Source organism: Pieris rapae, chromosome Z, assembly GCF_905147795.1.
Source record: "Pieris rapae chromosome Z, ilPieRapa1.1, whole genome shotgun sequence".
Lineage (NCBI taxonomy): Eukaryota > Metazoa > Arthropoda > Insecta > Lepidoptera > Pieridae > Pieris > Pieris rapae.
In genome coordinates this window covers 9,373,894-9,518,072 of record NC_059534.1, presented here as the reverse complement: position 1 = coordinate 9,518,072, position 144,179 = coordinate 9,373,894, and the positions used below count along the sequence as shown (strand labels likewise).

General features: G+C 32.0%; 5 protein-coding genes across 5 annotated transcripts in view; 2 read left to right on the top strand and 3 right to left on the bottom strand.

The window, feature by feature from the left end:
• The window catches only part of LOC110999045 (JNK-interacting protein 1), a 6,435-nt gene extending 6,433 nt beyond the window's left edge, over positions 1-2 (top strand). Inside the window, exon 8 of the mRNA XM_022267924.2 lies at positions 1-2. This exon is cut by the window's left edge and continues 1,081 nt beyond it. The gene's annotated coding sequence lies outside the window, so the exon portion shown is untranslated.
• A 10,174-nt stretch (positions 3-10,176) lies between these two features.
• Positions 10,177-42,836, bottom strand: LOC110999041 (gamma-aminobutyric acid receptor subunit beta-like). Its single transcript, XM_022267919.2, has 10 exons — positions 42,710-42,836; positions 16,461-16,561; positions 15,201-15,268; positions 13,305-13,531; positions 13,086-13,168; positions 12,668-12,805; positions 12,189-12,473; positions 11,858-12,039; positions 11,612-11,785; positions 10,177-11,177 (listed from the first exon to the last, which is right to left on the bottom strand). The coding sequence occupies exons 1-10, from the start codon at positions 42,793-42,795 to the stop codon at positions 11,013-11,015; spliced, it is 1,509 nt and encodes a 502-aa protein (XP_022123611.1). The 5' UTR covers positions 42,796-42,836; the 3' UTR covers positions 10,177-11,012.
• Positions 42,837-54,277: 11,441 nt separating this feature from the next.
• On the bottom strand, positions 54,278-84,195 carry LOC110999036 (sodium-dependent dopamine transporter-like). The gene is made up of 12 exons (XM_022267913.2): positions 84,136-84,195; positions 83,287-83,407; positions 80,678-80,850; positions 70,151-70,332; positions 68,231-68,345; positions 67,750-67,878; positions 62,606-62,929; positions 62,115-62,234; positions 60,460-60,654; positions 56,804-56,947; positions 55,896-56,024; positions 54,278-54,427 (listed from the first exon to the last, which is right to left on the bottom strand). The coding sequence occupies exons 1-12, from the start codon at positions 84,193-84,195 to the stop codon at positions 54,278-54,280; spliced, it is 1,842 nt and encodes a 613-aa protein (XP_022123605.2).
• Positions 84,196-93,826: 9,631 nt separating this feature from the next.
• Positions 93,827-116,346, bottom strand: LOC110999049 (probable cytochrome P450 305a1). The gene is made up of 8 exons (XM_022267933.2): positions 116,191-116,346; positions 102,449-102,703; positions 100,987-101,205; positions 98,941-99,122; positions 98,276-98,375; positions 97,538-97,715; positions 95,538-95,797; positions 93,827-94,663 (listed from the first exon to the last, which is right to left on the bottom strand). Exons 1-8 carry the CDS (start codon positions 116,276-116,278, stop codon positions 94,485-94,487), a joined length of 1,461 nt encoding a protein of 486 aa, XP_022123625.1. The 5' UTR covers positions 116,279-116,346; the 3' UTR covers positions 93,827-94,484.
• A 3,326-nt stretch (positions 116,347-119,672) lies between these two features.
• On the top strand, positions 119,673-125,321 carry LOC110999039 (glycerol kinase). The gene is made up of 8 exons (XM_022267916.2): positions 119,673-120,245; positions 120,756-120,929; positions 121,614-121,761; positions 122,043-122,194; positions 122,508-122,756; positions 123,368-123,537; positions 124,137-124,272; positions 124,760-125,321. The coding sequence occupies exons 1-8, from the start codon at positions 120,003-120,005 to the stop codon at positions 125,030-125,032; spliced, it is 1,545 nt and encodes a 514-aa protein (XP_022123608.2). The 5' UTR covers positions 119,673-120,002; the 3' UTR covers positions 125,033-125,321.
• The last annotated feature ends 18,858 nt before the right edge of the window (positions 125,322-144,179 follow it).

Genomic DNA, 144,179 nt, shown 5'->3' with positions numbered 1-144,179 from the left:
TTTAATTTTATTGTAAAATAATTCGAATTTTGGTATTTTGTTTGTAATTCTTTTCCTATTTTTTTTAACATTGATTATTAACATTGAGTATAAATCAGTATTATTTTTAATAACGTAGGGAATTTAGATGGTTATATCATCTGAATCGACTTTTATATCGTGCCTGACAATTCAGACAGCTTTAATAATTATTATAAAAAGCAAAAATATGATTAAAAACCCGGTCCTCAATTTTAATCCAATAAATCTCTCGACTACTAAAAAATACTCTTATACATTATAGTTCCAGTTAACTAGGTTTTAATATAACCGTCGGTAAATATCCATAATATATATATATACATATATAATAAATGACGCAACAAAAATTCTTTCTGTTCTATTTGAAGACTCATCACTGGATTCTTTCGTTATAAGAATCTAGGATAATAGAGACTTTTATAATCCCTTTATAATAATGCTCCAAAATTAAAGGACACAATTTCAAACGAAGTAGTCATGTGTGAAACGAATAGAATATTTCGAACATCGTTGCCGATTTTATGTCGCCTTGAAAATATTGTATATAGTTATAATAATATAAAAACAATAAAATAAATATATTCAATACAACGGGAGCCTTGCTGAGCGGCTTGCTTGTCACAATTTCGTAAGGTTATTCATGTTTTATTTGGGATAAAAATATTTAAAAGAAAAATCTCAAATACTGTGATATGTTGCATAATATAATTTTGTATATGCAGGGGTTTTGTTTTTACGGCTGCCTGCTGGATTTAACGCAATATTAATTAATAATTAATTTTAAAAACTTGGCGTATCATTACATTTATAACTAAACTATTATCACTAAATTTAAAAATGAATCGGTTCAAGGCAGCCTTTTTACTCGTCTCTTAAAATAAACGACATTACGGTAATAATAAAATTCTATAGATTGATAGATGATATTTTTTTAGACACTTAGAAATATGCTGACACAAATCTATACTATGACACTGTTAAATCTGATCTTGTAAAATAAGACTTGTTCAATAAAGTGCGTTGGAAATAAAAAGCAATAATAATGACTTTTGTATATTTACAGTGAATGTCAATAGCTTTAAAGACTTAATAATATGTTATAATGTGTATATTATCAGCTTAGCTAACGCTAGAATGCTGCTTACAAACTTAGCCACTACCTACATACGGGGAGGGATTTTAACACCCCTTGGAAGCACCTAAATAATTATCGCGACACGATGGCCAGATTTTTCGTATGGGTACACACACAACATACATTTTTAGTACGAATCAAAATCAAAATTACTTCAGGGCATCTAAACTATGTGAATGATTTATTAAAATTTTAACAAATATGCCTTGAAAGCGTCTTGCATTTGTTTGTCCTAATTCTTTTGTGTTTTTAACTAAATCCTGCCTTTCTTATGGTGTTAAAATTGCAACCTGTACCCAGTATGAAACGTGTGTTGCGTAAATACATATTTTACGATTAGCTTGGATCTTGAAAAATAGTAAATCAGTCCAATTATACTCTTATGACAGAATATTCCCTCAGTTGATCAACCTATCGCTTCCGTGAACGCTTCATGTGTACGAAATTAAAATTATTTTGTGTCTTAGACGTATAAAAGCGCTAGAAGTTTTTTACTTTAAGCGATCCTATTAATTTTAATTTTTAAATGTAAGTTACATACACAGCAAATTTCTTTATATTGTTTTTTTAAATATAAACCAAATGGGCCTCCAATCGAAATTATTTGATTGGACTCAAAAGGGCAAGGCAAGGCACACAGATGTCCAGACCTCCTTTAACCCTTCAGTATCAACTGATATATCTTTTATTAGTTAACAGTGTAATAAGACTGATTTTTGTTTACATAAATAGTGATTTATACTGAAAACAGATGTGTACAACTGAACAGGTAGTGGCTTAAAAAATAAATGTTATTGATATTTACTGTTAACATTTTTGAATCGGTATTGTAAATACAATTCTAACCTCTGCGTTGTATAGCGTTATTACAATTTCACTAATCACGCGTTATGATTAATTAAAATACAATTTAAATTACATCGTCTTTATTTAACAAAAACGTTCACCAATGTATGTCGATAACAATATACCAATAATATTTGTTTATCACAGTTCTTAACAACATTGTACATTAAATGTACTTACTTTCATTGGAATAAATTAATGATAGAATATATTTATTTTTCCAGTAATTGTATAGCAAGTTTGATTTAGAAATTAAATAAATTAAATGGGACTGAATAATATCTTTTATTATTAATTATTTTTCCTTTCACAGGTACATATATTTAATAGACAACCCTTTTATATTTTATGTGGATTTCTGCAGCAAAAAAAAAACATTTATTTTCATATTATATTATATTGTAATATAATATGAAAATAAATGTTTATCAGTGTCACCAGCCAAACAATTGTTTGACTGGAAAATGGAAATGGTATGCAATGCGAGTTATACGTCGTCTGTCAGACAGACATTTAGATTTACTGTGTTATTTAATATAAAGGTAAATTTAATTGATTTATTTATGTGTTTTGATTTATGGAGATGAGTGAAATTGATATATGAAGTTAACAGAATATTTTAGTTTTGACGCTCTTTCCATACGAAGAGAGATTGTTATTGTGTTTCAGCGACACCTATCGATACTGTCGTGTACTATACACATTTTGAACTATAAATATGTGAAGCTATTTCTTATAACCAATAGAGAGCGCCACACTAAGCATAACATATTAATAAGTTTCGTAAAAGTTATCTACATGGTTCCGCGTGAATCAAATTATGCTAAATTATTAAATATAAGCCTCCTAAGTACCTCATATACAACCAAGAACGAAATTAATAAAATACGCTCATTATATCAGTAGTTGTCCAATATGTAATGATTAATTATTTTATACTTGAAAATCTTTCGCTTTCGTTTTGATCTGTAAATCTTTAATATGTTAACTCTTAATTGCCGCCTCTGACTTTGGAAGGAAATTGCTTAGCAACCTTTAACTGTCCATGAACAACATGAATTACGGACAAGGCTATTACAGTAACTCTAACTCCCGTAATGGTTTCGCATACGTCAGCCAGTTGGCCATAGTCGTATACTTCTTGATAAACTGTCTTATGTCGACTGAAATAAATAATTTACAATAATTATTATTTAATCTACCTAATGATATAAAGGGCAATGATTAAAATGTACTTACGAGTATAAAATACGGACCTTCTGGCATATGTTAATTATTGAAGTTGTTAATGTTAAATGTTAATGTTCAATTTACTTAGGGTCCTTCAAAAGAGCGTACCAATTCTTAAAAGGCCGGCAACGCACTCTCAAGCCCTCTGGTGAGTGTCCATGGGCGGCGGTATCGCTTAACATCAGGTGAGCCTCCTGCCCGTTTGCAAAAAAAAAAAAAAAGTTCTAAAAAAAACTCGTTTACAAATGTTAAATTTTCTTATTTAGAGATGTAAAATAAAATATGAGAAAAATCCTATATCCATCAAATATTTAAAATTTTGGTTTAAGATATACAAAATTAGTTCGTGTCAACTGGCTATTTTCAAAGACGCTATTTGCTATACGTAGACTCTCTGTGGAGCGCGGCAAGTGAATTCTCCCTGTCTCTGTGGCTCACCAACGTAAGGAAAGGGGTAAATATTTAACAACCTACCAAGACTTGCAATAATTGAACTAGAACTCGATGAATATATAGTTATTATAAAGCCAATAAGTATTACTAGACCAGTATATATAATTTATGAGTTCCGGCAAAATAATTATTAGTACATACATCCGAACTTAAGAGTTAAGAATGATAAACGAAATCTCATTCAGAGAACCGGAACTGATACACAAATAGTGCAATATATTAATATTCTTAAAATTTTATACTACTAGCTGACAGACATTGCCCTGTAAACACACTATTGGTGTTAAATACTAAAATTCAAGCTTTAAAAAAACATCTAATTGTAAATAATCTGAACTATTCACGAATCATAAAAACTCCTCAAGATCGTCGTGTCGGGAGAGATTCTATCGTCTAGGTCGTGTGTCGTGTCGTGACATTGTTAATAATAATATCGGTACGATACAAACATTGTGTAAAAATCTTGGCGATTAAAAAGAGTGGCGGAGAGTTTATTGCCAGTGTTTCTCTTCCGTTCTACGCCCTTGATTTGAGAACTGGCAGTAAATGTAAAATTAGAATAATTTAATATAAATATTTTTTTTTGACGTTAATAAGTGTACATTATGTTACCTATATGAATAAATGATTTTTGATTTGATTTGATAAGCTAATAGAAATTCTTAATAAACACATCAAGCAATCAACTTCAAAAAGTCAAATTTTATATTATTCTGTACCATAGATAATATGACGTTTAGTTGTCAGTTGCGTTTTGTTATACCATTTCACGTCCCAATGAAACAGGTTTAAAGGTTCTATGTCCATCCTTTGGTTCGAAACTACCTACCCACCAATTTTCCTCCAAATTGGTTCTTCCGTTCTTGACTTATTAATAATGTAAAAGGAATTTATTATAGATTTAGATATATAGATAGTAGCACCGTTAGCAACGCGTATTAGACGTGCTACGATTGTGTCGTAAATAAAATAATTACTATTTATATAATTTTATTGGATCACAGAACTAAATTTCGTACATTGTAACTACACACATTAAAGTTATTTATTTTGAGCAACATCTTTATTCACACCAACACTAACATAATACAAATGAAGGGAAACTTATATAAAAACGTTTAGAAGTTATCGATCACATATGTACGATGACAGACGGGTCTTAACATCAAATCTATAAACAAACAATCTAATAAGTCAAAACTTATAAGAATTATTTAGTTAGCAATCTTGAAAACATTTTTATTATACTTTATTTATTATAAATGCCGTAATACAAACGCATAAGCGTGTTTAATCTGATTACATCAAGTAAGACGGAAACATATTTTATATAAGAAATATATCTTGCAACACAAATTTACTATTACATTTTAAATTCAAACTATATCAATGGAAACCTACAATATGGGATTGAATACATTACATATATTACACAAAGGTAAACAGCGAACAAGGTATTAAGTCGAATATAATTAAAGGAAACTAAACGCAATCCTTTAAAACTAAAACTTAGACTGTTTATTTAAAACACTGTCTTTCTGAAACAGTATTCGACTGAAAATGCTACTTTAGTTTAATTAATTGTTTTATTATTATAATTTCAAGATTGCTAACATTATTCTGTGCAATACTCCTATGTTGTGAGTATAAATTACCAAAAAAATATAATTTATAAAACACTTCATCATATTTATATATAAATCTAAGAACTGTTATAATATTCTTTTCAATATTAATCACGTTACATTCAAAGGAATGGACTAAAAACCGCCATTTACCAAGACCTTGTATCAGCGAAGAAAAACATTTGAAACCTCATAAATATCGAGATATAAATCTCTACTTATACATATTTTTTATCAGAAATAATATCAAAACTAGTATTATTTTATATAAAGCATAAACTGTTAATATTGACTGCGTTAAATTGTAGTGTTAATGAAATAAACTGAGGTATAAAGGACAATTTCCTGTCGATTAAGAGAATTACCTGTATGAAGCTTGAATATGGCAATTTAAACTGAATTTACGCTGTATATTTTCCATTTAGTTCTGCAACACTGTTTATTTAAACGCGCCATTAATAACATTGAAACAGTTCTTAGATTTAATTAAATTTATTATTCCGCTTTAATTGGATTGCACTGATTAAAAACAAAATTAGTCAGTCAATTAGCTAGATTAGACAATTCAAGAGATTCTTAACAGGAAGCAGCTCTGCAAACAGCACAATTTTAAATATTAACATATACCATTTTAAAAACATCAAAAATTCACACATTTAAAGTCAATAAAGGCTTTAGAAACATAATACATTTACTATCCAAATTGACCAGCTTCTTACATAAGGAAACGTTTCAATAATTTTAATACTGATAAAGGAAATGCGGATATATCATCCAATAATTCTAGTTAAAGCTATGTGGTTACGAGTAATAAACAATAGATCAATTTGTAGAAGGCGGACGGTGTTAGCCTCATCTACAGGCCATGTCTTAGAATGTTATTTAATGATTGATTACTATTCAGTGGGTAAGAATCTAAAACGAAACAGGAATTTTGGCGCATTCCGTTTCATTGTAGTTGGTCAACACGGATACACGATGAAAGGTCTAGATAATACGTTTATCCATTTATTTATTGAATGCAGAATCAACTTTTGTTTTATATTCTCATTCCCCAGGAATTGTTTGAAATGTTATATGCCCTTTAAGCCTGAAAGAGATTATCATTGTAACGGCAAGTGTGTGATATGATAGTGTTGAAAAGCATTAAGTGACATTCAGTGGTCGTGTAACCTTTCATAATTCAACCCAAGTGTACTGATTGTTTATATAACAAAATATTTATTTAATGATACAAAATTGACACATAACTTTACTAGGTTTATAAAATATATGGAAATCAATCGTCGTCAAGACAGTAGTTAAAACTAAAATAATATTAGTTTGGTGTTAAAATAATTAAGGAGCAAAAAATTTAGGTTGATCATATTAAAGAAATAGTTTTAGTATGTGTGCTTTAGCATAAAATTTCAAATGTTATTTTGACAATACTTTAAAATTACAGCCTGAATTTGGCACAGTCATCATAACCATATTTCTGTACGAAATTCAAATTTTATCTTCAAATTAACATCTAATTATGAGACGTGTATTAAAATGAGAAATTTCCATTATATAAATGTGATTGTACTATAATAAAAGTAAATTATATGCATAATCTATAACCTTCATTGCATCGTGCTTTCATGTGCTTTTTGCAGGCTTATATGACAAAAATTTGAAGGGCTAACGTTAATTCATAATGATTAGCGGTGTAATTCTTTTCTCATGTAAATATTAACTGGGTAAAATCATAGAGTTCTTTTACTCATTTCTTTAGCCCCTCCGAATATATCGAATACACGAACAGCATACACTACACCGATGCGATGATGTTGCTGTGATATCTATATAAATTTTGAAATCCTAAAATTATTCATTCCATTTAAAATCCTAATGAAATTTCTAATCTTCCGCTATTATTTTATTTGACATAACATTCACTTGCTATAATATAGTCTTACAAAATGTATGTGCTTTTCAAATGATTATATATTTCCAAATGAGCAGACCTAATAACTTGATATCATATAAGTTTTGAACAATTGATACTAAATACATAATTTTCTAATTGATTTCAATATATATTTTTTTTATTCTAACTTTTATTTAAATGTGATTTAGAATTTGGTTTCGCGCTGAAGGTATCCGGACGATTTGTGTAATCTATCATTCAATATAAACTAATGTCTTTCAATAATGGATACAGTAAAGGATAAAAGTTCGTTGATAAATGATATCATTCCTAATTTTGTACAAAGAACATATTTTTAACACACAATTCGTCCGTTACCTCTCATGCTAATCTACTCTACTTCCTTACTATCTAAGTGCATAATATACAGTATTCATTTTAATTTAAATGTTAACTCATTTTCATAAAATTATTAAGTACATTGCAACAGTAAACCAACAGTTAGTATAATTCTCTGCTATAAACTTAACGTTATTTAATATTTTTCATAAATGCCAACATTTTGCCATTATTCCTTGGTTTTGTTCCATAACAACCTTCGGATTAACTCTCAAGGAAAAGCTAAGGTAACTTGACGAGTCAAATGCACAATATTAACGTGAAATTTTAAAATATTCAGATGTAACAAAGGATACTCTTCTTTTGGAGCTTATGAATGTATCGTTTATACTTAAATATAAAATCTTATACATACTATTTTACTTATACATTGAGCACGTTTAGACGTAATATACGTTTCTCGGCCTGTAACATTCATGAGTTAAAATTCAGACAATATATTATATAACCTTAAAAATATATTTTATCAGCGAATTATGAAGATGGGTAGGTACAATAATTAATTGCTATATTTTAGTACAACTTTGAAAATTTGTAGCATATTTTCGAAATTTAAATAAATTTTCGCTTTTTCAACCGCATATGCAAGAAAATTAGCCCGAATCGTGATGCTAAAATACAAATTTAAACTCAAATGCTTACTATGGTAATGAAATATAACGAGTAAGTCATAAAAAATGTTTGTTTGTAGATCACCAACATTAATCAGGTCTATTTCAATCTTTTAAAAAGTCAAGAGCGCTGGTAAGCCAGAAAGATGTTACTGAATATTTTGTGAGTGATTAAGAGAGATAAATACCTTTGTTGAATGAGAAATTAGTAAACATCATTATTACCAAATGTAACCTACAACATAATGTAATATTAAAGTTATTAAGTAGTGGCTGGGACATGTTAATTGACCTATGGATAAAGTATAATTATTAATTATTAACAAAATGTAACAATAGTCTTTTGTACATAACGATGCACTCTAAACTAACAGCTTAATAATAAATTTAAAAATAGAACGTTTTTAAGCGAACTTAATTAAATAATAGTAACGCAGTCTTAGTACCAATAGTGTTCAGTACGTCTGAGTATTCGTACTTATTACAAATACTTGATAAGCCATCAAAGTTGGAAACCACATATGTCGGGATGGCATGTCGCTTTTTAAAGGAAAAATGTAATACAACTACATTTAATACATTAGGTACAGAACATAGACGTTTATACAAACATTTACTAGACACAGTTTTCAGTTTGCATTACACAATCCTATTATCTATGTATCAAAATAACACTCTCGATTCAGGCCCAAAGCCAACAAGGAAGAGACTATGTTTTAAAACTCGTAAAAATCTCTTAAAAATAATTAAATATAAATTAAAATTTCACAGCACTATTTCTTGTACAAACACGTTATTCAGGCATGCTTATTACTCACAGTCATTCTTATATATAGAACATTGAAACTTTTTACGAACATAGTACACATATAAATAAATACAGTTTTGAAGGTACAAAATTATGTTATCCTATTATTACACATATAACACACAAACTACAGGCTTCTATCTCTATGACTGCAAATTAAAGAAAAAGTAGATGACCCATTATTTTTAAACTAAAAGTGAAATTATTTATATGAAAAAAAAGTATGAACGTACCAGCACTATACTTACCTTAAATTAATTAGGAAAACATATCAATTACTTGGAAAAACTATTGTCAAAAAAGGAACAGTCATATTCTGATAAATTTCATAATATACCGTTATTGGAGCATGGCACCTCTGATGCGGGAAGTATAGGGAAGCTTAAATAATATATTGATGCGCATTTATTCTAAACGATTACAATCGCGATGTGGAGACTTCGTCATTTGGTCGATGTTAGATTTCCTAGGATTATTAGCTTAGTATACAAAATTATAAACAAAAAGATCTTAAACCAAAGTTAAGATAAGACACAAAAAATCTGCTTCAGCGTTCTTTCCAAGGATGCCTGGACTCTTGGAGAGTCACATAAGTGTGTAATACTTGGTCATGTACAGTCTCAGGCAAAGTTATTGAACCTTATGCATAAAAGTTGTGAAAAAAGCTACGTATTATATAAATAGCCAACAAAAGTAGAGAATAAATAGAACAATAATTGCCGAAGACTATAGTAGTTTTCTTCTTGAAAACTTCTAAGTAATATGATGTTCGTGGGATGAAGCTTTGACCAGTATCGTGATTATTAAAAGTAGATAAATATAAAAGTTTGCTGATATAAATATGTTGTTTTCTAACAATGTTTTTAAGGGCATAGTTTTTAATATAAATATATACATAATCGTTATTTGCAATTAATATATAGAAATATATAATTCGAAAGAGAGGAGTCCAGGCATTTCTTGGAATTATTTGCGATTTTATCGGATTGGACAGTTCTTAGTGGGTTGATCGGTTTTAATAATACGCTGTTTTGCTGATGATTTTTTCTACTTTACTAAAAAAATTATTCTGTGCTTAATTTATCTTATATATGTTACAATTATTTTTTTATTATTATACATTTTAGATGGAAAATATTGTAAAATATGCCGTAGATTTAGTACTATGTTTGATGCTGTCAAATTTAATAAATAAATATAATGGTAAAACAATTTTGCTATTTTCCCTCATCAGAGACCGGATTATATTAATATTTATTCTAAACACATGAATCCAAGTGTGCTGTGCATTAGAATTTTAATATTGTGTCATCAGTGTATAATATTTAAAATTGAAATAAGTTTTCTATAAATTATTTTTACATATATATCTAGAATCGTAGTGATTATCTTTAAAGATCTATATATATAGGTATTTACACACTTAGCTTATATAATTTACCCGTGGTCATTTAACTCCGAGTTATAGTCTTTACTATCGAGTTTTTTTTCTTTTTTTTTTTGTTATTTTCTACACAACTTTTGTTTACGTCAGGGAGCATATTTGATACTAAATCAGGTATCACGTAGGAGGCACTAACTTTACATCGTGACTATATTTTTTGTTACACAAAAACAAAGGAATGTTTAGAATAACCGCAAATTTTTAAATTATCATTATAACAATCATTAATTCATTTGATAGACATATAAGTAATTTAGGGTGTAAGTTTTACTTCATTATTGTTACAAATTTATGTCTAATTTAATACACCTTATATAAACTATGTTACTATACACTAACAAGACTATGAAATTTGTATAGAATGACTTTTTAGAAATGTTTTATTGGATTCTGTTGATTCGTGCCACTTACATCATAAACATATACATTGTGATACTTGTATTTCAATAACGTGCTACGTAGTATTATTACTATAATATGCAAAGAGTTAAATATTACATGGTTTGGGCAAAAAAATTTTCGAGTACCATTATCAAGCCGTGTTTTTCAATGTTCCTCCCCGAGAAGTACCAGATCGTCAGCTACGACATCCGAAACGTGAAGGTATATAATCCAGTACATTAGGTTGAAGCAGACAAAGCAAACGGGAAAAACTATGCGCGAATACTTGTCGATGTCCGAAGGAGTCGTGCCAAGCAGCTTGTTGATACTCTGTAAATATTTAGCAACTTAACATTTTTAGACTTTTATAAATTACTAGCTGACCTGACCTGGCAAACGTCGTTTTGCCATGTATATCATTCATAATAAAAAATAGGATTTGATCGTAGAGGGGTGATAATTAGGGGTTGTATGTATTTTTTAATGTTTATATATCTAAAAAAAAATTTAGGGGTCCCCTTAACATTTAGGTGGATGAAAAATAGGTGTTGTCCGATTCTCAGACCTACTCAATATGCACACAACATTTCATGAGAATCGGTCAAGCCGTTTCGGAGGAGTTTAACCACAAACGCTGCGTCACGAGAATTTTATATATAAGATTATTTTTATATATTGCATTATACATTCGCATGAGGCACTTTCGCGTTGCATAACCAAATTTCGCATTCGCTTAACAATCGAGTATTAGAACGTCAACTCACCTTCGAAGCTTGTAGTAGATGCGGTGGTATTTCTTCTTCTGAGGGAGGAGCTGCCGGCGCTGGCGGCGGGGGGGCCCGTGCACCATTAATCGTGTTCTCATGGGTCACACCTTTTGAATATGCTTTCGGGTCGTGGACTTTGAAGCGTACCTCCTGTGTGTGAGGGTTGTAGGACTAAATTAAGGGCAAGTAGTATCAAACGTTCCATTGTAGGGTTTCATTGGATTATTAAGAAAGGGTACGTACCGATGAGCGGCTTGGCGGAGCAGGTCTTGAAAGCGTGCTTGTTCTAGGCGGTGGAAGTGGTTCAGACGTGCCAGGAGGTCCATCTATATGTATCTTTTTCTCAGCAGCCATTTTCTGGACAGCCGTAAATCGTTGTTTCCTCATTTGTATCCTCTTAGCCATGTATCCAACAGTAGCGTACTCTGAAAAGGAAATAAGGCTACTTCACCCTTTCCAACTTAGCAAACTGATCGCGTAGCATTTTACACACATAAATTCTTTAATATTACTATTTTTCAACAATTTTTATACAGCACTATACACAAAACGCATCTTGTAATATTTTGGTTACCTAATAGACTAGCGAAGACCATTACGAAGCAGGTTCCCAAGTAAACGTCAATGGATTTAACGTACGAAATCTTGGGAAGGGCAGCGTTAGTTGAAGACATAAGGGTAGTCATGGTCAGCACAGTTGTCACACCGAGAGAGACACGTGCGGGAGTTGCATTTCGATTCAACCAAAACGATACCCATGATATGATCACAATTAAGCCAGACGGAATGTATATTTGAATCAGATAGTATCCCATCGAACGCACAAATTGGATTTCGCAAGCCAATCGGGAGTAATTTCCTGCAAAAGAACTCTTGTTTAGTCAAATGTTACGATAAATTAGAAAAAGATACAGAAAGAAAGAGCATAATAATGTTGAACGACCCGAACAATAGTGAAGACAAGCGATCAACATGCAAATGGTCGTTGTAATACACCATAAATAAATAAAAGGCCCATTCTTCGTTAGTGATTAATATGGATAGTGCAAGTACCTGTCGTAAGAGAAATCTCCATAGCTCGTTGTCGATGGCCCAGAACTTTGAACTGCGGCAGGGACACCTCACTGGACACGCCTACGGAGTTGGGCCCCTCATTCCACTTATAACGGATGTCCCGCATGGTGTAGCCAACTGTACCATGCAGAAATATGGATCGATAAAATAAGCACCCATTCCACTGGGGTTTTAGTATATTGTAGAGTGAATGAGCCATCTACCAAAGCGAATAGTTTGAAGTGAAATGTAAAAAAATGTATGGCAAAGAGAAAGCAGTTAGTTTGTTTATGTCTACAAGCTACATGGATATCCACAATAGTTTTTGATTTTAAAGAAAAATTAATTGTTATGTAAAACGCAAAACTATATATATGTTCTTTTTTTTACAAAATAAAGTATGCTTGGTATGACTCACAGCTTTCGATTTCAATGTTGCACAGTTGACGATCCATAGGAAAGTATTGTAGGTCCATTGGACAGGAAGCCGTTATTGTTAATCTAAAAATAATTACTCGTATAGTACCACAATTCTACCAAATAATTTATATATCATCCTGGGAATTCTTAAAAGGCATAACTCAATATACGAGCAACTGAACTTGGAAAGTACCAAAATATTACTTTTATTTCTAACCTTATACTACGTGTAATAGATCCAGAATGGTGAATACGTATAAATTCATTGCTTGTTGTGGCTATATGAAAATATGATTGTTTTTCGTTTACGAAGAATGTGTCGGGCACCCATATGTTCCTAATAAATTCTGATCCAACTGACAATGTTTCGACACCTGGGCGCTTTTTGTATGCAAGCCTCGGATCAGTCCAGAACTGACGGAAGTAGAAATCCAATGTGAAATCCTAAAAATAAAAAGAGTTATAGAAAAAAATCTCAGTTCAAATTGCAAACACAATTATGCATTCCGGACCGGACGTCGTGCAAAAAAACTGTGTTATCCAATTCCTAAAGGAGACGTTTCGGATAGAAATTCGAAAACTTTTATTAACACAAAATAGCCAATATTAAAATCGCGAATGAGGTTTTGGAAAAAACTTTGTTTTAAATCTTCGTGCAATTTAATGAATTAAACAGTTAATAAATGATAGGGATGGAATGGAAAGAAACGTATCCTTTATGTTTAAATGTGAATTTTCTGTGCCTTATTTTAGTCGACGGAATGCACAACTAGTGTTTAATATAAAATCTCATATTGTTGCAGACATATTAATTTTAATAAGGCTGATTAGTATTTTGATTTTAAATGTTAACTATTATTTGTTATTTTTGTATTTTAACGATGTTATCGATACGTCTATATGTCTGCAAAGGAGATTAAAATATAACAAATTTTAGTTTTATTTGCACATGATAATAATTAGGTACACGTAAAACATTGAACCAATAGTATTCCACATAAGCGTATTCAGTTGAAATCGAAATGTATTTAATTTAAAACAAATATTTTTTAGTACTCGTTTTACGTGTACTTTTTGACGCAATCTAACAGCTATTGTTTTGGTCACGTCAGTGGTGACTTTATGTATGTCGTCCCCTTGATTTGGTTTCCACTAGGGGTCACAAACCCTGGTCACAGTTAGACGGTGTAATTTGGAACCGTTATCAAGGGAGAACCATGAGCGGCCTTTTAAAAATAAAATACAATCGCGTTTATTTTCAACATACTAAATTGCGCTTATCGTCGCGGCTCGATATTATAATAACGCAAGGTTGAGAGGCGGAACAGAAAATAGACCGTTGTAAAAACCAAAAGAAATTTAAACGTTAACCTGTACCGAAATAAAGGAAATCATAAAACAATTACGTTTCGAAAAGTTCCCTCGTCCAACTGGAACTCACGGACAACATTACAAACATTAAATACATTCATAGCAAGACTACTGAAAGTAAGAAAATTATTGCGAGTGGCGATTTAGAGGTGTAACCGCCAATCTGGGAGACAATAGTAAGAAACCCACAGACACAACAGATACCTACTCAAAAACATAAAAAGCTCAAAACAAAATAACAACAATGGAGCATCGACAGAGTCTTGGGGGGGATTCTTAATAGCAAATCACATATTTGTCTTTTTTGACACACCTGGAAGGTAACACTACTTGCCAATGAAGTTTTAAATTTGGAACAGTAAATAGCAGTTGTGGTAGTGTTAAACCGTCCAGGAGGTCTGCTCCAATACGCCGGCATGCTCGCAGCCTCGTGTCTAGGGCTGCTCGGTCGCTCGGCGCTGAGCCGAAGCGGCCGAGACAAGCGTGAGCTGACAGTGACGAGTACCATGAGCACTTCGGAGACGGAGCTGATAGACAGCACATACATGGTGACGCCCACCTCCACTGGCGGACCTGCAATCAAGCCCAATCGTGAGTCGAGCGCGCATGCGCGAGTGAAAACCAAACCAAAGGATGATCCCCGGAACCCTTATTCGAAGACGGACTAGATCCGACTCGAAAAAGAGTAAACCTAATTCTTCAGTGAACATGACCATCTACGTAAAAGTAGTCTCTTAAATACCATTTTCACTTCAGATAGAGAACTGATGGACAGCACGTACATGGTGACTCCAACGTCCACTGGTGGTCCTGAAATATTATATTAGTTACTTCACATTACACTAAACCTCAATGATGAATTTTTAAATCCATAGATAGCTCTTTAAGACCCAAGTAAACTTTGTGCCGGTGAATAAAAAAAAACTACGAACTGCCTGATTTAATTTTCTTTCTCATAAAATCAAATGGTTATCAATATAACAACAAATAAAATACACACTCGACACTCAAAGACACATCAGTTTTGTTTAAATCAAAATCTCTCAACCAGCATCAAAAGTTATATCTTCCTTCCAAATCAGGAAATCTTGCCCACGTATGAATATACTTACACAATACAGCTTTCTAAACTGTTAAAAAAGGTTTTCCAATTACGAAAATATATTATTTTACCGTTGTATTTCCTGAAATATTAATTTGAAATAAGCTCCTTAAAGAATTGTGCAACAATAATACTTCTAGAAACGAGACATTCAGCTCTCTTGACAGCTCAAACAATGAGCTTAAATTATTCAAAGCGAATTCAAATATTATTATTTATGTAAGAAATTACTTTGGGCGAATGTAGCATAATGAATGTACAAACGGAATATTAATGTTGTTTTGTTGTCATAACACACTATTGATATGAATTTACATTTTCAGTCGCGCTTTCAATATAATGCCAATTTTACGTGCCAAGCATTAAAATAAAAAATAATAAATAAAATTAAAATTAAAACTTAAATAATATTTAAAAAATATATTTATTAAGGCACTAGACCGCGCGGCAGGTCACCTACGCGTTGGACTTATCAGATTAAGTCTGCTGTAGGAGAATCACTGAATCAGTGCAGCAGGATGACCTCCAATAGGCAACGATGGCAGAACGTCCTGAAGCGCATCACATCTGCGCCTTCTACCACATAGCGATCATGACCGCTCTGCCAAGAGCGTAGCGAATAAGAAGAAACATTTTATTTCTTCGCAGTTCTACTGCAGACATTCTGGAACTTAGCTTAACACATAATTGTCGATAAACGATCACGTTGTCGATGTCCAGTGCTATCCTATATTTTTATTTACATCACATAACAACAACAAATTATTATTTTATCAAATAGTATAAGAAATTTTGGACGTGTGAAATATTACCACTGTTGCACTTACAGCAACATCACGTAAATAGGGCTACATTTTTGCAATAAGCAAAGCGGAGTTTTGGAAACATCAAGACACTCACCGCCATAATTGGGCCTCACTCTCTTATCGTAGCTGACACTCAGAGAGTCCAAAATAGCTGAGATGTTGACGTCGCCAAACATTCCTCCGCCTCCCGCTCCCCTGTTGACAATAGTTTATTATATCATCTTTTATTTACGTGAATATCAAGCCTACTGATGATTTGTTTTTCTTTCACCCTTAACAGTAATATCCTCGGTTCGCGGTTGGTACTCTCTTATCTTGACCCTAAGTCAATTAGCTCGAAACACTGATAGGTAGCCGGTGCATTAAATGCCTTATGAGACGTTGTTTCAGACACGGAACTACAAACGATATCGATATATGCGAAACATCATGCCAATTTTTTCGGTCGCACACAATTTATAATTTTTTTGAACAGTTGTAAATCAATATCCATGTTTGTCATAAAATATGAAATTTCGTAAAACTTGCTACTGAACGGTCAAATTTTACACAATATCGTGAAAGAAGCAATTATTTTGTTACACCAAAGAACATTATAATTACAAAAAGACGTACACAAAATGCCATTAGATTATTGATATGACAGTTTTATAAATAATCCTAAAACGTTTTCGAAGTATGATATACTTCGAAAACGTTATCTTCTATACATGTAAGCATTTACATAACATACTATATTTTGGTGCACCAGGCTTGTCGCATTCACAATAAATTTCCGTTGAGCGGTGGTGTGAGATAACTCTAAATTTATCATTCAAATTAATCTATCAATTTCCATATGAAAACATGAGTTTAATTTACTTATATTTCTCCATATTTATTATTTCTCCATATTAAATTAATGAAAGGGCGAACTGCAATAGCAATTATGCGTAGAATGTGAAGTTAACATTTACGTATTGCCATTATCGAATTAAAAAAAATAAATCAATTATTTAGCTGAAAATGAAAATGCTAATTAGGAGATTTTAAACTAAAATAACATGTAATTAATATGTTTCTCCATTTTGGACAATAAACAATAACAAATTATAAATAACGGTGATTTATACCGGCACTTTTGCGTGGCAGCGTCATGCAGAGACTCGTAAAATGTACCACCCAACTTTAAAATAACTTTTTGAAGTGAAACTACTAATATGACCAACAAGGTTGCGTTGATCGCTTCTATGGAGGGGTTATTAAAGCACTATTCCGTTAAACATTGAAAGAATAGATATCAAACATTTCATATTTTACTTTAGTTATCATAATCTAATTGTAAATGGTATACATCTCTCTCACATTACAAAATTATAATTAAAAGTTGCGATCAATTTTAAATTGTAAGCAATGTTAATTAAGTTTGTCTTCAAGAAAGAAAATTAATTCACTAAAAACAATTTCTACCCCTTCCTATTTTCATTTCCACATTACGGAGTTTCACTTCTTCTGCGCGGGGAGACTCCACGCACAATTTTTTTAATCAGTGCCATTTAGGAAATTGTTTAATATTTTGATTAGTTTTATAATGTATTTAGGAAAGTTATTAGTGATTTACGCCATACAGTTGCCTCTCTAACGTCTTTTTGAAGTCTTATAGTTATGGACTTTAACCTTAGTATTTTCCGTACTGGGTCTGTAAGAGATCGCTTGTTGTTAGCCAGTAAATTATGTTATTTTTTTATATGTACTATTAATGTAACGAAGTTTTAATAAATAATGAAACTCACTTAAACAGTACTTTATTTTCCTCATTTTCTGTCAAATTGAGTTTATGCTGTATCAAAGACATTACATAATACTTCGTTATAACGCTGAATCCCAATGAGTCTTTTCTTATTTTGATTTATTATTTATGAAATAAAAAAAAGTAGAAATGCCAATAACAAAAATGTTGTCTTTAGATTTTCTTCCAAAGAATTCAATCGAGATTAAAACTAAATAATGGTATCACTTATTCCACGTCATTAAATTTGACTAACAAAAATTTATCGTATTTTTATTTACATACGCAAAATATTAAAATATTGAATAATGGATTTAAATTAAAGGTTTTATGAAGCTTTCGCGTATTCTTATTACAATTAGTTTAGTAATGACTGGCTTTTGGATTTTTTCGAACGTTTACTACCAATAAACTAGCTCCCTGCCAAATTTTGTACAAATTTACTCATGTGGAAGAGAGTCGCACGCTTAAGCCACTAGGCTAACATTTCGACTTTATATGCATATTGATACACGATTACACTTGACTAGATACTACTGACCAATTAGTCAGTATACGAGATATTTCACAGTAAATTTTTGGGTTTGATATACAGCAAACATACATTTTACCTTTACTAGATATAATTTAAAATTATATTTTTTTTCTTCATAGTCTGCGTTACATTGGCATAAATTCAATTGCAATCGAAGCCAATACTGCTGGCGTAATCTATTTCCCCGGAAATTGTGTTACTGCAAATGGAGGATCGTGGCAAAATCAGTTCAATTATCCCTTTACCTGGAGTAAATAAGATTGAAAACCAAGCCGATAATAACACTTTTAATGGAATATTTAATCACCGCTCACTGAAAACAAAAACAATTTAAAGTGAAGCGTTGGCCTTTTGCTAAACTACAACACCAGAACAAATAAAATAAAATATACTTGTACATTTTATGTAGAATACTTAATTGTTCATAGAATCAGGGTTTTTAGAGGGAAATTTAGAGAGAATTAAAGTAAATATTACAAGGAAATTTTATGTCACAGTAACAGAAACTGACCGCAGCATTGATATTTTACATGAAGACATGCTTAAAAGTGGCGTTGCGAGAAATCCGATTTCAAATTTATTGAATAACAAATTTTACCTGGCAAATATTTATTGATATTCGGTACCAACTGGGCTATTTGAGTTTTTTTTATTGCTTTATTATCATATAAATTATATTATATTGCTTGCGTTTTTGTCGCTTTGTATACTTGTCAATTGTGTAATGGCTGCGAAGCCGGTACTCTGATTACAAATTCTGATTAGCAGTTTTAAAATTTCCACTTTTTTGTAGTTATATAATGAAGCATGTTAAATGCCCTACAGGGGATTATTTAAAATACGCATAGTCCTACGTAAGTTCCTATTAAATTGTATGAACTATTCGATTTTGTGCAGGGTTCGTATAGGAGGGATCCTTTATCCCTAGTGAAATAATTTTTATTTTAGATACAAAATATAGGAAACCTACATTTACAACTTTCTAATTTTCCAAGATAAATTAAATATTGATGTACAAATGTATGTACGCGAAACAATAATTCCTAGATGCAAAAGGTTACATTTATTATTTGCCTCAAATGAAAATGCATTCTGAAATTTATCGAGAGATTTCAACCAGACAGTTTCGTCATGTTGACAAACAGAACGAGAAGTTCAACATGAAACATTTTAACATACTCACTAGGGAGTGTTGCAAAGTAAAGCTAAACTGCATTCTAAATTTAAAAATGTAAATATAAAGTTGGCGGCGCAAGTAGCGAATTGGTGAACTATATTTTATGTTCTTCTTTCTATTCTCAAATAAAAGTTTTGATGCAAATTTTCACATGAAATATGTTACTCAAATCTAACATAGGTTTTGTTAAAATTTTAGTGAAGTGTGAATTTAAAATCTATCAAGAAAAAATAGCGAGTATCGAAGGTTTGCAGGAATATAATTAGTATTGAAAAGTTGGCATGGAAACTAAAAATAATATGGTTTTTGAATAAAATAATTGTTTTGAATAAAAATAAATTTGCTCAAAAAAAATTTAATTAATTTTGTGTAGGTTAGATTGTATAAATCGATTCTTTTTTATAGATACATATTAAATAAACATATAAAGATTTGTTACACTGTATAAAATACATTTTATTGTTCATATTAATTTATATTATTTTTTAATTATTTCAATTTGTGTTTGATTCTGATTTAATTTGTATCTAATTTGTGTAAAATATTTAAAAAAATATTTGTAAACTGTAAAGAAATAGGTTTTTTCAACTTGCAAAATGTCTTTACTACACTTAATCTTATTTGTGAATCAGATGAAAAAAAATTATATATAAATAACTAGAGGTGGCTTAATTACTTTTAAATTTGTTTTTAGAATAACTTTCGCGTTTATTACTTCTTGTATATTCTTCTAGTTATTTTATAACGCAAAAGCGAACAGAACCACAATCTAACCTTTCTTGAAGTTTGACATTACAGACAGCAAAAAGAAAGAAAGAAAAGAAAAAGAAATTGTATCTAGTTTACAGTCTAAACGGTTAGTTATATACATATGTACTGGTATAGATAGTTATAAACTATTAAATCTATTGCCTTTATCGATGTAAAGCTTATTGTTACTAAACTGAATTGCAGAAACCCGTTCACAAACAAACGTGTATTCACACAAAATGTACCTGAAGGATTACACTGCACTGTAGTCGAAATAGCCGTGAATATCAGATATTCTGAAATGGCGTAATATGATAACTGTGGTTGGAATTATAACGCCAAGCTGCTACAACATCTAGAGCCGATTACCTCGTTACAATCCGCTTCCACTCTACGTTGAATAGTGTACATTCAATACTCTGATATTAAACGTTTTGAATATTGGACCGGTTTTGAGATAAGATTAAAAAAATATCCTTTTTCGTTTTCTTATTTTATTTTACACGAACGCGAAATCGATTAATATAATCAAGTGGCATACTAGCATTGACTATACTACTTTTCGTCCGCGGTTTCTTAATAAATAATGGAACCAGGAAATGGCCTCCATAAAATTGTTACAGCTATCTACCATTGTATCTGAATAAAACCTAACAGTTAAACTGTCCCATAATATACTGTAAAGAAAAGCTTTATCCAGTGTTATGAATGCGCAAGCGTCTTATATCGGTATGGCCTTCATAAAGGAGGACATATCCAAACACATGACCGAATAAACAGCAGACAAACGATAGCAGTGTTGTCCTATTCTCCAAGTCCTAGTTTTAGCCTACGACTATCAAACCCGAAAGCAATGGATAGATCCCCGGCTGCCCCAAAGAAGGAAAACATTGAACTTGCTTAACAAAATGTTTATGTTTAATTTCACAACAATATAATTTTATTCATATGGATAACAAAAAACACAAATGAAACATTAAAAGAGTCCCTTTGAGCAAGATTCCGAAGATACTGGTAGCGTTCCCCCTTAAAATAGCTAGACTAATTCTTTGTCCGAGGTAGCTGCCAGCTCTTCGGTCTCCTGTGATATCGACTAACCTTTTTGCTATTTCCTTAAAAGTCTTATAGCGCTAGTACCTCATGGGCCAAGTGTCTCGACACCGAATGGCACAAAATCATATTCGGATCCTAGACCGATGAATTTGCATGCTTTAGCTTTTTCAGTAGCATCACAAGCCGCACCACCTATATTGTCTGTTCCATGTAAATGGGAAGGGGCTAGTGTGTCTATACAAGTTGCATCCTATACCAGCACCCTGCCTATTTTCCATGGAAGATAGAATGGATGGATGAATGGAATTTATTTTTTGTATGAATGTTAATTAATACAAAGACCTAAAGTTTTTCGTAGTAGTCTTCATAAACTTTGCTGCTTCTTCAAAATTATATCCTCCGCCTGTCTCAAGCCCTGTTAAGACGTACTATTGTAGAAATTGTCACTTATTTGATTCTTCTCAATATGGCCAAGTAGCTAATCACCCGTTTATAAGTGATAGTTGAAAGTCTTGTGGTGGTGTTGTTTAATTGGTTGAAAGGTTTGATTATTGTTGGAGCCTATACCATTCACAGCATCTTGAATGTCTAAATCTTTTATTGGTCGCTCCACGAAACGACCAGAACTCCGGTCGATTTGTGAAGCATGCTCTTGGTAGTATCTGACGGGTTTCTATTTACCATATTATGGTCTAATGCTCATTTCAGCTGTAGCCATCTGTGTTCGCCTACGTATTTCCCTATCACACAAATTGTAGTCCATATATATATGGGAGTAAATTAAGCACTAAAAATATTTTAGATATAGTCCCGTCTTCAAGCGATCTTTAATAAAACACCACTTATGATAATTGTATTAAATTTTAAGTCCAAATAAACGGTGTTAAAAGACAAGGTTTTTTTCGAACTAAAAATTATAAGAAGAATAATCAAAGGGGCGTCCAAGTAAAGTGGTTCTCAATAAGGGTACCTGTATGAAGTACCATAGATAGCTCGTTTCATTCTACTTAGACGGTTTTAAAACGCTTTCTTACCCATAATATTTAGCCTTAACAGTCCTTATCAATTTGTGGAAAATACGTTCATGATTGGACCAATTCATGAAATGTTTTTAATAAAATAATTTTAATGTAATGTAATTAGCAATAAAACTATATTCTGCACATATATTTAAATATATGGATAACACGTTTCCTTTTTTCTTTTCTGATATTGAGGTTTATCATAATTAATATCAAAATTATTTTATTAGTATTATTTTGAATCAGTTAAATATATTTATGTGTCTGAACTATGCTTAATTAAATTAAAAAAAGCCAGAGCTCCCGGTCGGTAGATATTATCTATGACTTTTATAACTTCGTAAAATTATGAAAAGAGGCCTTCTTTATCCATAGGAAATAGCAAAAATACCTTAAAATATACAGACCTGTTTTAATGCATTTCGACGAAAAGGCTTTTAATAAAAAAAAAGAATTTTAATCTCAACTAAGATAGTTCATTTCAATACTATCTCCCAAAGAGGACATAGCTAGTCATTTAGCAAAAAGCAACGTAAGATTATAATGACGAAAAATTAGCTTTTCAGACTTTGCGAAGAGCTTTTAAATCCACACAGGCTTAATCGTATAGTCGGGAATGGCTTTGAACAACGTATTTTGCATTCAGTAAAATATGACTAAATATGGGAGATTCAATTTTTACATTCAGCATTAGTTGTCACTGGCAGATGTTTTTTAGTTTAGCATACAAAAATATAACTTAATAAAATACAGATATATTTTGTACATGTGTTTATAACAATACTTTTCATTCATAAATAAGTTTTCTATGTCTAATACGATTCAATGGCTTTTGTATAAATTTGAATTAAACGAATAATATATACGATGACGATTTACACTACTACTACATTACATTGAATATGTGTCATAATATTGTATACTATTTATTACGCGTATGGAACCGAATTTTAAATCAACAGTTTATTATTATATATGACATTGGAGCAAATCAGACTCTTACTTAAGTGATTAATATAAGATTAAAAAACGATAAATAGTGTGGCGTGTGACGTGTCACGACTACATTATTAAAATGTGCCTTTATGTTTTTTTTTATTTACTTCTTACACGTATGACTGACCTAGTCTATCCGATTACAACTTGGAACATGTTAGAGTTGCGTTAATTTTTTTTTCACTTTGTATGAAGATGGTAGATGCTGACTTGCTATTACATATTATTTACTAGCCTGTCTTCATCATTTACTTTTTTATGTAATCACTACATAGTATAAAACAAAGTCGCTTTCTCTGTCCCTATGTCCCTTTGTATGCTTAAATCTTTGAACGCAACGGATTTTGATGCGGTTTTTTTTAATAGATAGAGTGATTCCAGAGGAAGGTTTATATGTATAATAACATCCATTAAATAGTGGAGAAGTACTGTTATTTTTGAGGTTTCTAATGTGATGTCGTAAATAATTACATTTTTTCCGCTTACATTGCAAACGCAGGCTGAACCCTACGAGTTTTATAAAAATAATGTACTAAGTATTGTACACATTGAAAAGGTCTACAGAAAAATCCGTGATGGTATATGTCTATCTCTTGTGGATAATACACAATAACTTTTTTTGTCATTTACTTTAGAAGCGAAGCCAATACAGCATTAATCCTTAACCAATTAAATACCTTCAATACATTGTTCATTTAATATAGATCTATACAGCCCATTACAGATTATTTAGCAGCGATCGAACGCGTATATTATCGGAGCTTTCCAGCGACGGAAATAACAATACATAATAAAAACCAACTTTTCATCTGCATTGCACCCGTGCAAAGCTGGGGCGGGTCACTAGTATTTAATAAACACAAAAACGACCTCTCGTTGCGTGGTTTTTGTTGGCTTTTAGATAATTAAATATTTTTTTGACTAGCCTCATGAAAGTTTCGGTTCAGTCTTGATATTATTTAGTATGTTATGTTAGCTATGGTTTTGTGCATGTATATTCGTCTACCTGGGTCACTCATTTGTATATCGGTCGTAAGTGTTAGTAGTAAAATGTTTCCATTATACAGCACGAAGTTTGTTAGAAAAAACAAGCCTTTTAAATAAATCTGTGATTCTCCATTTAATCAAATTTAAAACAAAATATAAAATACAGTTCTGTGTTTATATTATACTTTCCGAATATAAAAGCCACGATACCACAAAAGTTAATTAAATTCAAAAGCTATAAACATCGGCAGTCGTCCCATAAATAGTCAAAAGACAATTGCCAACGGAATAGTTGCAGTAACTATTCGAATTCATGCCGGCTTTTGCAAATACCAAATTGTTTGGTTAAAAATGAAGCGGGGCCTTCGTAATTTGAAATTTAATTCTATCTTATTTACATTTAATGAAAGTAAATATTTTATTGCGTTTAATAAATAGCCTTTTATCTGTAATTTCTCTCGGAAACCACATCGGATTAAAAATTATTTAAATTTTGAATGTGGATAAATGTAATGATTACCACTATATTTATCACAAATATTGCTTCAAAGCGTCCATTTAAAACCCGTTTCTGTAATAATAAATATGAAATACTGTTAAGTTTTTTTTATAGAACAGGAGGCAAACGGGCAGGAGGCTCACCTGATGTTAAGTGATACCGCCACCCATGGACACTCTCGATGCTAGAGGGCTCGCGAGTGCGGTGCCGGCCTTTTAAGAATTTGTACGCTCTTTTCTTGAAGGACCCTATGTCGAATTGGTTCGGAAATTCTTCCTTGTGTCTACTATGCGCTATACCGTTTACCGTAAGATTTGCCTCAAACAAGGCTTTTTTTTGACTTGCTCGCATTGTTAGTTGCGCACATAACAAGGTCCATCTATAAATTCCAGTTACGGCTGAAGATTAAGAAATGCATGCAAGCTAGTAATTCTATTGTATTAGCTAGGCTAATTGAAAGTACAAATATCATACAGGTAAATGTTGTTAAGAATATAATGGCCTATTTTAATTGACCTACGGTACAAAGGCTAAATGGATTATGCTAAATAGAAAATAAATCAACTTTTACACGAACGTTTTCTCAGTTTCGGAATTTTAAACAGTTGCATTACCATATCAAAATTTTAGGCCACTTGAGTCATAAGTGAGTTTTAGTGAAGATTTTTATGGTATTTTTATTACTTTTCCAAATTTTAAAATACAATCAAAATCGTTTATGCCGACATCGTTTAGAACAACATACTGGTTATATTGACCAAAATCAAAGGGCCCGGCTGAATTCTATTGTATTAGGTTCTCAACGTCATCGGCTGTTACGACTATCGGTTTTTACGACCATATATGAGTAGTCCCTTCGATGTCCTTATAACAGATTTGACTGTAACACTATTTCCTATTACATAAGTATCTCGGTACTCGTAAGAAGGTCATATAACGTGTACCCACGTAATTAAAATAAATAACTAAATAATATTACACTGAGTTCAGGCCGCACCCTGGGTTCCTAGGATATTTTTTTATTATAAAAATGTTCGTGCACGTTATTTTCGTCAGGTTCTGTGCCCTAGATTTTGCCCTTACACACCCGTAAAGATAATCAATTTTCAGAATCAACAAAGCACTTGTTTGCTTCTATACGAGAAACATTTTGTATCGTAAGAGTGATAATAGTTGATAACTCGATGAGTTTGCCTTTGCATATCTTTATAAGTTGTATTTTTTTTATAGAAATGCAAATGGGTTGTAGGCTCACCTGATGTTCAGTGCCAGCCAGAGGGCTCGCGAGTGCGTTTCCGGCCTTTTAAGAATTGGTACGCTCTTTATGTAATAAAATATTTTTTTAATCAGTTATGAAAATTATCGAGTCATGAATTTTTTTTGTAACATACGTTCGTACGCACAGAGTACGCTTTTCTTAAAATTTACAAATCTTTAAGGTAAAATGTTAATAATGCAGTTTCTACTATCCACATGTAGGATATATAAATAGTAAGAGTTGTATGTATTTCATGTGTTAATGATGAAAAATCGGATTAGGATTAGAGAAGAAGCCTTCTAAGTTGTGTGTAGTAAAAATAGTTTTGAACGTGGCGTTTTTAATACTATATTAAAATATGGTATAATTACAGTTCGTTAAAATGACAAATTAGCTTTGCAAACTTCCATCCACAAAATAATTTTCTTATATTAAAACTATTACGCAACGACGTTTACGCAAAACAACTAGGTATTATATAATAAATTAACTTTTCTGAAACTTCTAAATAACTTCTAAAAAAAGAAAAGTTGTGAAACTTTTTAGGAATTGGAGAAATTATTATAAAACTTGATGGTAACAGGGTTGTCGCTACATAACTTGCTTAAAGACGCCTGACTAGTCAAGTCATTATATATATTCATTCATTATGTATATTCATTGATTCATTGATTACTACTTTCACCTATTAAGGGGTCTGTTTCACAATGTATGCATAAAGTACCAAATAGCTATGCAACACAAATTATTCGAAAGATAAAAGTTCTAAATAAGATACTTCGTGTTTCATGACGAATAGCGCTATCTGACAGTCGTGAAACTCAAAAAGACTGTTTATCCTACCAATAAGTAATAAATAGCTTATTTGGAACTTATCCGGACATTTTGAAACAGGCCCTTAATATACTATATGCAAGTCATAGATATGTGCCTTCGTTAATTACCTCCCAATATTTTCTTTGATATTATAATTAGACACCATAGACAAAAAAGGACACGGTCGGACGTACAAATACAAGAATTAGTCTCACTGTTTATATTGCCATAGTCACATGAATCATGCATAATTTAGTTTTGAAATATATTAACGTGTAACTAATTGGAGTTCACATTGTTCTCATATTATTTGAACCAAAAGCCCGATAATTCCCTATCTACTTTATAATTAATATGCCCAAATGCCTATCAATATTATGACTGAATAATTCGTGTGAATTTATTAATTTAATATTAGTATCGCGATTTACTCAAGGTAACCGTGTAAAATGTGCTTAAATATTTCATATTAAAATTCTTTGGAAGGTATGCAGTTCAAGGTATCTTCAATTGTATAGATTTGAAACATATAGTCGTTTAGAACATAATTTATTTTCAGCTACTTTTGTATTTATTACTATATATTTTGACTTTGTCTTGACTTAATGTCAATAGCGCTAGAAGGCGTCAAATCAAATCAAATCAAAATATCTTTATCCATATAGGTAAACATGTACACTCATGAACGTCAAGAACAACAAATTAAATTAATTGTAAATTTACATTTAGAAGAACTGGCAAGAAACTTTCCGCCACTCTTTGTCACAGTGAGTCTACATTGTTTGGTCATTTCACGTTGCTCCATGTCTTTCCAGTTCTCTTCACCTCATCAGCAACTGTAAGTCGCCAGGATTGCTTGGGACGGCTACGCTTCTGTTTTTCTTGCGACGAATCAAACTCTTGGGCAATTTCGGGGTTTTTTTGGCAACATTCCCAAAGTTATTCCGTAGATATCTTCGCGGGACTGTTGATACCCAGATTACGGCGAAGACAGTCAACGATGGTTGACGAAGTCTTTAGTTACATGTTTCACACCCATACATTCGGCTACAGACTGTGTTATTTCCAAATGTTTTATTGCTTTCATATACGCGGCAATCTCCGTGGCTTACCATATTCAAGTAAACTAATCATTTTTACGATTTCGCATCGCGAAATTGTTTAGAAAACTAATCAAACGCAAAGGTAAGACGTCTTAAATCATATTGACAATTTACATGAGTGATATAATAAAGTTCGAGAGCACGTCGAACTCTTCCAATATAAAATATAAAAGGCTGTCAACCTATGCGTTCAATGATAATTCTAGATAGAAATATTTTATCTATTTCTGATTCAATGTTAATAGTATAAAATGTTATTTAATCATACGTTCGAGGCCATATAAAAGGTTTGAATTACAATTGAAACTGAATCGACTTTATTCATGTGAATCCTAGTACTGTTATAAATTAAAACATATTTATAAGTAATATTTTAAACGTTTTATATGAGACATTTTATTTAAAAATAATCTAAAATGATTTGCAATTATTCTATCATTTTCATCACAAAGCCGATGCTTTCGATAGGAAGAGGGTTAGGGAGGATGTTTTTTATGTTTTCGTATACGCACTTCTAAATAGATGTTAGGAAAAATTTGAAATGTCCAGTGTCCAAAGATTCAATAAGAATTTGAACTGCCCGCCTTAACAGTCATATTTAGCGGGATTGGATGTGCGGTTTTGGGTCAAGATTTGGTGTCAATTGAATGTGGTGTGACAATAAGATGGCCGCCATAATTAACTAGTCACTGTTTGTGGTTAGTTGAGGCTGAAATTTTGGCGAGGCGTGTTCTCTTTGGCTTGATCATCGGTACTTATCAGTGGGTTACTTGGCCCCTAACACCCTACACAGCTATATCGTAGGCCACCAGCTTAACTGCAGCAGCAGCTATGAAATCTAGTTAATAATTATAAAATATAACTTATTATTTTGTTTGTCTTTTATAAGCTTTTTGGTCTTACTCAATTTTTTTTTAAATTATTGAAATATTTTTATAGTCTATATTTAGTAATCATTTGTCATTCTAATCTAAAGACTTCTCAAATCATATTAACAATTTACGTGTGTGATAAAAAGTTATTTTAAATTTATAATAATATATAGCATCAATCCGGTAAAAAACTGTTTTCTTAAAATGTGTAAAAGTTGTTAATAAAAGAATATATATATACATACTATATATATTATTTTGGTAAGGTTAGAATGACAATGTTAGTTTCTTATTACAACTGGTAACTACAATATATACAGTTACGCACATACTTATTAATTTTTAATGAATTATAATTTTCAACCTGTGCCAACATTTTTATACGTTACAATAAGTATAATCCATCCATGGATACCAATTATAATTAATATTAATACTTCTTCTTATTTGCTCTGCGACGTTCTAATAAAAGTGCGTCACGCTACTATACGTACCCATAGTGCTACGAGTGGCTACAAAAAAAAATTCGTAGCTACTCGTAGCACTATTTAACCCAAGTCATTCCAATTTTAACTCATCTCTATTTAGAACAGAGAACATAAAAAAATCATAATCCTGCAATTATGAAACTAGGTGAAGTAGCCTGAATTTTTTACGATGCAAAACGAGATTTTCTCAAAGCGAGCGTGTTGGCCCGTAAGATGAACAATCGACATCACCCGGGGGCTATCGCGCCGGCGTAACGACCTCTCATATGCTCCCCCACCCCAACCTTATAGTTATTTCACTATTCGCCACGTGCTCTTACGTAATACTGAAATTACCGAAATTCTGTTCGGTTATCTACGTATTTATTTTAATTAGCGTACGGTGTCTAGGTCGGGGTTTTAAATTACACAAATGAAAACACGTTGATATAGACATTTGCTTCCGTTCATACGCCAAATATAATTATAATTTATGATTATATAACATATCATATTTGTAGCCAATATCGCGTTTATTCATATTATTATCTGTTTATTAAACTTTAATTTTTACTTTGGTGCGATTAAAATTTGATAATACTCATAAGGATTTAGTCCTAAGTTGACCCAATCCATCCATGAAATGAATATTTTTGTAGATATCGATTCAAAACAATTTACCTGTGTGTGTGTGCAATAAATATATAGATTTATTGGTTCGCGTATTATTTTAAGTAAGATTAACACTGTACCTTTAAATCACATTGTATAGAAGAGAAAAGCATACAAACGAGCTCATACATTTCGCACAGCCTTTAGTACACTACATATCATTTAGACTTAAACGCAATAGTTCTATTTGGCCTGGTTCTATTACAAAATGGCACCCAGCCAGGTGACTCTACAGATGTGTGCCAGCTACTGTTATTTGATAACAGCATCAATTAATCACAGCCCTTTTGTTGTTTAAAAACGGCAATCTGCTGTTAATAGTTCTTTAGTAAATTTATAATTAGCTTTATAGAGATAATGTTGAATCAGACTTAAATGTTATTTAATACAATTTATTGTTAAGAAAACTAAGTGATTAGTTCAGAAATAGTTGTTACGCATTAAGTTTATCTTGCCTTTGCGTGTCTAGCAAAAAGTTTACTAGACTGTCGTCTAGTGTTATCTGAAAACCTTTACATATTTAATCTACATGATTTTAAATAGAGAAAGTCCAGTTCAAGAAACAAGACATGTGATATGCCTCGTTTGGAGATGTGCTAGACCCAATAACGACTCAAAAATGTTTGATTAAAATATTTATTGAAACCTCTGATTGAAAACATCGACTGGGTTACATATGTAGTAACTAGCAAATTCTACCATACAATTAACTTATATATAAAATTTGGTGTAAAACAGCCTAAATCATCTTTTACGTACTTTAAAATGTTTTATATAAATTATACAGGTTCCCACGTATTTAGATGACAAGTCTTATTGGCTAATAATGGAACTTTAATTACATATTTTGATCGTATTACGCTTCTCATTTCAATATTGGCAATTAAGTTTTCACTTTGTATAGTCTAGACAGCTTACGAGGAATTTATCCAGATCAATTGCAGTCTAAATAGATGCACAATTGAACGCTCAACGTCTAGACCTGAGATAGACGAGATCGATCGAACGTAACTTAATTAAATCCTTTATTCGGAATTAGTTCCCGCAATACCTAAACAAGGACTATATACTATTAGTGTGTACATTAATTGATATTTATATTATAGAATAATGTTGTGTTTTCTTAACAAACCAACTGCACATTATAATTAATATTTTTTCTAAAGTACGAGGCATATTCAAAAAATAAGGGCCGTTCGCTTATATTTCAGAATCGACAACAAGTTTGAACGTGTTATGACTTGTCGATTCTGAAATATAAGCGAACGGCCCTTATTTTTTGAACATGCCTCGTATATAATAACGACTTCATAATTGAGATTTTTACCACGATTGGTGTAAAAACAAATATTTGTATTAACTCTCGTTAACTGAAAATAACTCAATATAATATATTATAATATAATAATATAACGTTATGTATGTAATATCAATTATTTAAAAAGTTACACTATTATTTATACAAATAATAGCTGAATTCTGATAATCTGACTGGCGTTCAGGACATTTTTGTCCCACGAGACGGTTTTTCGCCGCTAAAACTGGCGAAAGAACTACTACCGGCGTCAAATGGTTGGATTCATAGTGTCCCATACAAAACCGACGAAAAGAAGTAAACCCGAAGCTAAGCTCGGTGAATAACCGGCTAGTGGGCATGAGCCATTAGACATGGCGTGTTACGAAATTCGGTAACTCCAGCCTAGTCCTCTCAACGAACTTGAAACGGGAAACAAATAACTAGTATAATTTGCGCTACAACCCAAATCGATATGCCACACGTCACGTTCCATGAGCGGTGCCATGGTCATTAGCCGCTTTATTTTTTGGGATAGTATTCTTAGGGCCTGTTTCACACTGTATGGATAAAGTACCGAATGCTATGCAACATACATTATTCAAAAGATAAAAGTTTCAAATAAGATAATTCGCGTTTCATGACGAATAGCGCTATCTGACAGCCGTGAAACTCAAAAATACTGTTTATCCTACCAATAAGTAATAAATAGCTTATTTGGAACTTATCTGGACATTGTGAAACACACCCTAAATCTCATAGATGAACGAACCAAATATTATCAATTAACGAACAAAATGTAATGAAACATGGTGCGGATTTTAATAAACTCTTTCATTAACGCTACTGATTAAACAGATTCTAACACAAAATTATTTTTGTACCTTGCGGGAAATTGGTGTTTCTCAGATTAAGTTGTGATTTGTATTTAATACTTATGTATAAATTTTACATATAAAAAGCATTTCAAATACAAATTTTCGGCAATCGAAATTATATAGATATTAAAAAGACATTCAAGAAAGTGGCAAATGGCATCAATTATTATTTTTCAATGAGACGATTTTAGTAGAAAACCATACAATTTTCTACATTAAATAAACTTAACAAATTTCTAAAAATATTTATAGAAAAACCAATACATATTTACGTCAATATAGGTATTCCGAAAAATTTTGAAAGTATTGACAACCGTTCTAACCAAAAACATAGTACACAACAATTCGACTTTGGCTCATTCACGGTCTCTGTTACTGAGAGGACCAATAGAATCTCAGGCACTTGAAAAGGTACCCTTTGGAGCCCTCGGAATAGTAAAGCACTCTATTGGGCCGAATGCGTACAAGTGGGCCCTGTTATTCCCAGCCATGGTTATATTTAGGCAAATAAATCAAACTATATTATTCTACATAAATTTCAGTTCATCGTTGCTTAAAAACAAATATCTGAATTTATCAGTTTAATAGCGAATCACCAATTCATGTGTTCAAATACAAATTTCCTTTACAATAGAGGACAATATTGCCAGTAGAGTTGTTAGTCGAATAATGCACGAGTTTGAAGGTAATTGAGTGATCAGCGATTGTTGCAAATTCCTGGAACACCGCACGCGGAATAACGCAATTACACCTGTAGTTTTGAGCGTTCAAAGTTTGGTTTCAAACTTTATATATTAAATATGTTTTTTCAGTACATCCATACATACTTATATGAACTTTATAAATGTATGTATGGATTTACTTAAAAAATTGTGTTAATCGATTTCCGTTAATATTAAGCCATTGTGTATACTCGATTAAAATGTGCAGTGTTATGCACGTTTTAATCGAGTATATTTAATGGGTTGTAATTGAATATTTAATAGGCTACGTATCTCATTGTTTTCCATTAAAACACTAATTCAAATCAAAATCAATTATATAAATGTCGCTATTTGTATCTCTTTAATTTTGTATGTGTCATTAAAAATTATTTAAAAGTGAAACTTAACGTTTATCTAGGCAGTTTTCCGCGAACCACCACTTTGTGATGCCCACTGAAGTATTTTTAAACAAATTTGACTTAAGGTCCCTCAATAAAAGAGTGTTGTATTAATATTCAAATGACCGGCAACGCACTCGCGAACCCTCTGGCATTGTCCATGGGTGACACTTTAAATAAGGTGAGCCTTCTCCCTTTTCTATAAAAAAAACTGTTTTGTTTGTGAATCTTTATAATACTTCTTAAGCGTTTTAAGTGTTACTAAGAAAAACAATGTTTGCTCACGTTTATTTAATTTCAAGTGCGGAAGTGAAAATGACAGAGAATTCCAGCTTATTGTTCTATGTGTTAATACAATAAAAATTTACAGAGTTACACGGCTTTAGTCGTTATTTACCTACTCGGCATCTTAGGGAATATGCTTTTTCATTATTGTATTTACGATGCTATATAAATGAAGTACAATAAGAAGTGAACGATAAGTTTGCGGTTTGAGTTTCGTATCTGTGCAGTTAGTTATCTATTAGTGTAAGTCTGAGTTTATTAGAAGTGCATCGTCATCATCACCAGCATTATCAACATGTGATAACAACCCATGTTAGTTGAGCATTCGGTGAACGTACTTTGTTCTCCTATGGAGATAATTAGTATTTGATACAAAAATTTCCTAATAAAATTGAAAAATATTTACGTGAAAGCTTTATTTTGAACTTGCAAATTCTTTAGTAGGCTTCTGTTATGAAACTTTGGTTTTATAACGTACTTAAAGTTAGTCGCTGATTTAATATTATACATAATATTAAAATACAATTGCTTACTAGTAATTTTAAAAAGAAGAATAGTTTCTACGCATACAAATATTTAAGTGAATTGCGAAGTTTTTTTTTATAGAAACGGGGGGCAAACGAGCAGGAGGCTCACCTGATGTTAAGTACCGTCGCCCATGGACATTCTCCATGCCAGAGGGTTTGCGAGTGCGTTGCCGGCGTTTTAAGTTGAAGCCACATTTCTGGTCGCTCGTAAAAAAACTCATAAAATTCTAACTTTGAAACAATGAAGGCTTTACAAAAGTTCTAAGTCACAAGCAGTATTTTCTGGAAACGTGTAATTTTCGTCGAGTATTTTGATTAGACCAATTATGTTTTTTTTATACATTAACCTATTTGTTTTATTAACAGAGATACAATCCCTATTTTACGCATAAACGTATACATTTTTAGAAATAATTCTAATGACCGAAAAGTTGACACTGCGATGACATATCTCTTAAAGACTTGTATGGGGGGAGGATGTGTAGTATTCGAGTGTGATTATAATAATAATAATAATAATAAAAGTCTTTATGAGGCTACACTTTTTGCTCCATATCTCCTCATACTACGATGGGGTAACACTTATAACTTCTACTGAGATATCTAAGCAGGTTTTTTATTTTCAGCCCCATCCGGAAATCATTAACCTGTAGTCCCGTCAAGCCATTAGACAAAGGAGGTAAGCGCGATGATTCTTTATAAAATAGGCTAAAGATAAACGTCACATTTAAGGTAAAAAAAATGTCCATTTTGTTATTTTTCAAATTCGCGGATACCTCTATCCCTCTCTGTCTTTGGCGAACTACTAACTAGCTTTCGTTAGATCTCCATATATGAGCTGACTTAATCTTAGAAGATTGCTATCTAATATACCAATATTAATATAGCATATTAATTACCTTCATACTTATTAGATCTCAATATAATTCTTATTAGACCCAGATAACGGGCTGAGCAATATGAACATCGCTCAGACAATCAAAGTTAATAGGAGAAGCGATAAATCTTCTCTAAGATTCTCAAGTGATTTCTAGATAAATTTGTTTCTATTATCGGTGAATTATATTGTCCAATACAAGCTCTTAGTGAAAGGCGAGACACATCGATCTCGTCGTTTGACAGAATAACTAGCAGACAATCCTATTCTTTTGTCATCCACAAGTATGAGTGGTGTATTAATATCTTAAAATGATTTTATGGCTTTAGTATTTTAATTCTGTAGCCATTTACCATTTAATAATAAAGTCTCCAGCTTGTAAGATACTGATATGTATAATACAGCAACCAATCGTTGTTGTACATCGACGGCAATATAAAATCATACCTGTCAATTAATTTATTAAAATATCCGAAAATTAACAAACCAGATGGATTTATTGGTGATTTAATAGGCGTTCAATATTTGCAAAATACTGTAGAAACACATGCTTTGACGTTTATTACACAACTTTGAACACACCGCCGTGAAACAAAAAGTATGTAAGCGTTTTCCACGGAAAATTTTGCAATGAAGCAATGCTTGTTCAATTCTGCGGAGTTTTTAATGCACATTCAAATATTGATTTAGGTTCTTAGAGCATCAATCTCACGGATTATCTTGTTTTTGTTTTTGCGCTTTCAACACTACAGGTTTTAAATGAAATTCAAATCTTTCTTCATTTAATATATTCGATCTTTGTATTAGTTGATAATGTGTATCGTTAAGACAACAGTTTTTATTTCTTTAAAAATAATCTAAATTATTTTTATAATGTCCAATTTAGTCGATTAAATATAGTTATTGTATTTTGTTTGGCTTGCCTTGTTATTTGTTATTTTAAGGTTAATCAATTATTAGTTTCAATGCTAAACTGACTCTTTTAATCACAACGTTAATAATATTTGAGTATAAGATAAAGTTTTTTGAAGATCGGAATTAATGCGAAAAGAATGTTGACATTCTTGATGCTTCATTGAAAACAGCTTTCGTACATGGACTAACTATTGTAGTGATGTTTTGGGACTGCTTCGATAGTATAGCATGACTAAAATAAACAAAATGTTCACCCAAAAAGATTTACTAATTAATATTAAACGACAGCCACGGTTAAAACAAAATTATTTCATGTATAATTAATAGAGCCAGACCTTGCCAGTATCTTAATTATTTGCGCCATATTAAAACGATTACTCTATCAGCTCATCAAATAATTAACTTTGTATAAACATTGACTACATGACATAATCCAGAAAATTGTTCCAACATTTGTTGGGCTTCTAAATATTTTTATTTTGATTGCTTCCTCTTTTTTAGCTCAATTTTTGATTGAGTAGCGACTGTTTGTAAACAATGTGGGAAGACAAATTCATTTTTCAAGTAATTGAGTTGTTTTTATTTTGAATTCCAATGAAAGATCACTCTATTCATTCTGTTGTTGTTTTGCGTAAAAAAATGTTGTTACAATATAAAATTGTAAAGCTTTTTATCGTTCGTCAACCAATTTTATTAATTAACGATGGTCAAACGGAATGTGTACACGACGCGTTCCGACACCACAGCGTGCGATTGGACGGGATACTGGATCGATCACAATTGAACGAAATATGTGTAAAAAAAACTTTTGCCTCGCCTATGTCATATAAGCTGAGCAGGTATTGGCCTATCTCTGAGGTCGTAGGTTCGATCCTCGACCAATGGACTTTTTTTTTCAAATTGCGTGTTCAATATTCATCATCAGAAAACATCCTGAGGAAAACAACTAGCTTAGACCCAAAAAGTTGGCGTGCGTCAGACACAGTAGGCTGATTACATACTTGCCTATTATGAGCGTTAAATAGATGGAGAAATTTGGGCCCCAGACCTAAAAAGGTTGAAGCGCCACTGATTTATTATTTGATATAGGTACTATTGTTAAAATTTATGACGACAGCCACTTTGGAACTTAATGTCAATTATAAATTTAAAACTTTATCGAAATTGGATTTCCTGTACCGACATTTTGACATAAAATGCTTTAAACTTCAAACTTGTAATGTGTCTTTAAAACCGGGTGAAATTTTGAGAGGTCTCTTTGTATGGGTATTGTTAAAAATAATATATTTGATTAATACATATTATTAAAATTACTTTATTACAATAAAATATTATACAGAAATTATGATGTGAAAGTACCAGTGATTTTAAAAATTTGCTTTCAAAATTCACATTTCAATTATATTTCTATCCCAATATATTGTGCAATTTATTAAATAAATATCGAACGACATGCAAGCGGTTGGTCAAAAGACTGCCTAGGCGGCTGGCGAATAATTATAATGATCGTATCTTGCGTCAAGTACATGATTAAATGAATAACTGAGTTACTACGGCCTCAATTTCATTGTAAACTGCTGACTGCATTAATTAAATTACATGTCCACGAGTACTATTGACTAAAACTAGGCATCCGTGCAATAAATAATATGAATTTCATATAATCAACAAAGGGCGGGTAATTACGGGTCGCACTCAATCAAACATGTTTGATCAATCTATCATTATTAAACACTATCTAGAATCTGATGGTGGCGCACAATCAACATAAAACTTGTTGATATTTTCGGGAACATATTGCAATACCTTGGGCAGTATCTGTTCGTTACTTTATCTATTGTACATTTTCATATGAAAATTTCTTTTTATTTTTGTGCATTGTAATAGGGTAATATATTTGGTTCACTTTGTCAAACAATAAAACCAATTTGAATTGACAGTATTCAAATACTAACGTTGATACCACTTTAAGGATAACGGAATTATAGTTTCAGCATTGCTGCATAAAAACCTTATCGGTTTTCATCCATTTAGTGGTTCCATCAGATAAAAGCGAAATGCAAATGGTCGTAAGTGGTTTCGTAAAGCAGTTATGCGGGTAATTTTTAATTGTGAAGGTTATATGCTTTGTATGTTTTATTTTTCAATTTCTAAAAGAGAGGTTATCTGTTTATATGTAAAGAAATAATTATATTTCTTATATTAGATTCTTTAGATTGTTGATTATCTATGTTGTATTAACAGATGACACAATTAGTTTAGTTTGTTAGACTGTGGAAGACGCTAGTATTGATATTTCTTTTTGGTTTTTGTTTGTTTAAATTGTAACTTGTAGGAAGCAAAAATTAGCTGGAAGTGACGGCCAGAAATAATATAAGATGCAAAATCTTGTATTGTTTTGGTAATGACAAGCGAAAATGTTTGCTTTGCCAGAAGAATTACAGTCGATAAATCAACATAAAGTAATTGTGGAAACTGCCGATTACAAAAGTTAAAAATAGCGTTAAAAATGATAACATATATCATTTTTGGAGTTGGATGCTGTTATAGCTTATCTAGCTGTGCTAAATTTCGTAAATTAAGTTATTAGTTCTGAATTCAACTAAGGGATTAGTTTTAGTGTCATCCATATTGGTTGAGTTTTTGCAGCATATCCAAATATCTGAATTAAATGTGTAAAGTGACGTAATATACTTTGTTTTACAATTTAATTTTCATTTCTGAATTGTATTTTAAACAGCTTCGTAAAATCTTTTAACATTTGATAATCACAAAGCCTCCATGAAAATAATTTATTCAATCAGCAGCCGATGTTTAAATTAATATGATATTCGTCCACTCTTAAATTAGTGAGCTTAATTACCGGAATTTAACATAAACCGATATTTTAATGATGAAGTAGTTACTTCATCATTAATCAAATTAGTTAATTTATATTTTGAATTTTATTAATAATTACGTATTATTTCTGACTTTCTTAATAGTTACATGAGTTCTTTGGTTAGAGGCCCAATAAGACCTTTTTCTTATAAATAAATAAGTTATTATATAATAAAATAAAACTTAGAGACTGACTGTCTGGTATACCCTGTCTGATATACGTGAACTTATACAACGTCTTTACTTGATTGCTTAAACTTTTTGATTCCACAAACTCTTCTAGACAAATTAAATATATGAAAAGTCTCAATTCTACGCCGACATCGCTTAGACAGTTTTACTCAGAGATGCAAATTATTATCTCAAATAAGTAAAGTAGGTATGATTCGTGTTCCCTTAGTTAACAGCTAATTAGACAGTGGGATTTAGCTTGGAAATGAGGTTTTATAACTTTTGTAAATCTTAAGAAACAATTATTTTTAATGAATGGTTCTGTCTAAACGGCTGTTTAGAAGAAGTGCTGTGAAAGCGATATGTGTTTAATTGTAGTGTAGCAATGCTTGTATATCCTTGGTCGGTTAGATAACATTTGAAACAAATTGAGCGTGTAATTCCATTATTCAAATTCGATCCATTGATTATATAATAATTAGTATTTAAACTTAAAAATTTTGAATTTTCGTTTATTATAAGATTCTTAATTTATGTTAAATATAATTGAAATTAAATATATACGTTATCTTCCTACATACATAATTTGACAGAAAAAGATAAAATTAATATAGCATGAATTTTATGATATTTTCTTTAATAAGTTAGTAAATAAAGTATTTATGATATTTGGTAAATAGATTGTATCATTAGAGCGTTGTGTATAAATAGCATTAATAATCCTATTTCTGACGTAGTTCCTATTAAATAGGTTATTGTGGAAGTTAATCTAGGTTTCTAGTCCATTATCGTGTTACAACTGTTTTGCGTAATTCACCACGTTTTCAAAACAAGAAGCTCTAGACTGAGTGGCTAGACGTAACTAAGTACTTTCGCTATTAAAATAATATTCTTATGCTTCATGAGCTTGTGAAAAGCGAAAGTTAATGTCGATCTATTTAATTCAATGTATGTTTAAGATCTTGAATTACATTGCCTACTTCAATTTGAATTAAAGATTAATTGATATTACTTTATGATAAGTTTTCGGAATGGGTTAGAAATTGAAAAAAAAAAAGAGTTGTTACATCTGGCGCAGAACGGGACGCGTTTCAGGAAACTAACGGCCAACCTCCAGTAATGGAGCGGCACTTGAAGAAGAAGAAGAAGAAATAATTGAAAATTATTCCTTCTATCAGATAAACGGCAGTTACTTTTTTTATATAGAACGGGGCAAACGCGAGGCTCATCTGATGTTAAGTTATGCCGCCGCCCATGGACACTCTCAATGCTTACGAAGGTTGTGGGAATACCGGTTTTTGTTTAGATCTGCTAGATACAAATAGATTATAGAAGGTAGGCAAAGGAAAAACTTTGGAACGACATTAGATTTTTTCTTTATGTTTCGCGCAGAATTGAAGCCTAAACCTGGTTTGCTGTTGCTCTCGGTACTAAGGTTAATTAGGTCCAAGAAAGTTATACTTTGAGTTTCGACAAACGGGAGTGTACTTTTAAATTGTAATAGTTGTATTCATTTGTGGTTTTAAATTTTTTTCATTTACTTTTTTAATATGTTGCGATTCTATGGTAAAGGTTTTGAGGATACCGGTCGTACTGAGATCTCCTAGGTAGATACAAAAGAGTTTTAATATTAAGATAGAAGCAAAGCGCTAAGTATATCTTTCTTGTATGGCTAAAACGTTTTGAGTTTCCTGCACTTTTCAAATGTAATTGTTGTATTCAAACTTTATTTATAATAATTATTTTCATTTACTTTCTGAATGTGTTTTAATTGTATGGTAATCTTTGTCAGGATATCGGTTATCCTTAGCTTGATAGAAACAAAAGAGTGCGAATCAAGGAGATTAGAGGCAAAGCCCAAAGTATCACTACGACGTACGGGTGTGCACTTTAAATCTAATTGTTTTCATTCTTGTTTCAGAATTATGCTAGTGTTAGCAGTTGGTTTTATTATTGATTTAATTATTATTATTTTAATTTCCACAACTACATACTTTTGAAATAATTCATTCTTGTGTCATTCGTATTGCAACCAAATTTTGAACTCCAATAAGGCACATTCAATAAATTTACTCTTATCTTTTTAAAAAGAGAAACTTCTACGATATTTAAATAAAATTGATGAACGCTTATATTAAATGAGTCTGTTTTGATCACTATTGTTTTATAGTAAATAATGAAATAAATTCGCGTTTAGATCCATTAAAGATATGTAATTTCAATCTTCTGTTCGCATAAGCTAAGCCTTATCCTTTGAATACAATTAATTTAAATTGAATGGATTGAAAACAGTTTTGATTTTATTTCAAATACAAAATTTATTTATTAAACAATGAATTACTGTGTGATTGTCTTATGATCGTCCAATGTTTGTGGAAGTTCAGGGAATTAATTAAGCGGTGAAAACATAAAAAATATAGAAGAGAAATACATTAAACAACAGATTAATTTTTCAATAAAAATTTTCCTGTTAGCTGGGAAGCACTTGATGATTTTGTCTTTTTAGAAATAAAAATACGGTATTTTTGTTGAAAATTGGCATTGGATCCATTAGTTTTTATTTAGAAATTTGTTTTTCATAACGTGTGAGGTCAAATCTCTTTGATCTGTTTTTCACATTTTGAAATGAGTTTTGACACAAATATATGTAGGTGTTACGAAGTTTGCCGGGTTATCTAGTTTAAAAAAATCGTATAAAAATATTTAAATCAAATTGATTTAAGATTAAATAAAATTTTATTCCTTTTTATTCGACACTATTAAATTATTGTAGCAAATTTTGGCAACTTATGGAATATAGGGATTATTTATAATTCAAATGCTCGGACACATGTGATTAAAAGAATCAATTAAGATTCAGGAAATCCGTTTATTTACATATTATTTTGAATTTATATTGATAAATCTTGCACTGGGTTATTTTTTTAAGTACTTTGTTTAGTTGTAAATTTTTTTTAAAATTTTAATAAGTATTTTTCACTGGAAATCACACTTAAAATTTAATTACTTTAAAGAGTAATAGACAATATTAAACTTCATAAGTAAACGAAAGTTTATATTTTCTTCACTTAAAATGATCAATCAATGTTATTAGTTGTTGGGATATTAAAATTCTTAAATCCTAAATCCGGAAGTAAATTTCTCAACGATAAGAGAAATAATTACGTAAAATAATAACTTAATATTTTTATTTAAATTCGAATATTTAAAATAATAATTTCTTACTTTTAATAATTATTAAAATAATAATACTTTTAAAAAAGTTTGTGAAGCCGAATTAAATCATAAAAACCGGAATTTTAAATTTGATTTGAATGCTTGCACGCACGCTATGGTTTCGCGATGCGGTGATCGATGCGGGATGGTGCGGGTTCGGTGCGCATCAATGATGACTTAAATGATGCTGATCATGACATCATGATGTTGTGAGAATACTCACGCGGCTTGGTCGGCATGTGGTAACCATGCTATAGCGAGCGAAAATACGACCGCGAGAAATCGCATGTTACGCGGACGAGTCGTCATTCCGCCGCGTGCCAGCGGCGCTGCTGGCAGCAACCGCTCTCCAGTTTGCCGGCGGACTGATGCGATCTTTCGACTTCTGTAGCAGCATTTACTCGCGCCTGCGCTTACGTGTCTATCGACCGCAAACCCGGGCGTTTTCTTTCGCAATGTTGGTGTTCAAATCCTCAACACTTATCGAGCGACAAGCACTAAACGCTTCATCTTGACGCTGCGACGCACCGACTTTTCGCCACCGCTCATGTTTTATTAACATGTTACTTTCGATTTCACCGATATCCATTTGTACGCACTGTTTGTGTTCCGAGAAAAACTAATTAAAAACTGTGCTCGCACGATTTACATGTATTATTAAGTCCAATAATATCAATTAACGATGCTTTTCAAGTTTAACAGGAAAACGTTATAAAAGATAAAATAAATTAAAGAAGGGAAATGTTGATTACATTCGTGAATAAAATCCACGTTGTGTCAATTAGTTGGAGAATTGTAAAACACGTTGCACTTTAAAAAATCAACCTGAGTTACGTAAACGTGTTCACTGTTTTCTACGAACAATAAAAATAAAATTCTAATTGAAATATTTATCGCTGAAACGTCTAGATACTTCCTTGTTTTGTTTACTTTTTAATTATCCCCGACTGAAACGATCCCGTCCGCACAAGTAGTGCGTTCTAGTTAGCCGACGAAGAATGAGAGGCTTACAAATTTCATTTTTTCTAGGTATTTTTATTCTAAGGACCCTCGTACACACGCGCTCTAGGATGAGAGGAAATGCAGTGTAATTTATTAATGATGAATTAAATATATTGCATAATAAGTCCAATCATTGTATTAATGCGTCTTAATTTTATTTTTATAAGCGCAACAAACATGTAATAATATAATTGTTGAAAAGTCCAACCCGCCTTGATGTCTGGCGATTCATAACAGCGTGCTTATACAGTCACATCTTGCCGCCAGTTCCATTCCAAAAGGTTACGACGTACGAGGCTTCGAGTAGAACGTACTACTTTAAATGCCTACTTAGCGCTTACAAGCACTTACAAATATCCTAGTATTCATAGGTAGCGCTAAGCAGCAAGTTAACTCCAAGTGACTGACTGCTCGTTTGTCTCGCATCCCATAAAAGTAGGCTTAAAAAAGGAAATCACGTTTGTTATAGGTACCTATACAAAGTTTTATAAAGAACAATTTAACTACCGAATATTTTATAGACAAAAAACAAAATAGGTGTAATCTTAAATGCGTAAAAAAACTGTATATTAAATTGTATTACAAATGCATAAAATTATAAAACGAATATACTCCAACAGAAAAATATAAACGAGTGGCATTTATGTGTGAAAGCGAAACAGTCCCAACTTTAGAAAGGTGACGCTCAAAACTAAAGTATGAATTTATTACTGAACAAACTTGCACAAAAGTTAAGGTAACTTTGCAGTCGTACCCAGCGTACAGCTTTCATAGTATAGAAGTTTAGAAATGTCAATAACAAGAGTAAATGACAACACCCCATAGCTACTTGTATGAAGTTAGTCTTGGTGAGTAATTGAAACAATATACTGCAGTAATTCAAAATAAGGGCATACATATGATTTTTTTTTGTAATCTTATCAATACACATTTCTAAAATATAGCCTTTTTAAAGATTTATTAAGAAAAAATATTGACATACTAGCTGAGGGGTAAAACCGAAAAACAAAAGACGTTAGACGAACCGTTTTGCGTTATTGTGACGTATGACCGTTTGACCAACTCAATCAAGCGAAACTTTTATCTTTTTAACAATCAAAAACACCCACCACTTGTAAAGCCATTTATAAGAACATTTAAGAAACTATAAACTTTCAAACGAATCCATTTTATATAAATACGTCACTGAATGCAACAAAAGCGTAGACGGGATTTGCGAGACGGCGGGATTTCTATAAATATTGAAAATATTTGCGAAGTGGCTCGCCAGTCCTCTCGCCAGTTCGGTAACAAGAGAAAAATAGATCAGTATGCAAAGCAAGCACAAAAGGTTTCTCATCACAAGCGTCGCTGAGTTTTGCATAATATTATATATAGAGATAAAATCTGAATCGAACATTTTCTAATATCGATAAGCTACAAATCAAATAATTTTACGTTCATAAATAAAACCGGTATCCTATTCGCAACTTGATGTAAAGGGTCTTGGTTATTTCGTTTAAGCTTCAGACAATTTTCCAATCCCAATCAAAACTCCTAATCTACGTACGAAACGAACAATAATGGTGACATAAGGTATTGTAGAGAACAATCTTAAAAAGAGATACAGTCAGCTGTACCCATCCTAATTTGTAATAATATCACTAAAATTAGTTAAGTAACAAGCATAATTTAAATAAAAAAGGGTGATTATGAACGAAACGTAGCACACGTAAGGCAAATTCGAATATCGTACTCAAATATTATCCAATTTCTATAAACCATATATTTACAATATGTAAATAATTTAAACTGAAACATATCACACTAGTAATGTAAAAAATGAATAAAAAACTTATATGCATACCCTAAACCATTTGTACAAAATTTAAGAGCGTCTGAATAGTGAAGATGCTCTTCTCGGCACAGTACTATTCAAGGAGGGGTAATTTACCGTCGACATTGTGATTTTAAATATTGTACCGACGCATTCATTCCGAGATAGGCTGCTTCTATGACGAATGATTTAATATCAACTGAGATTTGAGCGAAACAGCTGCATTTAAATTGTTTAACATTTGCATTTAACTTAACGACAAATGTCTAGTATTCCAAAGACATTGGTGAAGAACATTTTATAGTTCTCATGAGAATAACATCCTATATTCGAAACCCCAATCGTAGTTTTGGTTTGTCACCTTCTTTCTTCAAATAGTATTTAATAAAACACCTGAAACAATGTGTCTATCCCATGCCCCTTACCCATTTGGTTATTACTAAAGTTTTAATGTTCAGTTACGACAGTTTGCTAAAATCAAACTTTTTTGTTTGCTTTTAGTATTTGCGAATTTCAGATGCGTGCAGGCTAGTGAGTGCAGTGTCTGTTTTAGGAATTGGTATGCACTTGCTTTGAAGGTCCGAAATATTTCGATAATTCTCCGAGTATAGGTGTGATTAGTACAATAAGTCTCTTCAGATAGCACCGTTATGCAGCACCGGGCGTGGTGGATTTTATATCAAAAACAAAGTTAACATATATTTGGTAATTTAATTTATTAATTTGTTATAATTATTTATTAAAAAAACACTCTAAATTTACATTTAGAAACAGGACCTGAACCTGATTTTTTACAAATCAGGGGGCGGAAGAAGCACTAAAGAACTAACATTTGATTGCTTTACAAAATGCTTATAAGTACAACCGTAGTATATTATTCAACGTGACTTGAAATTATTCGTACTAATAAAAAAATAAGTTAACACTCTATAAGCAGTGACATGACAATGGAGCACATAATTATCATAACAAAACGCATACGCAATTAGTAATAATTGATAATGGATTAATTAGACTAATTTGAATTCTTTAACATAAATTATATTAAAACAAGCAGGATTATGTAGGATTTATGTAGTAAATTCTGTTCCCGTGAACGACAATACCTGTTAATATGTTTTTTTACTTTTTAGTAGCTACAAACCAACATTTGGAACATTTTCTTGCGGATAGCATTGAGTTTGTTCGCTTCGGAAGACTTAAACACAAAATAGAACAATGTTTTTTTTTGTTTTATATTTTTTTTTTAATCTATCGAAAATTACAATTCCAGTAATTCCGTCCAGTTAGTCTTAGCAACATGATGATGATGTGATTATTTTTTAAAAATTTTATTACGATTTTAAAAACATATATTCAGTAAGACAAAACTGTTTTCGAAGTCAATTAGGGTTGACTTTATAGCTACTAGAACCCGCTACATCGTAGTTGTTAGCTATGGCGCAGAGAGTTCACTTCGTTTACAAGATCGAAATTTCGCCTCTGTTAATCCTCATACGTATTGGTTGTTTTGCAACCGCAGCCAATCTCCTTTATTGCATGTAAACAAAACAAGTATTGGTTTATTCAAATGTTAAATTTAAAATGTATCTGCAAATGTAGTTTCCGTTTTCCATCCGCTATAATGAATAAACTAAAACTGTTCGCTTTATATTGAAAGAAATCACTTGGGCTTGGAAATTATTTAACCAATTATCAATTTAAAATATACAAAACCCGGTGGTTACTTAGATTTTTCTCTGACCACCACGGGTCTTGAAACATGACTACAAAATCCTTAAAAACATACTTAAAAGTTATTAGTGTCTGAAAGGCTTTATTATAACAAAGGGGGCTGATAATGGCGGGAAATCATCTTTTTTTTTATAAAACATTACCTGTTACAATTGATCGAGCCGTAATATAATCTATACTATTTCTCTAAAAGCGGGCACTTTTCCTATTACCATTTCATGCAGGAAGGTGATTACTCTGGTTAGCAAATATCGCTTGATATCCATTTATCTGCCTTCGCCTTTACTTTCCGTTACGTTCAAAAAATGGTTATCTCCTTACCTCGCTGAACTACTACTTATCTTACTAAACATTTAGTAAGGAAATTGACAATGAGAACTAGATTTGTTTTGTTTACTGCGATTTTATTAAAGCGTTTGAAAGGGTTTACCATTCTTTGTTACCATTAAAATTGGGAGCCATTCAATTGATATGATAGTTGTTGTGTAAGTCTTATCTCGTGGTGAATAAAATTTTAATATTCATTCATTAAGATCTGGAGTCCCACAAGGCTTACAACTGTGCCCTACGCTGATTAACATTTATGCAGACGATCTAAAATAAGGGGTTTCCTATTTTTAAAACTGTTGATAATGCCTGTTTTAAAAGACTGGAATAGATTATGTTATTAGTGTAACCATAATAAGATGTGCCACAATTTAATGTCTTCACTATATTATAATAAGATAGATTTATCAGACTTCACTATTATTTCAAAACATTCCAAAATAAAATTGATTCTCCACAATTACTTAGTAAATACATTTTAATATCCCAACGCCAGCCCCTAAATCCTTCCACCTTTCCGATGAATATAATGATACTTGATGGGAACTAAATAAACACAAGATAGCGAATGATGTAAATTGTCTTCATTTCTTGTCGCTGTTTCGTCGTATTCTTCTTAGCTTACAAAATTAAACTAGCATGTTAAACAATTAAATCTTTTTATAAAATCTCTGGTTTTGTTTGTTAATGTACGATTTCTTTTTCATATTTCATATTTATTTTTTCATTTAAGTCTACTCTAATATTTTTATTTTTGTATAAAAGAATACCTATCTTTTAAGTAATCCCTAGCTGACCAATAAAAGTTTTCGTACATTTTATCTATGTTTCTTACTAACTTAATCTTCAGCGAGTGCTGTCATCGAAAAAATTTGTACCAAAAACGCCTCCGTGGTGGTTAAAGGTTAAAGCAGTCACTATAAGCTGGAGGTTACACTAGTTATCAAATAAAACATATTTTTATCATATTGACTCAGGTGTCCACTACTTAACAATATACGTGTCTCAAAAAAAATTGAGGATTGGTTTGCACCGTTTTAATTTAATCGAGTGTCTTCTATGGATTTATTTCGATAAGTTAATTTTTCTATCTCGTACAAAACCACAAGGCCAGTGAATAGAAAATATATCAACAACCTTAGAGGAATCGATTCCAATCGTGAGTAAGCAAACTGAATGGTATTTCTCCAACAAAGCTTTATTCAACGTCAATGCGAAATTGCGATATAAGCTTGAAATGAGCAAAATCATATCAAAAAGGTAAGCCGATTTAAGAGAACCGATATTTGAAATATTAATTTAATCACCTGATGCGCGCGATGCATGTTTGAAATTTATATGCTTTTGAGTACATTCATATACGTTTTCTAACAATACCAAATGACCTGGTAAGCCTTTTGTATGTTTGTAACAGTATTTATATTACTGTTAAATAATGAGGGTCAAAAAATATAACCGATTCTTTAATCCTAAATTATATAACAATTGAAGCTTATCACTTAGAGTGACCTGAGAATCGTATAATTTCAAAAGATCAAGCCGTTTAGGAGCTTGGATACAAACACCGTGACATGAAAATTATTATGGACAATATAACTTTTGCCATATTTTTGTAAGATTATAGAAAGTTTGCTCTTGTACTGTTTTTATTGAATGACCTAAACATTACCCTTGTGAAGCTTAGCCAAATTGCCCGGAGTTCGTACAGCCTTTGATTTAAGATACAATTGTAATAACATTTAAGTATTGGGTGACAATTGTGTTCTTCCTATTCAGTCACCAACCACATCAGTACTGAATTTCAATCACTAACTTTCAAGTTTCTTTCCGCTCATATCGGCAGTACCTGTATTTTTTCATTATTGCATTTACTCTAAAACTGAAGATAATTTATTTTAAAGTACTATACAGGGAGTTAATTTTACTGTCTAGAAATCTAAGTTTAAGGTCGGAAAAGCATTACCTATCCAATTATAGTAATAATAATATTATATAATATAATAACATTGTGGATGCATGGATTCAATGGTTAATATCAAGGGTCATTTGATGTCGGAACAGGAAATTAAACTATAAAGATAGAGAGATAGACTTGCCAGATAATAATTGAATAATTTTTGGTGACGACTACCCTATGTAGTATAAATTAAAAATAAAACTACACAGTACTTTTGAATTGTTAATTATTGTTCCAAAAACTAAATTACCTTCAAGTTCTGTTGAGATGTGAAAATCATAAACCTTTAAACCCTTTCGTAAAACCGCCACAGGATAACTCTGCTATTCCAAAGATGTGTAAGATAGCTAATAAATATTGGCCACGATATAATATATTCCACCTCTCTTACTTAGGGCTTCGCAGAGGTATCTTTTCACCATTTTGCAATAAATTATCACTTATATTTCTCGCTTTTTAAACTACATATTACTAGTTTGTCAGAATTATTTCTTTTAGTAATAAGTATTTAGTAAAAATGTGTGCTTGTGTTTGCCTGAACAATATTAGTTAATGTTTTGTCTGTTTCTAGATATATGATTATTTGTTATAATATCCGTTTGCAAACCTTTTTTATTAATTAATAAATCATTTGTATATGTTATGCTTAACCCAATTTTAACAATTAAATTGGTGCTGTTAATCCGAATAACTTTGTGTTTTGACTTTGTTTTATGAGTAACTTATCTAAAATGAATTTTATTAAAAATTATAAAATTTCATTAGGAATCTATATGTATGTATTATTTTATCAAAGATTTTTTTATCTACGAAACATTAAAAAATTTAAATCTGTATTGAATATATACTATGAGCACCTGAGTTTCATTTCTAATGAAACACTTAGTGAACAAAATAATCAGTGTGTTTATTCACATATATGAGAATTAAGAGCAATACAAACTTTTTAACTTTGGCACAAAACATGCAGCTTATTTCTATGCTATCTTTATTTCTCCTGACGACGATTCTTTAGTTGAGATACAAATAAACTATACTAGTTCTGAGGCCGCACTGTTATTTAAACGCCGCGTTCTTGCAATGTGCTAGCAACATATTTTAGAATTGTGATAAACTATTAAGTTTGAAAATCAATCAAATATTCTGTCGAATTGGTGTCTGGCGAATATGTTTTACAAAAACATTACAATTTTGTACATGGTGTCTCAAAAGAAAGTTCATATTTAGTAGATCTATTAAAAACAGGTAAGTCATGAATCAAAAATGTGTTTATTTTACAATGTGTATACAAAGTACACATTTTGGGTATTTTTTTCTTAAAAATAAAACCGTTCAAATGTTGACCTTCGCGTTTGCCGCACTTATTTAATTAAACAATACACTTACGGCTCGGCAGATGGATTTAGTGATGGCTGCCAATTCATGACCGATATTTTCTTTCAATTGCGCTTGAAAAGTCACCCTATTGGCGTAAACTTTACATTTAGAAAACGATATAGGAAACAATCCATAGGGGTTAAATCAGAACTGCTTGGAGGCCAATTTATGTCACCTCTTCTGGAGATCAATTTGCCTGAGAAAATTTCACGAACTCGTGGCACAGACGTATTGGACGTGTGTGACGTTACTCCGTCCTGCTGGGACCATGTTCTTTGGTTATAGCCAGGAATGTTTTGAAGTTCAGGCACCAAGAAGCGTGATTTGATAGTGAACTATATTTTGATACATATGTTATTTTGTGTCGACCTACCTTTAAAGTAATTATTGTTTTTAAAAGTTTAGACTTACCAGTTTGAAATATAACCAAAGACATAATTGAAGCCGATTCAAAAATGTATGTCTCAACTGTTTGACAGGTTGCAGTTTTACTAACAACTCAATAGGCTTAACGTAAGATTTTGCTCGTAAATGTAAGCGGGAACTATTCCCAGTGCGGTATAGCAGTGTTGTGGGCGGAAGTTGTAGCATATATGCGTCTCTTTCTTTTGCGAAAACAATCAGCAGTGTTGTGTTGTTTGGTCAAAGCTCTCGTCTCGATTTAAATATTTAAAGTTGGTACGTAATGCTGAATCATAAATATAACAGTAGCGAGACTCCATTTTGAATACATTTCATATTTCGTATGTGTGAAAAAATGTATATTCAAATGTAAAGGCATTCGTTAATCAAATTGAATTGATTCTTCTTAGTTCAATCTCGTAGTTCCTGTTAAAAATACGATTTTTATTAAATGATGATGATGATGATGTAAAGATTTTTGTTTTCGCTTCCCAATACATTAATTGTTTCGAATGAAAAATAAGGCAACTAGAATTTACAAAATCTTTTTTAATATAAATTATTATTTGCATCTGCACTATGGAAAGTATATAATATCGAGTGTTAAAATTCCAAAGGTTCCAAAGATTTGATACCTCTTAAGGTTGGCCTAATGGCTTGAGCGTGCGACTGTTTCCTTGATGTCGTAGGTCCGATTGGCTGTGCACCAACTGACTTTCTTTCTATGTGCGCATTTAACATTTGCTTGAAAGGTCAAAACATGAGAAAATTGTGAGGAAACCGATATGTCTTAGACCCAAAAAGTCGACGGCGTGTGTCTGGCACTGGAGGCTGATCACCCACTTTCCTATTAGATTTTTAAAAAAACGATCATAAAACAGATTCAGATATCTGAGGCCACTGAGACACTGGACAAGACATAAAGAGGTTGTAGCGCCACTGATTTATTTTTATTTTTTTACTAACCCAACAAACATTACGCAATATTACTCAAACATTTCTACGTTTGTTTTATCATGTCGGTCATTCTTTGAAATTCATAAATATCAGGAGTCATTTAAAGTCAAACAGAATTATTCTTTGAATAAAAGTAAAACAAATATAATATGTAGACTTATAATCTTCCTTATGTAAATATAATAAAAATGTTTATTCGTTATAAGCAAGCATTGTAGTAAGATTCGGTTAACCCTTTTCAGCAAAACCAGTGTCAAGAGGTTTCTGTAAGAAACCTAACGCTATAAATTATACCCAAGTTATGTCACCACTTTTTAAAAGGGGAATTATAAAACGAGCAAACAAAAAAAAACTTTGCGACTGATGATGACATACTGTTTTAATAACTTTTTAAAACATACAATATAATTGTCAAATGTTGGCTAAATCAAAATGTTGGCTAGTTAGCGTGGCAATAACTATATAGATAAGGCAATATGTCCAATCCCTTCTTTTACCAATTATAAAGCCCGCGATTTTTGATAAGCATAACACATAGAAAATATTTATAATTTATATCCTAAATATACTTACTTGAAAATAATTAGGATCAACTTATATCAAACTCATTAAACCTCTCACCGTGAGATACAAAATAATTAGAATGAAGACAAGCATAATGTGGAACATTGTGTTTATACAGAGTTCCAAATTTATACCTAAAAGTTTTGTTTACCGAAAATAATACCACACGAAATTAATTAGAATGAGAAATATATTAAGTCGTTAATTCTAGATTAATGATGGGTTATATAACGATTTCTCATACACAAATGCTCACAGGGAGGTTAAACTGCACTTTGAGATATTGCTATCGAACATTTTTGAGTGATGGAAGAATACGATAAAGTACCTACTGCCAGAGATTTCTATAATAGCTATTTATTGCCATTAATATATAATATAATTGTAATAATTAGTCTAAGACAGTATGGAAGAAATAGTAAAGTGTATTTTATAAAAGAGGCTTGCAGAAACGATTGATTTGATACCTCTTAATTCCTTTGGTACTGTATATAAGCAAATAATATTTACATAGATATAAACCAATTCATTTTCTATTAGTTTAAATGCTCGGCGATAGGAAACTATTTATTCAACTCAAATATAATTTATTCATTTATATACCAAACTTCTAAAATTAAATTAAAATCAATAATCAATTGTTTACAATATGCTATTTACATTTATTAATCTGTTGATCGAAACTGTAAATATCTTAGCAGAAAGCAACAAGAGTCCATTATACACCTTCATAAATTACGACGCCTCAGTACTTTGAAACATCTTCAATAGTAAGTTTTTAATCTCTCTTCGATATTGAGTACAAAAGAAAATCGATACTGGGATTACAGAAAGCCTTCGTTAATAATATGCTTAAAGTACCTGTAAGTGTTCGAAAAATACCAGAGGTGCTAAAACCTTTTTGGGTCTGGGCGTGTTTATTATTTTTTTTGGATTAGTACAGCCTTCTACATGCCGTCGTCTATTTGAATCTAAGTGATGAGTTTCCTCAGGATGTTCTCCTTCTCTGTACGAGTGTTAATTACCCACATAGAAAGTCCATTGGGGCAGAGCCGGGTTCGAAACTATGACTTATAAGCATTGCATCGAAGCAAAACCACATTGTGACCGATATTTGGTAAATTTTAAAATTTTTATAGATAATGTATCTCAGTTAAAATAAACAATACGTCTGGTATTGTCTGATTGACTTTTAAAAAACCTGAATTTTCCCTCAGTTTTACTAACATTTTTTTTAGAACAGGGGGCAAACGGGCAGGAGGCTCACCTGATGTTAAGTGATACCGCCGCCCATGGACACTCTCGATGCCAGACGGCTCGCGAGTGCGTTGCCGGTTTTAAGAAATTGTACGCTCTTTTCTTGAAGGAACCTAAGTCGAAGTGGTCAAATAATAGCAATTTTAATCTCTACGAATATATCTAATAATTGTAAAATTTTTAGTAACCAAAATAATATGTAAGAAGATCTAAGACTAAAATGGAGCATGGACTTATAAGGAAACTTTATTGATTATAATATATTCGCCACAAACGAGTTAACCTTTGCATACGAATTTTAAACGATAAAAGGAATCAATATTATTTACAAGTAAGCATAATAAAGCATACCAAACACAATAATAATTAAATCAATTTAATTATAAAAATATACAATATTAATTATAGTTATTATACGAAATATCAACCACACTTGAGACCCTCTTTCTAGATGCGCTGGCGTCGAATATATGCCTGAGAGACGAATCATTACTTGTTTTTGATTGACGCTTGAATATCAACGGTAAATGATTACATTCAAATTTTTCCTAAAAAAATAGAACAAAATTTAATAAACAAAATAAAACCAACATTTATTTAGAAACCTCAATGAATTAAAAATATTTAATCGTAAAAAAAAAATTATATCTAAAATAATTTAATTAATTTTTTTTTATAATTTCAATGCCTTATATCGATTTATACATAAAATATGATATAAGACGTGAAGTAGAAAAATTCAAATAAAGAAGACAGATTTCCTCGAGCATAGGTCTTTCTTTAAAACTTAATGATAACTTCAATCCCGTAGTTTTAGCGGTAATTCCTATATTAAATGTATATATAAGAAGCGCAGTCTTCGGTTGCGGCCATTCAATACTGAGCAATAAGATACACCTTAACCTCGTGCCATAATCGTCATATACGAGATACACGTGGAAATATAAACAATGGATGTTCCTTGTGTTGAGCTTTTAGCACGTGTTAAGTTTTGCACTCTAAGCCGTTCATTAAAGTCCTTATGAAATATTAAGTAATTGGAATGTAACTGAAGAAGCAAAATCTGATATGACTAGCGAAAATTGTTTAATAATTTCGGCTTTATTAATTAAAAATGACCTTAACCTAACCGCAAAGATAATGTTTCAGTCTGTATTGTTAAGCGAACTTTGTAATTGGTATCGAATAAACCAACTGGATCGATTACAAAAAATCATCGGTACAATACTACATTACTATATGTACATACATTTCAACAGTTCATTAATAAGCCTTACGATTTTAGAGAGAGAACTCTCTCTCAGAAACTGCATTTGCGTCAAAAAAGTTATTTTCTATGAAAAGTGATGAAATAATCAAATATGGTCTATGGCAGACATATAGGGTTCTGACGTCACTGGATTGTTAATTATCATTTACATTCAACTCCAGAAATCAAAATAAACGTCAAAACAATGCTATATACTACCTGCATACTTCCAGAAGAATGCAGGTATTATGGCAGGTCCTAACATTCGGGATTCGGATTCAGTGTAAATCAGGAATCTGAAGACATGCCAGACGGCGATGGAAAGAAGCATGCTGAATATCAGGAAGTCCGATAGAATAAATAATAAAATCATAAGAAACCATACGAAAATTTACGTCACAAGGAGGATACGAAGATTTAAAAGGAAGTAGGCTGGTCATATAATAAGAGGTATAGAAAAGTGGAACAAAAAGATCATATATTGGTACCCAAGAAATAAGAGAAAATAACGAGGTAGACAGTTCTAAAGGTGGGATGACGTAATAAAAACCCTTACTGGGAAAATATGGACTAGGAAAGCTCAGAACAGAGCAGAGTGGAAAGAAATGGAGGAGGCTTTTACCAAAGTTGGGCAAACAGAAGGGTTGTCAGTGTCTCCGACTCACTACAGACAATAGTTTAGGAAATTACGTAAGATTTTTGTAAATAATATATAATATAATAATATAAGCCTTTATATTATTATTATATTATTACATTCAACTCACAGATAACATTATACAGTTATGGCTGCATTGGCGGCTCGTAGTTGTCTCGTCAAAACATTTCCTTCGCTTCCGGTCATCGGGATCTATTGGGCCGTATTTTGTACTGCTACGCAATATACCCGATAAATTCTAAAAAATAATAGTGTCTTAATATTCATATACAGATCATATATTTTAGGAATTATTATTTATAAGAGGACCTCCTATACTTAGTTCTGGAGTGTAAAATCAACGAACAATATAGGTTGAATTTCTTCAAGGAAACTCGATGCTCCACTGTTATTCAAATGCAATGTTCTTTTCTTTCTCCATAAAATATTAAATTCAAGTTTCACTTGCGAATATAGATTTGTAAGTATCATTAAATACAAATTGAACCATAGGTCTGAATATTATAAAATTACTCATTAAGAAGTGAACCTAATTGTTGAACTAATGTCGAAACATTAAGCAACATTTTTAATATTTTTAACCCCTATATCATAGGCTATCAGAAACGCAATCAGGCAGATGTAGTACCAAGAAGCTAGGCACCAGGGGAGCGTCGAAATGTCCCCTTTCCTAAAAAGGGACTTATGTACTTGTTAACTTAAAGGGTTGGTGTCTCCCGGCAATCCCAGTCACTAGTTACTACGGAAATATCCTCATAATATTCATGGGAGCAATTTATGTTAGTGACATATTTGACAATCTTGATTTTTTTTAGCTGCTCTTTTGTACTCAAACAACATGTCGGATAGCCTAGTCTTAATCATGATATACATTTATATATTTTAAAGAAGACAATTCCATATTTGAATCCTGGTCGTTTTAAATTGTTTTAAATTGTTTTAACATCGTTCAAAGATTCGCACTTTCTTTTCGATCTAAAGCCGATAAATGTATAAAACGAATATTTAAATACTTACGCTTTGTAAAATATATCTTGCAATCGTTTTAATTTGAAATACAGCAACAATTAAAAATGAAAATACCACCCAAACAATTGCTAAAATTTGTTGCTGTAAATCATTTAATTTGCTTAACTCGTTAATTTTATTTACAATCAGTACCTGAAAATAATATTATTGATTTAATAAAAGCCAACATGATTATATATTGGTCTAACGGAGACACGAATCGCTTGCTTATGATCGGACCGCATATTTAGTTGACCGATCATAAGCAAACGAGTCGTCATCATTCCCAGTAGATACGGGTGGAAGGCTCACCAACGCGCGAGTGCGTTAGTATTCAGTAGGCACGCGCTGTTGTTAATTTGGCTCGGTTGATGATAAATGTATAATGTTTATTGAATAACGATTCTAACAATAATAGTTTAAAAAAACAGGTAGTAAAAAAAGACATCAGAATTCAAACCGTTATTGCACATTATTATATTAATCTATTTTTTTTTCATACAAAATTAATTCATTTTTTCTTAAATACCAAATTATAAAAGATTTTTCAACAATGCAGATTATTGACAATAAAACCTAATATACACAAATTATAAACCTCTATTTTAGAGTCTTAAAAAATGTTGGCACCACTCGAATCTTTCAACTGTTGAGTCGCATCTTGAAGTTATACGAACTCTAGAATGTGAAGATCTATCTCAGGCTTAAGTACACACTTAAATACAGTTGCTTATAGTTCATAATATGAGAGCACAGAAAATATAATCATTTCATTCATTTGCCGTTAAAGCTGATTTTATAATATCAAAAAGAGAGATGTCAAGAAGTACTTGAAGAAGCGGGAAGACTCTGATTTTGTTTAAGTAGTAGTTTTAAATTCTAAGTATTATTTGTTGTTTTAAATGTTAAATTTCAGTTTACTTTAGTTTTGTTTTTTTTAAATGTATCTTTATATTTTAATGCACTTGCATGTTTTCTGTTGTTTATAGATAAATTGTTTGTCTATGTAATCTGTTTTGGCTTTCTGTCTTAGTGTTTCGTATTATAATATGTATAACTATAAGCTGTTAGATTACATAGACTAAATAAATAAATAAATATCATTTGGCTATCCATGTTCAATCGAGTAGTTCTGACTATAGTAAGTACATTAATTAAAAATTAAACTACCAATTTTCTCTGATTATTTCACGATAGTAAAATAATAATTGTATCAGCTACAGCAAAAAGTTTAGGTCTATCAATATAACAGAGGCATTTGCGTCATTTAGAAGCTATAGGGGCTTACGGCATTTCATATCCCATTATAAAACTTTAAAACAGAATCAAGTATTCCTCCTTTAAATACATGCAAAAAAGACGTAGTGTACACACGGTCACAACATGTCGTTTTTTAGGCTTTTGCATCGATTTTACCGGCGGCCGAATAAAGATCAATCAATCAATAAATATAGTATTATAATTGCATACATTGTTAAAAAGTGCTATAATAGCTTTACCCCGAGTCTCCAAGTGCGACACGTTTTTTTATAGGAGTCAAACAGAGGAGCTCGTATTTTTCCTTTAACTAATCATACCAGGCAAAATGGCAGGTGGAAGGTCACCTGGCCGCACGTCCTGGTTGAAAAACTTAAGACAATGATTTGGTCGAAGCACCAAGTCATTGTTTAGAAGCGCGGCATCTAAAGTTAAACTTGCCATGATGATCGCCAACCTTCGCAAGGAGATGGCACTATAAGAAAGCAGGCAGGAGGCTGATCTGCTGTTAAGTGATACGGCCGCCCATAGACACTTACACTGTCAAAGGCTCGCAAGCGCGCTGCCGGCCTTTTGAGAATTGGTACGCTCTTTTCTTTAGGGTCACTAAGGTGGTTTGGAAATACTTCAATATACTGATAAGACAATCTTTGTTCACAAATACGCATATTATCCTATAAACTATAACAAAACATATAGACAGAACAATGCTTGATCAACTAACGCTTAGAATACCTGTAGTAATTGATCTTAATTACACAATTTACCTTTGATATGAACACAGAAATGCACTAGATAACAAGAATTATTGAGTAAACTGATCCTGAATCCTTCAATCGAATCGAATTATTGATTTCAATTGAAGTCTGTATGTGTTAACATGCTATTAAATTGCAAACCTGCAAATGTGTGTCAATTATTTGAACCAACATTGATTCGACTAATTATTAGTAAAACTCGAGTAGCACAGTAAAGGTGCGAGGGAGTATTTTGTTTAAAAAAATGTGAAAAAAAGATTAATGTACTGTGAAAAGTATCTATATATAAAATTGCTTAGAAAATCAATGATTCTGAAATAATAAAATTAAATAAATCAGTAGCGCTACAACCTCTTTAGGTCTTGGCCTCAGATTTCTGAATCTGTTTCATGATCATTTTTAAAGATAATAGGCAAGAAGGTGATCAGCCTCCAGTGCCTGGCACACGTCGTTGACTTTTTAGGTTTAAGACATGTCGGTTTCCTACCGATGTTTTCCTTCACCGATTCATAAATAATACTTCAATATAATTAACTAAACCAAAAGGTATTAATTCAAAGTTGAAATTTTCTGTTGTATAAATTGAATTACTAAAAAAAGGGATTGTAAGAATGATTGCAACTACGATTTAGATTATTTACTTTATGCTTATGAATATTTTTAATAAGAAAATAAGTGAATGTTAAGAAATGCATGTCCAATCAAAAACTCAGTAAGCCGAATGCATTTAAAACAAAACTAAAATTTAGATGTGAAAGGTATAAAAGATATGATTTAATAATTATTTAAGAAAAAAAAAATTAGATGTAATGTGCGGCTTCAATAATGAGCGAAGTGCGTCAACCTACATAATGAGTATGATAATAAATAATAATACGAAATTTTAATTAAAAAATGTGTTGTTATCATTGTGTTATTGTAGACCATGTGCATGTGCAATTAGATATTGTCATAACATTTTAATAATCATTTTCATCAAAATGGTCCAGAATGTTTTAGCTTATTAAAAAAAGTTTGAAATTTTCAAATGAAAGACGTGTAGACAGCACAACGTCTGTCGGGTCCGCTAGTGTGTATATAATATTCAGATTCAAATAAATACAAAACAACAACGCAACACGCACTGATTGGTTTCTATTTACAAATCATTAAAAAATTACACTACAATGGTAAGAGCCGATAAATATTTCCCTTACGTATAAACGTAAGAGACTCAAAGAATGGTGCGGATCTAATTAATCTATCAAGTGTAATCATCAAATGAAATCGTTTATTTGCTAAGACAGTGCTTAGCAAATAAACGATTTCATTTGATATCAAAATATAAACTAGTAAAACCTAAGGCACTTGTACTATTGTACAAGTACACTTGTTAATATTTAATAAAGACCCATGAGCTTAACTTATCTGTTTACCGTCCTATTGAGGAGAAATCACTGGAAATAAAATACGTAACCGTCCACTTTTGTTAAAGGAAAAGTATAAACGATGTTGACCGTGAATTTCTTCTAAAATCGTATTGTTATATCAGTTCTCGAAACTGATTTCGCCGGTAAAGCTCTTGAGACAAGCAATCTATGCGAGAGTAGACTAGCAATATATTCTCTCTAGAGCTCTTACGGATTAAAATATAAATAAAATAACTCTTACGCAAAATGTTACAGGTAAAAGCATCCAAACAGTTCTCCAGTACACAGTTGGCTTGAAGCCTAGCCAAAATTGTATATCTGCAGAAAATTTCTTCACTCCATACATCCACATGACGATCATAGCTTTGAAACCGCCTAAGTACAATGAACTTAACTTATGGCCAATCATCAGCCCATTTAGTTTGTTTATTGGCAACTGAAATGAAACATATACACATTTTGTTAATCATGCGGCTGATTGTACTACTATATATTCAAACTCAATTGGCATTTTTGAGAAGCTACGACTGAACGTGTACCACTGATATTGTGATATAAAAGTCAGGACTTGAAAAGTTATTTGATGTACGGAATGAAATAAATTCAACTATTATATATTTGTTACATACGTTTGTTTTGAAAAGATTTAAAAATGTACATTAAGTTAGCATGAACACAGCATATACATATGAAAAGCCAAAAAATAATTTCATATTGATAAAATACAGCAACAAAATAACACAAAGCGATTAATTCCTGGAAATAATAGGGAGCTCAAATCATAATAGGATTAAGACTACCACTTCAGAAAATTCAAATCAAATACAAAGAGAGCAAACGAGTTCCTTCAACGGAATTTATCGACATGTTCCCTTGCAAATCAGCTGACCTTGACTTCCCCATTGTTTTAGCACTCAATATTTCATAGTCCAATACAAAAGGTTTATGTCACGAAACGATTAACATAAACAGCATGATAATTTATCGTGAAACATACAGATTATAGTTTTTATTGAAAGTTTTACGCAATTAGGCACCCCATAGCATACCTACCCCGTACGTATAATTTTTGTTGTTCTCAAGAAATAAATAATTGATTATCCAATGTCTTAGGGAATTTGATAAAACTGTTGTTTTATAAATTTTAAATAACGTACCCAATACAATATTTATTCTCTAAACCAAAATCAAATTATTTACATTTTTTAAAGGCGGTAGAAAGCTGTGTAAAAGCTTTTATGATGAAACTCTGATTAAGTTTGTTTTTTTCAGTTTTTGTGTATATTTTGAAAATTAATTAGTTATACTTCTAGCTTCAAAGTTCAGTTTTATTGTAAGCCTGTAATTGTAACTTATAAAGAAAAGAAGAGTTCTCCATATCTTATGGTATTCTTTGTATAATACAAAAAATCTTCCGCTAACAATATTTTTTAAACAATATAATTAAAATGTTTCAACGTAGATAAATAATGCTCTTAATCATGGCTTAAACGAGATTCATGGATTAAACAAGGGTTAATCTATGTTCAAATGCAGCTACTGTTCTTAAATTTTCGTCTTAAAAATGAATTTTTTATCCCATAGTACAAGACTGCTGATTTTGACTAAGAAAAATGTTTTGACTTGAAAACGGCTGTATGAAGATGGCCTTTATCTAAAATATATTACATTAATGTATTCTAAATAGATTTGATGTTTCGAGTGCTTTTCTGATACAGTTATATTTGATATTAAGGATGGAGTCTTCTAAAATATTTCAATATTAACACTAATATATAAAATAGAGATAAAAACTCGCTTTCGAAGAAGAGCTTGAAGATTTACATGTTTTGTCACGTAAACCTGAAAAATTTAAAGACAATTGGTATAATAAAAGATACTATATTATACACTTACCACGGTCAAAGGCAAGGATAGAGTAAACCCCAAAAAGCACGATATTCCAATAATGTAAATGTATTTAACGGATCGGAATTCGTTGTGAAGTAATTTCGATATGGTTAAAGTTAGCATAGCCTGAAAGAAATTTTACAAAGCGTAAATATATAATTTATCTACAAATTTAAGTAAATATAACTTTTAACACCTAGTTACACCCATTTAATTTTAATACAAGGTTGGATCAATAAAAAACTATTTAAAAAAGTAATAAAGACTTACTAGTATACATTCTATCAAAACAATAACGTAAAATGAAACTTCATTCTGCCTATTATATTTATATTACTTAGCCTATCTTTTAGTAGCTAAGTATTTCTATATCCAATAATTCATGGTTAAGTTTTGATATTGGATTTAAAACCGCAAATATACCTACCCAATATTCTCCAACAGTAATTATAAACATATAATGTTTAATTACATTTTAAAAATAGTGAATAACATACCAGCCCCGGCACAAGAGACACTGTCAAGTTCAAATACACGTAGAACATGTATAGCTTATGTAGATCCATAAATTCGACGCTCAGCGGTATCATAACGAAGAGCAAATAATGGGGCGTAACAGCTATCTTGATTTCAATACAGCTAGAAAGCGCTGCATAAAGCGATCTTACTATAAGCGATCTAGCGAACGCAATCGCTGTAGTGACAACAGTGAAAATAACAACTGTCGTATCGATCATGGTAAATGGGGACATCGTACCAAAATCGTAAACTCCAATTAAACCTACCCCGAATATTTCGTTCGCTCGACTCAACGATGACGGCTGCAATCAAAATGTTTTATTTTAAATTAAGTCGGATTTTATGTCAATGCTTTTCTGATTGGTTATTATTCCATTTATATAAAAAAATATTTTAATATGCAGAAACATTCTAGCTGGTAATGTTTGGTATCCGTTGAGGGTAATGGGAGATATAGCATTCATGTTTATTCATACGCGATTGATAAGCGTTGTTAGATACTAATTATTAAAGTTTTAGCAATGTGAGTGTCCATGGGAGTATCACTTAACATCTGGTGAGCTTCTTGCCCGTTTGCCTTTTATTACATAAAAAGATAGCCTTAAGTCTCTGAGTGCGATATGGCGATACAGGAACTGTATTATACGGGTAGCAGTCATAGAAATGTATCTGCACCATACTACCGATTGGTTATAAGTTCAACCGCGCCTTTAATGATCCATAATTATATCTCTACTTATCTATTGAATTATTGGGCAACGATTTAAAACTGACGCGGGGAGTGTGGGGTTCAGCCCGTATGGAATGTACCCCCATGGACACCCACATATATACCCACTAAAACCCAACAGCCCCATCGGTTCGCTATGTTCGGGAGACGCGGTAACAGTTTCCCTTAATCCGTGTCTCCGATAAATCGCTAGAGAACCACAACTCAATTAAAGTTAATAACGAAATAATTAATACAATAAATTCATTAGTACAATAATACTCAATTAATAGAGAAATGTTCATGAATAAATGCTTTAATTAATGAATGCTTGTCCAACACTCCTGAACTTTATTAAATTTTGATACAGTAATCCAGTGAGGCATTACGTGGGCTCATTTCAATAACTTTGTACAGAATTTATCATAAAAGTTAATTAATTCAACAAACAAAACACCATTTAATTACAACGGTTTCACGTTTCTCGCTTCATTAAGCTTATTATAGATTATTTCATAAACACTACCATGATGTATTTGATACATATATCAAGACGGAAACGACCACCGAACAGTTTTTCTTTAGTAGATATAATCTTAATGGATGCTGACGGCTGCGACGGTGGCGGACAGAGACGAAGCCCGTATATTCATTTTAAACATAATATGTTTTAATGGTATAGTGAAAGGTCTAAACCATCAATGCCGCAACCAATTTACCAAATTAATATATTTTACAAAAATGAACTGGTTCATTGAGGAAACTGAAAATGTCATACATTTGTGCTAAAGAGGTTAAAATTCAAATAAGGATCTTGAAAATAATCCTTATAGTCCATATTATGGTTATAATATTGGAAACTGGTCCTTTATTTTTTCAGTATTTGCAAGTTTGTGGTCAGCCTAACAACCTTGGCGATTTAAACGTGCCAATTTCTTGCAATGAAGGCAACAATCCATAATACAATAACACACAGGGTGTCACATAGCAGAGTTGAGAAGGAATTTATTTGAACAACTCAAGACCTAAATACACTGACTTAGGTAACTAAATCCAAATAAATTTCATTATTCATAATAACTAAAACAACTTCTAAATCAAATCAAATTATAGATGAGGTAAAGACCACATCGAACATGGATCCTGTGATTATTAATTTCTTGAAATGAAAATTTAAACAGACTGAGAAATGCGTAATATTCCTCGTGGCAAGTTTCTGTCGAACTAATTAAATAAGCTTTCTACAGAGGTAATGCTTTATATAGGTAACCAGCGTTTAGTTTGAAACTCCATCAGAATTGTGTAATGGAGCTTCCAACTTTGTTCTAACCTTGACTTTGCAACTCGATGTTCTAATTACTGCATATTGAACGCAAGATCACGTGTGTGTACTATGTCAACAACACTTTATTCGTAGGATGGGATTTTCTAACACCATCTTAAGAGATGTATTAGTTTTTTTATTAATCTTTGCCCCCTGTTCTATAAAAAAAAGTATGTTTAAAGAAACAATTTTTTTTTATAGAACAGGGGGCAAACGGGCAGGAGGCTCATCTAATGTTAAGTGATACGTCCGCCCATGGACACTCTCAATGCCAGAGGGCTCGCGCGTTGCCGTGCTTTTCAGAATTGGTACAATAAACTATATCTGTGACCCTTATCACTTCTTCACAATGAAAGTACTTATTTACCATTGTAACAAGAACTTTGGTAAATGAATCACAAAATACAAGTTTTAATGTTACAAACACTGATAGGAAAATATGACATACACGAAGAGATTATACTTAACAAAGCAGAATAAACAAAACAAAAAATTAATAATAAAAAAATAAAGTATGATCTTCCCCACAATAAGAACACATATCTTAAAAGCCTATTTTTTAAGTAATAACCTCAAATTTTTTTTTTAAATAATAATAACGAGTATATCCAGAAAAAACAGTGTGTGTGGTAGAAGTAAACAATCATGGTTTTCGTAACATCAGATAATCAATCTCGCTTCACTGTCGTCTCTTACTAAATCTCCAGTAATCGAGAGGCACCAAAAGCAACGTTTACACAAATGTCTTTCTACTTAAGTTTAATCTTATACTATTACAACAGCTGGTTTGCAGTGATTTTTCTATCCTATAGAACAAAAGAAACCTACGAACAAACAAACAATTACCTACGAACATTGCTCCATGCTCATATTTTACGAAGTCTAAATAGCACTATCTCTTGATAAGAATTAGTCTGTAGTATTAGGAATTAAAGTGCGGGAAAATCAACAGTCGGTTGTTAACTAATTCAATTGATTAAAGTTATATCTATTATATTCGTAGGACGAGAGAAATTTATAATAATCTTACTAAGCTAATATATAAGTTTCACAATTTCTACCAACGTTCTGGATTATACAATTAGATTGACATGAAAATCGAAGTAAGGAAGATAGGCAAAACCTAATAATCATGGTTTAATAAATTACTAAACAACCTCTTTAAAATATCTTAAGAGCGTTAGTTGGGGTTGATCTTAGAAACGTAAACACAGTTTTGAAGTATTCAATTTATTATACAAAATTTTATAGAAACGCAAAAGGATCGTTATAAACGAGGTTTAAATTATTAAGATAAATATTTTATAGCTTTTAGTACGTTAATCGGGCAGTGTTAAATTTCTTGTAATACAAATGTTCATAAATGTAAAATAAATTAATCATTAATTATATTAATAATTACAACGTACGTTAAATTATTCACTTCATCAAATGTTAAATTAACGAAAATAATGGTCAGATAAATTTAATTAATATATTCTCAATAATATTATAATAATTGACATGTCTAATAAATGCCGTTGGGGTTTTGTATGTATTTAAATCATTGAACACATTATAATTCATTCAAATAGAATTTATATGTAAATGGCATACTAACTAATGAAAATTCAAAATTCTATTTAATCACAACATACAAGGCTTGTGCAAAAACGTCTACTCAAAGGTACAGTTTGCTAGATTAATTCTAAAGACATTTTAATAAAAGCGTTTTCCGCTGTGAAAAGTTTCAAAGGAATTTAAAATAAATAGTCTCGTAGCTAAGTAAAACTTAATAAAAATCTAGTTACAAGGTTAAGGTTACTCTCTTTATTGCAGCGTACACTATGAGCCAGTCTTAGCCTACGTTTGATATTAAATTGTAATAAGTAACTATTAAACAATAAATTTTATACAAGTCTTAGCTTAAGTCTAAGAATATGCAACATTAATTCTAAGAAATACGAATCCCTGAACCTACATTCGTAACAGGCTCGTTAGTATTTTGCCATGAAAAACAATGAGTAAATAATTTTGGACTATTGTAACTTTTCATCTTATCACGATTAATGAAAAACGAATGCTTGAAAATAAAGTGTAGGCAATAAATGGCTTTCACATATAAATATGTATTTTGAAATGCTAGAGTAATTGTATGGTTTTCAGTATACGTTTCTAGTTGTGCAAATGCGGTGTGCCTATTAGTATAATTGTTTTATAATTGACACCGTTTGCAAGTGTGTGTGTAATAAAATCATATATAAATGGAACTCGTTGCCCCTTCCCAAAGGTAGTTTCGTATGGAGAAGATTGTGCAAGAAACACCAAACTCTTTTAAAATAGAATTTGCAATATTAAATAAGTTAAATAATTATATTATGTGAAGACAATGTACTCCTAGAATAAAACTTCCATACAGGTCTATTATTGTATTGTTGGTATACAATCTTAATATATATATTTCTTGTGTGCGTGTGTATGTGACTGAACTCCTCCTAAACGACTGGACCGATTTAGACGAAATTTTTTGTGTGTGTTCAAGGGGATCTGGGAATGGTTTAGATTCACAATTTTGTCCGCTGGACAATGTTTTTTAAATTAATTTTCAATTTATTAGTTGTTGTTGATTTTGGAATGTTTTACATTGGATCCGACAGACGGCGCTACCATCGCACTGTCAAATTTTAAATAATATTCGAATTTTAATTTTAGTCTGTCCCGACAGTTAGCGCTGCGATCAAATTAAAAAAAAGTTTTGTTATCATTGTGTTATATCGTGTGTGACCATGTGCTGGATCGTTAGATATTGTCATAACATTTGAATAATAATTTTCATCAAAATGGCTTATTAAAAATTGAAATTTTGAAATTAAAGACGTGTAGACAGGACAACGTCTGTCGGATCCGCTAGTATGTTATAATAACAAAAATATTAGATCAGCAACCAATTGATTTTGTCAAGGCTCTATAATTGTCCTATGGAGCAGGACCAGCATCTTTCCAACCATTTTCAATTTAAATAGTTAATATTTTACACATATAAATTCATATATATAGCCATGCAAAATTGATAGTTATTTTATTAACAAAATATATTCAAATTCACTCACGTATTTCTTCCTCGGATCTGTCAAATCCAATATCTGATAGAACGCCGTCTTGGTGTATGAAGTAAATAATAGCACAATCACAATAAACAGCGTTGATAGCGTCCTCCAAAGAAATGTAATTTTAAATAGCTGGAATTTAAACCACAATATATTATGTTTTTAAGCGAATTCCAATAGAATTAACAAGCATAACGGACGTTTGATATGAATCATAGATTTAGATCATTGTATTTTTATTTCAACGTGCACAATATGACTGTATGAAGAGAAACCTATCTAAATATTATCAATAAATAGATACAGGCACCAAGAGGTTGTAAGTATTACAGTTATACCAGTAGGTACTTTAATATAAAGAACTGTTTCGAACTGATAATGAAACTCAGCTACATTGAAAACTACATTTAAAAATATAAAAAAAATAGCAAGAATATACATGCATTATGAGTCAATTCTTATATTATATACTGTAAACACATACCTTTAAAAGAGCTCTATCAGCGATTGTTGAGATAAAAAAATTGAACAGCCAAACGATCGCAATAATAAAGAACTTTGTCGATAGGTTGCTTCTATCAAAGTTTATAAAGAGTTTTCTGAAAAATATGCATTGAAACTTTACGAGCAGATTTGTTGCCGATATAAATTGTTGGACTCTGAGTTTTTACTTGTTTTTAAAAAAAGGCATTTTGATCAAGAGCCGTACTTTTATAATATATACATAAGGTCGATTCCTAAATGTATCAGTAAACATTTAAGCTCACCAAAGATCGCATTAGAAGCACTTATCTCGTAGTCTCCGTAAATCGTTGTAGTTAAACCGTACAAATAAATTATTAATTGGATGATATAAAGGCATGTACCTATCGCTTGCTATCGATTGTCTGTACATTCCGCTCTCTTGGCGAAAACCAATGATTCCTCCACGTGTGTTTCCTTAATAATAATTAATCTTCTTTATCGACGTTTAATATTCTTATTTATTTTTGATATTAGTTTCCTAACTCTTTACTCATTCATCTTGAATATTAATTACTAAAGTACAATTTTATAAATTTGGTTCGTTAGTATTTTTGCATAGGATTTTTTTATACTAAAAACCAAAGTGTTTATCAGTCTGACCCGCCCCGTCGAGCCATTGTTAAATATTAATTCCTCTCTACGATTGACGACTGAGTGCCTTTTTTGTTTCATTAACTTAATTATTAAAACCGAGAGTATATCGAAAGCCAGCTAATCGATCTTTGTGGTAACTTAATTTTGAAAAAAAAAACGAGTTAATATTCGCAAAACGACAAGTTCTTTTTCTCACCACCGAGAAAGTAGTACATTTCTCAAAAACGAAGTTTCCCAATTTTTTTTAAATAAGGCTCGTAAGATTGATATAAATAATAACACTCAGTGTTTTTTCGCTATAAAGTCCCATTTCAAAATATCTATCTTCGTTCAACTATTTGATTCCTCTATGGGATTAAACAAGATTTTCTCCCGTCGCAGAATAGAAAATAAATTCAATATTATTGAATTCCACATTTCAACTCGTAGCAACGAGCTTAAATACCTACTTTAGCGTTTAATTGTGAGATTTAAATTCTATTGATAAATGGCATAGAAGAAATATTTTAGCACTGGTTAAGAACTTCGTATGTTAGAATTTAAAAGGAAATTCCTGCAGATTCCACGAAGATTTAACGAAGCTAAACGACGATCTAGGAATGTCAAACGGATAATCTGTTTGACATTCTAGATCTAGATCTCGTGATGTCTGATGTGCTGCTACTTATTATGATATATATTCCCATATAGACCGCCTTATTCTTAAAAAACTCTTAACGGGGAAGTCTTACAAAAGAACGCTTTATAAATTAAAATATTAAAATAAGATATTTTATCGTAAAACTGTTTTATTAATAAATATACAAACTACTATTTGAGAGTAAAACCAAGAACTTTACACTTAAATAGTAGTTTTTGTTACTTTATAAATAATATTCACTTAAACTGATCAGATGTCTGTTACCTCTCGCGAGTCGACAATAGTGACAGAAACTTTCTGACGTTAACTTGTAGACACTAGTGTCATTTTTCGATTAAAACGCTTAAATGTCGTTAACACAGGTATGATAAATAAAATCCACCTTAAGCTATAAAAATCAGACTAAATTTTGAAATAAAAATAATAAAAAAGTGTTTATTCATTTTTGCATGTCATGCATTTCTATGTGTAAGATTTGGAAACCATTTTAAGTAAAAATACCTGTGTCAGGGTTCTCTTCCATAAACAAACCTAATTCTAAATTCCTTAAAATAATTATATTCTTTCACCTTATTTTATTTATTTTTCAACTGTTATCAAAACGCCTGAGTGCATGAGTGAGTGTGTGTAAGGAAAACTACTTACTCATAATGAAAATGTACAGATGTAGATAATATATTTGTTATATTTTTGGCCTTGCATCGTAGAACGACGTCTTCTGACGGTATACATAAGGCGTGTTTCGCTGTCTGACAATTCATCCAGCCAGGTTCCACAAGAAAGGTAATAGCCAAAAATCGCAGCGAATCAGCCAGATTTGTAGCGTTCTGTAAAAGAACTATTTAGTCTTTAATTTTAATTAATTTAAGTATAGTTGTCACGTCACTAGCAACCCAGAGATCTTGGACTCACAATTTTTTGCTTTCGTGTACGAATAATTTAGGGAATATATAGCAGGGAATTCATACTTAGACCCAGATGACTCGACAGGCACGAAATACTACTTACATACTAGCTTATGAAGAAAAAAATCCTAATAGCGGAATACTAATAGGAGAGAGAAACATAAATACGAACTGAAGGCTCTATATCTTACAATACTAGTATTTTATGCATATAGTATTAGACGGACTTTTAATTAAAAAATAATAATATTAAATATAACTACACGGTTCAAGGGGCGCGAGTTCTGTTATTAATTATGAATATGAAGAGTATCGATTTCATTTCGAGCTTAACTTGTTAACATGTCTGATGATCGCAAAAATTTATGAAAATCGGAAAAAACTGATCCATGTTTATTGTATTAAGTAAATATTTATAAAATAAAATAACAAATACAACTGTATACTATACAGGGATAATGGACTATTATGCAGAATCGGGATTTAACAGAAAAATAATACACTTTTCAAAGATAAATCCTTAACCGTATTCCCTTTTTATTATTAATATATTTATTACAAAACTTACTAATGTTATAATGTGTTTATTTATTATACACCAAATCAAATATAACTCCCATATTATAAATAAAAAACTATTTGTTTTAAAATAAAATTTTTATAATTTATACATATAAGATTACATAAATCTTAAAAGGCCGGCAACGCACTCGCGAGACCTCTAGCATCGAGAGTGTCCATTGGCTGCGGTATCACTTAACATCACAGGTGAGCCTCCTGTCCGGTTTGCCCCCTGTTCTATATAAAAAAAATTAGATTGATTACAAAACCAAGAAGGTTTGTTAAGGGTGTAATTTTTTCATAATTCAATTTTTCTGCACTTCCCAAAATGTGATCCGTTAACATTGATCGCATCTATTTACAAGATTAAGTAGAAGCTTCAGAATGTCTTTTAAAATCGATACTGGTCAAAGACAAGTAAATCTAATTAATTAACAGGTATACAGGTATACAAACACAATTTTCAAGATCAAAGTCAATAAGCTTGTTAGTGATTTGACTGCAGCGAAATCAAAGTTGTAAATTCCATCGGAGTTACTTTTACTAATTGATCGAACAGACGCAAAACGTTAACAGGTATAAAGCATTGATTTACAAAGGTATTCAATGTTTGATGCATAATTAACAAGGTTTGCTATCAATTTCTCCATTTTTAATGTTTCCTTTATCACTTTTACGCTGAGAGACAGTCTGTTTTAAAGGAACTTAAGAGGTATTGCCGAACCGATACAACTTTGAAGAGCCCAAAAATTACTTTTTTTTAATGAGTTAAGGTTTCCAGTACTGCCACTGCGTTGTGGTGGAGGGTTATGTAGGCTTATGTGCATACCCTTAATGGGACAGATTCATATTTAAATCAATAGTTATTAATAAATATAAGATTAAAAAGTAGAATATGTTACTAAATGTATGAGTATATGACTAAATTTTATAGAGGTAGAATTGTTTATAAATAGTACACTTTCACTGATGACTGTGAACAATGTATTCTACTTTTCAATCTTATTAATTAAATAAACTAAAATAAACATAAAAAGGGCACTACTTTGGATAAACTATAGAGAAGTTTCGCCTACCCTCTTTTCATCAAAATAAATATATACTTTTAATAATAATAATGACACTATTCTATAAAATAGTCGTTAATTTATAGATCTGTAGATATATTGGAAAATGAAATGAAAATACTAGTATTAATAGTTTCGAACAGATTTTACTGTGACGTTATTAATTTAGAATCTTTGTGACATTGGCAGCTGACAATAACGCCATTCCTCTGACATAAAATAAACTTAAATAAAATAAATATAATACGTTTATTATGGAGCAACAACAAAATATTAAATAAATAAAAAACAACATTATAAAGAAAACAGTAAACAAACTCTACCCAACATAGGATAGGTTAGGGAACAACATGGGGTAGAGTGGCCTTAGAAAGCCAGAATGGAGTAGATTGGATTGGAGGCCTTTGCCACCTGGCAAGCGGACAACCAGAAATGGAAGAAAGAATCAATCTACGAAAAATAAAAATAAAGAATACGCCGAAATGTCCGATAAAAAAGGCTATTATTATTATTATGGAGCATAAGATAGACAGGTATCACTTATTCCACGTCATTAAATTCGAACCTGTCGGCATCCCTACTCATTAGCAAAGCAGACAGAGGGCGTAGGCCGAGAGAAAAAGCCGGCGTAAAAACTCTCGATACTCTTTAAAAAAAGAAATCATCAAACAACACTTATTTTAAATCAAATATCTCTAGTCTCAGGCCCTTTTATCAACTAGATAATTGCTAACTGTATAGTAAACCTCTTTATACAGCTTTCCTTTAATACATTTCTTAAATTTATTAAAAGGCAGAGATAAAATAGCCTCTGGGATTTGATTAAATACGAGTATCCCTTTTCCCAAAAAATAATGACTAACTTTAGATAGTCAAGTACAGTACAGAGAAGTCAAGTACAGAGAACAGGCAGCCTGCGTTTGTTCCGAGTATTAACATTGTGTGATTTTGACATATATCTTGCTTTTTATATATTTTCTAGGCGGTTTTTGCCACGCACCACCACTTTGTGGAACCAGCTGCCGACTGAAGTGTTTCCGAACCAATTCGACTTAGGGTCCTTCAAGAAAAGAGCGTACCAATTCTTAAAAGGCTGGCTGCGCACTCGCGACCCCTGTGGCATTGGGAGTGTCCATGGGCAGCGGTATCACTTAACATCAGGTGAGCCTCCTGCCAGTTTGCCCCCTGTTCTATAAAAAATAAAAATAATTATACTCCAGTTGAACTTCATCCTTTTAGGCTTGGGTTTCAGATTTATGTGTCTCTTTTATGATAATTTGTTTGTTTAAGACAAGTTTGTGACCAGATTTCTCGACCCGACACTCACGTTGGCGTTTTGGGTCTAAGCTTGTATTCTTACTTAATGCGGGATAAACAGAAAGTACATTGGTACATAGCCGGGGTTCGAAACGACGACTTCTCAGGAATGAGTGACACACGCTGAGCCACTGGGCTAACACTGTTTGGCTTGTAGAAAAGCCTTATTATTCATTTATTAATAAATTTATTTATTTATAGCCTTATATCAGAATACAAAATATATACCTTATAGCTATTGTTTTTGTTAATCTACGATAACTGATTCTGTGTGCCCACGGGCAAAAGCCATACCCATTTTGCTCAATTTTTCCTTATTGTATATCAATCTCGTCCAGGTCTTTCCAGCCAATTCATCGATTTCGTTGGCCCTACTTTTAAATCCCTCGGCTTCTTTTATGCCCTCTTGGTTGCCAATGTGTTACAATTTTACTCCATTTATCTGCTCCTCTTATAGTATGTCCAGCCATTTCCATTATAGTTGTTTTGTTTTATATACGACGTCAGCAAACCATGTTTTATCTCTTAAATTCTTGTACTTATTTTGTCAATTCTTAGTTTCTTTATTATACTTCTTTCCGGGGATTTCTGGGTTACACTTAATCTTTTACTCTGTGCTTTGGTAAGTGGACATGTTTCGCAGCCGTATGTGAGAATTGGTAGGATGCATGTTTTGAAAAGTTTTCTCTTGATGTGCATGCTTGTTTTACTAATCACTACATAATATTATAAACCAAAGTCGCTTTCTCTGTCCCTATGTCCCTTTGTATGCTTAAATCTTTGAAACTACGCAACGGATTTCATGCGGTTTTTTTAATAGATAGAGTGATTCAAGAGGAAGGTTTATATGTATAATAACATCCATTAAATAGTGGAGAAGTACTGTTATTTTTGAAGTTTCTAATGTGATGTCGTAAATAATTACATTTTTTCCGCTTACATTGCAAACGCAGACTGAACGCTGCTGCTGTGATGTATATGTCTATCTCTTATGGATAACCCACATTTTTATATACAACGTTCACAGATTTTCTGTAGTGTATTTAGTATCAGCATTGCACCCGTGCGAAGCCGGGGTGGGTCGCTAGTAACTTAATAATAATTAAATAATAATTTTCATAACTTCTTTTAGGGACCAATATCTCTTCCATGCATTTCCAATTGGGTTTTTGAAAAAAAAATCATATTTTTTATGTAGAACGATAACTTTTTTTTTAGGTTAGATATTTTTAATATAAATTTAAATATTTAACAATGACAATAAAATGAAATAGATCGAAACACTGTCTTTTTTTTTTATCAACAGCAATGAGTCAAAACTAACATCATGACGTCACACGTACTCGGGTTTGTTCGGGAGTTGTCGGTGTGTCTTCGGTACTGGAGTCAAAAATTAATTTTTATTTTGAAATAACTTTTGAATTTTGCAAAAAAAAAATAGTTTTGTTTTAAAACTTATTTATGATCTTTCCGTGTATCGATTTTTTTTTTTCAAAAACCCAATTCTTCTATCTATTTCCTTTGTAGTTGGATCAATTATTGCAATATAAATATTAATTCCGGTTTAAAATTAATACAAAGGCTTCTTAGGGAAATATCATAACGGTTAGTCGACATCACAGAAGAACGAAGAGCTGGCAGCTACCTCGGACAAAGAATTAGTCTAGCTATTCAAAGGGGGAACGCTGCCAGTATCTTCGAAACCTTGCCTAAAGGGACTCCTTTTAATAATATATTTTAATTATTAAATTTTAAGGTTAGTTCTTAGATATATTAGAATTACTATATTAACAAAATTTATGTTGTATAAATTAATGTTATTACGACACGGATTCTGTTTTCCTAGATGTGGACACTGAAATCTATGCAAGCGCTGTACGTAACGAGCTGATTACAAATTCATCCAGCAATGTATCACCTTCAATCGAAATATAAATAATAACAATCACTACACAACAGAGAAATGAATTTCTTCAAAATAGTTTTGTAAACAATAAACAACTTTTGTTGGGCAAATTATTTTTTCAAAAATATATTATACTAGCGGATCCGACAGACGTTGTCCTGTCTACACGTCTTTAATTTCAAAATTTCAATTTTTAATAAGCCATTTTGATGAAAATTATTATTCAAATGTTATGACAATATCTAACGACACACACAATGATAACAAAACTTTTTTTAAATTTCGGGACAGACTAAAATTAAAATTCGAATATTATTTAAAATTTGACACTGCGATGGTAGCGCCGTCTGTCGGATCCAATGTAAAACATTCCAAAATCAACAACAACTAATAAATTGAAAATTAATTAAAAAAACATTGTCCAGCGGACAAAATTGTGAATCTAAACCATTCCCAGATCCCCTTGAACACACACAAAAAATTTCGTCTAAATCGGTCCAGTCGTTTAGGAGGAGTTCAGTCACATACACACGCCCACAAGAAATATATATATTAAGATTTGTATTTTACGTAGAAAATCACATATACTGTGCATGTTCCTAGACGTGTTCTTCCTCAATGTCACTGTCACTAGTAAGACACAACACGTGTAATGTCGCCGTCCTACGTGCTAAGCCCCAAAATCCCCTCGTCTGAAGACCATGTCACGAATGTTTAGGGAGCTTCGACTGTCTCTCTTGGTTTCACGGCTAAAGGAATATAGTCTGTTTACCATTACTACAACATCAATATATCTACACTTGCTGACCCGGTAAACGTTATTTTGTAGTATAAACATTCAAACAAAATGGGAGCTGTTGGTAGAAAGGTAAAAAATATTTCAGTGGCCTATGAAGGACCTGTTCTAAGACCTTATAAATATACATATCATAAAATCTATATGTATACATATAGATTTATTATCTACTTAAATATTAAGACCAACATAATGGATTAATGTCCGTTTTTCAATCAAGACATCAACCGCACGATGGACTTCAACACTGGGTACATACCTAAAGACATATTCATGCAAACAATATTCGTGGAAGAACAAAATGTCTTAGGGGAAATTGTAAGGTCGAGACTTATTACGATTATATATATTTTATTATGATAGTATTTATCATACTAAGGACATGATGGCCATTTCAATTCATATTTTATCCATTTCTGGCAAGCGGATTGGTTTATTGAGAGCTCACTGCAAATAATAGACTCAGCTGTTTACAATTGTTTTAAAATATGATTTGAGTGCGTGAAGTAAATCTTCACGATATTCATAATAGTAATTGGATTTTAATGGCGTAATATTCATGTCACAGCCAACTTGTGTAGCTAGCCTTTCAATTAACAGCCTAGCCGTTTAACTAAACGGCACCGTTTAACTAGCGGCCTAAAAGATGTTCAGCTAGTTGATCAAACAGCTAGACAAATGACTTGAATTGATGACGTTTCATTACTTGCCCAGCCTGTTAACTTTTAATAAAAAAATAAATAAATTAGTAAATTTAATTCCACTTCTGCCACTCTGACTCTGCCGGAATCGAAACTGTTCAAACTGTCAATATTGTTTGGGCAAAAAACAACTTTGTGATGGTGTTTTCCGAACTGGTATCAATTATATATAAAGGTTGAGATCGAAATCTGGAAGAGATCACTCGATAGCGATAAGGCCGCCAGTTGTCTTCCTTTTCATTTAATTATGTTCAATTTTTATATTGTAATGTAACGAAGTTTTAATAAATAACAGGTTGTAGGTTGTAATAATAATAGGTTGTAGCTGGCTTAAGTCATGATTATATTGGCATATTTATTATTCTTAAACGTATTTTTATTAATGATGGTTGTATAAATATAAGGTGCCAGGTGATCAAACATTCATTAGTTAGTTCTATTCGATTTTTAAAATTCCGATACTTAGACGTAAAGAAAACCAACATTTTCAGAATGCTCATCTGTATTTTTAGAATCTTTTTTATAAAAACCAAAAAACAATTTCATGTATATTATGTAGGCTCGAGCATTATTTATCTGTGGACTAACTTGATTGAAGTGTCACATAACTGGCAATAAATTTAAAAATGCTCGTTGTTGATGTACCTTGGCAAATACTCATACGTAAATTAGTCCTCTAACTTTTTTTTACAATTCTCGCAATTTTATATTTTTAAGAGAAGGCCCTGATTTATACAGTATTAAAAAACGGTAAAGTAAAAGAAACCTTTTTAACTCTCATTTGATGTAAAGGTCTTACAAAAAGTAGTTAAAAGAAATACATTTACATAAGCTATTTAATACCTCCGACGACTACATAGTCGAGGAAGTATCTAAAAAACATTTTTTTTAAAACTCTCCTATTTCTGATTACTTATTACTAGAATATAACTATTAACAACGTGTTACAATATAAGATTTTCTGTTCATATTGACGACGACTTGAATTTTCCGAATGCCTTTCTCAATACCGCATTTTCAAATTTTATTCAATTTGCAACATAATAAAATAAAAAAAATAAAAAGTTTCTTTATTTGACCCAAAAAACAAATACTACATTACATATATTACAACATTCATTGTGGTCAACCTTATATATAATATACATCTATGAGCACTAGCGTTTAAACTAGGCCTAGCCTGTACCTTAAACGCTAGTAATAATAATGATCAAACTATTCTCAAACAGCATTTAAAAACAGTTTATGAAACTATAACTGATGTTTTTTCTAACATAAATGACGTCACTGGTGTCAATGGATAGACAACATCTACCGCTCAAGAGTGTGTATGGCCCCGATTGGCAGCGCCCTCGGTTAATTATACGAAGGCGGTAGACAAGGTAGGTAGAACATTGAAATGGAAATTTCAAAAAGCCAAGTACGATGTATTGTATTCTAGGTATGTATTCAGTATATATTACGCAAAAGCCCAAGATTAACGTTGAGAAAGGCGGAAGTGGGGGAACATTGGTTCACGTTGATAAGTTGCAATTAGAGGAAGTAAGAAGCCGGAATGCCTTACAACTTTTAAAACCAAGTAAGTCTGCCGGGCCTGATGGTATACCTTCGTATATCTTTAGCTACTATGGGGCAGCATTGGCGGAATCCTTTCTCGATATATTCAATCTTTGCCTTAAAGCATCAACATTCCCAGATCGTTGGAAAATTAGCAAAGTGGTTCCGGTGCCTAAAGTTAAAGTGCCAAAGTGGACCATTAGAGACTGGTGGAGATTCTGCCAATACCTGTGAAGGTAATGGAGTCAGCGCTTCAAAAGTGCATTCTCGATCAGGTAGGCACTCAACTTTCTGCCTCCCAACATGGATTTTGAGCAGCAAGAAGTACCAAAAGCAACTTATTAAGCTTCTTACCTTCCATAGTACCAGTTGTGGATGGTGGAGAACAAGTTGATACAGCCTACTTTGATATGAGCAAAAGCATTTGACATGGTTGATAATGACTTTTAATTGAAAAGTTGGCTTCTCTGCAGCGTTGATTCGGTTCATGGCAAGTCACATGACAGATAGGGAGCAGTGTGTGGAATGTTGATGGCATTAAATCTAAGGAATATTAAACATGGTCTGGCGTGATACTGGGGAGTAATTTATTCTGGACCTTTAGAATTTATGTTAATGGTAAATGATCTTCCAGGAGTAGTAGAAGAGGCAAAATGTTTGCTGTTCGCGGATGATTTTAAATTATTACGGCCGATTACTAGAGCGGAAGATTGTCTACGGTTACCGCAGGACATTGATCGGGTAGTAAATTGCTGCAAGACAAATCGACTGCAACTGAATGCTGCAAAATGTGCTGTTATTTCTTTTTCAAGAGCATGGACACCAATTCTCCATAATTATTACATTGAGAAGAAGCCAAATCCAAGATTACCAGAAATAAAAGATCTAGGAGTCCATTTAAACGTATGTAGAATTAAAATTTCGGGAACACAAAAATTATGTGTTGTAATAAGCTATTGGGAATTAAGGGTTTATTTTTCGTGTGGCCAAAGGTTTTTCAAATATCAAAGCGGTAATGGCATTGTACAATGCACTTGTGAAGAGCCACTTGGAATCTAACTCTATGATTTAGGTTCCACAAGAAAAACTTCTGTAATGGTGGAGCGTATTCAAAATAAATTTATGAGATACATTTACATGAGGTTGTATGGAGTGTACCCTTCTATCCAGTAATGTATCTTTCAACTTTGTTTGTCTTGGGTATGGTAGTATATAACAAGTTACAGGTAAGGAGGCACCTTAGTATCACATTATATTTTTTAAGGTTCTTAGAAGTAAAGTATATAAATGCGGAATTGTTGGAGAGACTGGGACTGCGTGTGCCAAATAACTACACTCGGCGTGGTAAGCGATCTCAATTGCTGGCAGTGCCTCGGGCGCTTACAAACCTACTCAGAGAAGCACCATTTACACGTGCCTTGCGCACCCTAAATATTATTACGTGTGAGACAGATGTATTTATTTGTACACTGGATCAATTCACAAGTACTGCATTATTAGAAAATGGTTTAGGTTTTAAGTTTTTACTTGTTATGTTTATATTATGTTTTTAGTTTAGTTTTCTATTGTATAAGTTACTGTAAAAATAGAAAATAAGGAAATAAATAAATTACAATTGGTTTTACAAATAACGTAAAAATCAAAGCTTTAACTAACTTCACTTTCTAGCGTATGCCAGATTGAAATAACCTTTGGTATTTTCCAGTCTGTAGAAATGTGTATTTATTTGTTCATTTCAAAAATCCAAAAGCTAACATAAATTATATACAAGAAAAAGCACTTATTCTAAACACATCAAAATATGGAATACATAATAAATACAAAAAGTTCAATCTTTTACGAAAGGAAAAATTCTTAAATTAGCATTACCTAATTCGGCTGTCCTGTGATGATATTGTGAAAGTGATGTTTATACATACCGTGTATAAAATGTTTTCTATTTGAACTTCTCTTATATTAATCTGAGTATTAAATTAATAAAGTATTTAATACTTTACATATAAAATGACTTGATGGCTGGAAATCTTCCACAGTCCGTTTCATAAGGCATTTTCTTTTGCGAACTAGCGAACTGTGGAATCAACTACCGGCGGGGGCTTTCCCTGAGAGAGACCTCCAACAAAATTCGAGCGTACTCTTCCCTTAAAGGCCGGCAACGCACCCACCAAAAATGGCTGTCTATGGCCTGCGATGACTGCCTTTATGGGCCTGTTTGCCCCTCTAATATAAAAAAAGATATAAAAAATAAATATTAAAGAGAGGTTCGATCGAGAGATATGAGGTATTTAGACGTTTATTTCTGATATCAGCTACAATACTACAAAGAAAATACTTTACAAGTATACCTTTGGGATATACTTACGATTATCGCCCACAATGTTGTTTGCAATAAAATACCAAATGACACACCTCTTAATAATGGATTTATATTCTCATTCGTGTCTAATTTTCTTGTGTACTGTTTTATGAAAAAGTCCATAAACATATACGCCATGCCCATTGTTAGCGCACAAATAATAAACTCAACAAGCGTCACTGCAATGAAATAAAACATATATAAAGAAAAATCTGTTGAGAATTGGCAATTCCTCTCGTCGACCCTTAAATTGAAAACTAGCAGTTAATAAAAAATAGAAAACAAATTAAATAATTTTTAATTTAAATTAATTGTTTAATAAATAATAATTTTAGTTACAGTACTTAGGCGTAGCCATAGGTATGCACTTTTTAATAAAGAAAACTGCAACAACTCATTACTTATCAACTACAATTGGTAATAGAACAGCTAGTCTTGAGGAGACCTTCACCTTCAAATATGGTGTTGATGAGTGGAAACCATTGTAGGTTATGAAAATGAAACTAAAGAATGTAACGGCTATAGGGAATGCAATCCCGATCTCGCGAGATCCCGTGTAATTATTCGGGATCAAGCATAATATGACGAAATCCCGTTCGAGATTGTCGGGATTGGGCGGTAATGGTCAGCTACATACACCCGACTGATGGCGACCGGGCGGGTTACGAGAAGTTACGGAAGTTACGAGGTGAACTTACTAATTATTTACATATTACTTGCGTTAATGGATGGATGGAAGGTAAGGTAAGTGAAAAAAACGCAACAATGTAACCCATATTGAGAGCACCTAGTCCTATAGTTTTTAAATTACATACAAAGTTCACACGAACAACATTGCCTATTATGATGTAGAAGAGGTTTTTCTTTTAAAAATTGATGTCATAACCCTTGATCTAATCTTTTCGCTTCCAAAAATTTTGGCGCCATTTAATTTATTTCAATTTTAATTTTGCCAATTTGCGCCTGAGTTAGTGCACTCACCGCCTTACTCATATAAGCAATAACACGCCTTGACTTTAACTTTACCTGTTATGAGCTAACACGTTTTTTTTTCAAAAGCAATGCTACAACCTTCGGTAAAATCTATTTAAAACCACTTGCAAATCTTGGTGCAATTTTATTTACCCCATTATCAGGTGCATACTGCACTGAGTTAGCACACTCACCTCCTCGCCCATGTAAGTAATTACATGGCTGTGAAAGGCGTTACATTTCTCAAAGACAGAGCAAATATTCAGACTACAGAAAAGTGAATAGGTTGAGTGTGTGTATCTTCGCCAGCCATTAAACATGATTGCGGTCACATACTTTTTCTAAAAAGGCTTTGATGAAACATGCTTCGTGGCTTACTTGACCTTACGCGTCTTTATTTATATAGGAAACAAAACAAATACATCTCAATACAATAAAATTAACACATTATACCCACAAAAAGACTTCACTGATAAAAAATAAGAAGAAAAACAAAACAAAATTTATTATTTGGTCTTATTCAAGTCCATTTAATAAATATTCATAATAATTTGACCCTATAATCGTTGAAGATGATTTTGATTCAATAATAATTCATTTTTAAACTTTCGTTTAGTGTTCTAAACAGCCCACCGTAAATTACCGCAACCGTACAAGGAGAGATAAAGTAGTGCAGATCATTACAATCCTAATATTATAAGACAATTTTCACGCGAAATCAGGCTGGTGAGAATAGAAAGCAAATAATGCTATCACAAACCAACGCAACATGCCGTTACATCTTACACGAGTTTATTTTAATATACAACATTAATTACACCTTATTGCAGTTGGAATTTTCAATTAAAATTGAACGTAGGTTTATCTATTTTCCTTGCACTTGACCTTATTAATAACATAAAAGAAATACACTGGACTTAAAGAAATTAACATAATTTTATGTAACGTCAGGCTTAATTATTACGTTGTTCGTTTTATAGTTTAATTAAATTGACGGGATATTAAGAATAGGAACATATAGTGTTAGAAATCGGCGATTACAACCCAAAAGTAGTGGGTTCCAAGCTCGGCTGTGCAATTACTTTTTTGTGTCTAAGATTTGATATGGTCAACTAAAATACGGTTGGAGAAGTGGTATGTTGTATTGTGATAATCAATATCTGTCAGGCACTGGTGACCAACCATGAAATATGAAAAATTGGTACAAACATGTACGGCGTATATTTGTATATTATTGAGACACTTCAAAATTAATTTCTAGCTATCGTTCAAAGGCCCGCATTCTTGAAAGTCAATCAAACCTAAATCTAGTCTAGCTGTCTACTGTTTGAAATTTAATATAGGTACATGTACTTTATAGGAGAATTTGACTACAATAAGGAAGATATCCTTATTGTCTCGAGGTAAACCTCGAGTTACAATGCAACTGTTACCGGAGTATTATAAGATCCGAGTGGTGTACAGAATAGGAGCCCACTTGAGTCTGTGTATGTACTTGTGGTTAACATATTTCATGCCAGTGGGTCTGAATAGCCGCCGTGATCCAATCAGTGCAATTGAGATAGAAATGATACTACAGCATTCCTACATAATTCCTTAGTTTACCTACCTTACATTTTACTTGTATACAAAAATGTACTTACTGTTTTCTATGACCACTTTGGAAAATATATCAAATGAAAATATGGAGGAGCTATACGCATATCCAACATATATGAACTTCCTAATACTATCCCATCTGAAATGGACATCTGCATGGAACTCCTAAAAACGAGTACTTTAATAAATTGAGGACCGAGAAAAAAACATTGTGTACGCCATTGCATTACTACTAATGGAATTGCAAAAGGCTGTAAACCACGTTTGTTATAATGTACTGGAATCGGTGGGCTGATAAGTTTGTAGGCTGACATATAGATGGCGCCACTAGCCTTAAATTAACTTTGTTAGCCCTTCAAAACAAAGTATAAAGTGTTTATGAAGTGAAACAACTTTAGAATCATTGTGATTTTTAAACCGGATGCAACGGAAAAAGCGACAGCAAAAAGAGACAGACATATAAATTCATAAGATTTAACGGGGGAGAAAATGAGGAAGGAAGCATTATAAGTGTATAAATACTAAATTAGTGAAACATAAATTTTAGTAAATAAAATAAAAGTATTATATTAAAGTATTATTCAATTATAAAATTATATGAACTTTATCAACTTAGAAAAGATTATTAAGAATTAAGAATATTAAAATATAAACATTAAAGAAGAGATTCATCCCAGATATAGATCGTGAAAAAAGTCTAATTTATTAATTATTAAAACGTTGTTTTTGAATCACGTGTGAATTTCACAATTTATTTATTTTTTTATAATTATTAATATTATGTACTATTTAGTTTAGTAATAAACATTACGCGGACTCCACCTGGAACATTTATATTAAATATATTTTACGAAAAATAAAAAATTGTTAAGAATTATTTTGAAATAACTAACATTTTTATCACTTAATGAAGTGGACGTGCTAGTTGTCAGGTCTACGGTAGTCTTGTGCATTTCAGTCGAGCACCAAGTTGAACTGAAAAAAATAATTACGTAAGTATCAATATTCATTAAAGCTTGCAAAAGTAGAGCATGATATGGAGTTACTAATTAAAATGAGACTGAAAAATGTTCCCGTCCACTCATTCCGCTGAAATCCTTCGAATGAATTCATCCACTACAGTGCAAATGTAATTTCAGTAGAATTTTTCAAAGGGTTATGAGATAAGTAAACACTGACCCTCTAATTCAAAAATAAAATTAAACAAAATAATTACACACCTTTCAATGATTCCTAGTTATTTTTAATATAGTTGGCGGAAGTTTAACCTAACAATAAAACTGTTTTTTTTTTGGAAAGAGAGTTTCAATGATTTTAAATCCTAAAGTGGCAACTTTAAGATTGACATTGTTTTCATAAAATTTCAAATTGAGTCATAGAATCGATGACCGAATATAATAGAAGGATTGTGTTATTATGTCCATTAAGAAAGAAATCTTATGTTAACGTTAAGAAACAGCATATAAGCAAGTTGAATCTAAAGTAAATGGACCGTATACGGCATATAGCATGTAGCTTTAAAAATTGGGTTAAACTTTCCAATATGACCCGTCGATTTTTGAGGTTTTTTTGATGGGAGATGGAAGAGGGGATGGAGAAATACCCCCTGTGTCATTCCCAACCTGCGGAAACCCATAGTTACGGAGATATTCATGTTTAAAATTTTAAGGCTAGAATGGTAACAATTTAGAAATGTGTCCCTGAATTTGATAATACTGATTATGTTAGTGTCTCTTTACCTTTAATGGAACACCTCCAAGTTATTTTTTCTGCCGGAGTTCCGTCTAAATATTAATAAAGATTATTTAAACCTGTATAATGTATAGAAATTCGTAAATAAATCGTACATTTTCCATTGCTTATTTTTTTTATTTTCAATTTATCCCTAATGGGAAAGGCAAAGGACTTTAGCCATACAGATTCCATTAGTTATTAGAGACGTGACATTTTGCATCAAAATCGTTTTTTTTAATTTGTCGATAGTTTTTTTAGAATAAAAACTTGAATTTTATTCAAATATAATATAAATATTAGTTTTAATATGATAAATATTAGTTTTTATATGATATAAATATTAGTTTTTTATATGTTTATTGATGATTTCAGAAACAGTTCTTAGAAAAAAGAAATTCATATACTAACCTAACCTAACCGAACTAGATAATCATTCGGTTTATGAACGGCTCCGGCGCTACGGAAAACGCAGCCCCTCCACCCTTGCGTACCAAAGCACAGGCATTTCATGCCTGTGCTTTGTTACGGCGGGTGGGGGCTGCTCTTCCTCCGCGCCTCCGATTATTTATATACACTCTAGGGGTAGGGCAGACAAGACCACGTGGATAGTGGGGTGCTCTGATTCGGTGTTGGGTACTTTTAGGTTATTAAATAAAATGTTATTAAAAAAAAATATTCATATACTAACCTAACCTAACCGAACTAGATAATAATTCGGTTTTTGAACGGCTCCGATTATTTATATACGCTCTAGGGGTAGGACAGACAAGACCACGTGGATAGTGGGGTGCTCTGATTCGGTGTTGGGTACTTTTAGGTTATTAAATAAAATGTTATTAAAAAAAAATATTCATATACTAACCTAACCTAACCGAACTAGATAATAATTCGGTTTTTGAACGGCTCCGATTATTTATATACACTCTAGGGGTAGGACAGACAAGACCACGTGGATAGTGGGGTGCTCTGATTCGGTGTTGGGTACTTTTAGGTTATTAAATAAAATGTTATTAAAAAAAAATTCATATACTAACCTAACCTAACCGAACTAGATAATAATTCGGTTTTTGAACGGCTCCGATTTTTTATATACGCTCTAGGGGTAGGACAGACAAGACCACGTGGATAGTGGGGTGCTCTGATTCGGTGTTGGGTACTTTTAGGTTATTAAATAAAATGTTATTAAAAAAAAATATTCATATACTAACCTAACCTAACCGAACTAGATAATAATTCGGTTTTTGAACGGCTCCGATTATTTATATACACTCTAGGGGTAGGACAGACAAGACCACGTGGATAGTGGGGTGCTCTGATTCGGTGTTGGGTACTTTTAGGTTATTAAATAAAATGTTATTAAAAAAAAATTCATATACTAACCTAACCTAACCGAACTAGATAATAATTCGGTTTTTGAACGGCTCCGATTTTTTATATACGCTCTAGGGGTAGGACAGACAAGACCACGTGGATAGTGGGGTGCTCTGATTCGGTGTTGGGTACTTTTAGGTTATTAAATAAAATGTTATTAAAAAAAAATATTCATATACTAACCTAACCTAACCGAACTAGATAATAATTCGGTTTTTGAACGGCTCCGATTATTTATATACGCTCTAGGGGTAGGACAGACAAGACCACGTGGATAGTGGGGTGCTCTGATTCGGTGTTGGGTACTTTTAGGTTATTAAATAAAATGTTATTAAAAAAAAAAATCATATACTAACCTAACCTAACCGAACTAGATAATAATTCGGTTTTTGAACGGCTCCGATTATTTATATACTTTCTAGGGGTAGGACAGACAAGACCACGTGGATAGTGGGGTGCTCTGATTCGGTGTTGGGTACTTTTAGGTTATTAAATAAAATGTTATTAAAAAAAAATATTCATATACTAACCTAACCTAACCGAACTAGATAATAATTCGGGTTTTGAACGGCTCCGATTATTTATATACACTCTAGGGGTAGGACAGACAAGACCACGTGGATAGTGGGGTGCTCTGATTCGGTGTTGGGTACTTTTAGGTTATTAAATAAAATGTTATTAAAAAAAATATTCATATACTAACCTAACCTAACCGAACTAGATAATAATTCGGGTTTTGAACGGCTCCGATTATTTATATACACTCTAGGGGTAGGACAGACAAGACCACGTGGATAGTGGGGTGCTTTGATTCGGTGTTGGGTACTTTTAGGTTATTAAATAAAATGTTATTAAAAAAAATATTCATATACTAACCTAACCTAACCGAACTAGATAATAATTAAGTTTTTTGATTACAAATAATTAATTTGATCATAAGTTACAAATAATCTATGGTCCATATTGGAAAGTTTAGTTGTATCGATACGTCAAATTTTTCGAACCCTTCACTAATCGATACGTGAAATGGTTGATGTTTGACATCAGTTATTTGTCAAATTCATTGTGTTATGGCGTGTTATGGAATGATATTTGTCCATTTGTATGGAAAGTATAAATAAATATATCTCATGAACCGTAAGTTTCCGCAACTTAATACTTTACAAAACGCTTTCTTATGGTGAGTACTATCTACAAAAAAAATTTGAGCATTCAAATCGACGGGTCATATTGGAAAGTTTATCCAAAAATTGTGCTCTGTATAGCATAAAGCAATAATAACACCAAATATGATACAAATCGAACAATAACTGTATAAAATACAGATGCGCAAAACGTGCGACAAGTGAAGTTATTTGCGTAAATTCATTGGGGATTTCAACAAATATCAGATAAACCGTGCATCGTAGCAGTCCCAATCTATAGATTCAGTATTTCTAACTAACCCACAACCGTTTTGCGAATTCTAAGCTGAACTTTAAATTGCATGTACAAAAAATATAACACAATATGGAATTCATAAATTTCATTTACTTGCAAATTCTTTCCGTATAAGTCCGAATATTCTCTAAATAATATATCCTCCCGAATTCGTTACTTTCAGATAATTATACCACAAATTTTCAAAGATACTTTTGCCATTGAACGTCAACTTGATTGAGTGAAGAATGACACAGTGCTATAAGAGCCTTAAATTATGTGAATCTGTGATCATAGAAAATTTTGGGCAATTTATATAGTTGATTAAAGTAATAGACAATAGTTTTTCTTTTTTTGTAGAATGATGGGGTGGCAATTAGGCAGGAAGCTGACACGATGACACGACAACGACAATCATAATTCCACCCTCGCGAGAACGATGCCGGTGTTTTAAGAATTCGAACGCTCTTTCCTTGAAGAACACAAAGTTGAATTGGTTTGGAGACAATTCACTGGGGAGTTGGTTGAACGCTCAATTGTGAAACCACTTACTTTATTGCAATACAAATACCTTTTGTAAAATCTACCTCTTATAAAGTCGATAAAACACATTTTCTCTTTCTTTAAGATTGGTGCCCTGTAAACCAGGGCATGGTTTTTATTTACTATTATTTTATTTATTTACAAAAGTTTGCTAACGCTCAGCAAACTCTGATTCATTTATAAATAAATTACGATATTTAATGTGGCAAACTCTTGTAGGCTTATAATAAGCACGAAGAGATAAATCAACAATACACAAAAAAATCGATTAACAAATTATAACAAGTAAAGGAAACAATATTTCACTGTGTGAGGAGAGCAACTATGGACATCCGGTCCTAGCTCGTTTATCAGAATACCCAATCAGTACATCGGTAAATTTTGACCAATATGCGATCTTCTTTTAAAAACCTCCGACTGGAGGGCTTCAAACTGAGAGGCGAACTTAGGGTTAAAACCTGATTGGAAAATAATCTAAAGGGATAGTGGGAACCTAAAGGTGACAAATATTTAAAAATTGTAATTAAGTTCGAATTGACTCTTCATATTAGTTAGAAAAAGTTTTTATGGGAAAAAGAAAAGGGCTGTTAGGGTTTGGCCGGAAAAATTTTGTGCTAAAAACCATCCTTGGACTTCAACGAACATTAAAAAAGAATTGGTAAAATCGGTCCAGACTAATTTCTGCCTGAGCGATTTTGGTTGGTGATTTTGGTTGACCGATTACAATGGGTTATGCGCTTTACATTATGCGATTCATTTTTATATTATAGATCTACAACATATATTAATATGATATTAGGACATACATTTATCACAATCACAATTTTTTTCACCGTAGCGTAAGTTTATACTTAGGAATAATATTGACAACAAGAATTAAAATAAGTTATGATTAATTTTTGGGGTTTTACAATATTAAACAATTTGTGTTAGAAGCAGTTATCAACGCTGTTAAGCCATATTTCATTATGTTCCTAAACCTGTATTTTTCTATAATTTTTGTTTGTGTAGAAAATATAAATTGCATGAAAACGTCGATGCTTTTTGTGGCCAAATATCTGTTTGTTTCTATAAAAAACAGGAAAAATGTATGAATTTGGAAATAAGATCACATAAAGGTCTTCCGCAATGACAGGATCTCAAATTTATTGTAAAACCATTTCCAACTAAGGCATATTATATATATATTATTGATACTTTGAATGAAATACGAAACTGGTTTCCATATCAAAAGAAAAATAGCTGTTGTTCAAAACGCCACAAAAGATAATCAAGTCAACCATTTTAACGTGCACGTCATTTTATAACCAACAGTTTTGTTAAATTAACTTCATTCGAAATCATTGCTTTAAAATAGTATGGACTGAAAAGACCGCGTCATCCCACGAAACCACATGGCAACATGACCGCGAACTAATTGTGTGCTGAATAGAAACGTCCTCATTAAAATCGTGTAGAAGTGGATCGTTCGTAATTAAAAGCTATAGAATATACTGGAAGTTGTTACACTTTTTGTTGGACTTGGAAATAGACGTTTTAAATACGTACATTTATCAAACACTTATTAATTATTCTAAATTCAAATTCAAAATCATTTATTCATGTTGGTAACATAATGTTGGTACACTTATGAACGTCAAAAAAAGAAATTTAATATATTTATTTATATAATAAATTTATGTTATTTATAAATGTAATTATTTTTGATAATGCTTCTAATTTTACATTTACTGCCAGCTCACAAATCAAGGGCGTAGAACGGAAGAGAAGAACTGGCAATAAACTCTCCGCCACTCTTTTTAATCGCCAAGTTTTTTCTTTTACACAACGTTTGTAAGGAGCTGCAACCATTACACCTTGTTCCATATGACATCTTGAGTAATAAAGAATAATAAAATAAATTAAAAACAAAGATTTGTCCTCTATCAGCAGGAGGCATGGTACATATAAGTAACTGTTCTGTACAAATTGGAGGGCCAAACTGAATATTTGATAGAGGACGCAATTTTATTTCTGGGACATGTAGAGGGGTCAATACAAGCTTAACTTCAAGTTTGTGGGGTTGGCACATTATCCCACGAACGCCATGTTGGAAAAGGGGGAAAAACACATTTTTGGTTATATCTCCTAAACCATCCATCGTACATATCGTTTGTAAAGACACATTTTGTAGCAAATCGCTGTGATCAATTTCCTATTTTCCTTGATAGATTTTTTTCTTTAGAATTTATCAAGAAACGTTCATGTAAAACGTTCTGCAGTTTATTCTTCCTCATTGAACGTATTCCACATTGCAATGGAAAAACTGGTTTTAGTTTTGCGAGGAACTTTTATTCCGCATATGTTTGATGCACCATTTACTCATTCATACAAAAACATAACCTTTAGACTAATAGTGAATAAATAAGACAATTATTTAATACATAATCAATAATGTTATGTAATTAATTACTCTGTTTAAGTTCTTGATTTATTTCATCGTTTTCACTGCAAATAACTGTAAAATGCTCACTAAATAAACATTCTACGATTCATTAATTATAATAATTCATTAAAGTAATTAATAAATAAATCAATCAAAGTTAAGCGGATTGCTATAAAATAATTACACATAAACAAATACTTACCCCAATTATATTTTGAACTTAATTTAATAATTATAATTAATTAACATCATATTTTGAATGATTCACATACCGTTGTGTGAATAGGTTAAGGTTTCATGATTAGGTAATAAAACAGTTAAAGATAAATGGATATTTTACGAAGTATTTTTATTTATTTATAGCCTCATATCAGAATATAAGATATATACATTACAGCTATTGTTTTTGTTAATCTACGATAACTGATTATATGTGCCCACGGGCAAAGGCCTCCCCCATTTTCCTCCATTTTTTTAAATTGCCTACCTCGGTTTCTTTTTCTCGGCCTCTTGGTTGCCAATGTGTTACAATTTTATATACTCTCTTATAGTATGTCCAGCCCATTTCCATTTTAGTTCTTTTGTTTTATATACGACGTCAGCAAACCCTGTTTTATCTCTTAAATTTATTACGTATATTGTTAATTCTTTTTTTTCTTTATTATACTTCTTTCCATGGTTCTCTGGGTAACAGGCATAATAATTATTAAAAATACATATAAAGCTTTGCCCTTATGCCTCACTGAGTATCTATATTTAATAATGTTCCCTGTTGTTACACGTCGTTTTATTGTTGCGATGGCTGTAATGATTAAATCATTAATTCAAACTAAATATACCAATTATTTACTGCTAATCAGTTTTTACTGCTTATCAAATAAAGAAATATTTAATGCATCGTTTCAAATATATTGTGTCGTATATGAGTCTTCGGTGAGGCCAACTAATCCCAGCTGATGTCATCCAATCCAATCACTGATTTTCGACACTAATTGATAAATCTCAATAAAGCGGTATTTTTAATCGAACGAACCTTATTCGATATTATTACATTGATCTGCGAATATTAAACTGAAAATCACACACGAGCACGGCGAATTAAGAAAATCTTCGTTTCTAACACTAACATTGTGTGGACTAAGTTATGTAAAAAATATAAAATGAGTTTATACAAAATTATATTCGCTCATTTTTTATCTATTGGCTGCGTATTACAGAACTTCAGTATAGAAAATCAAAAGGATATTTAAACGATTCGTACCGCAGTTATAATTTTTTTGTTTCAGTTTCCTGTTCCGAGAAACAACAATTGTTCAAGTAGAAATTATAAACAATACATTATAATCGTATTATGAGCTGCTTTATCATCTCAGAACATTTTACATTGCGAAGAGAAAATAGCTTAGATACGGTGGATGATAGCAATTAACTGTTTCAAGTGTACTGCAGAGTTTCGAATAAGTTTCAAGTGGTTTTTATTTGCCAGAGAATGCGTTCATAAGGAAGTTATAGAAAATGTTTGAAAACATCACGGTTGTGTTTGTTCGTTGTAAACAGAGCGGTAGTTATTATTTGCAGAAGTTACAGTTAAATTTAACTGGGGCGATTAATCTGCGCTTTAGTTAATGACTTGACTCAAGACAGTGTATCTAAAAATGCAGATGTTTGAAGATTAAATCCGTTACCTATAGAAATAATTATAAGTGTAACATCGATAATCATGAATTGTATATAAAATTTTACATTGAGACAGAATACAGCAGAGAGAGACATTTCCAATTAAAATACCTATATTTGGAGTTTGTCAATTATTTTTTGATAGATGAATTTAATTCTTTTGACTCTGTTGCAATGTCTGCTAGTACCTGAAAGTTAAGGATAGTGAACTTAACTTTGTTGACAAACTATATTTCTAGATACAACAATAGATAGTAAAATCCAGTGGGCCCACATATAGAGATTTTTACGAATAGGCTGAACTCTGCAGCATATGCAGTAAAGACATTTTACTAAAAAGGACACGGCTAAAATTGTGCAGTATAGCTACTTTCACAGCGTTATGTCGTACGGTATTCTAGTGTGGGATGCTGCTGCAAAAGTTCACATTTGTGCTGTAGAATCGGGCTGTTTGTGGTGTTTTCTCAAGGGAGTCGGTACGGAATAGGTTTAAGGAATTTAACATTATGACACTATCAACATATTCTTGAAACCTTGTTGTATGAACAAAAAACTTAGACGATTTTTAAATACACTTATGGAAAATGTATTTTTACAACAAACTCCCAAGCGAAATTAGAGAATTATGACTAAATAAATTCAAGCTCTCGTTAAACGTAAGTTATCAATAAAGCTTGTTATAAATTGGACGGATATTTAAATGATTGTAATCCTTAGGCTTGAGTTGTTCAGACAATTTGTATGACTCGCAACTTAGCGATTAAAAAGAGTGGCGGAAAGTTTCTTGCCAGTTCACCCGCTACGTCCTTGATGTGCGAACTGGTAATAAATGTATATTTAGAATTAATTTAACTTGGACAATAACTAATATATAATATATAGAAACCGTACACTAATATGAATATAAATAATATAGTTATATAAATAATATCCAAGGAAATGATAATGAACAAAACCCATTGGATCACTCCAACCTGGAATATCTGGTTCACTAAAACCATGTTCCAAAACAAAAATCACTGTTAAGTATTCTTTCCACGCAAATTTGGACTCTGACTTGTAATCAATTTTTATGTTATTTAATATATGAAGCATAAAAAGGCTTTTATTTCATACAATAGAAAATGTTATTTTATTCAATTGTTTGCTATTGTGTCTCGATAAATATGAATTCTTTAATTTTCCAAATAACAAATGTCGTGTTAATGTCAATGGGTTAATAACATGTCTAGTATTTTTTTAGAAATAAAATCGAAAATTGAAGCTGGTTCAGTCGTAACAGTCTTTAATGCCTGCTTTTCTCGCATGAATCCTTTTATGAAGGCATCTTCCTGCTTCTTCAGGCTCTGATTGGTCGTAACAATACCTATTCACATAGATCACATTATATGTAGAACAAAAGAAAAAACTACACAAAAGTTCCAGTGCACTTTTATTAATGCTTATGCTTTTGAGTACTAAAATTAGTTGTAAGTATTCTAAAATGTGACATTTGAATAATCTTCCTTTACAAATAAGTTTACATTTTTATAAAAAGTGGACTAAACATTGGAAAATCGTATATATCAACTATAAATGTTTAGTCCACATTTTATATAAGGTCGCGTTAATTTAAAACATTTATGAAATATATAACTTGATAGCAAACAAAAGATTTGAAAATTTTAAGATGACACGTTTTTTATAAACCAATCCTTCTAGTAATGATCTAAGGGCATTGCCTATTATAATATGAGTCTTCATAGATGCGCACTGTGAACCGGAATCATTATGGCGACTTGGCAATCCTGAGCGACCTCCAATATTACCTATGGGTACTCCCAACCCACTTACAATGTAACTTCTGATAGCGATAGCGATACAGATCCCAACAGTTTTCTACGCAGGTTCTATGTAGTTCTTTAAATATAAGTAGCATAGGGATAGGGATTACTATCGATATCGCTATTTGAAATTACAGAGTAGTGTTACTTAAGCTCTGGTAGTGTTAAATAATTCCAATTATTGTGTAAAATGTGATGTAAATTGCGATTTTGTAAATCTCACATATATATAATATAAGTAAACATCACATCAACACCGTGGAATGAATTCTGCTGTGAACGGTCTCGCTCCAGATATTAATCCGATGATTGGCTCTTCGGGAGGTAAAATACCATTCGCACTTTCAACCTTATATTTTTGAACGATTCCAACGAACGTAATGAAAATAAATGATTTCGCTAACGAATCACCGGGACAGCGCCTTCGACCTGTTGAACAATGGACAATAAACAAAACGTACCGATAATAAAATTGTATAACGAAATTAAGCTGATTTCAAATGCGTCAGGCATTTTTCAGATAGCACGAATACTATATATATATATATATATATATATATAGTATTATTATATATATATATATAAAAAGTATGGTTACCTAATTTGTTATTGTGAACATAATTTTTTTTTCACAAAAACTAAGCCATGTTTTATTTTTTTTAAACTCGTTATTTGGAATATTCTGTACGAAATACATAATAATAAACAGATATTTATACTAAATATTATCCGCTGACAACAATATCAGATACATAAAGGCAAAAATAACCAACTTATTACACGTTAATTAAAAAATAAGACCATTATTTAAAAATGGGCCTTTTGTATACACAATATTCGAAAAGAAAAACCTAGTTCAATATTTTTCAATCATATTTTACTGACGTATACTTCAACCTAATTGTAAAATAACAGGTATATATCAACTATACTAGTAAGCATATATTTGTGAAGGGGGTTGCTTAAGATCCCGTAAATAAATATATTAACAAATGTTTCTAATATATTATTATAGGACATTTGGCTAAAATGTAAATACATATTGTACCCGTAGTCATAGATAAATATTTCGACCATTTTAGCAAGACTATTCTTTCGTCTCTCTCTGTCAAATTGAGCGAAGATGAAAAGAGACAGAAGAGCACTTAAGCTAAAAGAGCGCAATAATTTTCATGAATAACGTGGCACATTTCTTAGAATGAAAACTCATTATAACGCATTATACCTATATTCTCCCGTAAATGAGATAAAAAATTGCAACTTTAAATGTATATGTGGTGTATATAAAAATACTTATATTTACCCATTCCAAAGGGATAAAAATGATCGGTTTTTATCAAATTGCCGTTAGAATCCAAAAATCTTTCAGGCATGAATTTGTGTGGTTCATCCCATATTTCGGTATCAAAGTGTACATCACCAACTGCTAATAATACCGTGGTATTTTTTGGTATAGTATAGTTATCTATAGTAGTATCTTGAAGCACTCTTCTTGGACCAGCTAATGGTACTATTGTGTAGAACCTTTGGACTTCTAAAAGGAAGGCCATGGTATATAATAATCTGTAAAAGGAATAAAAACATATATTAATTAATGTTTAAATTTATTATTAACTTAATTTGTACTTCTAAATTCAATAACGATCTGTAAGCATAAAATCTGTAAGTATTGCACCAAATAAGTTATTTCACAAATTAACTATAATTCTCAGTAATACAAAACCAATTATCTAATCTTATCTCTAAGTAAATTATTTACTATTGTAGTCAGCACCAAAACCAAAATTTTTTCGCAAATATCGAACGGGTCTCCAGGTTATCGTGTACCTAAAGTCAAGATAACCTGGTATATGAAAAATATCGTGGCTCTATTATATTTAATCGAACGAAAGGCTAGTCGAGACGATATGTCTTGCGTGGGCGAGTAATAATCACATTTTAAATAGTTCACAATTTAATCAATATTACAGTTTTTAAGGTTAAATTATAAAATGTCATATAGGTTAGGATTGGAAAAATTGCCTGACCAATTTTCACGCGTACAGGCGTAACTCACTTTTTTGTATGTAATGTGTGTTATTAAATTAATACTAGGCTTACGCTCGGAAAGGTAAACAATTTTACAGTACTTTTTCGTGAATTATATTTACTAAGAAATCTAGGTAAACTATTAAAATAATAAAAACTAAATATTTTATTAGAGTGCGTAGATCGTGCATTTTAGAAGCGTTCCCTTCTAGTTAACCAAGCGTCATACAAATCTGCAATTATTTCCATAAATAGCGGGCTAAAAATACTAAACAACCTTTTGGAAGTTCAAAACCTGTACACTGAATTTCAATAGGAAGTTGTTTCCATAGAAACGTTGCATTCAAATCAAGTTTTTTGCTTGGAAATAAATTGCTACTCCATCGAAAAACTCGCTTTATTCTATTTAATATATTCAATGGCTTCTATTCGAGTAGTTTTTGTGAAGTTCATCTAAATAAAAATGCTTTGAATAAACGTTCTTTTAATGAAATGTTGAAGAAACGCGTATTTTTTGTATCTATTAGAATTACGTTTACTGAAAAATCTGGTTGTATTCTTACTTCAAAACTAACAGGGGTGACTAACTGATAATAGTTTAGTGATTTTGAAGTAAATTATTAATTTACTTAATTATTACTTTTTATTTATTTCTATATATTTCTTTTGCTGTATAATTTCGCTTTGGTAAATAATAATAAGCATTTTAAGATATTTAGTACTCTGTCCGGGAGAAGGGAGCCTTCTCCCGAACTTATTCCATTCTATTATTTTTTTTGCCAACTTTATTCATTTTTTTTTTCCTAAATAAAATTATGTTAATAATAGCTGACGTCAATTATTTGAACCAAATAACATTCGATGTATGTAGTGTTAACGATCATGCTTTAATAGCCGAAAGACAGACAAGTCTTATTAACGCGGAAGTACTAAAATTACCGAATGTTTTTTGTAAGAAGGGGACAGTAGACCACTCCAGTATTCAAGTCCCACTCTTACATGGAAATCTGTATCTGTTTCGTGATCATATTTCTGATTAGTGGAACTCTGAAATAGTGTGATTCCTGATAACTGACTGAAATATAACCATTATACAATTCGCAGAAAATAAACGTTTGAAGATTTTTTCTCATAGCAAAAAATATACGAACGAAAAACACATTGCTATCAGAAAGTCGTTCTAATGTTAATCATTTCTATTAAAATGAACAGGTATAGAAAATCTTGCAATATGCATACGTGCTACGGCAGGAAGCTATGAAACACTTAACTCACCTGTAACTATCAGTCCAATTTGGTTCATTATCTCCAATCTTGCTCTTTATCTCATCATAAACCTTGTCTTGTATCGACTTGTATCTTATAAGACACAAAATAGCAAACTCTACAACATTACTCGTTGTCTGTGAGCCCGCTATTAAGATATCAAGACAAATGGTATTTAATTGTTCCTCTGAAAGAAACAATTGTTTTAATTGGGGCCAATGGCAAGTATAAGAATGCTTTGGCTTAAATTTCAATAGCACTATGTTTCCGCTTTCGAAGAACTCATTATTTACGAGCTATATATGAATAATGTGAAGTTTTATATTTCTTACTAAACGCAGATGGTTATTTAAATATAAAATACGATCCATTTAAATTGATCGATTGATCGAGTGATACATATGTGTTTATTGTCTCTAGGGTCTTTTGAATCATATGATTTATCAATCATTAGACACTTGGTTGAGAGATACAGTTGTAAAATACTTCTAAGTATATTAGTACCAATTCTCATATAGTGACTTATTAAATATATCAGTCGTGTTTTCAGGTCATAGCCCCAGATTTATTTATACGTTTCATTTGTTAATCTAATAGGCAGGTAGATTGCCTCAAGATGTTTTCCTTCACCGATCGAGCAAATGTTAAATGTGCACAGAAAGAAAGTGCTTTTGTCCACAGCCCGTGATCGAAGCTGCGATCTCAGGGATGAGTTTCGCGCGCGAACTCCACTAGACGAACACTTACCATGAAAAAAATTGTTGTTATTTTCTTTCATCTCTTGTAAAAATGTGTATATAAAATCGCTGCCTTGTACAGTTCCATTTTTATGTTTGATGATGGCTTCCTAAAAACAAATGGATGTTAATTTGTCTATGAGTGGAATAGATACAGTTGCACTAAAAGGTCGGCTTTTTGTAATCAAAAAATAATATTAATTAAACTTCGTATTATATCTGGCCGTGACGGTTTGCGGGCTAGCTGTCAAAAGCTTCCATTTTTAAAAATAATCTTAACATTTTTTCAATTTTAAATCTAATGTAAAGCTATTAAAATTAAAGGCTGTCAGTAAGGAAATGAACCAGATTTTTTAATTAAATATTTGATTACTACACAACCAACTGACATACAGAATAACTAAATAACTGATAAAGTTTGAAATAAAAACTTCAACTGAAATCAAAATAGAATTTAATTATTTTATGTTTAATTCTATTGGTAACGTACTTTTAAAAAAACTTATGATATTGTTTTGTTTTAATGGCATGGGATATAAATATAATCCATTGCACATATTTAATGAAAATTTATAATTTTATATATTAATATTTCATTTAAATATGTATAAAGCCCATAGTTCTAGTTAGGAAAATAACGAGTCGGCAGTTAATTGTATAGTTAAAGTTTCTTACCTTAATAATATTGCTTATTTGCTCATTTAAATTTTTTATTAAATTATAGCCACTCAAGTCTGGAAGAATGAATCGTATCCATGGCCAAAGGTTCAGCCAGCCACCAGCTATTGAGAAGGCCTTCGAACGTTTTGCAAACAAATCTAAAATGTAACTAAGTCGCTCCTGTTCTATGCGTTCACCTGTAATGAAAATTTTCGGACGTTTTTAATAAAAACAAATTAAGCGTAAATTGCGCTTTCATTTGTTTGCAAAGTGAAACCAATAGAAGATATTCCCTAACGAATTGTTTTAAACAGTGAAAAGGTTTGATTTGCAATATACCGCCGTACAATCAACCGCTATATTCTATTTCTTGATAATTAGCACCGTGATTGTGTTAATCATTAGCGTTACAACACAAGAGCATGGCTTGTCAACAGCATAAATAGCTTTAATAAATTTAGGTATTTCAATCCGAATTTAATATTTCGCTGGAACTAAAAAGCAATTTTTTCAAATAAATTACTATCGATTTTCACATTTATACTGACAATCGACTGCCAACTAAATACAAAAAAATTTGATTTTTAAATTCTAATAACATTTCAACCCTGAATTTTATTTATTTTATTTGTAGTTTGGTTAAATTTGGACCAACAATTGTGTCTATTAAGTTAATATTAACTAATAACTATGTATAAGCAACAGTTTACAGGGATACAAAATAACTGCATTCCAACTTGAATGTCCGATATATGAAGACCTCAAAAGAGACTCTTCAAGTTCCGATTAATTCTACAATTAACGTATTTATATAAATCATCAGTAAATGTAAACGTATAAGTCTTAATAAACCTGTCCTTAAAGCATATACTTAATATTTAGTTTATTGACCCGAATAGAATTCTTATATTATCTACGTATACTTTAAAAATAAAACCTCAATACTTTATATACAACTGTATATATTTGTATACTGTGGTAGTGAGAGAAATAATTTTTTTTTAAATTCACTTCAGTTCTGGTAAAATTCTAATGATAGATACATAATTATTTTAATGCACGCTCTCATTAATGTAGGAAGTGTGTTATAATTATTTAGAAAACTTCACTCGTATATTTTTCACACTATTGTCAAAAAACGTACGTAAATAAAGAACAAATTACATACATAGTGTTAATAAATTATACATAAAGCTTTATTAAACAAAGATGTAAAGCTGACATTTCAAAGCCTTATTAGTTTTGCTCAAAGATGTCTTCTTGCTTTGTGTTCTGAAATTTGTGGAGGTAGGAAGGTGGTCCCCTAACTAAAATTGAGAATTCTTAACCTTAATATATAATTTAAGAATGTTCTAATACATAATATTTATTTAACTCTCAACAATGATTTGGCTCCAAATAAATCTTAAGTTTGTTCTTCCAGGAGTGCAAGTTTACGAAGATAAATGAAATCATACAACATTTAATTTCGAAATATATTTGTGTATTTAACTAGTCCGGCTCAAAGGATCAAAATGTTCGACACCTATTAGTGAAGCGTAATTATTTAGAGTATGTTTCTCACCATACTATACTAACTATATACGTAGAATATATTTATGTTAATTAATTAAATGATATATTAAAGTCTATACTAATTAATTGCTCTATTAAATAAGCCGATGCCGTCAAAGCCTAAATAAAAAATAAATCAGTGGCGCTACAACCCCTTTTAGATCTTGGCCTCAGATTTCTGAATCTGTTTCATGATCATATTTAAATCTAATTGGCAAGTAGGTGATCAGTCTCCAGTACCTGACACACGTCTTCGACTTTTTGGGTCTAAGACATGTCGGTTTCCTCACGATGTTTTCCTTCACTCTTCGAGCAAATGTTAAATGCGCACATAGAAAGAAAGTCCATTGGTGCACAGCTGGGGACCCAACCTACGACCTCAGGTATGAGAGTCGCACGCTGAAGCCACTAGGCCAACACTGCGCAAAGCCTATATAGACCACATTATATCACCGAGCCCAAATGGATATTATATAATTTTAACAGTATGATAGAAGTTATACTGACCCGCCGTGAATTTCCACAAAATATTCATTACTGACATAGCGAGAATGAGTTTCGGATTAATCGGTGTTTTTCTGTTCTTCTCAATGTACTCTAGAATATTCGCTAGCTCGTTTTGAATTTCTTTCTCCATCGCAGTTTTACCAAATCCGACGTTTTTTAAATGCTTCACTGTGAATTGTCGCTGTTCCCGCCACAGAGGTCCATCGACAAAGGTTATTCCTGCAATGATTTAATTCGTTCAATAATAATATATGAAAGATATATTTGTGCGTCTGTGTAAAGGCTTATTTATGCATAGTATTATTAGTGGGTAGACTGGACTTTCAAGTAAAAAAGTAATTTCATTTCATTACCATTACAACGAATTACATCCTTTGTCTTGACGTCAGAACAAATTATAATAATTAAATATTTATGATTAAAATGGATTACATGGTGATCGATAATATTAATATAAATAATCAATAACATATAATTAAATAATGCAATTGGCTTGGAATAACAAACATATAGAACATTAAATGCAGTTCATTTCAATATATTAATTAGTGAAATTGTAGCACTGAAAACTAGGACGAAGTCTTAATTAAAATCAGTAATTACATATGGTGTACAGTTTCCTGCAAGTACGTAGATGTACTAGAAACCTTATCCCATTGACAATTCCTTTGCTCGGAGTGAAATACTGACACATGGTGTAACCCGATATAGGCTGACCTAGAGCGAATACAAAGACGAACAGGCGCATCTGATGTTTAATGGTACCGTCGTCCATAGACATTTACTTATACATAATCTTAGAAAAGAAGTTGGTGTGGTGGAAACACAAACTGGACATAGTTTTTCTGTCTTACAGGACCTCGAACATATTTAAATAATTAAATTATATATACTAAGGCCAGTGTCATATTAGTGAGAAGTGCAGCTGGTAGCGAGTTGCAGTTAAAAATTTGTACGCTTTTTTCTTGTAAGACCTCTTGAATCTTGGTCGAATTAGTTCGGAAATAGTTAAGTGTAGCTCGTTACACATGTTTTAAATAACGGTCAATTGTGGAACGACGGATGTTATTTCGTATTCTGCCTCGACGTCCGATGATGAAACTTAGCTGCAGGTATTAATCCAAACAACTTTTCTGATCAGTCTTCATGTTAAAAGAGGAGAAATCACGAAAAAAAGAACCATTTGCTTGTAAGCAATAAATAAATGTGTGATAAAAAATAGATCATTCGATAAAAATATGTTTTTTTAGTATGTATGGCTTTAGAGTAATTGCTATAAATAAAAATGCGAATATTACATTAACAATTCCAAGTAATTAATATTGACATAAGATCTTCACGCACAATACTTACGCCATCGTTTAATTTATTAAACATATATCGAATAAGCTCGCCAGTTAAAGTAACAAACTTTATTTTTTACTCATCCATATTCCGTAGCATTTATTGGCGGGTAACTCACCCAGTCGTTTTCCAAGACACCTCAGTCTGATGAAAAAACTGTCTGGACGGCCTTCAAATTCCTTTTCAGTGAACACTTGGCGTATGTTCTTTTCGCCAAACACAACAACAACTTGCTCTGAGCCAAGCTTAAGTCCCAATACGTTTGTCGAGTACTCTTTAGCCAAATTTGAGAATGCCTTCCACTGTGAACCGTATTGCATTGTGGTTTTTTGGACTACCGCACTCGATCCTACGAAGGGGTACCATTTTGGACCTGAAAAATCGTAATGAAAACTGTATACTTAAAAAGCTGATAAATCGAAGAATAAATAGAAATGCTGGTTAAGGATAAAATTATTACCTAATTCGAATAATCATATCAACAATACAACCAATACATTCAAAACTTAAGATATGTTTAAATGTGTTTTGAGAGACTTAGGGTGACCATACAAGAGTAAATATTAATCTTAGAATAAATCGTCAGTTAATCGAGAGTAAATCCTTGTTAAATTGCCTTGTTAACTTTGACCTCTTCCAAGAGGCTGAATAACGCCAGTCCCCACTCCGGCAGTATTAAAAAGTACCCGATTAATTCCTGAGGTGTCATGTCACGATCAAGTGGTGGAGAGTGACTTTTAGTGTGTGGTATTCAACATTTAAGCTACCGTTCCTATTGCTGCCAATAAAATTGCCCCAAATACCTACTTTCTGCTGCAATATCGTCGCCAGTTAGTGCTTACACTTTACTCTTTTAACGACTTGCAATTACATTGGCATGAGTAATTTTGAGACCTACTTAGATACTCTGCCCATTTCCCTGTTCACTTCCATTTCCGACACTACTGAAGCTGATTTGCCACAGAACAATTAATAAATACCGTAGCCGTACTGTAGTATTTATGTAGTTAACTTTTCTGACCTATTATTTCTAATTATAAATAAATTATTATAATGAAGGCTTAAACATTAGTATAATTATACTATGTATTTAATGCTAATTTGTGCGATTGTTTATAATTCAATCAGGCAATTTAATTATTAAACTAATTAAATTTATAGGTATATGAGTGCGATTATCTTTATTTTTCATAAATTAATTTAATTTGAATTGATTTATTTTTAGGGACAGCTATTATAAAATATCGGTAAATTTATCAAACCTTTAAGTTATATAACCAAGTCTATAGAATATACTGTTTAAAAAAATAAACTTAAAACTCAAACACAAAATATCTTTCTTTATATAGTTAAACACAAAATATCTTTCACTTAAGAACATCAATAAAAAAAATTTGTAAATTTACATTTACTACCAATTCGCAAGTCAAGAGCGTCGGCAAGAAGAACTGCAAGAAACTTTCCGCCACTCTTTTTAATTGCTAAGTCATACAAATTGTTTGAACTGGAGCAAGAGGAGCGGAGCAATTGGAATCAATCCCAAGGATTGGAATCATTTAAGTATTCATCAAATTCATAAAAAAGCTTTATTGATTAATTTACTTTTAACTAGCGTATTTAACTGACTCTCTCGAAGAAACACAACAAATACCTTCGAGGTATTCGGGGCAGCCCGCTTCTGGAGCACAAATATGGATTGAACCTCTGCAGCAGCACCCCACAGTAGAATACCGTATGACATAACGCTGTGAAAGTAGCTATAGTAAACAATTTTAGCCGTGTGATCAGTAAAGTATCAGACTTTGATTACTGCATATGCTGCAGAGCTCAGCCTATTCGAAAGAATCTCTATGTGTCCCACTGAAGTTTACTACCTATTTTTATATCTAAAAATACAGTTTTGTCAACAATAAACTTGGTGACGCGACGAACTTTTTTTCGTAAATATTTACAAAACTTGAAAGATTGTTTCATTTATAGGTCGAAGGTAAATAACCTGTTAGCAAACAGATCTCAAATTAATGTCGAATTCACTCACATTTCATAATATCAGGATCAATTTGAATTGAGTGTTATTTTCATAAAATTATTAAACACGTTTTATCCGGAACATCACCCCACTCCATTTTAATATCGCAAAATATTATACAAGGTATTGGCGCCAAAATGAGAAAACTCAATAAGCAATCATATAAAAATGACAGATTCCAAATTCAAATGTAATATTTTGTTTATTTTTAATTGTATCAGTATTTATGGCAAGACTAGGTATATATTTACGATTGTTATTCTTACACAATAATATCTAAAGTCCTGTGGCGCTACAGCCCTTTATGTAATCTTCAGTATTCATCCGTTTCCCTTATTTCATAGACAAAAGGCGGATCTGATGTCTTCCATGGATTTCTGAATTTGAGATAAGCTGGTTTCCTTACAATGTTTCCAGCGAGTGTTTGCGGTATATACAGAATGTCCGTTGTATGGCGTATGTATGCGTATGGATCGAACCCCGAAACCTCTGGGCAAAACTGCCTTAATCTCATCATATTATATCAATATTTTTGTTGTTTTCGTTAAGCAAGTAAAAATTACTAAGTATAACTCCTCTTTTTAATAGAGTACTCATCCGACCCTTTTCATCTGATCTTAAACAATACGTAGAAAGAGGCGTAGTTAAAAGAGGTAAATTATGTATAAAATGGCATTGTAGGGACTCAGCTTAAAATAAAAAAGCGTGTGTGTACTTATGTACACGAGTTAGAAAATATACTTCATTGGTGTAGCAATATAAAAAAAAATATTTTCAAAAATTTTATGTTTCGCCTTATTTTATGATTGTAAGAACAACGACACAAATAATTAAAAAAAATATTTGACTAAAACTTCAGGGTGTCGGTGTTTTGTGACGGTTTGCGCGCGCATCGTAAAAATTTACTCTTATAATTTTTCCTTACGCGCCAATAAAAGTATAAGTTCAAAAATATAAATTAAACGTATAATTTAATATAGATGTACTATAAAATAAACACGTCCTGTTAAATGTAGTAATACTTTTATTTGTATATTTTTTTAATGATTCAATACAGTCTATTATGGCCTGAAATGACCTGGCCAGGTGTCGGCTAGGATATGTATATACTCCCGTATGTTGTATTAAAAATAGAAATGTTTTTCTTTCATTGATCTCTATAGAATAAATGCATATACCTGATGAGTAACTGGTTTGAGCGCCTTGCAAGCAAACGTTGATTGCGCCCATAGTAAAGGGGTGGAAATTCGTAAAATTATTACGAATTATATACAAAGAAAGAACTCTTGAATATATCATTGTAAATTTCTTATTTTGACTATCGTGAATAAAAATCGTGACACATATTGATTTACTCGTATTTTACAGTCACGACCGTGTAGAATTACGTGATTGAATTCGCCATAAATATTTTTTATTAAGTTTATTTCTTGTTGTAAACCAAATATCAATGGGATGAGCAAGGAATTACCCAAAATTTAACATTTAATTAACTTTAAAGACATAATAAACGAATTACAGGTGTACCTGTATCATTATTTTCGAAGAGACTTCAAACCGGAATTTCAAATTGTCAATTTAAATAATTAAACCTTCCTTATGTTACTTAATAAAAACTAAATACGTTATTTTCTTTTTTATAGAGCACGCGGCTGCCCTTACCTCATGTAAAGTGATACCCGTCAGCTATGAATTCTAGAGTGCGACAGTTCGTTGCCGACCTTTTAATAATTAATATGCTCTTTTCTATTTTCTTCTACTGGGATGCCTTAAAAAACGCTCAGTTATGGATTGACGGACGTCGAGGTGATATGGGCGGAATTTAATTTCTTTTTGTTTAAATAATAATAAATAACGGGTAAAGTTTTATGAAATAGACATCGGTTAATAGTTAAAAATACTGTTTCCGTTTTACATGAATAAAGGCTTTGTAAGCTTTAGCTTATAGTCAGTTCTCAATGGTATAGGACGATTGAGAAAGAACGTAGACTCTTTTCAATCACCAATTTCGTTTCACATTTAAAAAACAACGTAAGGTAAAAGCAACGAAAGAGTTTAGAAAGCCTCTACACTGGTTCCTTAAAAAAAAGGGTTTGTAATGGAAAAAACAAAGGATATCACTTTCTGATTAATCAAACACAGCGACGAAACAAACCGCGTATTTGTGATTGGACTAGTTATGGTGAGGACCGATCAATTTTGATCCTCAGTTTCCAGGCACACCACTTTGTAAACGTTCCCCATGTTATTTCAAAACTACATTTATACTTAGTTTCGTATAAAAAATAATTATCTTAATTTATATAAATTTATGACCTGACATGCATTGTAAGGAGCTTAGGGCCTGTTTCACAATGTATGGATACAGTACCAAATAGCTATGCAACACATAAATTATTCGAAAGATAAAAGTTCCGAATAAGATACTTCGCATTTCATGACAAATAGCACTATGTGACAATCGTGAAACGCAAAAATACTGTTTATCTTACCAATAAGTAATAAATAGCTTTTTTGGAACTCATCCGGACATTGTGAAACAGACCCTTAGACTAAAATCGATGACGTGTGTCGAACACATAAGACTGAATTTCTATTAATAAAAATTAATATAATCATGATCTCGACTCGAGGCTCCTTCAAGAAATATACCCACCAATTCTTTATAGGCCGGCGACGCACTGGCTAGACCTCTAACGATGTGAGTGTCTTGGACGTTTGCCCCTGTTATATAAGAAATAACAGAAAGCAGAGATCTGGATCAAAAAGGCGCAGAAGATATATACCAGCTGTTTATGTGCTGTATAGCTAATTGACTGCAGTGCCATCTGCTGATTGTGAACCTTAACCATCCAGGCCGCCAACCAAACGCACACAAAAAAATATTCCAAATTCAAATTAAGTCCTGCCAATTAAGAGGAAGGAAGGTATATAAATATTTTAAATTGTTTTAAATAGTTTGATATTCCTAAAACTCACATTGTATTGCAGATGTGTCAAAATATATTAATAATAATTGTATACATTTTAAATAGTTAAAGCTTAAAATTTATATTATATAGTTGTTTAAAGTATGTGAGACCATGTTAAATACGTTTCATAATTTGTCAAACGCGTGGAAGGAATTAGTTATATTGTCATCAATCTCAAGTTGGAAATTTATAAAACTCATAACAAATATGTATTAATATGTTGATTTTTTTATTGAACGTTCTCTATATATAATAGACTAATCATAAACGATTATAACAATAATCGTGTAAATAATATGATGATTACTCCGTCGTTTATATTATATAGGATAACAAAAATCTTTTGTATACAATTATTATCTACCAAGAGACTTATTAAGAAAATTCAGTCATAATATTCTGACACCTCGTTTTTTATTAATATCAGACTTGTAATATTACTACAAGTCTGATGCGGACTATGTACTGTAAACACATCTTAAATACAAGATATAATCTAATTGTATATCTAAATCTCGAATTCAATTGTACAAACGAAAAGTTTTAATAAAATTTGTTAATTAAAAACACGAAAACCAGAAGACATCAAATGTTCTGAACTTCCACAAGTATTTGAAAATCAATATAGCGACGTTGGTACAACCATTGTCGTGTTTTAGCGAGACAAATGAACTGCAATCCAATTATATACATACACAAGCGGACACAAATGACGTTGTCCTGCATGATATATCAAGCGATTGGGATATTAAACAGCGTATGAAACTACCGACTGCATCGCCATCTGGCGGGCTTATTTGTAAATCTAAACCATCCTGGGTTCCGCCCAAACGCATACAAAAAAAAACATTCAGATCGGTCCAGCCGTTCAGATACATACATGTGTATAGTAGAAATACATATATATACATAGATAAAGCTGAGTTAAAAAGAATTTTGTGACTCATATTTGAAATGACAATTAAAAGTGCCAGATTTAATTAATTACGTACTAGCCCGGTCTACGACTGCGTTTCTAAGTTTTTTACATAAAAAAATAAATCTTTTGTATTTATACTATTTATATCATTGGAGCAGTGTTGGCCTAGTGGCTTCAGTGTGCAACTCATACCCGAGGTCGTAGGTTCGATCCCCGGCTGTGCACCAATGGACTTTCTTTCTATGTGCGTAATTAAGTACGAGCAAATTCGAACGGTGAAAGAAAACATCGTTAGGAAACCGACGTGTTTTAGACCCAAAAAGTCGACGACTTGTGTCAGGCACTGAAGGCTGATCACCTACTTGCCTATTAGATTCAAAATGATCATGAAAAAGATTCAGAAATCCGAGGCCAAGACCTAAAAAGAGGTTGTAGCGCCACTGATTTTTTTATTTTTTATTTATACTATTAGTATAGATATAATATATATTATATAAAAGGTCCATAAAAATACAGATCCGGAACTTAAAACCTTCGGACTTATAACAAATAAATTCGCAACAAAGCCAACATACAATAAAAAGCCTTAAGAGCTTTTAAAACATGTACTATACTCACAAAACATTGTAACACATAATGTAAGAAGAAAAGAAAAAACATTTCGATTAAAAAGAATGGCGGAGAGTTTATTGCCAGTTCTTCTCTTCCGTTCTACGCCCTTGATTTCAGAACTGGCAGTAAATGTAAAATTAAAAGCATTTAATGTATATTTCTTTTTATAAACGTTCATAAGTGTAAATTAAGTTACCTTAATGAATAAATAAATGAAAAATGAAAGCTCGGCTAAACATAAATCGAGAAACTGCCGATACATATGAAATAAGCCCTTTAAGAGTAGAGAAAACTCAAATACTTAAATTGCAGTCCTGTATCTTAACCACAATTCAGATAAAACTAACTTAAATTTAAAACTTTCGGCGACATTTCTATATAAAAAAATTTCATGATCAGGTTAGTATTGATTTGGGGTAGCGTTACTATGATGTCGGACATAGTTTTACGTTTATTCAAATAGGACTTAATCATTGAAAAGTTAAACCTTATAAACGCAATGGCTCGCCAAGACTTCCAGGAATGCCTAAGCTTCCCTTCAATGTCTATAGAGGGTAGACTCGGCAAATATTAAATTTTGTCTACCCACAGACAGCAAAATGCACCTACATGAACTGCGAAGATTTCAAATTATTTTTATACTATTACTTATTCAGACCTAATAAGCCAAATTTTAGTATTAATTATTTATATGACTACAACAGCTTCGTTAATAGCTAATACAGCGTATAAACCGAAAATTAAATTCCGAGCGATAAAATATATAAAAAATCGGGGCATTAAACTTCGAACTCACTAGTACCAATAAAAACTAGACAGTTCGAAGTAGAATATTTAACGAATTGAGACGTTTGATATATAAGTGAGTGGGTGCAAGTGACGAGTACGTCAAAGCTTTGCTGAATCGAGTTGCCACGTTCGATAATTAAATGCGATCAAATTGCAGAGGGAACGTTTGAAATGCTTTGTCTGTATTTAAACTGGGTTTCCTCTATTATTCGAAACAAGATCAGGTGGTACTTAAGCGTGAAACAAAGAAGTCATTGGAGCTTTAATTTGTATCCTCTGACATGTCGTTATATTTTTTATAGAAAACTTTGAATTGTAAAATAGTTTGTAACTATTGAATGATATCGCATAGCGTTGGTACTCTGCAATAGCCATAACGTTTGTTATTCCGCCTTCAATGTTAAGAACAAATGAGAATATTGTACCCATATTTTGCAATATCAATGGATATTGATATTGCTACCCCATCAAATAAATTTTTAAAAGTTATTGAGGTAAACTATAACTGCCTAAACTCCAATAAAAAACAATTGTTACAGAGCTGTCATAGGTGACACTTGTCCACGTCATGGGTGGAGCCTCATTGGAGTGAGCAATATATAAAGGACTCAATCAATTTTGAGCACACTGTCTGCTATCACTAGGCTAGTGCTAGTCAGTGATGAATCGGAATCATGGCCTGGGTGGTCCAAAAAATTGTCATACAAAAAATAATTACGTTAATTAGTTACCTAACTCAAAGACAAGCTCAAAAATTCAGTCGTAACGTAAAGTCTGTCTTTCAAATAAGACAAAGTGTTATCAAATAATAGTAATAAATATAAAATAAATCCAATCTATGTTTTATTTTAAAGCAAATTTAAATTGGCGACTGGTAGATAGTACTAGTATATAGTGACCCTATAATATAGTGACCCTAGAGTTGGTGTTTCATCGCTCAACAAATAACAATCGCAATGCAGCGAAGAAATGCTACCAGCGTTAAAGGTACACTGCCACAGGGAAAAAAACTTTTAAATTTGATTGAATTTGCTTTTTATTCATACTTAGACTAAGATTTAGAAAATTGTAAATTCTGTACATGATTGAATTTAGAGGAAACTTTGAGACTGATTAGTTGCTGCATTAAAAAAAACTCTTTATTTAACTTTAAACTAATTAAGTGCTTATCAATTAAAACAATTCAATCAATTTGTTAGTACTACTTGAGCCGACTAGAATTGTATGAGACGATTACAAGATACCGGATGTTATGAGTTTGATGTAAAGTAAGATGGACCGGGTGCTGGTGGATGCAACCTGTTCAGACACACTGGCACCATTCCATCTACATGGAACCAACAACAGAGCTGGTGTTGTTAAGCAGGGTTATGCGGCTTAATAAGCTAAAGCATGCAGGTACGTGGGTCTAAGATGGGTACATGGGGATGGGTCTGAATCTCCGAATATGATTTTGTCCCATTTAGTGTCGAGACTCTTGGTCCATGGGATCCGGGCACTAAAAGATTTTTTAAGGAAATAGCAAAACGGTTAGTCGACATTGCAAGAGACTGAATACTTGGAAGCTACCTCTGACAAAGTGTTTGTCTAGCTATTCAAAGGGGAACGCTGCCAGTATCTTCGGAACCTATTTACCGGAAACTATAAAATTATATTAAGTTACATAGATACAGTAATCATATGTACAAAAATAAATTTGTTAAATCAAGCATAATGGAAAGGAAATCAGTTTACTTTTCCTATAAATAATTTATTGAAAAAACCGGCTGTCCATTCCTAATTCCATAATCCGGCGCTGTCTCTGTATTCTGTAAATTTTAAAGATCGAGTTGACTTGTGATAACTTACGCAGTCATTAGGCGTAGTCAGCCAATCGCGAAGCTTTAGTGAGTTCGCAACATTTCCGTTCAAAGACTACTAGTAGGGTACTCTGAGTTTATAGCGTGGAATCGTCACCGTCATTCATATGGCCAGAATGTCAATGTCAAATGTCAATTATTTACAATATTTTTTTTTTCCTACACACGTGTATTTATTGAAAGTTCGTTTATAACAACGTATGTACGCTACGCACATTGTTTCTTATAAGAAAACGTAATGTAAGTATAATTAGAATAAGTTTTATTAAAACTCAGAGTACTCAGAGTCCTCCATTAATTCAATTTAGTGTTATTCATTATATGTATGTTTTTATAAATTTTTTTTATTGTTTAAAACTTCATTGTATTTCCGGTTTTTAGTGTCCTTAAAAAAAGAGAGTGCTTATTCTTAAGAATCCAGCATCGTACTCGCAAGCCCTGACGAGTTCTTAAAATAATATAAGTTTTACTGGACTCAAAGTTCATTTATTCATTCATTCGTTGAAAAACTTTGTGTTATCAGAAAAAGATAAAAATTATCATCCGAAGTTAGGATGTACGATAAGCGGGTACCATTAATTCATTTTAATTGATAATTAGATTAGTCATAATACTTATTAATGAGGTATTTTTTTGTTGTTCGTTTCTTTTCCGCTTTGTAAATTATTGTTAAATTATGTCCCAATATTTGCACCACTGACGGCTTCACGGATTGACACAGCTGAACTTTTTTAAATAGTTTCGATAGTAAAACAAATATTAAAAAAAAATATTTAATACTTAGTAATAAAGTACATATTAATTATAGTGAAGGAATTATTGAAATTGTTCCACTGGTTTTTTAATTGTATATATAGGATGTTCTCTTGTTATATGTGATCTTTGTTATGTGGTTTATTTATTTTTTATTTTATACAAATCATCCCTTTTTATACTATTAATAAAGATTGTTATTTGAACTTGTATTTTAAAGGAAATTGAAAAAGTTCTACATGAACTATTTGAAACAGGTTAACAAAACAAAATATAATTAAAAGCCGCGTCTGTCTATTTGTGATAAACCCGAAAAGTTTAGCTAGGATTTTCATGTTTTTGTTTTATACCTATGGCCCACCGAATGTCACCGAAGGCTCACCAGATGTTATGCGATACCACCGCCTATGTAAGTAGCTCGCATGTGATGTGTGTTGCCGGCCTTTTAGGAGTTGGTATTCTTTAATCTTAATGAACCCTAAGTGTAGTTGGTTTGAAAAGACTTACACATACATTATACAAGTATGAATGAACCATAAATAAATTGTTTGTTTACATAGAGACAGAGCGAATCAGAGGCTTACTAATTTGTAACTTTCACTGTTAATTAATTCATTAACCGAGATTCAGAGACTTATTTACAGAGATATATAGAAATTCATAACGAACCGCTGCTCCCATCTATCAAGTAGTTCTGTAAGCCTTGGTGGGGAAGACTTTAAATGTCGAAAGTGTTACAATTTCCCAAAAAACGAGGTACCACCGTGATATCAATTAAATCAATAAAAGAGAAGATTAGAAAATTCATAGAGTTAATAGAACTGTTTTTTTTTTTTAATTTTCATATTCTATTAAAATTTCTACATCTCCCAATCCGGCCTGTCACCGCGCGGGAAAAGACTACAACTCTCCAGCTCCACTACTCTCGATTTTGCATCATAAAGATCTAAAATATTAGAGAAAGCATAATTGTTCTTTAATAATTTATACTCGGCAAGAGGTACTACAACTGATATCGAAGCAACTAATCGGATTAATCTAAAATACTTTAGATTGAATTTGATCATAGAGAAATATTTAGAACACAAAAACCTCTCTACCTTGCACTTGACTATGACTACGCCAAAGCCTTCGACTCGATATCACATAAAAAATGTGAAAGCTATACATGAATGCGAAATACCATCAGATACTATAGATCTTATAAATGAAATTTACTACAAAAGAAAAAGTCGTGTTAAGTTAGAGAGACAAGGTCCTGGAATAAATATTAGTAGAGGCGTCAGAAGGAGTGTGACCCTAACACCTATTATCTTTATATCTGTGCTCCAAAGTATAAAGAAAACTCTGAACTGGGAAAGAAAAGGAATTAATATAAATGGAAAACTCCTCTGTAATCTTAGATTTGCAGATGATATTATACTCTTCTCTAAAACAGCATCTCAATTACAGAAGATGATTATCGAATTAAATGATGCAAGCAATAAGATCAATTTCGAACTGAATACTAATAAAAGTAATATTATGATGAGCAACCAAACTATTCCAATAAAGATTAATAACAATACATTACAATATGTTCAAAGCTATGTAATATATTCCTGGGTCAACAAGTATCTTTCTCAAAGACAAGACACAAAGATGAGCTTAAAAGACGAGTTAACATAACCAGGAATAAAATCTGCAGCAATAAAGATACCCTAAAATCAGAATTACCTTTTAAACTTAAGAAAATCTTATTGACTCATGTTTACTATCTTTTCTTACAAGAATTTAAGAATTGAATTTAAGATTTACAAAAACTACCTACAAATGTTTTCTTAGCGAACACCGTATAATTATCTCATCTAGTAAAAAATATCTGGTTTATTGTTCAAAAGAAACTTGTCTTAAACAAACCTAACACCAGTAGAAAGTATATGGAGCATTTATTGAAGCATGTATTGAAAATAAGGGATTCGTCACTATCGGATTGGTAGGCTGTGGATAGTAGCTATTTCGTAAATAACAATACTAATTACAAATGCTTAAAAAATATTGTTTCTAATACTTGTTTGTTGTTGCTTCTAATTAGTTGACCATTATTATCTTCATACCTTAACGCTGATTTAAATGTTTGTTCCTAATGTGATATTGAAACTCCACTTGTGTAAATAGATTTATATTGTTTTTCTGATATTAATAAATGATAAATGGTATTTTTTGATAAATTAAAAAAAACGGTAGCGGTGAATAATCTTACATAATGTCACCGTTGGTAGTGTTTCTAATTGTATGACCACAACTGTACGTGACTGACTTTTAACTTGAAGACTGGTGACAGATAATAACTCGCTTTTCAAGAGGTTGAAATAATAATTAAAAGCGAGTTATTTAAAAAATTGACCGAATTTAGAATATGTCATGTTGCGGTAAAAATTAATTTAATTAAAATATAAGCTAATATGTTTTTTATAAAGTGTTTAAATAAAAACCTATAATATATTATTTAATATATTAAATCTGTTGTGCTTTGTCCTGTAAAATAATTAAATTTCGGGAGAATCGGACTGAGAATTTATTTCATACAAAATTTTCAGACAAAGTGACTTCTATAATTTAAATTAAGTTTAGAGTTTACGGAGAAATCTTTTAATAATATAGAGTCAAACTTTTCCGACGATAGTTTAAAATCGAATCTTTTCTCTCAATTCGTAACTAAAAAGTTGAGCCCGGGACAGCCCTACTTTAAACAATGATTTCTTTCTGAAAGCTCGGTGGCATTTTTCAAAAGTTCTTGAACGAGTTCCTAAGAACTTTCGCTTACTTCTCGACTGCTCATTTCAAACTTTGTAAAGGTATATAAATCATTAACTATATCTATGTACGTTGTACATTGTTGGCTTAGGCGTGTACCTCTCAATCCTGAGATGCATTGCTGTGCATCAATGGACTTTACTTTCTATATGCGCTTTGTAGCTTGTATGTTAAATTAATTAAAATCGTATGGAATCTTATACCAAAACAGTCGACAGATAAACACGAACAGATACAGAAATCGGAAGAACATAGACTCGCCACTGGTTTGATTTTTCGTTATACATGTCGAGGCCTATGTGTGTCGCGTAATACGTGGCAAATTGTGGTATTTAATTGCCAATTTAATCTCACCGAGAGCATATAAACAGTTGAAAGCATGGATACGTAATATTGAAAAATATTTGTGATCAAACCGTAAAATTGTTTTATAATGTAATATTGTTTAGAGAATAGTGAATCGAATTGATTTGGGGAACATAACACCCCTACAGAAGGAGAAGAAGAGAACATCGGAAGGAGAAACTAAACTAATTTTGCATAATATATTAATAAGATATATTAATAAAATCTAATCACAAAACTAAATTGGTTATAGATACCTGACGAAGAGTAGATATCCCTAATACTGACACAGCGAGGTTCACTATATTTTTTTTTTATATTTAAGATTTTGGATTCATTTAGGATATAATTATTATCTAAGACAATGTTATTGCCACCAGATATGTATGTATGTAAATGTATTAAAAATTACCATACAATGTAATTTTTTATTAAATATAAATTAAATTAAATGCACATTTAACTATAAAAAAAAGTATTCAAATATTAAAAATTACGCGTGCTGTTGCTTTAAAAAAATATATACAATTTAATAAATACAATTGCAATTGCAGTACTCATAAAACTCGAAGTGAACCCATTAAAAACGTCCGTTATTATAAAATATTATCAACATGTTCATGTAATTTTTGGAAATAGATTAAAATATGATAAACGGTTTCGCAGAGAGCATGGGCAGAGTAACCAATCCGTCAAAACTATTTTTGGTTGATTGACAACTGAGCACGTGACAAATAGGTTAGAAGCTAATTTAAGATCGTGGTATTGAACTAAATTTAACATTACCTGGTGGGAAGTTGCGTGGCTTGCTGATCGTATTGATAATATAGCCGAAGATGGTTATCACAAGAACGGCGACCAGTGTCGCAAACATTTTGATTTGAATTACCTCACGCGCCAATCACTCGGCGCTCACAGCGCAACTGTTCTTGGTGTATACATAACACATTCTTTTATGGGGACTATCAGTTACATAATACCAATGACATATATCATAACATGTAATGTCAATAGCGGGCGAAGCTTTTTCTAGTTTGCAACGGGAACACAACAGTCTATTTCGTAAATTAAACAATTCCAGAGACAAAAACCCTAAACTATTGCAGCAAAATAGAGTTTATATTTTTAGCCATTTTCATGACCTCGACAAAGTGTTAATTAATGTAAAGCAGATTGACAAATGGAATTATTCATATATTTTAAAAATGTCAGCGATTCGAATTATTGTTTCTTTCAGAGTTAATGATAATTTCTGTCCCCATACCATGTGTACTGGATGTAAATTATACATTAAATATTTGAATTTTAGGCTGTTTCTAGTATAAGTCCTTTTACTATATAGATAATATTTATCTTTATACATATAAGAAAATATTTTTTTAACATCGGAAACCAAACCTAGGATCTCCTATGCGCATGTGTTTATGACTATTTTAAAACTAATATGTATTTACATGGCTTATTTTCTTTGGGTTTACTTATAATAAAATAAGATAAGAAATTTATTTTAATTTACCATTTATTAATTTTTACCTATTATTACTATAATTATGTATATAGGTTAAGAATATTGTAGAAACTTTAAATAACTCGTGCATTTCTCTCATCGTTCCATTTAAACGTTAAAAATAAAAAGACCGATTGTCTCAAGATAATACTTAGACCACACACGTGCTGCGTAGCCCACTCATATCTTTTACAATTTAATTTTGAACGATGTTAACAAGCTTTTAATAGAATATTCACGTACATTTCAAACAAATAGGTCGGTAAATTGCTTTTGCAAGCACATTAATTTCGCCCGTAAGGTATTGATTCGTCATCATATTCATGGCCGATGGCGTATGATGAACTACCGATATTCCGTATTTCAAGTTTAACGTTGCTAACATTGAACTTGAACGTAACAAGCACAGATTTCCAATTAAAATACTGCACGCCGGCTCTTCCATCAAAAATCGTTCAATGCTAGTAAAGGCAAACTATTTGAGCACACATACAATTATACGTAGTAAGAGAGATTGTTAGATTATGACTTTAACTATAAGTGTGTGACATCATGCAATTTATTAAAGGGTCGTTGAGGGCGGTCGCTCAGAATCCTTATATAACTAACTAGTTTTTTCAAGTGATTTAAATTTGGAATTTGGGTGTTATTAAAAAATGCTTCAATCACCAAAGAGATCTATTATCTATCATTGTATGAAAATGGTGCTGGCCGTTAAAAAAAGTATTTGACTAAATAAAAACAAAGTTCTGTAAAAGCGCGGGATTCGCATCAATTTTTCTATTATTTGTTCAGAATTAAGATGATATCGGTTTATAAATAAACATATTTAGTTCATAAACGTACATGCAACGTACAAGGTTTTTAAATTCCCTTGACGGATTATAATATACGATTGCATAGGTTCTTAATGAACGCATTAAAAGGAAAAAAGTCTGTTGTCGTCAGTTTTAACATATTTAAGCGTTATTAGGCTTTCGATTCCTTCTATAGATAATCGACAGTTTAAATGTATTATAATTTCTATTTTCAATTAAAAAGCAGAAATTAACCGCTGTCAATTCAAACATTCGATGTAAACAAACAAACGTAGCATTGAACTTGCGTTTGACAGGTGGAAATCCAGCGCCCAGGAAATACAGGTGCAACGCAATTTCCGAGAATTTAGAAATCTATTGCAACCGTTGCAAACAGCTTTCATTTGGGATTCGCTGAATTCAAAGTTTAAATAACTGTAAAACAGCATTTTCATATGCAAAATGTACGTTGAATTATCAACGTTTGCAAAATCATTATCGAATAAACATTATATTTACTTCGGTTATTTCGACAGTTAATAGAGCTGCGGGTTAATGAGTAAAAAAATTTTAAATAACATTTTTATAATACTTATGACTGTGGATTCTTAAATTTTTACTAACAGATCTGTGGTAGCGTAAGCGTAACCCTATCCTCATTGTGAGGAAAGTTTGGTTGTTTAATATCAACAGGATTTGATTTGGAGACCAACTTTTTTTATAGAACATGAGTAAAAGAGCAGGAGGTCACTCTCAGTGTGAGGGGCACGAAGGTGCGTTGTCGGACTCCATAAATTGGTACGGTATTTCCTTAAAGGACCCTAACTTGAATTTTCTTGGTAATACTAGTCTAGTTCATACCAGTGGTGCACGGCAGAAACTTTATAAAAAAAATCTCAGTTGTGGAACGACTATAGTGTACAAAATTCCACCCGCACCACTTCGTTTCCTGGTCAATTTCAGGAAGAGAACGTACATCACAGTATTCCGACTCGTTTTGCCGATTTCTTACTATTTGCCATTCCCAACAGAACGTAGATATAGTTACCTGCATTAGTGTAGTCGGGGCGGTAAACTGGCAAATAAACGTTAACTACGTAATAGTCATATATAATAATATTTCAAATAAATAAATAAAAAATATTTATATTATAATAATTATCCTCGATTATGTAATTATTATAATTTTTATTCAGATTAGTCTATAACTATTTAAATCAAATGACTTTTAGTATTGGAAACAACGTGTCTTTCAACAAACGCAACATAAAAAGAAAGTTGAAAAGCTATTTTTATATTTTGTTACGCTCCTAAGCAAGACTGCTATTGAATAGATGAACTAGAACATATTTCTTAATTATGTCTGTATGTAATTATGTTATGAGTTATTAAGTGGCAAACTGTAAGCCGTTTTTGGTGGAAACAAATATGGTTTAATATTTGAAAAATAGTACTTCTATCTTAATAATATTTTAGTTTATTGTTTATATCAAAGTGGCTGTAGTATGTGGACAAATTATCAAATTATATAATTTAATTTAAATCGCATCGAGGATTTCTCCGGCCTGAAACCGCATTGTCGAAATAAATCTTGAGTAAAATACATGATATGCAACTTGCTAGGCCGAACTTAATTGCAGAACCATCATTTCTTTTCTTTATACAAAAATAATATCATAATAATATGCCATGGTTATTATCTTGATAAGCGTATTATCAAGGTTAGTTTTGACAGCAACAATTGTCTTACTGACGACGAGGAACCTGACAGTTTACAGCTGACAGCCGATAGTCTACAATGACAGCCGATTACAGTCAATGTCATTAATACTTGACATCTTAAATGCGTCAACCTGATAGTTGACAGCCAAAAGCAAACAGTTGACAGTTGACAGTTGAAAGCCGACAGTCGACATGTAGTGTCAATTTGTCCCATATAATCATAAAAAATGCCTTTTAGATAAAAATATTACTTTCAACAATTTAAAAGGCGCCTATTGATTTAAAATCAAAACCTATATCATATTGGACTGTTGGGAGTATAAAAAGCTACCCAGCAAAAAAGTATCTAAAATATTAAGAATTATTTAATACCTGGACCTCAGTAACACAAATAGATTAATCTTTATGGTAGTAGATAACCATTGAGTAACTTGATAATGATAATGAGCATAAGATAAAAAGTCAACGATAAATTGTTTTGATTAAAAGCAAAGTCACACAAACTAGTTAGAGACTAGAATGTGGCATACTTTTTACTACAATAATATCTGAACATCTTTAAAAACATTAATATGTCTGAATATGGAAAATTTGGGCCATTGGTTGGGGCGATAGATGAAGGAACTTCAAGTGCGCGGTTTATTATATTTAAAGCAAATTCTTGCGAAGTAGTTGCAACATATCAAAAAGAAATTGAGCAACATTTTCCTCAGGAGGGTTGGGTTGAACAGGATGCTTGTGCTATCCTGGACGTTGTTACAATATGTATTAATGAAGCTGTGAAGCAATTAGTTGCATTGGGTGCAAGCCCAAAGGTATGTATATAGGATATACAATTCGAGATTAGAGAATAGAGAAAAGATACTACCTTCTACCTGTTACAGTTTACCTAAATTCAATTCAGATTACAAAACAATTAATATTCCACTTTAGTAATTTTTAAAGAATAAAGAGAAAAAACAATTTTTAATATATAGAATTAAGAGTTATTGCTTATGTATAATATGACCCCTGCAGTCATTTACACATATAGGCTTGTATGCTTCATTATGTATTTCAGACTAGAATTGAGATGTACATTTTATAACAAAAATAGCAAATCTTGGCCCATTAAGTTGGGGGGGGGGGGGGGGGGGGGGATAGAACAATTACTTTTTAGTTTAGCCAAGAAAGCAAGAACAAAAACCTACTTTGTAAAGACTTTTACTTTATACTTTGTATACCAGTCTCAAATTCAGGAAAAATTATATTCATTCTATTTGGTCTAACTTGGTAGTTTAAGCAACATCTATATTATATTTTCATCAAATTCATTATAATTTCAGGATATAGTTGCAATTGGTGTAACCAATCAACGGGAAACAACTATAGTATGGGATAAAATAACAGGAAAGCCACTGCATAACGCCATTGTATGGCTAGACATGAGAACATCATCAACAATTGACAAATTACTTGATTTAGTTCCAAACAAAACTAGGAATAAGAACTATTTAAAGGTATAAAGTTAAAAAATTTCAATTGCTATATTACTAAAAGGAAAACTTTTTTTTTGGGGAAATGCATTAAAAAGAAAAAAAACCAAAAGGAAAACACATAAACATAAGTTTAACAATTATATTATCCATTTGCCACCCTTTTGTACCTGTATAAAAATGTATGTATTTTATAGATTGTTGTGGATTACTTTTCTTTCTGTATCTAATCTCTATTTTTGTTCATTTTCTGTTTTTTAATATTATTCTTGTTATTATGTACAATGTTAGGAGACACAAGATTTACATAATAGTCAGTACATATAAAAATAAGTTGCAATATAATTTCCGCCAATATCTGTGACTGCTGAATTGGTTAAATGGAGCTGGATATGGGTTGCAAAACATCCAAAAAAGTATTCAGACAGTAATAATGTTGTTGCCTGTTGGTTTTGAAATAGACTCATGCCTACTATCTTAGGGTATGAGTACATGTATTATGTATTATGGAGATGTATTTATATAAATTAGAATATTACATTCTCATACAAAAACATTTTAATTTAGAAAGAAATCTGATCATTAACTTATTTCGTTAATGTTCTGGCCACAATGAAATCGTGTGAGGACATTCCAATTATATTAATAATTTGTTTTTTTATATTAAGAAAAATAATAATTTACTAATAATTTATATATGATTTCCAGCCATTATGTGGTCTGCCCATGTCCCCATACTTCAGTGCAGTTAAACTAAGGTGGCTCGCAGATAATGTTGAAGTAGTCCAGAAGGCTTTGAAGAAAGGAACTTGTTTTTTCGGTACTGTGGACACATGGATAATTTGGAATCTGACAGGTTAATAGTATTCATTGTACTCATTTTTAAGAATACTGGCTAATGTTATTTTTAAACTTATTTTAAAAATATGAATAAATTTAATATTACTTTTATATAACCTATATAATATAATATTAGTATTAGCGGATTGACAACCCTAATAATTTTGATCCTGACGGTTACTAGTCACATTGAAATACAATAATTACAAACTTTAAAAAATATCTATGTAATTGTAATTGAGTTTAACAACAAACACATGCACAGGAGATTTTATAAGGTACATATTAACTTTTTAGGTGGTGTTAATGGGGGCAAGCATGTAACAGATGTGACAAATGCATCCCGAACAATGCTCATGAATATTGAAACACTAAACTGGGATCCACTTTTGATGAAATTTTTTGAAATACCCAAGTCTGTATTGCCTCAAATCAAATCTAGCTCAGAGGTGAGTGATATAAAATGAAAATGGAAATATGCAGGCACACAATAGTGTTCTTTCCACATTCCAAGTTAAGAGATGATGTTAGACATTGTGTATTTTCAATTGAGATCGGATACATAAGAAAAACTCATAGGCTTCAGGTTCATGTCCCTAATATTGAAACCTGCTTACATATTCTGCTTGTGAACATTGATCCCATATAATAAATGGGCTGTGTACTTGTATCAGTCTCAATTTACCTTATCATTCTAGTTACAGAGTTTAGTTAAGCGCCATGTTGGTCTCTCAGAACTACTGTCAAGTTCTACAATTTCAGATATATGGTTACATAGCGGAGGGTCCCTTAAGAAGCATTCCCATATCGGGTTGTCTTGGTGACCAACAGGCTGCTCTAGTTGGTCAGTTATGTTTACAAAAGGGACAAGCGAAGGCCACATATGGAACTGGATGTTTTGTCCTGTATAATACAGGAGATGTTCGTGTCAATTCTACCAAAGGGCTTCTAACAACTGTTGCCTACCAACTGGGAGCTAATAATGCACCTTGTTATGCTTTAGAGGGCTCTGTAAGTATTATTATTTAATATATAATACTAATATTAACCACCATTTTAATATGAAATACGAAGAACGGGACAAAAAATAAAATAGCGCTCCATTATATTATAATATATATAAAATCATCAAAATAGATCTGAGCATTGCGGACAATCAGAGAGAAAATTTAAAATAGAAATAGACAAATATGGAAAAGGGTTTTTGATGTGAAACATCTATAGCCGCACGTAAAACTGATTTCTGGCGTGGCGACGCATGCTGTGGCGACGCATCGCCACGCTATATGATATACAGTCTAAATGCAGTAGTAAATTTCACATTTAAAAATATTTAATGAATATAATGTTTATTCAACAAATAGTCATCGTTACCTGGAAAAACATCGTAATATTTTATTTTATCATTATGACATATTTAGTTCCTATCACAATCTGTTCTTTTCTGCATATTACTTACAAAATAATTTCGATGTTTCACATCTGCCAGGCGTCCCGTGACAGCTCACATTTTTTTTTACCCTAAAAGTGGCAATACAATACTAGACCACAAAAAATTAACATAAATTTAACAATATAAGTCATAAGACAGTTTTCACTTACACACAAAAATATTGTTTAAGGTGGCTGTAGCGGGAGCAGCAGTAGGATGGTTGAAGGACAATGTAGGTATCCTGGAAAGTGCCAAACAGTCGCAAGAATTGGCTGAAATGGCCACAGAGAATGGTAGTGTAGTTTTTGTTCCGGCATTTAGTGGGTTATATGCACCATATTGGCGTCAAGATGCCAGAGGGTATGTTTCTATTTTTATAAAACCATCTAAAATACTGTTATTATCTCTGCCTCTAGTTTAGTGTAACAGTTTTTTTTTTTCGTGTGTGAATTTTCTTATTGATTATACATTCTTGTCAATTTAGAGCCACCTGTTAGGACAGGGTTTTGTTTCTTTTATATATAAATAAAATCTTCCAATTTTCTTCAGCCAATTCATTGACCAAGGTTCTTCAGCATAGACATTTGTCTGCGGCTGAGTTTTTTACCAGCTATTTGAATAATTCAGCTTTGCTTATTTTATCGTTACATTTTTCTTCATGATAGCGCCACCTATCCGACCATGACTAAGTAAAGAACTCTATATATATTCAATAATTTGTTACTAAATAAACGACACTATGACTTTAAGTATTGACTTTAAATTACTTTATTAAGTTTACAGTTTAAATCAATTTAATAATATATATTTATCTATTTCGTATTGCATTAAATATAAAAGTCAGTGATCAATGTCTGACACTTGAATTTTTGCTTCAAACATTTCCCTCGCAATATTTGTCTTTGTGTCTTTTGTGTCAAGCGAGTGCTAAATTAGCGTGATTTTAACAAATATTTTAGTGTAATATGCGGCATAACGGAGGATACAAATTCAAACCATTTAGTAAAGGCAGCATTGGAAGCAGTCTGTTTTCAAGTAAGAGATATCTTAGATGCCATGAACGAAGACTGTGGAATCCCTTTGCAACTCTTAAAGGTAAATATTATATGAATTATATAATAATGAGTACACACCCCTTTTGCATGAATACTGATATCGTCTGAAATAAGTAATATTTATGGTGCCAAAGTTTAAGATACACTGCCAGAGGGACCAAACATTTTAAGTTTGTTTTAATTTAAATTCTTATATTTTTATTATAAGTATGTAGGTTAAGAAAACATGTAAATAATGTCTATATTTGAGTGTTGTTTGTTTGTAATTTATTAAATAGTCAAAAAAAATTAATTATCACATAACACAAGACGGTCTGATATTAATTGAATCGACGATGTCAATAATATTTAATATTTGCCAATATTGACCAGAAATAAAAAATATAATATAAATTCAATGTACACTGCATAATCTTAAATAAGTTTTTTTTAATTGTCAAATGGCCCATGTTTTATTTACAAATTCCACTTTATATATACATATATATAATTCGTTGTGTAACTAAAAATAAACGTATATTTTTCAGGTGGACGGTGGCATGACTTCCAATTCGCTAGTAATGCAAATGCAGTCTGACCTTATAGGAATTAACATTATAAAGGCCGGTTTTGCCGAAAGTACTGCCCTAGGGGCGGCACTGGTGGCTTTCTGGGGCTTAGATAGAAATACACAAACGCCAAATATCGATATACAAAATGGCCAGATGTACAACCCTAAAATTAGCGACGATGAACGCGATATGAGATATAAACAGTGGAAAATGGCTGTCGAGCGCTCGTTGGGGTGGGAACAGAATTAATTTAAGAGTTAAAAGGCATTGTACTTGATTTTTATGTTTTATTTTTGTTTTAATTTGAATTTTATATTAGCCTAACAATTCCCGAAGAAGACATGTTGATTCTATGTACACAATTTATTCATTTAAGTGATGAATTTTTATACGGTTTAAGGGTTAACATAACTATAATTTGGCCTATAATCCGATTTTGTGTATAATAACGAAGTACGATTTGTGTACAAAATTGAATGTTTTAAACTAGTAGATAAGTATATAAAAATGTTATGTTTTAAATAAATTATGAAAAATATGGTTTTTTAATTATTATATACAGTGCTACTACATTTAATAAAAGTTCTAAGAGCTCTAAAAAATACATTGATTTTTCAAGTTCTTTAAGTAATGTATAACCACGCCATCTATGGTCACGGGGTGTAACTAAGTAAAATCACTAAAGTATTATTTATGTTTTGGCGCCATCTAGTGTAGTACATTAGAAATACCCACACAGGATTGTACGCCAATTGTGCTGTATGGTCCTTGTCCTGGTAAAAACGTGTTTATTTACGGATATTCATTTAAATAAAAGATAATTTAACTATCGAAACTCAGACTTATAGTTGGTAGCCCATGGATCTATATGAAGTTGAACTGTTCTTTCAGTTTTTGGTAACTGTTAACAGTAATTGCGTACATGGCCTATTAGTGTTGAATTTAATAACCAAAATATTAGTAGTAACAATCTATTTTGGAAAAAGATTTTATAAATCGTTTCTAAAAGAGCATAATAAGTTTTAGCTGTATTATGCTTAATTTAAATCAATTAGTAATTATGTACTCTTGCAGTCTTACTCCGTACTTTTCTATATCCAATGAAATGGCAACAAAGTTGTCATTTTAAATTTAAAAATCTCAGAGAATTAATCTACATTTCCCAAATACATTCAGTTTAAAATTATGTGAATATAAGTTCCTTCCGTGTCTCAAACTAAAATCACATTCGCTCGATACATATGCTCTGAATGAATAAATGAAAACACAAATATAAATATATAAACTTTCACCAAGTTTTGACTCCTGTATGTCAAAAAGGTATTAATTTTAAATGGAAGTCACAGTTCACGAATCAAATTATAAGCATTATTAGAACTACATCGTAATAAGATTTTTTGTATAATATTCCAATAAGATATCGTTACTTTTGTACATAAACTACAGAATTTAATTCAAGATAAACAAACTAATTATTGTCATAGACAAGCTGTATTGCTACTTACCATGTATCGTATAAGGGGCTAAGTGCAGAACCTTGTAAGTGTGACGTCCGACAGCCTGACGGATGGCTGCAGTCTTGGTCCATCGTGGAGGGAATGAATAGCCACAGATGACAGTTGTATTTCAGGATCGAGGATCGATATCTCCACAACAATTACGAAACCTTTTTAGTTCAATTAACCTAAGAATAAGTTGCGGAAGCATGGAGCACACACATTGTAAATAATATACCTATATAATAACACATGTATGATATCTATATATCGATATATAACATCAACATGCTTCGTTTTAGTTGGCAAGTTAAGACTCCCATCGAAACTGGAAAATTCTCCAGATATCGAACCATCGGGAAATAAATAGATTTTTAGTATACCGAGCTTTAGCCCCATAATGTTTAATTCCCAAATTCTAAGAAAGGGTTGGTACCAGATGAAATAACAACTTTATTTAAGGTTTTATCTTTATCTCTGAGAGTATGTCGGAATGGCGAGATATTATTTTTATTTTATTTCTTACTTGATGAGCAAGAACAATGTTGGCCTAGTGGCTTCAGCGTGCCATCCTCATCACTGAGATCGTAGGTTCGATCCCCAGCTGTGCACCAATGGATTTTCTTTTCATGTGCGCATTTTCCATTGGCTCGAAAGGTTAAAGAAAACATCGTGAGGAAACCGACGTACCTGAAACCCGAAAACTCGATGGCGTGTGTCAAGGCCTAGTGATCACCTACTTGCCTATTAGATTTGCAAATTGTCACGAAACAGATACAGAAACCTGAGGCCCAGAACTAAAGATGTTGTACCGTCACTGATTTAAAGTTATTTTTCTTACATTTAAACAAACAAAAATATCTTTAATTATAACAAAAATATCTTTAATTATATTAAAGATCATGTTAAATTTTTGGTAAACAAGAACACTTATGAACGTCAAAAAAAATTAATTGTAAATACTACTAATTCATTTCGACCTTTAGTACAGTGATTAAATGCTTATATACTTCCCCTTAAATAAATCTGCCCCTTATGACCAGGGGAATCAATCCCAGGACCTCTAAACGCCAAGTGCGTAAACCGCTAAGCAACAGAAGTAATAGGAGAGAAATTAATATATGTATGAACTTAAAACAACTCTTCCCTATTCTAGTTAAGGCTTAATTCACGATATCATTTCCAAACAATACGAAATTACAGGCCAACAAAACAAGCAAGGGTAACAGATTATTAAAGTCAATCAGTGTTCAGTGTGAACTGTGGTAAATCCACAGTCGATGAACGGCCAAACAGTCAGGAAAAGGATCTAAGCCAATTTAGCCTCGTAATTGAGTAAACATATTATTTGATTAAATGGTTACAAGGGTATATATTACGCCATGGATTTATTCTCTTTAGTCTGATTCAAAAACAACAATTGGGATGCAGGTCTACAGTAGGCAGAAAATCATCGAATGTTATACCTAGATAAGACGTATTTGGAGTGCTCGAGTAAATTATAAGTATTCTCGGTTTATTTCGCTATTATCCCAAGCGCATTGTTAAACATGTAAGTATGTTTGAGCTAAGCAAAGCAAAAATTTAAATAAAAAATTTCGATATACAAATTACGATTACGGTGCAATTTCAAGGTGAAGGGTCTGGCTTTTGATTAAAAATTTCGAGAAGTTCTCATTCAAATATGACACTTATATGATAAAAAAGATATTATTAAATTGTTGTTAAAAATGTTTACGCCTAATTTTACGTTTTAAGAATGCTTTTTAAGAGTTTACAAACTACAAAATCTAAACACTGTGACCCAAATGCACAATGTGCGCAAAGCGCGACTCTGTATACATTCGCCTTTAATGTCGTATGATTAAACATGGAGAGAGGACTTTATCAAAATTTGGCACGCGTTTGTTTTCGGATGGGGCGTCAGTGTTTGTAGATCGAGCATGCAGCCTCCATGGTTAGATAGAGCTGTCAATATGTCGTTCGCAAATCTTGAGTGATTGCTAGATAAACATGCATGTCACAATATACGACTAGAATTTCTTTATCGATCGGACTAACGGTGAGCGCAGTACATAGAAGCCGTACAAGACAAATAGCTATATACTTTGCTGGTTACATAATAGAATGGCGTAGGTGCAAAGATGGCGGCTGGATTAGTTTTACTTTTTCTATTCTAATATTCGATATTCATTGCTTCGAAAGGGAAGCATAAATAACAGAATGTTATATATATATAACATTCTGTTATTTATGTAATTGCAAACAGCTTACGTTAAACGCGAATTTATTGTCAATTATTAAATCCATTTCGCACAGCTAAATTATAGTTCGCGTCAATAATCAAGTATGTAACAGCGCGTATAAATTTGCCAACCCTTCGCTATTTTAAAATTAAAAGCAAGAAAAGGTCTTAGCAATTATATCCAGAGGAAATATTAAAAGTTCCCCTTTGGAAAATCTGTGACAGACAAAGGCTATTCGTTATAGCGACAAACACACGCCTGTCATATTTTATCACATTAAAAGCTCCTTTCATTCATAAAAAAATAAAGCTTACGCTTATTGATGAATTTATTTACAACTTGGTACAACCAAAGTCAAATCATCTATTTCAATTAGGCCTATTAAAACGGCACTTGAAAGTCAAAGTTTTAAGATAAAAGTATTAAAAAAAGGTTCCCCTTCTAAAGGTTTCATATGGAGCAGAATGGGCTAAATAATCCATATTCACTCTTTTAAATAGTTTTTACAATATTTTACATACATATATTTGATAATTTTATCCATGCAGTTCCAACATAAGTACTTAGTTTAGATAATTTTAAGTAGGAATAAATATACAGTCAAAACCGTTTCCGACGACATGGTTTAGAACAACATACCGGTTATACTGACCAAAATCAAAGGTATTGACCAAATTCTAATGTATTAGGTACTTAACAACGTCATCGGCTGTTACGACTATCGGTTTTTACGACCAAATATGAGTAATCCCTTCGTGGTAACAGATTTTGATTGTATTTATCTCATTATTCACCATAGTGAATGTAGAATAAATTTATGCGTTTATCTGTAAAACCGAATGTATAATTAAAATAGACCTATACAGAACCTCATGGGGTTCAAACGCTTGGTCTCATATATATATATCTCTTTCTGTATCTGTTTCGTGATCAATTGTTTTTTCTAGCAAAGTACTTAGGTTCTGCGCCTAACATACGCCGCGGACTGTTTGCGTCTGAGGGATGCCGGTTTACTCACTGTGTATTTCTTTGCCCTAAATAAATAAAAATAAAATAGCCTTTATTCGAGTACTGTAATAAGGATTTCACTAAGTTTTTTTTATTATATTTAATATTAGAACACAACCTCCAGCCGAGTGAAGGCCTCCTTAAATTTTCGTCTATTTGTTTGCTAGTATTAAACGAGTGTTAACTGCGTATACAGCAACGTACAGATATGCGAATAAGTCACAAGACCAATCACTAAAATTTATCATTAAATCTACAATCAGTAAACCTCATCATCAGTACCTAATGCAGTTTAGAAGACGGTTTATACATCTTCACCTGATATTAGTCTCTTAACTATTTTTAAAATAGAAAATATAATGGTAGTAGTAACATTCTATAAAAATAAGGGGTAAACTCAATCCTAGTAGATGCTCTTGTCTTAATGCGAGAATGTCCCTCTCACCCAGTCTCTGAATAGCAGAGCTTCTAGTGCAGATCAAGTCCCACATACCCCTGCAACATTCGGGGGCAAATACATTTCCAATTCTGATTTCACAAATAAAAATGGCAGTTTTGTCTTGAGAGTGCAGTGGGTGTGTGAGTGGGTCAAAATAGGAACAACAGAAAATTTATTGGCTATCTGCTTAGATTAAATAAGTAAAGATTTCGAAGGCTGCCTCCAACCTTCAGTAAGTGAAGAGGCAAAGTAAGCTGCTATGAAACCCCTAAAAGTTATTTTAGTCCAAATACCGTCTTAGAATATAACAATACCAATTATATTATTTTGCACATTTCCTTACATTTAATTACACATTCAAATGTCAACTGATATTGACAAAATAATTATAGTTTAATAGAGTTTTAATAATAATATGTCATGCATCAATTTTCTCAAATAGCCCCAATTGTGATATTTAAGAAAAGGATTATCATTCTATAGTGATACGCTTCGTCGGTCACGAAATGGTATTGACAAATGCATCAATATGAAAGTATGAATGGTCCTATTGATTCCCTTATACGACTAATTTAAATTTATCATCAACTCTTATGGCCCCGCAAAAGCGTTGCCGATGGCGTCCGTGGTTTGTGGCCCGTGGTAACACATCTCATATCTGTATATTATAATTATTGTTTGTCTTTGCTGTAAATGAATAAATAAATCGTGAGCAAATCAATGCCCTTACATAAGACAGAGAGCGAGTGCACATCAGTCTAATCATCTATAAGAAAAAGCAAATGATCTCGAAACGAATACAAAAATCCTAGGCTTTAAAGGTTGATGCACCACTGAGTTTTTTATCGCTTTGTAGTCCTATCAGGATGTGTTACAATAGTTTCATAAGACAGAGTTGCTAAGAGTAGGTAACACTTTTTATTAAAATATAGAACAGGGGGCAAACGGGCAGGAGGCCCACCTGATGTTAAGTGATACTGCCGCCCATGGACACTCTCGATGCCAGAGGGCTTTTTCCTAATTCAACAAACTACTCAGTTAAAATAGTGAGATAAGTAAATTGTACCCCAAAACAATTCTATTTTCTATTGAAAACGGAAAAATGCTAAGATTAATTAAAAATTTCCCTTAGTAAAAGGCGAATTCAAATGAAATGAACCGTGAATTTCTGATGGTTAACCAAAAGGCTTACAAATGAAGGGACCGGACCACAATTTAGCCATTTCTTTCAAGTTTAAATTATGGCTTTACAGAGACGATTTCTCTTTAAGTAGCTCTGGGGTTCGATTAGAAGTAATGGATTTACTCTAGTATAATTCTAGTGTACATGTATCACTGAACTCCTTTTCAACGACTGGACCGATAGGAATGAATTTGTCTGTAGTATTGGGTGGCGCCTATGGATGGTTTTGATTCACAAATCAGCCCGGCAGATGGCACTGCAGGTATCTAGGTTATTTATCTATTACAGCAAATAAAAACTGGTATATTAATAAATCTTGAGTGAATGTGTTTGTAATTAAGCTCAAACGGCTGGAATCTGTCCAGAATTATAATAAGAACTGTTTTATTTGTTTAATTAAAATGGATGTTATACTTTACACATATGTCTAGGAAGTTGAGTTATGATACCAGGAGGTTGTGAGTTCGAATCCCAGCTTTGCACCTTTTTCTAACAATTTAAGTTTGGCAAGGCCAGCTTAGTTGACCGTCACACAAACGCCGAAATACTTCGTCGCAATTGTTCCACGCGTAGTATTTCAGAGAGTACCGGCTGAAACGCATTGGTGCTAATATCGCTTATACGATAACTTTCATATTTCGATAAAGAACATTTAACGGAAGACATTCAACAGGCCGGTGTTTACAGAGGACAGCTGACGGCAATATAAAAATGATTGGTACCTCGACACGTTCGCTCATGTATAATGTGCATACAAATTTAAGTGGGTGCTGGGAGATTTGACTAGTTTCTTATGAAGGGGGGAGAGTAGTACATATGTCCACCCTACGTCTCACCCCCTAACATGTGTAACTGAATGCCGTCTCCTGCTGAGTTTCGGCAAAGTTTGTTCCACTCTATATTTACATGCAGCGAGATTTCTACACACTTGCTAACTTTGGTGTACAATTTTATCTGTCTGGTAGTAGATAGTAGGTAGTATAGTCGCTGAATTGGCTATGATGTGGCGATTTTATGCCATGAACTGAACAAGGCGTTTTGGCCAAAACTCATCGATATCCAGATTGAGCATTCTGATAAATGTGTTAGGTCTACATGTCCATAGTTTTTTTCCATATTCAATTTTACTTTTGTATCTATAATTTATGAACCGATGTATTTTTTTCTTTAGTGCCAATGTATCAGTGTGCAGAGCGTGGCAAGATTTGGTAAACAAAAATAACTGAATCTTAAACTTAAAAATTTCTATCAACGTTCCGCGATTCTTATTCTATACTTTGATATAAATTGTTTTTTTTATTCATACAGATAGATTTTCCTGAAAAGATCAGAGAAAAGTGAAAAGTGAAGGAAAAATTCTTTCACAATTAGAATTCTAGATCCCTAATGAACATAAGATTATTTTTCGTAAACTTTGACGATGAATGCTTAAAAAATATCTATATCGCGTACTCAGCGTAAACTATTGACAAAGAGCAAAGTGATGTACTAGTTTTATTCGGGTGAGGTTTTATATCGTTAATAGGTTAGCGTCTGTCATTAAGTTTTATGCTATGATGCATCATCGAACTTTGATTTTCTTTCTATAAAAAGTGACCATTCTATTTGAACTAATGAAGCCATTTTTAATAATAAAGTTAATTTGCATTTGTCAAGGTAAATAGCATTAAAAAGGTTTTTCCTGAAATACCTCTGCGCTGAACTCATTGACAATTTTCTTATTAATTGAGCATCGCATTGCGTTTCCTTGACCTTTAATTTGATTTTTGACTAATTTATATTTACTTGGGTATGAAACCCAATAAAAATTACACGATACTCATCAATATGTACTATTCTTATACATATTAAAAATAACCGGATGCAATAACAAATACAAATCCTAATTACATCCGTTATACAATAGTTTATTTGATGTCAACTCTAAAACCCTCAACAATTCGGCTTGATACGTACATAATAACGCTTTCTGTGAAGCCTACATGAGTGTTTATATTAACATACAAAGTTCAGATACCCCACCCTTTCGGGGTGGCGTTATTAGTAGCAGAAGAACACCCCACTGGCTTAGACGCGGCTTGCATTCAATGGTAGCATTGATTTTAAGTCACCCCTTTGCTTCGTGCATTGTACATCGAACTTGTACAAACACAGCGAAATGAATTATTATAACTGGTTCTTTTACGTATATTAATGAGCGTTTATGTAAAACCCGGGTTCGAAATTCAAAATACCACGTACTTTGTACGCAAAGTACTTAGATTTGAATATAGAATCTCAGCTAGGACGAGAGCTAAAGTGTCATTATTGTATTAGATATTAAAATGATAATTAATTTATACAGTTTATAACCATATAAAATCAAAATTATATAAATTTTTGCGTAAACTGGTCGTTGGTACAGGACCAAAAGCTTGGTCATATTTTGTTTCATTCATCCAAAACAAATACCAGCTGCCGACTGAAGTATTTCCGAACCAATTCGACTTAGGTTCCTTCAAGAAAAGAGCGTACCAATTCTTATAAGGTCGGCAACGCACTCGCGAGCCATCTGGCATTGAGAGTGTCCATGGGCGGCGGTATCACTTAACATCAGGTGAGCCTCCTGCCCGTTTGCCCCCGGTTCTATAAAAAAAAACAAAAAAAAAAACATTAAAATATCTTACGCTAGAAAAAGTGTTTCTTAAACCGCCATTACTCTGAGTTATAAAATTGTTGCACTTGCATTAAAGTAGATGTCACTGTTCGCCGTGTTAGGAAGTGGACACGAATATTATTTTGGTAATCGTAATACACTGTTTTGGCTTAAGATTTGCTCGACTTTTTTTAGGTGTCATTTGTAAGGCACAAGAAATCCATGTGTATAATTCCTTCGCCATACAAGCAGGTTTTAGCGGAATTTAAACCTCATTACCTCAGACTTTGTCTTTGTTAAACCAATAACATTTTATTAAAATAAAATTCACTACAATATTTCATAATTGGAACATATTTTAAAACCCTTTTTCAAGTCCTCGTTTTGTTATTCAAGCAATTTTTGAGACATCATCGAATATTTTTCACGGAGTCTTGCGCTAAACGTATGAACGTATCGTTTATATGAGTAAACGCATACTTTAAGTACAAACATAGACCTAAAAACTTATGATATCACTCAGCGCTCAAAAACTCAGAGACTTAGCGCAAGCCAGATTGCTGGTAAAAAATGTATTGGATTTGAATACACAAGCATCACGGCTTGGATTCATGAATTTCACTATTCTTGTAACCGCCGCCGTACGACAAAAATTCAATTGTTTTTTTTGTACATTTCAAAGACAGATAAAAATACATCGATTCATTGTTACTTTTAAACTGTGGGAGGAGGTATGATTAACCAGACGTGTCTTAACCCTTTTTATATATTCCGTGCTAAAAAATTGACGCCTGAGAGTTTATTAATGCAATATTCTTTAACGCTTAATAAGTTTTGTGTTTGTATAGGCGTATTTACATTTTACTAATTGGGTCATGTTTGTGTTTCCTACAGTCTGAAAGTTTACATACATTCAGGTATCATATAATATTGTTACCGCTTATGTATTTTAAACGTCCGCTACACACCCGTAAGCCTTTTGACGTCGTCCATGAACGAGGGTAAGTACTGCTAAGTACTCGCCCGCTCGTTTGTCCTTCTTGGTCTCTTTTGATAATGTTTTTAAGGATTATATGATATGTCATAGGATCAATCTCTCTGTTAAAGAGACAGAGTTTGTTGAAACGATACAATAAGCATAGTATGAAAAAGGGTAGATTTAGAAAAATTAGTTTCAACTACTCCGTGTTGCATCGGTAGTAAAGCCTAAACTTTTGTGTGACTACACAACATTTATTTAATCTATAACAAGAATTTTCCAGTTTCTAGCAAAATCTTCATCATAATTGTGCAGTAGTTTTTCAGTTTATCGTGAACAGACGGAACACTTTTTATATATGAAAAAAGAAGCAAAAAGATAATCTCATTGTGATTACAATAAATGTTTGCACTTGTTGAAATTAAATCCCTAAATGATCTCTTCCGACGTTTATCACAAATTGTTAATAATTATTTTAGAAGCAGTCGGTGTCTTTAGTTTTATTTAACTTATATTCCAACCATATTGCCGGCGATTTGGTATGCTTTTATATTAAAGGACCCTAAGTTGAATTGTTTCGGATATACTAAAGTGACCCACCCAGCTGGCTCCAAGTCGTGGTGCACAGCAGTTTCTTAAAAGCCTCTCAGATGTGGAGCGTCGAGGTGATATAGGTGGCATTTCGTATTCTACCGATCGATGAAGAAACTCAAAAAACCACGCCATGTAAACAATTAAACGTTATTTTTTTCTGTAAGATAGGCATCGATCATGCAGAATAATCGTCACAATTTTTTTTTATATAGAACAGGGGGCAAACGGGCAGGAGGCTTACCTGATGTTAAGTGATACCGCCGCCCATGGATACTCTCGATGCTAGAGGGCTCGCGAGTGCGTTGCTGGACTTTTAAGAATTTATAATGAAATTAATTTATCGTATATGAAAGACTTCAAAACAAAAGGAATAGCAGCGTGTAATTTCTTTATAATATTGTAACTTCAAAGTATGTTTACTATTTAGTTAATCCCAAACACAAACTGTTAAAATCCGCTTTCGACACATCAACGTTTCGTTTGTTCAGGTGAACGCCAATTTTATTTCACCTGGCCGCACGCTTTTTTTATATAAAATAACAGATCTGGATACAAAGACTTGAGTTGTCCTTGTTTAAGATCTGAAATGTGGTCATTATAAAGACTTTTAAGATAATTCGCAATAATCTCTAAACTCTCAAAAAATCTTTTACTTCTCAGAAGTAGAAATAACTATTCAAACTATCTTTATAGTTTCGATCTAAATCAAAAGTCAGGATAAAACATCTGTCAATATGCGCTGGGTCCAGGAGGTGGCTAACACCTGGACGCATGAACTTTACGCTTATCATCTCGGGCTGCTGCAATTCTGTGTATGGACGTTCTTGGTCTGTAATACCTCAACATTCTTTCATGTCCTTGTGCAAAAGCATATTAAAAATAATATATATAAATTGACATAGTTACATTATAATTAAAAATAATTATAATGTAACTATGTCAATTTAGTGCCGTGATTCATTACTGCTAACATTTTAAAATAAAAATTTAACCAAATACTCTACAAGTTGAAGTTTGATTACAGGAATAGTCATAATTTTGAGATTAATGGCCGCTTTAAGTCGAACATTGTGCCTTTGTGACGCTTCGTTGACGGTAAAAAACTCCAGAGGGGCATAAAATGGGCCTAAACAGTTTGGGCACTCCCAGAGAATATCTGGCTCTGAAGCTGATTTAGGCGATCTACATTTAATCTTTAATACATTCTGTAAAAAATCTGAAATACAAACACACAAATCTCTGTCCATACCTGTTACGTACATGTAAATGTGCTTTTATTCTAAACTATGTTTACAAGGGTAAGACTCAAATTGCAAAATCCCACAGTCGCTGACATCCTTCATATTTAATCTGTGGACAAAAAACAATAATTTCACGGTATAGCATTAACGCATGTAGGCATAACAGAGCCGACTTGGTCCAAAGCAAACAGAGCCATATATTAAAATGTTGTAGATACTATTTACAGTCATTTTACTCTATGTTTATCTTATAAATCTATTGTGTGCATGGCGGTTGAAATTATGGGACTTTTGTGTCAATATTGACTGGGAGCGGTTTTGTCGGCCCTTGTATTGAAAGTTAACACGTTTTGCCGTTTCGCGCGCTCTCCGATAGATGGCGGACGCAGTCACGAAGCGCAGTTTTCTTGTGGATTAAATTAGTCGTTTAATAATAAATGCATGAACTGTTTGATGTGTAATAGAAATTAGTCCGCTTATTTATATAAACTAAATATATTTTAACTGAAATAATCTTTTGCCTGTGTCAAATTGTGTTTATTCTGTGAAGTATTTCAAAAATATATCTTTTTTTTAATGAAAATATATTGTCAAAGATTATACAACAATACCTTTTTACTTAGACGTTTTAGTACACACAAATGATAAATTCTAAACCTATATTCACCATTAAATAAGCCTTACATATACTGACAAATTTCACAGATCTACAAATGTGTTTGAATTACGAATGGATTTCATTAACTTTTCATAGATTACAGGATTCAGTTTTCAGTTTTGTCTATTATATTTAATTTCATAATAAAATATTATAAATAAATGAACTACAAAATGAGGCTGAGGCTACACGGGGAACAAACTATTTAAGTATGTTTTATAATAATTATCCTTTAATTATTTTAATTATTACTATGTAGGTAAAGAAAATTGTAAATACTGTATATTTGACTGTTATGTTAAGTTACAAGAATAAAATACAATCGTTCGTTCACATTTAACTCTTAACAAAATTAAGTTTAAAATTTTAAATTACGTATGGATTTAGGATGATAATACCTGTACCGCCAAGGCAAGCCGTATTACATAATACTGAATAGATTTTTCAGAAGGGTTTGCTTAGTACCTAAGGCGGGCTCGTCTCAACCTTGAGCTTCTGGGTTCAAATCACGGGCGTGCACCAATGGATGTGCGCTATTAACACTTACTCCTACGCAAATATCGTGAGGAAACCGGCATGTCTTCAACGTCCCATACGCCTACTTGTCTATACAATAAAATGATCGAAGAATGGATGCAATCTACGGGCAAGAGGTTATAGCGGCATAGGATTATAGTTGTTCGGATTAATACCAGCTGAGTTTCATCATCGACGTCTTTTGTTCCACAACTGAGCGTTTTACAGTTTTTTCTGCTCTATGTGGAACCAGCAGCCCACTGAAGCATTTCCAAACTCTTCAACTTAAGAGACGAGTATACCAATTGCTGCCTGCCCGGCCCATTTGTACCCAGTTCTATGAAAAAAATAATATTATAATTTTTACAGGTATATACAATAGTACATATATCATGCGGTCAAAGAGGAGGTTTCTGTGTCATTATATAATATTCTTTAGTGTTCTTTGAGAGCCTCATGACCATTGTATCGATTGAGTCAGTGTAAGTTTAATGGAACAAGTAGGGATCCTAATAACGCATCGGTGCAATGGTGGTTTGAAAATTTAAATTTGCCTTTGATTTCTCACGTTTTTATAACTCTAATTGGATAATGTAAAGTTTAAATTGACGTTTTATTATTATTTAGAAAAATACTTTGAAATTTAGGTTTTTTATACAGCGAAAGCTTGAAACTCCAGCGTGCTTCTAGATAAGCGTTGTTTAAAAGGGGATGAAGGAATCAGATGGTGTAGTTCATGGAGCATTTTCCGCAGTATAATCTATAGAAAACTGAAAGAAGATTAAGAATTAAGATTCAACGAATGAACTAGTTAATATGTTTCCATGGTTGCGACGTATTTTTATGTGACTTTTAGTAACCATGGTAACAAATAGCATTCTAACTTGACTACTTCAGTTCATAAAACAAAGTCCACACTGATGTTCAAATGTTTTTAAAAGGTGGTTCGTTGGTAAATAATTTGACAAGCTTTTTCTCTTCATATATAAATTGAACAGATTCGCTTCATAATATGGCAAAGACGTTATGTAGTAATTTATACTGAATGAATAAATCAATGTACATAGCAATGGTAAATAGCAGTACAATTAGTAGTCATTTTTCACTACATAAACAGTTAAATTGAGAAAAACATTAGTTTTGTTGTTTTTTTAATAGTATTGGATATTGCTTTGATTAAAAGCGAAATTAAGCGTATTACGAACGACTGAATAAAATTTAATAAAACATTAATATTAATAACTGTTTTAGTTTAAAAAACTACTACAGAATACGTTAAATATGAATCCCGCAGATCGAAATACAAAGCATTTTTGACATACAAGTCAAACTTAACTCTCAAATGCATATTTCCTCAAAACTCATTTCTGAGTAAACGCGCGCGTCCTCTAATAAACTAATTATAAACTCTGATAAAACAATTACTAAAATTTCGTTGTCCCGATTTAAATAAACAGTTAGTTAATTATAAGAAAGAGTTACTCTTAATATAGTTTGATTTAGGGCTGTTGAATATGCATAACCATTATGATACATTTATTTTAATTACACTAAAATAATTACGTTCTTCATTAAAACACCGATTTTTGGTCTCATAGTTACAATGTGTGAAACATTAAGTACACGGAGCGAAGAGGTTTTTACATAATGATTTCTTATTATATTATTGTCTCGGTAAAGTTCCGCCAATGAGGATGGCCGATAGTTATCTTTAGATTACGATTATCTTAGGACAGGTGCGTTGTTGAATGGTTGAACTATTCCGAAATTTGATATGCCATTTCTTTTACGGACCGTTGCGGATATTTTTAACGTTCGTTATCGGTTGAATTATTTTTAGTATGTAATTGTACATCTTGAAACAATTAATATCATTTATTAATGTGTCCTCTTTTAAAACAATTGAATAAATGCCCTGGAGTCGGTTTGTAATTGTCGCTGTTTTTGAATGAAGTTTCAATGCAGTTCGTAACACAAAGTATACATTGATTTCTGGATTGCAATCGCTATTAGTATGAAAGTAAAAGAGTACGATGGATGATCATGGTGTCAAATGATTTGGTGTATTTTATAAATAAACTAATTCAGTACCTATTTGGTGCCGTTCAAGTATTCCGTAAGTACTTTGATTTTCTTATTTCGTGATTACGTCAACAGTAATCTAACTCTTTTACATGTATTACCCCTGTCTTTGCTCGAAATCCTCGTATGAAAACGAAATGCATTTAGATTAGATTCCTACAAAAGTTCATGTACTATCGTTTTGAGAGCATCGCTTACTTTTGCTGACAAGAATAGGGGGATGGGAATACATTTAATTAAATATTATTGTTAAATACTTTTTAACGCTGGTTTTAATTAATTTAGTTCCTAATGTTTAGCACAAGACAACACTGGTGAATAAACTAAAAATACAATTTTATGTTAATCGTCTTAATAAAGATGCATTAAAAGCATACTTAATGACGACTTTCGTTTAATTGGCTATAATATTCTATACGATACAAATAATAATTTTGTAATTCTGTACCTCAAATCGAAATGACGAAACAGATAGGAAACTCTTTGCGCGCCTTTAAGATTTAAACTAATATGTATCAAAGACAAATTGTATTTGCTAATAAAATCTGACTTGACTCGGTTTTGCCATATGAATGGGGTATGCTCAAAGAAGGGTGAAAATTAATTATATTTTAATGCCAAATCATAAAAAAGTTTTGTTAAATAATATAAAGGACTTTGGTGCGTCACCCTTTTCACTTAGGTAAATAACAATATTCTTACACTTATCGAATATACGGAACAATGTTTAGAAGTTGGTCAATGTTTGATATACATACAATTTAGATATAGCGCACCTCTAAGAACTATATTTTTTAAATCAATTGTTGTTTCAAAACCTACGATTCGCTATTGTTTCATGTAATCCTTTTGTTTAAGCTGCAAGTCATTTCGGATTGATCCTTGTGGGATTCTGACCACAAAAACGCTAATTAAATATAATTCATAACTCAACAAGAAGGTTAAAATGTTTTATTTTTATACATACTTATAAATTGGAAAAGCTTAATGCATATAAATTTAGTTAGTAATTAAAATCCTCGTGGAGCGATTTTAACGAAATTTCTTATTTTTTAAGATTGTTTTAGACATTTAATGTCCTAACTCTTCCATGTATATGTGTTGTTGTCATGTTTTGTTTTGTTTGTATCATATAGTTATATTAGTGAAACCTATTGTGGATACATCCAATGTGTTTATTTTATGTTTTATTTTTAACTTTATTTTTATTGTAAAGATGTATCTGTTTTGTTTCCAAATAAATAAATTTACTTATAAAACAGTAACTATAGTAACATCGTCGCAAGAAGGCCGAGTTAAATACAATGTAAAAATACCTTACGCGTTCGGGATGTCATTAGTGAAATGACGCTTTCTAATGCCTAACAGCGACTGCCCCCTATTATTACGACAACAATGAGTAACGACGAAGAACGAAAATTTAAAAATAGTTTTTCACCGAACACAGATTTTGAGATTCATTATTCCATTCGGAATGAAAATAAAAGGTTCCGCAAAACAAAAGCCGGGTCTACACAATTGTTTCAAAATTTCAAATACTATATTCTTCAATATTAATACTATAAGTGAGTGTATAAATAGACTCTCTCCGTAGAATCCCAAGGTGTGAAAATACTAATAGAAATACCAATGCTCTAGAACCGATAGACAATAGAGCCAAATGATGCCAAGCCAATAATGATACAGTTTAACTATGATATCATAAACATATTTAATAAAGTAATTATCCCGCCGGGTTACATGGTTTTCATAAATAGATTTTTCTTACAATTACTTAAGAAATAAAAATAAAATACGTTTATTTTGGAACATAGGATCATCATGGTATCACTTATTCCACGTCATTAAATTCGAGCCTGTTAGCATCCCTACTCATCGACTAAGAAGACAGAGGATGTTGGCCGAGAGAAAAAGCCAAGAGAACCAAGCTAAAACTAGTGATTACATATAAACGTAATATAACTGTAAAAAGCTTTCACATGTAGGATATTCTTACAATAAAGTATTTTTAAAAATAAATTCACGCTCACTGACTCCGCGGGCTTTGCGACCCAAAAAGTGTTGGTCTCTGAAACAAGAAACTTCCAGAGCCAATTACTGGCTTTTAGGTGTAGCTGGTCCTCCTCCGCTCTAACGATCCAGCACTACTTAAGTCTACCAAGACCGGCTCAGATAAGCTTGCTTCGCCACCCGATCTTGGCCAATGCGCTCAAGCCCCAGACAATGGGCTGGGCAATAAGAGTAAATAAAAACTATAATCTCTAAAACCTCAGCAACCAAAATCTAGATCTTTGGTTGTTGTTTTTTTCAATAGGTTTATCTAGTTACAGCTTTTTGCACCCGTTTTATGCTGTGCGGCTTTTTTACATTTTTTTCCTACACCGCAGGAGTAAGTATGAACATAGAATAATCCATTGGAGAGACAGCAGCGATTCCAATGTGTTCAAGGTTTAGGCACACGCTGAAACTACCAGGGCATAGCTTAAAAGTGCATACAACCAACCCTAAGTGTATCCTAAGCATAACCATAACTGCTTTTCACCCTGTCAGAGCTGTTAGTGAACGTACATGATAACTGTTAAACGGTTTACGACATTTCTCTGGATTTTATTGTAAATATATTTATTCCATATTCAATTTGTTGCAGGCATTGATAAATTTTTAAAGAGACGCGTCAATATCACTCATCCGAACGAAAATTACGATGCTTTTGTCTGTTTCAGACAGTTCAAGTGAGAAATACATATTTGTATACGTTCCATGTATACTAAATTGAGTGAAATGGATAAAGAGAGACACCTCAAGATAGAAAGAAAATGAAAGTTGGTAAAGCTTCACCGTAGAAAAGATTAAGATAAATAGTATTTATGAAGAGTGATCAGTATAAAGCTTCTTCTCTCTCTCTTTAATCGCAGCCATGAACAACAGACTATCCGTTTCCACCGACTTCAGTCCAGCGAATCTCTTAGTGTACAGTTTTGAGGACTTTGAGGAGAGAAATATCGTGGGGAAACCGGTATGTGTCGGATCTAAAAAGATCCGACATCGATACTTGCCTATTAGACAAAAATATCACCAAACATTTACAGATATCCAAAGGCCACCTTGCTTAAATCTCAGAAAACACATACTCATCTGTATGCATTTTTATTTAATACGCTTAAGTATACAAATAATTCAGAAAAACAATACAGACAAAAAGGTATGAAATAAAGAAAAGCGATTCTTGTATTCCCATCAATTATTGCACTTAACTTTTTGAGTTGTATAAGCTTCTCAAACATTCATTGTTTGTATTCGTGTGATTTATCCACCTATGAGGATCAGAGCCGCCACGCTTAGGTCATCCCTTGTTTAAACAGTCTTCGTCAATATTGCGCTGTCACTTAGCTTAGGTGTATGTTTTCAATACTATATTTAAACTTTTTACCGATTTCATAAGATTTTTAGCCATAAGCTTTAAGTAGGGTCCTTCAAGCTCATGGGTAAAATTTTAAAATAAATTCAAATTTAGATTTTTGGATATTTTTTTACATAGGCTCACCTAATTTAATATATACATGAGAATTCCCAGTGCAAGAAAATCAAGGGTTCTGCTGCAAAAGGCAGCAGCACTTAGTTCTAAGACGTCCGTTACCGAGTCGAACGCCTGACCTAAATCATAATCTAAGTAAGCCTCTACAAATCTCAACCAATCCAACTAGAGCGTTCACTTGTGTAGTTAGTTCCCATATAACATATGCCTACGATGTGTTTGCAAATCACTTCGCTTTTGTATCGGCTAGCCAAGCAAACAGAGTCTACGGGGGCATAGTGCGTAACAATATACATAGAAAGCCTCGCTATGTTTGCGTTCGTGTGATTTATTGGCTTCGTCGGATTTGGAGACACGCATGGGACCTTGCCACAGATTAGTTTCAGTTGGACTAACAAAACGCATATGCCGGTGACATATATTTTGTATAGTTATTAATGAACATTATCCATATTAAAATATATACTTGAGTTGGAATTTATACGACACAGTAAGAAAGGTCAAAATTAATTATTTTATAAAAATCTGACATAAAACTTACTTATATTCATCTTCCACACATTGGTATTTCCGAACCATTTCTACTTAGGGTCCTTTAGGAAAAGAGCGTACCGATTCTTAAAAGGCCGGCAGCGCGCTTCCGAGCCTTCTGGCAGTGCGAGTGTCCATGGGTGGCAGTGTCACTGAACAACAGATGAGCCTCCTGCCCGTCTGTCTTGTAACATAAAAAAAAGCTAAAACGTTATTTCATACTACTAAAGGTAGGATTCCATCGCAGAAAGTT

Excerpts from the sequence above, each read along its gene's own strand:
- LOC110999041 (XM_022267919.2), bottom strand. The coding sequence starts at position 42,795 with ATGACGACTCGTCCGCGTAACATGCGATTTCTCGCGGTCGTATTTTCG. Across the intron at positions 12,474-12,667 it reads GGAGATTTCTCTTACGACAG|GAAATTACTCCCGATTGGCT; the intron begins GTACTTGCACTA and ends GTTCTTTTGCAG. Across the intron at positions 12,040-12,188 it reads GGTCTTCGCTAGTCTATTAG|AGTACGCTACTGTTGGATAC; the intron begins GTAACCAAAATA and ends TTTCCTTTTCAG.
- LOC110999036 (XM_022267913.2), bottom strand. The coding sequence starts at position 84,195 with ATGCACAAGACTACCGTAGACCTGACAACTAGCACGTCCACTTCATTA. Across the intron at positions 62,930-67,749 it reads CAGATCCGAGGAAGAAATAC|CCGTCATCGTTGAGTCGAGC; the intron begins GTGAGTGAATTT and ends TTTTGATTGCAG. Across the intron at positions 56,948-60,459 it reads TTTTACCTGTAACATTTTGC|GTACTGATTGTAAATAAAAT; the intron begins GTAAGAGTTATT and ends TATTATTTTCAG.
- LOC110999049 (XM_022267933.2), bottom strand. The coding sequence starts at position 116,278 with ATGTTTGCGACACTGGTCGCCGTTCTTGTGATAACCATCTTCGGCTAT. Across the intron at positions 99,123-100,986 it reads TTTGTGGAAATTCACGGCGG|GTGAACGCATAGAACAGGAG; the intron begins GTCAGTATAACT and ends TTTTCATTACAG. Across the intron at positions 94,664-95,537 it reads TTTTTATCCCTTTGGAATGG|GTCGAAGGCGCTGTCCCGGT; the intron begins GTAAATATAAGT and ends ATTGTTCAACAG.
- LOC110999039 (XM_022267916.2), top strand. The coding sequence starts at position 120,003 with ATGTCTGAATATGGAAAATTTGGGCCATTGGTTGGGGCGATAGATGAA. Across the intron at positions 121,762-122,042 it reads GATAATTTGGAATCTGACAG|GTGGTGTTAATGGGGGCAAG; the intron begins GTTAATAGTATT and ends TTAACTTTTTAG. Across the intron at positions 122,757-123,367 it reads GTTATGCTTTAGAGGGCTCT|GTGGCTGTAGCGGGAGCAGC; the intron begins GTAAGTATTATT and ends ATATTGTTTAAG.